At 44.6% G+C, this 142,665-nt stretch overlaps 4 protein-coding genes, 1 long non-coding RNA gene and 2 other non-coding genes across 13 annotated transcripts in view; 3 read left to right on the top strand and 4 right to left on the bottom strand.

The window, feature by feature from the left end:
* Positions 1-9,210: 9,210 nt before the first annotated feature.
* On the bottom strand, positions 9,211-19,844 carry PABIR2 (PABIR family member 2). The gene is made up of 10 exons (XM_090061803.1): positions 19,480-19,844; positions 18,338-18,416; positions 16,797-16,853; positions 16,343-16,386; positions 16,208-16,262; positions 15,911-16,012; positions 14,371-14,459; positions 13,567-13,631; positions 12,350-12,446; positions 9,211-11,048 (listed from the first exon to the last, which is right to left on the bottom strand). The coding sequence occupies exons 1-10, from the start codon at positions 19,593-19,595 to the stop codon at positions 10,898-10,900; spliced, it is 855 nt and encodes a 284-aa protein (XP_089917929.1). The 5' UTR covers positions 19,596-19,844; the 3' UTR covers positions 9,211-10,897.
* Positions 11,123-11,264, bottom strand: LOC149858005 (small nucleolar RNA U109). The gene has a single exon (XR_016444043.1). It is a non-coding gene; the product is annotated as a small nucleolar RNA U109 (small nucleolar RNA).
* On the bottom strand, positions 12,861-12,996 carry LOC149858006 (small nucleolar RNA U109). Its single transcript, XR_016444045.1, has one exon. It is a non-coding gene; the product is annotated as a small nucleolar RNA U109 (small nucleolar RNA).
* A 1,241-nt stretch (positions 19,845-21,085) lies between the features above and the next one.
* On the top strand, positions 21,086-45,036 carry LOC149858007 (P2R1A-PPP2R2A-interacting phosphatase regulator 1-like). Of its 4 annotated transcripts, none has more exons than XM_090061805.1 (10): positions 21,086-21,463; positions 26,202-26,280; positions 34,642-34,698; positions 36,322-36,365; positions 36,447-36,501; positions 37,047-37,139; positions 37,779-37,867; positions 39,040-39,101; positions 41,295-41,391; positions 42,966-45,036. In XM_090061805.1, exons 1-10 carry the CDS (start codon positions 21,348-21,350, stop codon positions 43,111-43,113), a joined length of 840 nt encoding a protein of 279 aa, XP_089917931.1. In that variant the 5' UTR covers positions 21,086-21,347; the 3' UTR covers positions 43,114-45,036. The 4 variants fall into 4 exon arrangements, with proteins under 4 accessions (XP_089917931.1, XP_089917930.1, XP_089917933.1 ...); XM_090061804.1 differs by having other exon boundaries at positions 21,088-21,463; positions 39,037-39,101; XM_090061807.1 differs by lacking the exon at positions 37,047-37,139 and having other exon boundaries at positions 21,088-21,463.
* Positions 45,037-53,892: 8,856 nt separating this feature from the next.
* MOSPD1 (motile sperm domain containing 1) lies at positions 53,893-69,115 on the bottom strand. Its single transcript, XM_090060149.1, has 6 exons — positions 68,960-69,115; positions 68,552-68,807; positions 68,307-68,382; positions 64,026-64,249; positions 57,837-57,998; positions 53,893-54,645 (listed from the first exon to the last, which is right to left on the bottom strand). The coding sequence occupies exons 2-6, from the start codon at positions 68,703-68,705 to the stop codon at positions 54,614-54,616; spliced, it is 648 nt and encodes a 215-aa protein (XP_089916275.1). The 5' UTR covers positions 68,706-68,807; positions 68,960-69,115; the 3' UTR covers positions 53,893-54,613.
* A 12,431-nt stretch (positions 69,116-81,546) lies between these two features.
* LOC149858009 (uncharacterized) lies at positions 81,547-113,372 on the top strand. Its single transcript, XR_016443888.1, has 3 exons — positions 81,547-81,698; positions 111,282-111,382; positions 111,681-113,372. It is a non-coding gene; the product is annotated as an uncharacterized LOC149858009 (long non-coding RNA).
* Positions 113,373-115,205: 1,833 nt separating this feature from the next.
* The window catches only part of LOC149858010 (integrator complex subunit 6-like), a 54,448-nt gene continuing 26,988 nt past the window's right edge, over positions 115,206-142,665 (top strand). For all 4 annotated transcript variants that reach the window (XR_016443879.1, XR_016443880.1, XM_090060467.1 and 1 more), the window contains exons 1-3: positions 115,206-115,397; positions 115,483-115,560; positions 141,795-141,944. Coding sequence is in view for 2 of the 4 variants with exons in the window: in XM_090060467.1 (XP_089916593.1) it covers positions 115,287-115,397; positions 115,483-115,560; positions 141,795-141,944 (339 nt within the window). In the remaining 2 variants the exon portion in view is untranslated. The remainder of the gene's footprint in view (positions 115,398-115,482; positions 115,561-141,794; positions 141,945-142,665) is intronic.

Genomic DNA, 142,665 nt, shown 5'->3' on the forward strand with positions numbered 1-142,665 from the left:
CTCCTTACTTGTCGCTAATTAGCTCTTTCCAGGTTACAGGGAAAACAGTTCAGCTGTTTTTTGTTTTGGGGCTGTTGGTTGTAGCCGTGTTGGTCTAAGGACAGAGGCAGACAAAGTCCTTTGAGTCAATGTGATATCTTTTATTAGACCAACTAAATACCTGGAAAAATTCTTTGCAAGCTTTTGGGTACAAACACCCTTCTTTAGGCACAGGAGAAGTCTGCCGGTGTTTGGCGTAGAATAGACGCTTAAGCCGATATGCAACATGCAGGTCTGTGAAAATGCAAATACGTGGCAGGGAAGATCAGTGGGGATAGGAGTGAATAGGTGTGAGACAGGTAGGCATGGGGAAAAGAGGGGAATGTTGCCTGGTGACAAAAACTAGCCAGTAAAATGTAGAGAGGTTACCTAGGGTTATTGGATGGCAGGCAGGTTATAATGTGCTATGAACCCAATGTCTGTATTTAGCGATGTCTATATTTAGCACTGCGAACACCTGCAAGCATCACCTTGCAAATCTTGAAAGGGCTTTCACACAACAAGGACAATCCTCCAGAGAGATAGCTTGCACGTTTGAAAGAGCCATTTGGATACCACGTGTAGAATTGCTGCAATACAAGAAGAAAATCCCCACAAATCGCACACCATTAGTTATAACATACCATCCTTCCCTGGAACCTATACGGAAAATCCTCAAACAATTGCAGCCCATATGAGAAGAAGACCTAGTTCTTAAAGAGATCTTTCCAGATCCACCCATCCTAGCCTTTAAACAAGCACCGAACCTTGCTAACCTCATCACCAGAAGCAAACTTCCTATGGCCCAAAACACACCGAACGGATCCAGACTATGCTGGGACAAGAAAGGTAAAACCTGCCAACACATCTCACAACAGAACAGAAGCATCACCATTCCTAGATCTTATACCTGCAACTCCAGAAATGTCATATAGCTCATCCAGTGCGCTGAGTACCTGGGTGGGGACTACATGGGAGAAACCAAACAACTGTTCCCCAGCAGGAGCACACACCGAAAATCCATCAAAGACAAGAACACCCTTGTACTCGTGGGGCGCACTTCTCACAGGAAAGCCACCCTGTCTCCAGTCTCTCAGTTCTAATCCTCAAAGGGAATGTATAAAACACCTTTGTAGACGAGCCTATGAGCTTCGCTGCAAAAGCCAACTGGACACAAAGCATCATGGACCAAAGGAGGGGAGGCAGGGTGGATTTGGACGGCCAGGGAGCACTGGGGTTTCTCCCTCCAGCTGCAGGGAGGCAGCAGCTGAGGTCCTTTTGGGTGACTGCTCTAATGGAGAGTGGCACGTACAATTCGGGGACGTTGTACTGAAACCAATAGGCTCTGAAGCAGGGGAGGTCTTGTGGGATGTCTTCATTGGGCAGTTGTCCTTGCTGTGCTCTCCAGACCGTTCTGATCTTGGAGCAAGTTGCAGGCCACCTTGCCTGGGGGAAGACAGAGGTGGGTTAGGCTGCTTAGCTTCTCATTTTTGCCCCTACTGCCTGCTAGCTTCTACCCCCTTCACCACTAAGTTGTCAAAGAGGGAAAGAAGCAGTGTGGAAGGACAGACAGCTGCATCTTCCCCTGTTCCTGACACTGCTCCACATCTGGCATCTTGGGACGGCTTTCACAGCAGCTACCATGCACGGTTGGTTATGACTAGAGCAGTGGTGCTCCAACTTTCCCCCCTGCATGCTGCATGAGTGATGCAGGGCCAGATCTGAGGGTCAATGCCTGTATTGGGCCCTGCACTGCCTCAACCCAGTCCCACCCAGCTGCGCTGGGCCTCACCCCGACTTGGCCCAGCTCTGCATGGCTGACATAGCACGTAAGATCATGTTCTGCAGTCTAGGGGTCCCCATGGGTCTAGAAATTTGGCCACAGAGGTATGTCAGGTAAGGCTGCCAAATTTTCAGACCCTTGGAGAGCCTGGCAGGCTGGATCTGGTCTGTGGGCCAGGAGTTCGCACCCCTGCTCCAGAGTAACCACATGAGCCTGTGAGGTGGTATCCAAGGGTCAGTGCAGTGAGGCCAGACACAGGCATGGGTTGGTTCCTACTAAGTCACTGTGTCCCAATTTTTCAAAAGCTGCAAATACAGGAGGTGGATCCAGAGAGCAGTTAGCGCCACTGCAACAGCAGTGCCGTTAGCCCCTGGAGGAATCAGGTCCATGTTCATCCTGCCTTGAGGCACCTGCTTGTTTGCTGCTCCCATGGGGAGGTTGGCTGCAGATAGATGGCTTGAGTTTCACCTCTCTGTTCACACACCCACAGCCACGGGCTCTGGGCCCCTGGCTTCGGTTCCAAGCTCTCATCATGCTTGCGGCATGGCCCTGTCAGGTTCCAATGAATTTGCAAATTCTGCTAAATACCTTGTCACGAGGGCATGAGAAACGAAAGGAAAGGAATAGCCTTGGCCTTCCTTGCCCCTGCCACTGCCTGCATTGACTCACCTGTGATGGTCAGGTCTACAAACCTGTGGGGCCTAAGACATCTTGGGAGTGGAAGTTTTGGCTTTATCTGAGCTGAAGTGGAGGGGGTGAGCCCAGCTGCAGTCCAGCTCATTGTTTGCAAACGCACTCGGGAGCGGCCCAAGCTGCACGCTCCTTCAGTGGGGCAGCTGGCAGCTTGCGGGAGGGAGTGCATGATGCAGCAGAATTTGCACTTCCTGCTGGGGACGCGCAAGGAAGAAGGCGTGCAGCAAGAGCGTAGAGGAGCCACTCTCCACTCAGCACCTGGCTTAGAGCCAGGGACCATGTCTGCATCGAGAGCAGCAGGATTGGGGCTTATCCCCTGCAAGGCAGCCAGCCCCAGCCGTGTGGCAGCGGCCCCTGTCACCCCCACTTTATTGCCTATCCTATTCGAGGCTGAATTCTTGCATGTTTTGGTGCTGTGTGTATCTAAGCAGCACTTCGCAAACTTTTAAGACTGGAGGCACCCGGTGGAAAATGCCAGCCCTTGGTTTTCACTCCTTTTTGAACTACAGAAAAACACTAGAGCAATTCTCCTGTTGCAGAGACCTCGGAGAGACTGCAGCAGGGCAGGATCTTGGGGTTGGGCTCGCAAATCAGGTTTGACACCTAACAGCACTAACGTTGTGCGGCACCCTGGAAAGGATCTCAAGGTTGAGAATCGGTGGTTGAGAGGGGAGGTGGCAGCCTGACGGGGCTGAAGCCCAAAAGTGGGAAGAGCGAAGCACTGACACTTCGGGATCAAAACCTGACCTTGTATTTGGCCTCCAACCACCTCTGCCCAAGTTGGGCTTCCAGAGTATGTCAGCGCTGCAAAAAGATGTTCAAGGACAACAAGCCACATGCGCACAGGCTCTGAATATGCCTTTTAATTAACTTTCTTTCAAGCAACTGTTGCGCTGGAAAGTTTGAAAGTCTCCTCTGTAGCTTAACGGCATTGGGTTAAGCGTGCCGACAGCTTGCGTCTGTTGTATTTCGAGCTCCTGCCATCTCTGCAGTGTAATTGAGTTGGTCTATCCCTTGCTTGGGAAAGCTGTCATTTAATGGGGAGGAGCAACCAGTGCTCTAAATGGAAAAGAAAAAAGAAATTCAGAGCTCAGACAAGCCTGGGGAAGTTTTAGCCGTGGTTGTTTTGGGCATTGCTGTTGCCATTCAACACTTTGCAAGCTGTGACGTGCCCCCCTGTGGTCATACAGAGCACAGCCGTAGGGAAGCGAGATGGAGTGGCAGGAACGTGTCACGCTAAGTTGTGACCATGGCACTGCTCCCATCTGCCAAAGAAAGGCAAAGTTAGCGAAAGTGCCTGGAAAGGTTCTCAGGCAGACAAGGTTCTTTGGGTAAATCCAGTCTCTTTCATTAGACCAACTCAAATAGTTGGAAAAATTATTTTTTGCAAGCTTTTGGGTACAGATATTCCTCTGTACCCGACAGCTTGCAAAAAATTTTTCCAACTACTTGAGTTGGTCTAATAAAAGATATCAGATTTACCCAAAGAACCTCGTTTCTGACCATGTTCTAGACAAAGACTATGTCCTTAGACCAACTGGGCTACAACCTGTGCCTCTAAAAAATGGGAAGGTTCTCTGGATGTTGGAGCCAGTAGTGAATCCTGATAAATGCAAGTGGGAAAAAAGTGCTGTTTTGTGGCACCTTGCTACCTGCATCCCGGCAGAGTCCTCTGGCTTCACACTAGGTGTTCGAATGGCACAGAGTATAAACTTGTTGCTGAACAGGAATGGGCTCTTTTCATTCTCACCTTCCTTGCTACGAGTTCCCCATGGGCCAACTTTCCAGTCACTCTGACTGTAGAGACTTCTCGGTCGTGCATGCCTCCCTTCTCCCTCCTGCCATGTTACAGGGGTTTATATTCCTCTGCCTCTGTACCATTGTCCCTCATTCTCCCCTTTGCGCCAGGGGCTGCATGCACATCAGATTTCCCTTTCCTTCTTTCATGTCTTGTTACTATTTCCCAACACAAGGAGGTCCTGATGCTGTTCCAAAACAGCCCCCGACATTTTGGCATTGACTGGATTTGGTGTTCAAAACTTACCGTGCTGCAGCCAGTCTGACAAGCACGGTCAGGCTAGTTGCAAGGTCTGGCTGTGCTCGACCTACACGTACAGCAGGCCTGGTCCTGCCTGGATTTTTTTTGTCATGCCCCCTTCCGTGTCCTGCCCCAATGGCTGCCTTTTTAATGTTCTGAAATGAGTGACCCCCAGCACCAAATAGTTTTCAAAAGTGAGTGTTTTCTATTAGGATTCTAGTTTCTTTGATGTTGCTTCTCCTGCATAAATAACAGGGACCATGCTGAGCCAGAGCTCCTAGCTTGCCATGCTGTTTTCAGACCAACCCCACCTCTGGTCCATCTAGTGACACTTCCTTACCTTTCCCTTGTCATCTGATTTCTTGGAAGCGGGGCCTCTCGCTTAGAGACAGGTTGACACTCAAGTAGAGCTGAGGCTGGTGCTGCAGAGTTCCTGCTGGAGCTGAATTCTTCCCAGGCTTTGCTTTAGGACAGGTTATTCATGAGAGGCCAGTGCTGAAGGTTGGATGCGACTCTCTATCCACAGCTTTTCCAAATTGTGGGGGGTGCAATTCCCCGGTTACACTTAAGTGCCCTGTTAGCAGTCACACACACTAGTCCTCGGTGGGTGTATCTACATGTGCGCTTTAATACTCATTAGCTTATTTTAATGTGCATTAGCTAAAGAGCACTTCTTTGTGACACTTTAAATAGGCAAATGCATATTTTCCTAGTACCTTACAGTGGAGGTATGAGATGTAATGCACATTACCTAAAGCACGTTAATGGACATGGAGCTGCACCCAGTGTGTATCTGTGCACATTACCTTTTTTGCTACAGTGAATTTTGGGTTGTTTAGTGCATTGATGTAAACCCCTAGAGCCCTACTCTTGCAGTGTAAGCACTCCAGGACAAGGAACCCCTTTTGTGCTGTGCATGCAGTCTTAGGTTGTGACCGGGGCTCCTAGGTGCTATCACAATACAGCAGCAGGCTGGCACTTAGAGCTAATGACTTCAGAGCTAATGAACAGAGGTGGAGGCAGTGGCAGGCTACAGAATGATTGGTTTGAAGAGTTCAGACTTTGAGCTCTTGGGGGAAAAAAGGTGTCTCATCTCAACAGTTAATTCTTAGCATTAGGTGCCCCTTGATTTGTCTCTAGCATGCTGCACAAACTACATCCAAATGCTTTCCAGAATTCAGCTTTACTCAAGATAATTATTTTAGAGCCAAACTGTCTCATTACCTTAAAAATCAAGCCAAAAGCCTTACCATATATGCAGCATTCCCTCCTCTCCCCCCAAAAGGGACAAATAATTACAGTCTATATGTCTGCAGTAGATTTTGCTGTTGAATTTAGGTGGAAGGCACTTTGGTATGGAGAAAATGAGCAGGGAACATAAAACCTTACTTTTATGTTAAAGTGTCTAAGAAAAGTCTACCCCCTCCCAAACAGAATGCAGCTTTTTTTAAAGGAGGGCTAAGGTGTCTGGCAAAAAGCAGTATTTTCTTTTATAATAAGCCAAGACAATGCATTTTAGAGAACCACAGAAAACATAAGGAAAGGAACTGCTAGACAGCTTGGTATAATTAACAGACTTATTGAATCATAGGGGATTGCTACTTCAAAGTATTATTCAGTGACCTGAGACTGGCTACATCCTCTTTTTGTTTTAAATGAATCTGTTGTGGCCCTTTAGTAACCAAAAAAAGTGCTTATCTGTTAATCTTGCAATAAGGGGAACACACGGGATTTTGTTCCTGTGTTGCTACGGATGTGTTACATAAAACCCTATTTCTTATGTCTTAGAAAAGATACTTGTGGTCAACAATAAACCAATCCTTCTCTAAAACTAGATGCCTCTTTGCCCTGCTTTTAGTACCTTTACTATGTTTATCCCCTTAAAACTCTAGCTTACAAATTACGCCAACAAATAACACGCCTGCTCTGTAATGGCCATTTGAAAATAAACAAACCCCACAACCCTAGTTTTTTAAATCTTTTAAAATATAGGGAGCCATCTAACCTGCATTGCTCATAAACTTCAAACATGTTCCAAGGCAGATGTCAGAGTCAAGGCTAAGACCAAAAGGGCCCCAAAGCAGAGGCTCAAACAAAGGGCAATAAAAGGACTTCTAAGTTATGTGGAGTGAAGCAAGAGATTCCTGTCAAGTGTCCAATTCAGTAATAAAAAGATGGCCTGGAGCGCCTGCAGGCAGACACTCTCTACATAGTTACAGGAAGGGATGATTTTTGTTGCCGTTGCCTACAACGCAAGTCAGTAAGCCCTACCATGACCTGGTCACCATTATCCATTGATGTGAAGTGCCATTGCTTATCCTGGATTTGTCTTCATCCAGCAACATGGCTCGTTTGTCTCTTCAAAGGTAGCCTCTTCCTGAATGTTATTCCCCACCTCCTCATGTCTGAGTTAGGACTCCAGCAGCTAGCCAATGTCTTGTCTACCTCACCAGGCTGTGAGTAAAATCCCTAATAGGACCCCCGTCTTCACAAGACACCTTTGGCGGGAGGAGACCGGTTGTGGTTATCTGGAGCATAGCTTTGGCCTCTAAGGCAGGATTGAGCAAGACTTCTAGGAAAGTACTGGACTTGCCCATGAAGAGGCCTTTATGAGTAAAGAAGTCCAGGTTATAAAACCTGCCCTTGGGGAAGTGTCTTGGATGCTAAGATGACAGGCACAGAGAATGAACTGAGTAGGTTGGAACTGAGCTGTTGGAGTTAGTACTGTGTTTGAGTCAAACCCTTGTGAGGCCATTTGCTGATAAACTGTCTTCAGCAGCAGAATCAACTAGTATTTTTGAGTGATGCATCTTAGTTTGTTGCAGACTGGCCAGCTAGCTGGCAGTGAGAGCTGAGCTGTAAGAGTCTCTTCCCTAGAGATGGGCTGTTGCTGTTTCCTTTTGCCGATCTTAAGAGATGACACGGTTCTTAGAGCAATTGCAGCAGCTAGCTCCAAAACAGTATTTGTTTGCATGGCCCTGAACAGGCAAACGTGAACCAAAGCTAGAAATTGCATTGCAGGTTTCCAGTTCAGAAAGGATTTGACTACCTTCTTCTCTGTGATGTCAAAGTTCATAGGCAGATTACACACCTTTAGGAAAAATACCAGGTTTCTTCTGTCTATGCATTTGATTGTTGTTAGACTCTACCTGTCACAATATAATAATGTGCATCTGCAAACTAGCACCTGAAGCAGATGCATTTCTTACATATCTGTAGCGCTTCACCCCCCCCAGCAGTAAATTTGCTCATTTACCTCTGTGCACACTGAATTGACTTCATAGGGTTCAGAGCAACAGGCCTGTCCTCCCAGCTCTCGTTGTAGGACTGAGGCCTTGGCTTGAGTATTAAGAAAGATGCTTGTTCATACTTATGAATATTGATTGTAGCTTTGATCACTCTCCACCAACTCATGCTTCAGTGTTCCCATACTACTCGGAGCACTAATTATTTTCCTTGTGCGTGAGTAGATTCCTCAATAAATTCTGCAGGGCTACTCCCATCTAGCTTTTAATGATGTTATATAGAAGAACTATTAACACTGAGAATGCAGGAGTCTGTAAGTAAAGCTTTCTGTCAATTAACTCCACTTTGAAGTTCAATGTGTGAGGAGAAACACATGCAAGTTTAAGAAAAGGGGTGGTAAAATATTTGATATTAAAATTATTTAAGAGTTCCATAGCCAATCACGTATACAACATTTACTTTACTGCAGGGAAGTGTACCATTATTAAATTCCTTTCAGTATTTTAAGAAAGATCATCTACTGTACAGCTAGACTGGGGTTCAAATACACATAATAGTTAAAAGTTTGAAAGAGCAACAGCGATGGTGAAGAGTGCATGGCAGCCAGACCATTAAAAAAAAAATGCTGTAACAAAATTGAATGGTTGTGCGTTTGTTTTATGAAGCTTACATTCTAATGTTTACAAAGGCCAGCATTTTATATAAGACTCCCCACTAACAAACAAATCTTGAATACATCAAATTGTACAGGCAAGTCAGCCAAAATAAGCAAGTGTTGTTCTTCTCCATTGTAAGAAAGCATGCAAAAGGTTACTTGTTCTGTCGCCCCTTGTGTAGACTTAAGTCACAGTCCTAATAAAAGTATGGCGAAACCAAAGAGGGGCAAGGATAACAAGTTGAACTTTCACAGACTATCAATACTTTGCAAATGTAAAAGCAGCCTTCTTTTAACACATAATGAAGGCAAAGACAAAGTACGGGTGTGAATTAAAAAAAGTTAAAGCAATCTAAGGTACAGCCAAAATGCAAGAAATAGCACTGTGCATATACAAATAAAATTAACACTGAATCCTGTAGAACTTGTTTAAAAATGGCACCACTGGACAATATTTTACAATATGCACATTTATTTGAGGTGGGGAAAACTAATGCTCCACAGGTGAAAATGGTAATACAGATAATAGTGCCACTACTGGCTCATTATGGTACTTGTTACAATTTAAAATAAACACTTCTAAAAGTAAAATGTTATGTATGACAAGGCTACTGGAAACTAAACACCATCTTCAGAACAAACAAACAAACAAACGAACAAAAAGAAAAAAGTATGGTTCTCGCCCTCCCCTTCTTAGCCAGACAGTATTGCCAGAGATTGTGCTCATCTTTAAAGCACATAATCTTACTTTAAATTCAGTGCTATTTTCTTTAAAAAAAAAAAAAAAAAAAAAGAAAAAAAAAAAAAAAAGAAAAAGAAAATAAATCAGAAATTGTACTTTCAGAGAACACAAAGCATTTGACTTACACACATTCAAAAATGGAAGCTTATGATTCTGGCAGACAACGTTGCATATTAAATACAGACCAGCCAGCAATTATTACTGAACATAAAAAACTTATTCAATCATAAAAAAATACTATAAGTCATCACCACAGACTTTTTTTACATAGTTATAAATAATAAATAGCATAACACAGTAGATTACAAATGGATTTATTTTTAGCCCAGTTGAGTCTTTAAAAAGTAAATGTCTATCGTCTTACCTCGGCTGACCAAGGTGTTGCATCAAGACCTCTTGTAGCTCACACGTAACTCCTTAGACACACAGTATGCAGAGTCAGGATCCAATCCAACCTCAAGGGCCCTTCCCCAGAAATCAACATTAACTCAGTTGTCTGCCCTCTGCCGGGCAAAACAAAGGCATAAAGCTGAGCAGCAGCTTCAAGGGTAGCTGTTTCAGAGCGACTGGGACCACTGACCGCACCTCTCGCTGGAATGCACACCTTGGAAAGGAGCACTAAGGAAAAGCAGCACTGAAGACAACATCTGGTATGCACTCCATACACAATCTATACACAAAATCCTTTGCCCGCCCACCCCTCTAGTTTACATTCCTTAATTTTGTAGCAATGTCCCCTAAGGCACAAAAATACCTATGGCCTCAATGCCACAGGAGACATTGATGGCGCCACACACATTCTTCTACACAGTAGTTTAAGTAACTTGGTTACTTGCACCATAAGTCTTAGTTCAAGGCAGGAATTATTTCTCCTTGGCCAAATGTCTGATTGTTGACCATATTTTATACAGTCTGTAGGATGAAGGGTCTGGGGAGAGAACTATGCAGCTGTGTTAACCATGTTTCACAGGGAGTCGGTATTTCCTCTATTGAAAAGATGTGCTCGTCACCCTAGAGGATGGGTTTGGTTTTTTTTTTTTTAATACAAAGAAAGCAACTTCTAGAACCACGGTGGTTCAACTGCTGTAAAAATGACAAGTAGCAGTAGAAGAAACCACAAACATTTCCTTCTTTCTGCAGGAGAAATGACTGGTAGTGGCTGAAAAAGTGGGGAGAATAATTTGTCACCGACTTAGTTCGGGAAATAGGATATACATCCCTCCCACATAAAAGTAATTTATTTTTAAGAAATAAAAATGTACAGTAATCAATCTCAATTACTTCTAAAAATTGCTCTTGAAAAATGAGGATTTCCAAAAAATATATATTTTTGCAACCACCAAGCATTTCTCCAACTAAAGTGACTGTGATAAGTGACACCAGGCGGTTACTTTCCTGGAAATTAAACACACAGATATAGGTGCTTATTTGGAAATCGAAGCGTATGGAGGCTTTTTGGAAGCAAACAAAGTTAGTATAGTCTGAACATACATCTTGTTTGTAAAATAAAAATCAGCAAAACCAGACATTAATATGGTCTATGCATGTCCATTAAATGGATAAATCAAAACTGAGAAGAGTTGCCAAGGAATACAGTTAGAATAGTTTTCCATGTAGTATTTTAATCCTCCTGTCAATGGTTCAAGGATCAGAGTTCATCTCTCTGTACAAATGTACAGCAAGGAAAAAGCATAGCCAAACACTGACTCAGAACTGATTAAGTCACTTAGGTGAGAGATCATCCATCAGAATGAATGACGAGCATGAGTTTGAGCACGTTACTGGAGATTCTGTAGTAATGCTGCCTTTAGCTAGTGAATCAGAGGAAGAGCCAACACTGCTGCTACTCCCATCAAGAATATCAGAAGATAGGCTAAGGAAAAAAGAAATGGGTTATTTAAAGATGAGTAGTTTACAAACCAAGCGAAGGCATTTCCCCTTCTTTTTTAATGTAGGAGAGAGATACTACCACTCAGCCTTTACTGCAAGGCTGGTAGCCCTGAAGACTCCTTAATTTCTGTAGCATGTTATGGATTTATTCATGCTCCTCAAGGGAAAGAGGAGCAGAATATTTATTTTTAACATGCAGAATAAATCAAGACATCAACAGTTTAACCAACTAAGACAGAGGAACCAGGGAGTGAAAGTAACACCTAGAAATGGCAAGGAGGGTAAAAGGAAAAGGATCTCATTTGCCAAGAAACATTCCAGTGGTGCATCTACAATGTCACTAATTAACCAGTTTGCTCTCAGTTACTGTACCACTCAAAGCATGATGTTGCTAAAGATTTTCTCCCCTCGTCACTGAAAAATACTCTGCCAGCCTTAGATTCTAAGGGCTTCTAGAGAGTGATTTCAACCTTTTTGTGTGTAAAAGTTAGTTTCATAACTCAGTTGTAAGCAAAGGCATAATTCTCTTTTGCGGGTGAGTTTCCAATTTCACAAAAATTGTTCAAACTTCCTTTTCCTTGAAGTTGATATTTTAGAACCCTTTAATTTAACTGATTTTATTAAAACAAAAGCAGGAATCAGAAGCCAAATAGGTTACCTTCCAACTTCTAGGAAACAGACTATAGTGTGATCAGGATACATCAGACTGCAACTGAAGAGGGTATAATCGACATAACCTTAATTGTAAAAGTGCCCACTTGAAGAATGTGGCTTTGTTAAATACTCTCTTACAGATATACCAAAGAAGGTGTTACCCTATAAGTGCCAAAACTATTAGCACGATTACCAGCTCCTACTCCATACTGGAACAGCGGGCCCCTGCTATGCAGTGCAGTAAGCAATCTATGGTGAACAGTGAGAGATTCTGTTTGAGGGCTGTTAGGGACACAGGGAACACTTATCCACTGCACAGACTCTGCCATGTAATTACCAAGGGCTATCCCTACCTATTCCAGGCATTAAGAAAATATTTCTTAGACCTCTATTAGCAACCATGGACAGCAAACCACTTTTGGGCAGCTATGGCTATCAACCAACCAGCAAGGAAGAGCATTTTAATTCCAGAAGGAAGTAGGGGAGGCCTACTGTCACTTCATCATAGCTTTTACTAGTCTGCATATACAGTTTATACATCACAAATTAATTATTTCTGGAAAACCACTGGACTTAAGGTAGTTAAATAGCCTCTACTTTGATGTTTCAATACTCGTAAGAAAATTTTACCATGAACTGAGATCAGTCAGATGTGTCACATCAGGAGAAAGCATGTTGGTAGTTCCTTGGAAGAGTCTCTTTGGCTGACTTTCAGTTTCCATTTCGCCTGAGGAAAATAATTCAAACAATCAGACTAAAAAAATTAATTTCTATTTAATATCTTCCATATAATTACATACAAACAGTCTTGCCCTGTGTGCTTGTCAGATTCTTAAATTAACCACATGGTCAAATCAGTGTTTGGGCAAGAAACAACTAGATGTGAGAAGCAGTTTGATCACATGATCAGCCACCCTTTGCATTTGTATGGAACTAGTTTCTTATACAAGTTCTGTTTGCATTTAATAGCTTAATTTTTTAATTTTTTCTTTTTTTATGGGCAGGCTCATTAGGCATTTTAATTATCAGTCTAGTAGCAAGTGTTTTCCAGCTTTCTATTAGTTTACAGCTGTTCTTGTGTCACCTTGAGGAACTAAAAAAGGTTCATGTTACATTCATAATGTTAATTTACAGCATATTTTAATGTAAGAGAAATATACTACCACTCAGCCTGTACTCCAAGACTGGTGGCCCTGATAGCTTCTTATTTTCTGTAGCATGCAAGGAATATATTCATTCTCCGCTGAAGAAAAAGAATGATGGCTTCCATCATGCAGAGCTACCCAAAAGAACACATGTATAGTACTTTAATTCCCACACAAATTGAGAAGAGAAAGGTGAGGCAACTATTCAGAAACTGAAATCTCTCAGGAAAGCAAAACTGCAACTTCTTAATTTTAAAAAAAATCTTTTACTAGCAAAAAACATTTAAAGAGAACATTTCACTGCTGTACAATATTAAATACATTATGATTTTTTCAGTTAAAAAGAACACCACTTATACTATTCCATGCCCCTAATTGTCAAATTTGCATCCCAATCTCTTGCCCATTTTTATTAATTAAAAGGTGAAACGAATTCCAAGGTTTAAATACATTTATAGCATTCTTTTCTTCTGCAGGAAAAAAAATTGTAAAAGCTCACTGGAAAACTTTTTATTCTAACTTGTGTATTTTAGCCTAACTTATTTGTTATATGTTGCACCTGGAAATAAGGATTTGAACATTCCAATTCAACAAGAAGCAAAATGCTTTAATCTGAGGAGAGCACATCAAGACAAAAGTTTGGAAGCTTATTTAACTCCCAAAATAAAAGCAATATTAAAATATATGATATTGCCAACATACCTTTCCTTTTAATGGGACCAAGAACACTGGGTCTGATGCAGTTGATAGGACTCTGACTCCTCCTGCTGAAGTCATAAAAGTAGTAAATTAGCAGGGGCTGAAAGATGTGCAAAGCTTGAACAAAACCTATTTCTAACGTTTCTTCCTAATATTAAGCCAGGACAAAATTACATTTGGAAAAGGTAATAAACTGTTGTTTTTTTAAATAAAACTGCAATTCAACAAACAGTTAGGAAATCTCATACTGTAGTACACCACAATTTTTGAAAGCTGTGAAAGATCTACCTTGTGATCTTTAAAGAGAAACTAAGTCAACCTCTATCTATAGGAGTCAGCCCACTTATCCATTAAACATCATATTACTTGCATGAATGAAGAATTTGGTAAACTTGTCTCTAAAATGGTTTTGAGATTGTTATATAAAGGATGTCTAGTCTAAATGGAAAAAAGCTATTGGAAAAATTCCTGCATGTCACTGCCTCTTGAAGTTTAATATTAAATGTTTTGTGGCAGTGGTTGGGAACTCCAAAGTTAAAAAAAGCCTTGAAAACAGCCTTTAACAAAACAGTGAAAGAAAATCCAGCTGCTCCAAAACTGGACAAGATTAGAGCCTTTCAGAAGTCAAATGCTTTATTCAACTTAATCAGTCTATTAATAAATGAAAACTGAGACTTTCATTTCACAGTTTTCATGCCAAAATGTTAATGTTTAATAGCTTTAAAAGTAATGTAGTAGCTCAAGGTAAATTAAAAATATATAAATACGATCAGCAAGCAGTTATTAGTTTGTGATGAATTCACTTACTTTGAGAATCGCCTTGTTGGACTGGGAATAGGACTTGGAGGCAATCCATTACTACTCACAAACATTTGTAAGGAAGGTGAAAAACATTGCTAGGGAGAGAGAGACACAGTAAGATGCTTCTGCGGTTCACTTTTAAATAGTTGATACTTTTATCCATTGCAAGCAATTTCCCCATTAAAGCAAAAATTCCAGTAATAGAATAACTTATGAAAAGCCCAGGAAATTAAAACTAAATTTTACAGGGAAAAATATACTGTAAAAAAATGCTATCATCATCACTTTATTCAAATTAAAATGCTTCCAAAGAACAAAAATGAAATTTAAAAAAAATGTCAAGACATGCAGAAGAATGCATGATTTCCAGAATTAATTTGGGTTTTTGCTTTTGAAGTTGCAGGATGTAGGATTATGATTTAAACCACTCATCAAAAAGCTACAACAAAAGACACCCCAGGCTTAAGATACTCCTTTACATATATATTTTACATACTATGGATTAAACATGAATTTGTCAACGCAGCACCTAGGGCTTTCTATGCATACTGTACCCCTGCAATGAGCTCTATTTCTGCCCAAGGGCAGCTTGTACGCATTAGCATTTTGTCAAGTCCTCTCACTGGTGCTTTGACAGCTGCAATTTTACCAGTACGAGCACTAATATACAAACTGCCAGCCATCTACCATTATGTGGATAACTGCTCAGAGCTGATTTATCCAAAACAATAGTAAAAGTACTTATGGCTGTTCAACACTACCAACAGGACAAGTGCTGATAAAGGAGCCATGCTAACACAGCAACAATGAAAGAATGTTACAGAATCTGCAGTGAAAGTAAGGTCAAGAAATCTGCTTATAAACATGTTTGCCAGTTGCCCTGAGCAAAGTTCCAATACTGTCTCTACTTGCTTCTCATTGGGAAAAAAAGACCATTGGGAAGTGTTATCTGCACTGCAATTCCTCCCTTTCTCCAGGGTCAGTTGAGGATCAGGAACACTGCGGACTGAAGGGAAAGGGCCATCAATTTTAACTTCACATATCCAAAGTTGAACTCTTTTCTCCAAAAAACAAACCACCCCTGCCCTCATTCTGTCACTGTTGACAATACTTTCATTTTGCCCACCACTCCGACCTTGAGTCACTGCTTCCTCCCTTTCTCCCTATATAGTGAAGCTATGCCCAAATCTTGCTGTGGCTTTCATTACGTTTTTAAGACCCATCCTTTTCTTCCTCCACAGACAATTTAAGGTCTTTCCCCACACCTTTACTTTCACCTTCCGGATGAGCTCTTCCAAACAGTCTAGCACCAATATTGCAGGCCCACAACACATGCAAAATGCAGCCATGGAGATCACTCAATACAAAAACAGGGAAGTTTGTCCCACAGATTTTGAGAATTCTTAGATGATGAGAAAATTCAAGAGTATTTTAAATAATGTCTCAAGTGTTTGTTTGTTTTTTTTTTAACTGTTGGGATTTAAAAAGAAAAAACACTCTTGTGCAGTTCATCTTAATCTGAAATTGCATTTTCCTTATTTCCTACCTTTCCTATTCCCCTGGTGGGCGAAGGTGCTGGGGAAACTGGGATGAAGTCAATTCTCTTTGGGGAGGAAGATTTCTCAGACTTGTCAAAGTCATTGTCACTCTGTAAATACAAAATATCATCCTTAAAATAACATGGCACATGATTTTAGAACTTAAGGCGTAACATTTTGATGGACATCCAAATAAGCTAAACAACTAGAAAACCAAAGTTATTTTTTTCAAAATTATTTCCACTCTTTTTCCTTAAGCTCACTAGTCAGGTGTAGAAGTGAATTAAAAATATTAGAGATATTACCAGGCTCAAGCTTTCCTCCCATGACTGGCTTATCTGCATTGCTGTTTGCACTTCCCTGGAATACAGGAAATCCCATGAGTGGCTACAAAGATGGTAATTCTAACTACTTTCTTATCTTGTTTTAGTTATACTAACCTTTCATGTGCTGTTTCTCTGTTCATTAAGTCAACTCCCTCCTCCTGCAGAAGACAGATACTATAAGCTTTTTACAACTTTTTAGATTACCATGACTACTCAGAATGACTTCCTATCTCAGTCTGGCTTTAGTGTCAGATTTAAACAAGACTATCGCTCCAAAAAGAAACGCCTGTGATCGACTCCAACTCATCACCTCTCCATGCCCATCCCAAGGCCTCACATGTAGACTACAATAAGCAGCAGCATTAGAAATGCTCAGACACTTAAATATAATCACAGAATAAGCTTTGAGTACACTGCTTCAGTCTGAAGGGGAGATTCACGTTTAAAGGACAAAAACAAAGCTAAAAAGGTGTAATGGAGAACAAACTCCTAGAGTACCATTTCTGCATTAAGTCCTTCAATGAGAAGTATTTATATAATGTTACACATGAAGTAAACTGCAATTTACCCTTCTGATTTGATGAAGTCGGCTGCTAGGAATACGAATAGGAGAGGACGACAGCAACTGGAAAAAAACAAACATCCACTCTGCTTAATCGCAAATCAGTCCCCAGGCAGCCTACCTTCAGTCACCTGCATTTTCTTTAAATTAAAACAAACCAGACAATCAGGTGGTCAGAATTCAGATCACATAGTACTCTCTTTTAAAAAGATCAATATTAGCTTAGTACAATCTGCACAACAAATCAGCCAATTCCTTTAATCAACTGGTGTTACAGATCACTGCTTTGTAGGGAGCCACTTCTACATAAACACAGAAGCAATAATGCAACACATTATGAAAATACGGTTTTTAAACTTTATTGTGAAGGTTAGGTAGGCTATTACCAAATCAAAGTCTATATATTTTTTAAATTGCTTGTAAACCTTAAACTCAATTATTTCTCACCTAATTTATAACAATGAACTGAAATAACATCTCATGCCATTCCTTCTCAATAGTTACCACTGAAAGGGCTTCAGGAAAGGTGTTAGATGTACTATTTTTCTCTAATTATTTGACCCCTTTGGAGCAGAGATTCTCATTGATGTCTGCATAGCACACTGCTTTATTTGAGAATTTTGGACACTACCACAAAATAAATAGTAGGACAACTAATGTTATTTGTAGGATGCATTTTTAAGAAATTTCTCATAATGAAAACCTTAAAATGAGAATTCTGTCACACTTTTGCTCAGCAAATTATTATCCAGAGTGGCCATAATCCCTATGTTTTACAGATTTCGGCACCTCTTGAGTGCTATTCCATTATAAAGTAGGACTCCTGTACAGCAGGAGTAAGAAAGGAATTTTTTGCTGAAAAACAGCAGAAATTCACATATTTATCTGAATTATTTAATTGGGAAACTCTTGCAACGATTTGTAAATATCTTTGAAAACTGAAACAATTACAAAATTACCATTTAAGTTGTTCAGCCTGCAAAGAACAGAGTACTGTACATCCAACTTAAATTACCTTCTCTTCCAGATTCAAACCTGTGATAGCAACTGTCTAGTCCTGGTGTCCTGCACAGCAGTCACCTAACCAAGGAGCTGGATAAATGGCAGGTTTGAATTTTTGATTTCATGGCAAGTGAAACAGCACAAGGTTGTTTTGTTTCTGTAGATTTCTCTTCCCAGCCCATCAACAAGTTCTGTGGTAGCTCTGAGACTAGAACCAGTATGGGGACATCCCAGTAAGGTGGGATCCAGCTACAGGCAGGATGGTAATTACATATTGAATGTAATACCGAATACTCTTTACATACATACATACTCCTCTATGGCTCATTTTTTGGGGTATCCCACAGACGCCTACAAAACTATTTGATTTATTAATTTTTCAGAGTATTTTGGATTTTTCAGAGTATACTTGCAAGGACCCATTTTGCAGCCAGGAGGTATGTAAAAAGTACTCCACTACAGTTGCAAATCAAATTTAACTTAATCTGCCCTGCTCAATTACTCAGTGTTCAGCATAACTGCATGTTGTGTTGAAGATTACTTACCATACTGTGACGGTTCATAACGGTCGTACTGTTCCTGCGGGTTCTCAACACGTAAGGCTGAAAAACCTGCGAATTGTCACTGAAAGACAGGACGAGCTTCATTAATAATGTAAGGGGCATATCAGTTAGAACGACACGATATTTTACTGCATTACAACTTTCAGCCCATCACCATTTTCTCATTCTAGTGGAAGTAGAGCATTTACTTCTAGACGTGAATGAAGGGGCCAGAAGCGCACACTTTAGTGCACCCCCCACGGACAGCCAGGCTCCAACTGCTGTCTGTACCCGCAAAAAATTAATTTAGCGCTCTCTTTCCAGTCGTCCAGCCTGCCTCAAAAACCACAAGCACTTAGCAACCTCTGCTCAGGTGTGGCCTGTATGAATACCAGTGTTGACAGAGAGATCCAGACTGAGTGTGCTGAACATGTGAGCGTCACGATGTAGAGTTACAGTAGTGACCTGCCAGTCAAACATCTTTCCTGCCTCTGGATACATCCCTCAGAAAATGGGGACACTATAAGGCAGGGTGATATTCCACCCCATAACTGTCTGCCTGCTGCATCACAAGGGGAGACACGGAGGAGCTGTCACCTGCCTTCCCCTCTGCACGAGAGGGGAGAAGCCGACGGGTGATCTAAGGCAAGCAGGACAGGGCCCCTGCACCCAACCAGAAATCCAGGCAGACAAGCAGGTCTCAGGCCCCATCCCCCACCCACCTGGCTCTGGCCTCGCCCCCATAAGACCCCACCACCACTCACCTGCCAACAGCCTTGCCCCATGAGACCCCCCCAACCCCACCCACCTGGCTCAGGCCCCATACCATAAGACCCCTGCCCCACCCGCCTGGCTCCAGCCCCGCCCCCATGAACCCCCCCATCCACCTGGCCCCGGCCCCACCCCCATGAACCCCCCCACCCCATCCACCTGGTTCCAGCCCCACCCCCATGAACCCCGCCCCCACCCCATCCACCTGACCCCGACCCCGCCCCCATGAACCCCCCCTCCACCTGACCCCGGCCCCGCCCCCATGAACCCCCCCTCCACCTGACCCCGGCCCCGCCCCCATGAACCCCCCACCTGGCTCCGGCACCGCTCCCAACGAGACCCTGCCCCCATCGAGGCCCCGCCCCCGCGCCCACCTGAGGCCGTGGATGAGGGGGGCGCTGTTGGATCTCCTCAGGCCGCCCCCGTCGCTCGGGGCCGGGGCGCTCCCCGGCGGCAGCTCCAGGTCCAGCTCCATTTTCTCCTGAGCCATCGCGGCGGCTGCTCCGGATCCGGCTCCGCGGCGGGGCCCATTCACCGGCGGCGGCCGCCGGCCGCCCCGACAGGCCGCGCCGCGGACTCAGCCCGGGGGCGCGGCGGGCCCGGCCGGGGGGCGGCCCCAGCAGCGCCCCATGCTCGGGCGGCCTCTCCCGCCGCCTCCGGGGATCGCGCCGCGCGGCTCGGGATCACCACACGGGTCGCGCCCTCTACGCATGCGCCGCGCACAGGGAGGCAGCTCAACGGGCGGGGAGGCAAGGCGCATGTGCGGTGAAACCGCATCCTGCAACTGCGCACGCGCAGAGGCGCCGCAGCAGGCCGGGTCTGAAGCCTCGGCTTCGAGCAGGCGCCGAGGAGGAGGGAGGCGCCGATTGGCTGAGCGGGTCAGGCGTGTGTTTGAAACAGACCAATAGGCGACAGGCAGCGGTGTTGCGGCTGAATGGCAAAATCTGGGCGCCGGTGTGGTGGGAACCGCGGGTTCGAGTCCCGCTGCTGGCAAGAAGTAACGGGGGGCGGGGGGAAGGTTGCTATTTGTGCTGTCATTGAAGGACTGTTTTACAGCTATGTCTGCCCACTGGCACTGCTGCTGTCTTGGTGAGTGATTCTCAACTCGGGTGGCATGGCTGCCTGGGTGCATTGAGATCCTTTCAGAGGTTCTGCAGAAAGCTGTACCACGTGAATCATGTTTGCACGTGTCACATCATTCATTAACAAGACAGCCCCAGAGATTTCAAATAGGAACTCACGTTAAAAGCATTTCTTGTGGCTGTTCCGAGTCATCTGCAAAAAGAAAATTGCTCCATTATATTTCTGTAGTTAGAAAAACAGTAAAAACAAAGACTGACTCTTTCAAAGGGTGCCTCAAGCCTTTGTACCACTTGCTGGAGGATGGTACAGAGGAATGACTGATAATTATGGCCTGCCTTCAGTGGGCTCCACAGCCTGACTCCATATTGAAAAGAACTTTTCTAACTCTTTGAGTTGGTTTAATAAAAGATAGCCTTTACCCAAAGCACCTTGTCTGCCTATGTCCTTCGACCAACACGGCTGCAACCTATGCAAAACCCCTGCCTCCATACTGAAAGAAATGCAAAACTCTAGAACTCTCGGTTCAGAGGCGATACCAAAAATCATCTTTTTCTGCAAGCTTTCAGGCCCATGCGCACTTCCTCAGGCTGAGGGAAAGTTCAAGATGGTAAAAATCCCCAGAGATAGAAAATAAACTTTGCTGTTGGTAGATGTGTTCCTCTCCGTCCATGGCAGCTCAAAAGAGCAACTCACAGGAGGACACTCTCATACACTCAGAGGAACACGCACCCACCACAGCGTCCCCTGAGCAAAATGAAATATAATTTCTAGCTATGGGGACTTTTACCATCTTGACCTTTCCCTGAGCCACTCTGGAGCAGCCCTGTGCGCATGCGCACACACCTGCTCTCGCCTCCGGGCGTGCGCAATTGGGCGGCTGTGGGCGTTCCGCGCCTGCGCGGTCGTCTGCCGCGGGTCGCTGCCCGGTCTCCCAACGCGCGTGCGCAGCGGGCGCGACCCCTGTGGTGGTCCCGGGTCGCGCGGCGCGATCCCCGGAGGTGGCGGGAGAGGCCGCCCGGGTATGGGGAGCTCCTGGGGCCGCCCCCCGGCAGGGCCCGCCGCGCCCCCGGGCTGAGCCCGCGGCCGGTGGCGAGAGGAGCCACCGCCGGTGAATGGGCCCCGCCGCGGAGCCGAAGCAACCCCCGCCGCCGCCGCTGCGATGGCTCAGGAGAAAATGGAGCTGGATCTGGAGCTGCCGCCGGGGAGCGCCCCGGCCCCGAGCGACGGGGGCGGCCTGAGGAGATCCAACAGCGCCCCCCTCATCCACGGCCTCAGGTGGGCGTGGGGGTGGGGCTTCGGCGGGGGCGGAGCCTTCCCAGGTGGGCCGAGACGTGGCCTCAGGCCAGGCCCAGGTGGGGCTGGGGGTACTGACCCCATCTGCTGCATCCAGGTCGTGTCTGAGACGGCTCGAGATGTCTCGGCGGTTTCCACGGCACTGAAGGGATCCTAGCCTTCCTTGCACTTTGCGCAGAAGCTCCCCTGGCGTTGGGTTACCTCCAGCTAGGGGTTGGATGGAGACTTCCAGCCGATGTTTTTGCAGGCAGCGATGTTACGGTTCAGTGCCTCCTTCCCTGTGGGAGGGGGTTGCATTTTTGGGGCCAAATGTCAAGCCCTTGGGTTGCATTTTTCGGGCCATATGTAACACAGGTCTTGGGCACCTTCTAAGAAGATGTGAGACTTAGACCTGCTGTTGTTGGAAACCCGTCATGGTTGACCCATATTGCATAGGCCACTAGTGGCCTGGGCAGTCCTTGTGTTTGACACATGGTAGATCAGGCAGGGGATAGAGAGTAAAGCTGCGGATTAGACAGGGAATAGGGACAGATAGGGCAAGGACCAGAAAGCAGAGCAGCAGATCAGGCAGGGGAAGGGGGGTGGCACTTAGGGCAGGGTAGGACTGTTTCTGCCAAAAAAAAAAAGGTTGGCCATCACTGATTTAGATTTGCTTGTCTGAACTTCCCCTGAGGTTTCAGTTGCACGGCATTCTTCCACTCCCATTTTTTACATTTTGCCGTGTTGCTATATGGCATTTCAGCAATCGTACGCATCTCGGTGGTAATGATGAGTAGAATAGTAATAATCCCTTGGTCGTTTGTGTATCATCAGTTTAGTTTTATAAACCCTTGGGATACCTCATGATGCTATGAACCCTTGGGATTGATGATACTACAAGCAATATGTTAGGAGTAAAAACGCTGTCAGAAGTGGGTGCATGCAGGAACATCACTTCCTCATACCTGTAGCATCTCTGGATTGCAATTCTGGGTTAAGAATGAGGTGGGTATATGGCTGCTGACTTGTAGATATCATTTTGAGTCATCTTAGTTTGTGCTGGTAAACAACATGCAGTGCTGAGAAAGTTGTCAGAAAGATATGGCAGGTGTTAGACTTCATAAAATGCAAGGTGGTTTATTAAAGAATTTTATTAGAAAGCTAATGGGCACTGTAAAACCCGGTATTCTCCTGCACTGAAATTGCTAACATTGGTTTAAAAAAATTGGAGAACTTTATCTCTTCTCGCTAGTCATTTTTAGCATTAAGTGATTCTCTGGTTACAGCAGTGTCTATTTTTTATGCAATAGAATAAAGCAGACAGAAACTTCTTTGAACTTTTAGGCTGTGCAAGAGGAGAAATGTCATGGATAGTTGTTCTTCAATTGAGTGATGTAGTGTGCAAATGTGTTAACTGATGTATAAAGCAGGCCAAGAACAAAATAAAGAGACCATGACCTAAAACTTAGAGGAAAGCTTCATGGCTGGCTGTGGTCTATAGCAAAGACTTCTTCGTGCACAAAACTGTTAGGCAAAGAAATGGTTAACAAACACCAAATCCTGGATTATTTTTTTAAAAAGTAAGAAATTCCCAGGGGAAAAAAACAACTGAGAGACTTGCAGAGACTAAATAAGCTAGTATATGAACTTGTAGAGTATCACTGCTTTGCAGTAACTGCTTGTACATATGCTGTTTCCATGTGGTAACTGGAGGACAAATTACCTCACATTTACTACAGGGTAAATGCATGTCCCTGGGCAAATCGCTTGTTAGTGCATCGGGTATACTTCACCGTAACATCTTGCTTTTTACCCAGCAGTAAATTGTTCATGTGGCTATATCCTCATTGAACAGAAACAACTTCCTGCTTATGTTGTAATCACATTTTTTCCTTTTGGGGTAAAAAATAAATAAATAAAAGGAAGCTGAGTTCCTCAGTTGCCTCGGAGGCCCTGAGTTGCCAGATCTGTATAGGGCTTCCAGCACACCCGTTTGTTTGGTAGGGAGCTTGGGATCCAGACAGGTGGAGAGCCTGCAGCGTTTCCTAAATGAAACAGTTTGTTTCTTGGGGGGTGCAAAATCAATTTATTTTGCAATGTCCCTTTCACAGGAGTCTTTCCAATTTCTGTTTTCATCTGAATTTAAAAAATTGGAAATGTCTTCATTTTCTATGAAAGGGAAGTTTTCAGTTTCTGAAAAAACCCTGTTGGTTTTTGCCAATCAAGGTCTCCATGTTCATTTGCTTAATACGTAACTGCTAATCTGAAGATCAAAGTCAGTAGAAGAGAAAGGGTTAGATTCCTTCAAGCCTAGTTGCTCTTCAAGCTCTCTGTAAATCTCTCAAATGTTTTGGGTTTTTTTCTGGGGATTTTTTCACTTTTTAAATAATCCAGGATTTGGTGTTTGTTAACCATTTCTTTGCATAAGAGTTTTGTGCCATGAAGTAGTCTTTGCTGTAGACCAGTGATTCTCAACCTTTTTTGTACCAGAACCCATTTGTAAACGTTGATGGCCAGTCTTGACCCAGTGCCTCTCACTCCTGACCCACTGACCCCCCACCTCCAGGCCCCAGCCCCCCTGGTGTGTGGGGCAGGGGGTGGGTGTATGGGGCATGGTGGCAGGGGGGGCGGTGAGCAGCCTGTAGGCTAGAACTCTGCCAGTCTGCAAGGGAGAAGCCTGTTTCCCATGTTTTCCCACTTTAAAGGAATATTTTTAAAGTTTGTTTGTGGCCCTCATATTTTCTTGCAACCCACTTTTGGGTCGTGACCCATGGATGCGGAAATGCAGCTATAGACTACAGCCAGGCGTGAAGCTTTCCTCTGAGTTTTAGGTCATGGTCTCTCTCTTTTGTTCTTGGCCTGCTTCCTACATTGGTTAACGCATTTGCATTTACCATAGAGCAGCTGAATGGCGTTGCCTCCAGTTTTCCTCCAACTGTGATCAATGCCTGCGTCCATTCCCTCGTATTTGGTGTTGTTGAGAACGCAAGCAGTATTTTTATTCCAAATAAAGGGCGGTAAGTGTGTCTAGTGGCTTCAGGGGCTTCTAAGAAGTGGTTGGCATTAGTTTTGATGTTATTTGGTAGCTGTAGGCCACAGTACACCCACATAACAACAATATTACTAGATGCAACAAACAAACATTTTGAACCACAAACATCAGCTTCAGAAGACATGGTCAGTTCTCCCCTTGATAAAGCAAGCTACCTGCCAGTTTGGTGTTTAAAACCTTGGAAGGTGGGATGTGAAATGTTCTGCACTCACTGATAAGGTAATGGTTGTCTTCATCCAGGTGAGACTAGAAATGAACTGAGACAAAATCGGATAAACTGGGTAGTTTAGTTTTTTCACTGGGCCTCTGCGTAGGCCTAGCAATCAGGTTGCAAGGTTGGGGCCTTGAACTGTAGGAACTGAACATGTTTTTATGGTAATTAGAATTACAGTCTGACCTTTTTCACTGGGTATAAAGTTTGGGTGTTAGGAATGTAGTTAATGAAAGAAGAAGCAGGTATCAAACAAGAAGAGAGTCAAACTGTCACTGGGAAAGAGAGCACTTTTTGTTAAGTATATATTTTAACACAATATTACTAAAATCTGCCCCTTCATCTTGTTAGATGTCACTGTAATCATAAACAGGGATCCTCATTTTCTGTGGAGAAAAAGTGGAACATTTTTAAAAACACAAAAATCCACACTCTTTTTTTCAGCCTACCAAAAGCACATCTGTGTCCTGTGATGAGTGGCAATATTTCTGTGCTCTTTCTTTTTCCATGGTTTTTTCTCTTGGCCAGTGAGACACTCCCCCACAAGCTGATAATTGGCCCAGAGGAAAAAAATGGCAAAAATAAAACCAGAAATGGCACCATGCATTGTGGGGTGCCACTGTGTTTTTGGTAGCTCACAGAAAATCACAGATTCCACAGTTTTCTGTGGTTTTCCATGGTGAATGGAAAATTAGGATCCCTGATCATAAGTACTAAGACTTAAATGGATATACTGTATGTCTATTTTAACTTGCTGAGTGTTGCATTAGCCTCTTGCTGAAGAAGAGTCTTTTAACTTAAAGTTGCTGTCATGGATAAGATTTGCAACAGAATTTACTTTTGATCTCATTGGTTTAGAGGTTTGTTTTAGTGATTCACAAAATTATTCACAAAATTATCCTAGTGAGCAACTTGTTTTCTGGCAAGGACTGCATGTACTTTAACTACAAATTCACACTTCCCACCCCCCAGCAAACAGCCATAAACATTATGCAGCCACTCTGAAGACTCAACATGATTTGCATTGTTAACTAAAGCAGTTTGGGCCCGAGGAGGGAGGGGACAGGAGATTGGTTTCGGTGGATTCTCAACCAGGATGCCTTGAGATCCTTTCAAGGGTGCCATGCAGTTTTGGCACTGTTAGGTGGGCAAACATGATTCACAAGATAAATGCAGAGATTTCAAATAGAAATCCATAGTTGTGCCTTTTAAGTTCTTTGACTAGAGAAAAATAATACAGCAGTTTTTCTGTTGCAAAGAAAAGTGAAAGCATTTGCCAAGGTATGCCTTGTATCTAAAAAAGTTGAGAACCATTGCTTTAGTGGATGGGGTTGAAATAAACTTACATAGCTGTGCCTTGAAAACAAGTTACATTGAAATAATAGTTGACATTGCATTTGAAATAAACTTATCATAAAAGCTTTTTTTTCCTGGGTGAAGAAGTGGCTCTTCCATTTGACAAGTGTTTCTTTTCACAGCGATAATTCACAGGTGTTCCAGGCTAACATTTTGCGAACCCGCAGAAACAGTACAACAGTTATGAATCGTCATAGTCTGGTAAGAAAACTATTAGAGCAATTGCATTAGGCTTCAAGTGTAAGTGAGCAGACGAGATTAAAGAATAAAATGAGGCTGTTGACTGAAATTAATACTGCGTACTTACAACAGTGGTAAAATACTACTTAAAGACCATCTGGCTTTAGAAAACAGATTTAATTCTGAAGATAAGCTAATTTGTTTAAGCTACTGTTTTAAAATTGCTTTAAAAGTCCAATTTGCAGGAACAACCCATGTATTTAGTTCAGTTAACCTGGAATCCCAGTAATCTCTGCTTTAAAATTTGATTAAAACAACCTGACACCCTGACTCTAAATATTGCCTGTACTACTGATCCTAAGGATCAGACTCTCAGGACTATACAGTCTGACTTCCTGCATCACCCAAGCCATAAGATTTCCCTGAATTAAAAGAACATACACTTTTGTTTTTAAATGTTTCCATTATTACAATTCTGTAAACTTAAATGGCTTTATTAACGCATCACTTTTTAATTTAGTACAGTACTTATCCATTGTGTGAATTGTTGTGGAAAAATGGTTTGGATTGATTTGGTAATATTTTAGAACTTGGGCAAGAAAAAGTAAAATGGATTTGCTTGTTTGTACTGAAAGATCCCAAGTACTTGTGAGTTTTTGAGGTGTGATCAGAGACTTTTTGCCTGGCTTTTCTTAAAAATAAAAGCGTAAGTGTTAAATTTCTCCCAAAATATGTTCCAACTCTGTGTTAGGGAATAGGTCAGTTTAATACAATTAAACTGGTATAGGTCAGTTTATTGCAATTAGTATTTAATGCACTACAAGGATAAAGAGTGTCTTGAGCAAAAGAAAACTGACAGCACAAATATGGGGAATGGTGGCTAATTCTATATTGTTGACTTGGTCTCTGTTTGGGTTATCTCACTGGTGTGGGCAGGGAGGGATAATACTTGTCCTCCCCCCTTTCATAGTTTTATAGTAACTATGAAACTCTCTCCCTCCCTCATCCCAAGAAAATTAAAATTGGAGTTTAGAAAACTGCTTTAGACTTACTACAGAAAAAAATAATTCTTGATGGTTTTAAATTAGTCTTTCCGGGCCTTTGAAGTAGTGCTGGCCGCTTAAGAAATAAAGCATAACAGCAGAAGCACCACAACTATGGTTGAAGAAACACTTAATTAGAAGCTGTCCTATTCAGGCATCTTTGGAATTCATTTTAGGTTGATATTTCCATATTTGCTTTCAGGCTTTTCTTTCCAGAAGTTCACTGGGCTTCCTTCAGTCCTGCACAGCTTCACTTAAACAGATGGTATCAAAATGATCAACAGCTGGCAGAGCAGTCTCCCTTTAAGAAAAATCATTTTGAAATTGAAGTTCTTTTTCAGTTCACCTGAAGTGGAGCCACGCAGAAGCCATGGTGTCGCTCTGTCTTTTCAGTCTTGAAGATTAGCTGAGGCAAAAATATTTCACGTACCTCAAATAGAAATTAGCTCTTTGCTTTTTTATTTTAATACAAGCAACAGTAGTTCAGAAGAGTAAGTTAATGACCTGACGTACAGATGAAGCGAGCCCTGTAGACAAAGTTGAGACTGATGAGAAATATAACTACTGGAAATGGACATTCATAGCAACAGTGGTAGCAAGAATATTCCCAAAAATGAGGTATTTGCTTATTTGGTAAGAAATTAGGTGTTTTCCAGGGAAGGAAAATCATTTTCCGTGAATGTTTTTGTTTGTTTGTTTTCCCAGTGAGAATGTAGGAAGAATGGACTGCCTTGCCCTAGGTGGTGGTACAGTGGCCTCGTGAATGGAGCCTTTGCATGGGCCACAACCAGAGCTCAATTGCTAAACCATATCATCGCCTGAATGACGTGTTCTCTTCCCACAACTGAACATCTGCATACAGTGTTTGGGAAGCTTGTTCATCCTTCCCCAGCCCTCAGAGAGCTGTAGGTCAGGAACTCAGCAGCCGTTCTTGAGCTGTCTGGTCTTGCAGAGAAGGGTTCTTGTCCTGCAGCTTGGGGTAATCGGAGGAGTGGACAAGGATGCATGTAGTCTCTGCGTGGTAAAGCATGCTTGGGTAGAGACTCTGACTTTGTGTCGTGTTTTCCAAAAACTTGTTGGATCTGTTAACTAGGTATGTTTGGTGTCTATCAGCTTGCTTCTAGCAATTTGTTTTGGGATCAGCTCATCAGAAAGAAGTACTCGTATGTCCAGCATCCAGTTTGTGTTTCAGGAGGATGTATTTGAATCTGCTTCATTTTAGAGAGATTAAGGACAAGCATCTGGAGCTGTAAACTTTGTTCCTTAAAGCTTCCTTTTCTTCCCCCCACCTTGCATCTTGCCAGCAGCAGATAACTAAATTTTTTATGTATTAAAACAGATTGCATTTAGAGACTGTAAGCAGTTGCTTGGTCTTTTCGAAAAGCCCTGGCTGACTCTCAGGAGCTCTTAAATGGGCAGGTTTGTTTTGATACAGGTTAGGCTGAATCAAGATTTGTTTTAGGGCCCCTAGTTTAGCTTTTAAGGAATAGAACACTTCAGAGTGCCCAGGAGTCAGCAGTCCTGGCAGGGGGGATGAGGAGAAGAAGAAGCATGAGGAGGTATGTAGATTTAAATGATCACCTAAGGGTTTGTAATAGGGACGTTACCAGTTTTTGACCAGTTTTTTTCTCAGACAAAAATTAAATTAGTAGCTGTTTAGTATTGCTGCTGAAGTGGTATTGGATCTCAGAAGTGCAGAAAGAAGGTGAAGTATAGTAGTACCTTTAAAAGAAAAGAAGCAAGTCATTGAAATGAGGTGTTTGTCTTTCTCTGCTACTCTTACTACTGTTCTGATGAAAGCCAGCTTTTTCAGTAGCCATTGCATGAAGACTTGAACTTGTGCTTTTTTAAAAGGATTTCCAAAATAAACTTACACATTAATAAACTGATCAGCACTTTAAGTAAAGTGCAGTTGTAATATTTTAATGATGGAAGAACCAGAAGTGACAAATGCATGCCCTGCTCTGATATTTTTTATTTTATTTTATTTTTTTAATGTGCATGATATAGGTGGTCTCATTGCTTGTGAGTCTTCTGAGAACACTAGGCAGAATTAACTGCAGTCAGACATTTAATGATTTTTTTAAATTCTTGTAACTTGTGGGGGGTCCTTTGGAACTAGAAACAACTATCCAAATTGTCTTGCAAAATAAAGTTCCAAGTATGAAAAAATAGGTCTTAATGGTTTTAAGTTGCATGTGCAAATTTTTCATACTAGATTTAGTTTCTTATTCATAAGATGCAGTCAGTAATACTGTTTACCTAGATTGTGTTGAATAAATGACTAAGGGAACAGTTTGGGGTATGTCTATATGAATATGAGTATGAATTATAATGAAAGTATCTTAAGTGGCTTCATGCCAAATTCCACCTCCATATGCAGGAGACTGAAAGCCATTGCAGTTAACCAGCTTTGTTTCTGATCCCTCCTCATCTTGATGAATGGTCTTTCATATCTCAGGCCTCTAGCCATCCTTGTTCTAAAGGTGGGACCATATATATGCCCCCAGCCTGTGCCATGGGATTGTTCCCTCCTAAGTGCAGGACTTTGCACTTGTCCTTATTGAGTGTCATGAGATTTCTTTTGGTCCAGTTCTCCATGTTGTTGAGATCTCTTTGAATCCTAGCCCTACCCTCCAGCGTATCTGTGACTCTGCACAGCTTGGTGTCATCTGCAAGCTTGTTGAGGGTGCACTCCATCCCGTCTTCAGACCATTGATGAAAATATTGAACAAACCTGGCCCCAGGACAGACCCCTGAGGCACTCCACTTGATACCGACTGCCAACTAGGCATCAAACTGTTGACTACTGCCCTCTAAGTCCAGTGATCCAGCTAGCTGGCTATCCACCTTGCAGACAGTTCTGTTTCAGGAAAAAGTGTTCTTTAAGAGCCGGTCAGTTTTTTGATTATCCCTTATCATAGAAATCAAGTCACTCTTTTGCTCTTAAGCTCTGTGATGTCTAGTTCCCTGCAGAACAAGGCGTGCAACTTGTTGGAAACAGGAGGTAGGATCCTCAAATCGAATCACTTTCCCTGCTATCTTTCAGGTGTGTGCAAGGGTATTCTTTAAGAGCTTTTGCCTTTTTTCCTGGCAATATTCCCCACTGATATTCTGCTGATCTTGTTATATAGTATTTATAAAATTATTAAATAGCAATTTCAACCCCACCAAAGAGGCTATCAGGGTAGTAGAACCAGGGGTGTTTCTACTGTAGGGACCTGCCTGGTGTATGTATGTTGTGGGAGGGAACGACTGAGCTTTCTGAATGGATTGGTGTTCAGCTCTGCATCGGAGTCCACTGGGGGTGTGGCACATGCATGCCTTGGGGAAGTGGCAGAGTGGGAGTGGATAGGAATCTGCTATTGTCAGATCCTCTGCCCTGCAGGAGGGTCACAGAGCCAGCATGATCTGCTATGTGCTTTGTTTGCAGCCTGCTTTTTTTTGGTTGCAAAAATGCTTTGGAGCCCAGTGGCACAGCAGAGCTGCGCTTGGTTGACTTAAAAAGAGCTAATCAGAGCTATTCAGTTTTTACATTACATTCTGTGTATGTGCCTGCAGAACAGTTTGTGGTCTGCATCCAAGAACACTTTTGTGTTTTATGCTGACTGGAGGTTGGTGCAGCAAACTGATGAGTGAATGTTGATTCAGTGAGAATCAGAAAGGACTTAAAGTATGTTTCTGTGGGAAGCTGTAGAAGTCCGCTATTTGGAGCTTGGAGTTTCATGCCTACCCAAGCATATGCGGTTTATGCTGCATTATTTTTTTCACGTAGGCTGTGATGCATCCTGTGTTGTATGATAGAATGGCATGCATTTAATGCTGCTGTTGTCCCTTTTGCCCTCACACGTGCCCCAGTCAAGAGGCCATTTGGTATCGTTGGTTTTTGCTCAAGAATCTTCATAGCATGTGTGGTTCAAGCCTAGAGCTTCTGGTTAGTTACGGTGCTCACCACAGTCACTCCATACAATGTGAGAGGGGAAGGAAGAGCAAATACATTTTGAAGTAAATTTGCTTGCAACAAGCATAGTATATTAAATGGGTACTTTGTATCGGTCTTTCATCAGTCCCGTGGGACGCTCATGCCCGCTATGGGGCAGGGAGTTCCGGGTGGGAAATGCTGATCTCGTGAAGGAACATCTTGAGAAGCTGGATACCTTCAAGTCAGCCAGCCCTGACAATCTACACCCCAGGATACTCAAGGAGCTGGCGAGCATCATAGCCCAGCCCCTGGCACAGATCTTTGAAAACTCCTGGCGCTCTGGTATAGTGCCTGAAGACTGGAAGAAGGCCAATGTGGTGCCTATCTTCAAGAAAGGGAGGAAAGTAGGCCCATCAGCCTGGCTTCTATCCCGGGGAAGATCTTAGAAAAGTTTATTAAAGAGGCCATCCTTAATGGACTGGCCGATGCCAACATCCTAAGGGATAACCAGCATGGGTTTGTTGCGGGTAGGTCTTGCTTGACCAATCTCATTTCCTTCTACGACCAGGTGACCTATCACCTGGACAAGGGAGAAGAGATTGATATCATATATTTTGACTTCAAAAAAGCCTTCTGGTATCTCATGATCACCTGTTGGCGAAACTGGCCAATTGTGGCCTTGGGTCCACCATGATCCGCTGGCTGGGAAACTGGCTCTGTGGTCAGACCCAGAGGGTAGTAATTGATGGAAGTCACTCATCATGGTGTCCTATGACCAGTGGGGTCCCCCAAGGCTCTGTCCTTGACCCCATATTGTTCAACATCTTCATTAATGATGTGGACATTGGAGTCAGGAGCAGACTGGCCAAGTTCGCCAATGACACCAAACTTTGGGGCAAAGCATCCACGCCAGAAGACAGGCGGGTGATCCAGGCTGACCTGGACAGGCTCAGCAAATGGGCAGACGAGAACCTGGTGTTGTTTAACACTGAAAAATGCAAGGTTCTCCACCTTGGGAGGAAAAGCGAGCAACATCCTTATAGGCTTGGCAGTGCTACGCTGGCTAGCACTACGGAAGAGAGAGACTTGGGGGTCATCATTGACCACAAGATGAACATGAGCTTTCAGTGCGATGCTGCGGCTACTGAAGCGTTCAAAATGCTGGCTTGCATCCATAGATGCTTCTCAAGCAAATCCCGGAACGTCATTCTCCCCTTGTACTCGGCCTTGGTGAGGCCGCAGCTGGAGTACTGCATCCAGTTTTGGGCTTCACAACTCAAAAACGATGTGGAGAAGCTTGAGAGAGTGCAGAGAAGAGCCACGCACACAATCAGAGGTCAGGAAAGCAGATCTTACAATGACAGGCTGAGAGCCATGGGGCTCTTTAGCCTGGAAAAGCGCAGGATCAGGGGTGACCTGGTGGCCACCTGTAAGTTTATCAGGGGTGACCACCAGGATCTGGGGGAACATTTGTTCACCAGAGCGCCCCAAGGGATGACGAGGTGGAATGGTCATAAACTACTGTGAGACCGTTTCAGGCTGGACCTAAGGAAGAATTCCTTTACTGTCTGAGCCCTCAAGGTCTGGAACAGCCTACCACCTCCTCAAGCACCTACATCAAACACCTTCAAGAGCAAATTGGATGCTTATCTTGCTGGGATCCTATAACCCCAGCTGACTTCCTGCCCTTTGGGCGGGGGGCTGGACTCGATGATCTTCCAAGGTCCCTTCCAGCCCTAATGTCTATGAAATTTATGTGGGGGTAGGTTACAGTGTCTCAATAAACAGATGTAAATGTTTAGCTGTTTATGAAGGCTGGCATTAAGGCTAAGTACAGACAGTCAAAAAGCCCGAGGCTGAATCAATTCAATCTTTGCAGGTTAGTCTAAGCTGTGTGGATTGAACTGATAAGCAAATGACCAAACATTCACTTTTGATTCTGGAAAAGCAGCCACATGCTTGGGCCAGAAGCTGGGGGCGGGCAGTACTAGAGCACTTCTCTTTGCTTGGCTGGAGTAGACAGCTTGGGCTAAGGCTAACCCACCCACCCTCCAAAGGGGAGGTTGTGGGGGAAGTACAAAGCATCCTGGGATGTTGGCAGGCTGTGAGTTAACTTGAATCTGGAGGTGATATAGGACAGAAGTTCAATAAACTGATTTAACCTAAATCAGTTAAGTCTAATACTACATCCATCCAGGTTTATCTTAAACTGGCATTGGCCATTTTGAAAGCGGTTTATGTGCACTAAACTTCTGTTGTGTTACAGATGTGAACCGGTTTCCAATCACTTAGACAAGTTGATGTGTAATTTCTATCCGTAGCCTAACATACAGTGAGCATGATGTTGAGAGTTTTTTGCTTTGTGAGCTCCAGTAAGATCTTTGAAAAATCTAGTTTGATTACTAAGGGTATACTGCATTTTCTTACGTACCACAGGCTACCACATAAAGCATGCATGCTGTGGTTTGGTAGGTAGAACGTTGAAAAAATGGGTTTTCCAGAGTCACAGTCTAGAGCTGGCTTTTTTGTGGAAAGGCCATGCTACATGATGACTGTTAGCTTCTGTCTTCCAGCCAGCAAGCAGGAGTGGCACAGTCTAGTGTAGGCCCTTACACAGCCACACTCTGGTTTTGACAAGTTGTGTCCCATAACAAAGATATAGGTTGCCATCTCAGTAGTACATATCCCCTATGCCCTTGTTATGGGATACTGTACAATATGCTAAAAGTGGGTGCCAGTTGGAGAACAGGTGTGAAGATGTGAACAGTCCATTACATTCCTTGCTGCTTGCTGGCAGCCATCATGTAGAAGCATCACGATGCTGTGCTATGCCTCCACGTGGTGAAGTTCTGGTGAAGATCAGCTTCCCTGCTTAACCCATGCACTTATTTAGGAGGACTGACTTTTTTGCAGGGGAACGTTGTGGCTGATATGTGAGTAAATACAGCATTTAAAATGATAAAACGATGTTAGTTAAATCTTTATAGTGTGTTATGTCTTTACCAGATGGGTTTCTCAGTAGCTGTGATCTCCCTGATTAACAGAACTTTTTCCTTTTCTGCCAGATGCCATTTTAAATAGAATACAAAAAAACTCCAAAACCTACCACTTGTTTGTTGCAGTAATGTAATTTTCATGTCAACTTCCATCTTTTTTTAAATGTGGAGCTGTTAGAACGCAGAGCAGTTTGTGTGAATGCCCCGTACTGTGTATCTTACTATTAAAGCTAGTATGTGTTTTTTTTTTATTTCATTGTATGCAAAATGGTAAGTCTTGTTTTGAGGCTGTTGAAGGGCCTTGCTAATATTTCCTCCTGAGATTGAGAGAGTATTAGGAAGTAGGTATTGTCTTCCTGGGTTTTCTGGGGTTTTTTTGCAGTTTTAAGAATGTTTCAGCAGTATGATTGGTTTTTTTTAGTTGTTGCCATCATCTCCTGTTCGTATTCCTAGCAGCCGCCTTCATCAAATCAAACGGGTAAGAGCAGATTCTGTTTCCTTTTGTAAATATAATTACAAATGATCATTTGATTTCATTTAGAAGCAAGTTTGTCTATAAAGTGTTTACACTGTTCTGTCATTTCAGTGTGCCTTTAAAAGAAAAAGAATATCATTTCAGAGTTGCCAAGCTTTACAGACTGTAGAATATCTTTTTATGCCCTTGTAGACTGAAACCCTGCTTTCTCCTTTACAAGTGGTGATCTGCCAAACATTTTTCTCTTCTATGTACAGAGGGGGTGGTTCCTACCTCTTTAACATCTCCCGCAATCTAGACCTTGGGGTTCTTTGTATTTTTCTGAACATGAGTATATTGGAGTCTTCCCGTTTGCACTGGGTGTTCTCGGAGAGCCATTGGCTTTGGAACATCCCAAGCACGAGATGTCATGATCTGACCCATTACAGGGTCTGGAACTAGTAGGAGTTTTTTTGTGTGTGGTGTGGCACGTTATGGTTAATCAGAGAAAGTGACCCGAGTTTAGTCAGAAGCAGTTGAGCCCAGAGTGCCTTGAGACGAGAGGTGCACTGTTCAGCAGCCTTAACATGCAGCACATTCAAGACTGAAAAGCTAGTATGATGCTGAGGGATTACAGTACAGTGGAGGGGCCCGCCGAACCAGGTGTCCTCCACCTTCACGTTTTCTGTCTCGCTCTGTTCTCCTCCTCATGAAACACTTGAGTTACCCTTTCTTTATATAATGTTTTATTATAGCTTTATAGAAGCATCTTCTTATCTTGGAAGCTGGATTTTATTCCTTTCTGGCTTTGAGCTTTTCAAAACCTGGTGGTCTATTAAGTTTGTACAATATTGTTTTATCCCTAGATTACATCAAAGCTCAAACGTGAATGCAGTTTGACTGTGAATAAAATATTAAATGCATTCTTGTTGTACTTCATTAGTTACAAGTGTGTTTCATTATGGTTAGTTCAATCCAAAGCATTTGAATTAAAGGAAAGATTTAGTTTTCTCTTTCAGAAGGAGAGGAAGAATCCTAAAAAAGTGAATTTCCAAAGAGAAACCTCACGTAGTGCAAACTCTGCAATAGGGATTTGGGATATTAAGACTTGATTGAAGCAGAGCCATAAAAAATGCTTTTTTTTTTCTGTTACTCAAGTGGTTGAGGCATTTACCTTCATGCACTTGGGAAATGCAGTCATACCTTAAAATTATATTGCCTGCCATGTTAAATTGTTTTTTATAAGAAGAAATATTAAAATTCTATACTGAAGAATGTCTGGGGTAGTTTCCCCAGTGTCTAAGAGGTGTTATGAAAACAAAGTAGCTTCTGCTTCATGTGGACCTTATGCAGTTATATTTCATGAGCACACTAGGAGATTTGTAAGGAAATTTTGCTTTATCTCTGAAGGAACCAAAGCCAGGCTCACAAGCACCTGAGACATGTAAATAATACTCTGATAAGACGGTGACCATACGTGTCTTGCTGCTTATATCTAGCAAAAGCCTGAGATTATCAATACTTACAGTAGTTAAGTTACATTTTTCCCTTTATATCCAAGTGAACTGAAAAGGGAGTTCTGACCTATATAAAAAAAAAAATATCTCCACACACATTCTGAAAGATTCCTCTCTTAATCTCTTTCAGGAAGAAGGAATGAGTTTGATGAACAGAGAAACAGTACATGAACGGTGAGTGTTAATAGGCCAATGAGAGTACTTTAACTCAGTCTCTGTGGGCCTGGAACAATGATTTTTTTTCCCTCTTTATAGGGAAGTGCAAACAGCGATGCAGATGAGCCAGTCATGGGAGGAAAGCTTGAATCTGGTAATATGCTTATACTTCATATTCTTTTTGCTTATACTTCCAAGTTCTTTTTGTTAGTGTTATAATATTATCCCTATTTTGTTGTCCACAGAATACTAATTTCTCAAAAAGAATTTCAACAGATTGGGTTTGTTGCTAAGCATTGCTAAATTTAGATCTAGCAATAAACTTTGCGGTCACCTTATTATAGGTTTTATGTAATAATGAGGTATGATGTTCAGGAGCATATGGTTATCGTGCTAGCTATGGGGTTGCTTTTTGGCCTGATATGCTCCAAGGAAGCTTTGTTCACTCCTATTGTAATTTTAATTTGTTCTGACATCAGCACATCATGTTTAAAACTACTTTCATCAAAAATATACAATTTGTCCCTTACATAATCACATTAGTGAATTCTTATGGGTAACCACTTGTGCGGATAACTTCAGCATCTGGTTCCATTTCACACACAGCAGACTTTGAACTGATTAGTAATGTAGAGCTTGGCCCATAAAATATTGCTTTAAAGCAGTTGGCGGTGATTATATGTGCTATTATACTTACAGAGTGACAGTGATTTTGAGAAATCATCATCCCCCAAGCAAGTAGACTTTGTCCCAGTTTCTCCAGCTCCTTCCCCTACCAGAGGAATAGGGAAGGTAAGAAAAATGAAGTACTAAAAATCTTGCTTCATGAATACCAATAGTACAAAACAGTTAGTTATTAGAAAAATAAATAAAACATATAACGAAGCTTACTGCCCGCCTGAGCTCTGCATGGCCACATACTGCAAACCAAAAATTAAAAGTTGAAAAATGTGAAGTAGCAGCTGTATAAACTATGGATACACATTTATATACAAAATACCCGGTAAGTATCAATGCTAAGCAAATCTGTTGATAAATATATACAATTTTTTTTTTTGTCTGTCTTTACCTACCAGTGGGGGGTGGGAGCCCCTTCTCGTGAGTTGGTTTAATCAAACTGGCTAAGGAAATAAACACATGAACCAAGTTGTGAGTTCTGTGTAGAAGTAATATATTCCAGCACTTTTCTGTGACAACCCAAGGTGACATTTTAATGTGCCCAGCCATAGATACTAGGCATTTTTAAATAGATTATGGAATACATAGGCTAATCTGGCTTGCTTCCTGTGTTAAGGCCTGAGTGGTATTAATATTCCCAGATTTTTCAGTTTTCTACATGTTAGGAGGTTTGTTTTTCTTGTGTATGTATTTCTGCTACAGAAATGAAGTATGATGTTTGTGTGTAAATAATACAACATATTTTGTTCTCAGCAATGTTTCTCACCGGCTTTGCAAAGTCTGGTTAGTAGCAGTGGGTTACCTCCAAGTCCTAGCCCTAGTCCAACCAGGCGTTTCTCGAAGTAAGTATGAGACTCCATATTGTTAATGTTTTACAGTTTTATTTACTTGTGACTTCTGAAGCGTAGGTTTTGTCTTAAGGCTATTCTTCCTGTCACGTCACAGGTCCTACAGAGGGACCAACTCAATTCATAATTTTGACCAACTGCTTCTGGCAGAGCTGGTTGATCCTGTGGTGTATTGGTGCAAGCAGTCAAAGTTGCTGCTGTGTCCTGAGTCACTTAGTCTTCCCTATCTGTAAAGGACATGGTATTTTGGCCATGGCAGTGTCTTGTCCAGCAGTGTCATGCAAACGTGGTGAATCTCTTTGGTACTGCTGCTGACTCTCACGCTTTAAGAGGCTGGAATCCTTCCAGGTTTTAGTTTAGAAAGCTGCCTTATTTTGGGGTGCCCTTCTCACCATCAGTAAGTATACATGCTAATAAAGAAGCTTTTGAGAGTTTAAGCCAGTTGTTCTCAACCAGGGTGCTCCGGCTGTATCACTAATGTCCTTTTGCTGCCTTAGGACTCACTGAGAACCCTAAAGCAGGACAAGAGAGCTGACCTGGACTGTAGCTTTTCTTGGTCCCAACCTCCTTGCACTCTTCCCGGAAACAGAAATGCAGGACAGTTCCCCCACACGCCTCTGTTTCCAGAAGGAATGTAGAGGGGACCAAACCAGGAAGGGCTACGGCCCAGGCCAGCTCTCCTGTCCTACTTCAGGGGTCATCAGGGAGCCCCAGTGCAAAAGAAGCACAGGTACGTGCCACAGCTCTTCCGAGGCTGGCTGTGAAGCAGCCATGCAGACTGTTTTACCTGGAGGCAGAATCACCTGATTGAGAAGCACTGAGGTTGGGGCAGCACCAACTGTGGTCCTTAACCAGGGATGCTGCCGCATTGGAAAAAAGTGGTGGGGGGGTCCTCCGACTGAAAAGGATGAGAACTGCTGGTTTATGCACATGTTGGGCCGGACATATTGAAAGTATATCCCATAGGCTTTCTGATTTCTTAGAGCAAGTGTCGGTAGCATTGTTTTTAGAGTAGTTTCATGTATGAAAATTCTTGGGTCATTCTGCCTCATAGTCTCTTGCCTTTCCTATTGGTGCTCGCCTTTCAGTGGAGCCCTGCATCGAATGTCTTTGGTTAGTCTCTCTATCTACTCGTTTATTTTTTTTTATTTTTATTTTTAAAGCAGGAGAAGCCAGAGTCCTATCAACTGCATTCGCCCAAGTGTTCTTGGGTCAGTAAAAAGAAAAGGTACATAATGCATTTCTAATTCAATGTTTAGGCATAATTGTTAACTTTTATATGTCTGTACATATGGTTTTGTTTTTTGTCCTGGAATTTGCTAGAAAAACAGCTGAGAATTAGCAATAAGCATTACAGATACTTCAAAGGAATGTCTCTGCATGTGGGCTGATAAACTCCCAAATTACCTGTTGTTTAATTAAAATCAGAATCTCATTAAAATGTTTATTCTGTTTTGATACGTATCCACTGATATAAAATTACATTGGTTTCCACACAGGTGTGTAACCTCTGTTCTAAAAGATTTCTTGGTACTTAATTTTGTGAATAGAACAAACCAAATGCATGTATGTTGTAGACTTAATTTCAGGTGCACAGTTCATAACCACACAGTTCACGTGCAAATCCCTGAACTCGCATTGAATACAGTTCTCAAAACTCAACGGCCACCTTACCTATGGAAAGCCCAGCCACATCATCTTATTATCTTGTTTAGATGACGTACCTCAGTCCTTCCTCCTATTCCTGGCCCATGCGCCTTCATTTTGAGTCAGTTCTGTTGGATCTGTTTTTAAAAGCTTTCTTTCTCCTCACTTTTTTAACAATGACTTCTTGGCTCAGTAAGTCGCATTTTGAAGCACTTGCAGCTGAGCTCTTCTTTTTCTGCCAAAGAGAAGGAAGGGGAGGACCAGATCGTGTTTGTGTTTGAAACTCTCTTGAGATTTACTAGCTGAGCTCTGAAAAGTGCTGCTGGGACTCTTCCTTTGCTTCTCCCAACACCTCTGCCCTGCAGGTACTTCAAAATGGTGCTTGATGAGAAAATAAGTTACTGTTATTGAAAGGAGCTTTAAAAGTTACTTTGAGAGGTTTGTGTTAAGGAGAGACTTGGAACAATAACTTCAAAGCTAGCTGAGCAGAGGATACTTCCGCACTAGCTGTCAGAATATTTCCTAGGATACAGTAGTTCAATGAAAGTTAAGAAGTAAACCTATTAGTATTTGTGTTAAGATAGTAGTTATTCAATTAAATATTTAAGATAATTGGGGTGTGGGACTGTTAATCCACTGGGACATTTTCAGGTATTGTCACTTTGGGTGGTATTTGAGGTTAATATTCCAGATGCAGACATAAGAAATACTGCAGCTGAACGTTAAGACTTTGTGTTAGTGTAATAAATTGAGTATATTTGTTTCAAATAGCAAATAGTTATGTCAAATGAATGGTTGTACTCATGACCAAAATTTGGACCTGAGTTGTGCTTTAGCTTTTTAGAGCATAATTTGCATCTGATTTAATGGGGTTTTTTGTTTCTGTTTGTGTTTTTTTGGGTGGGTGGGGGTTGTTTTGTTGGGTTTTTTTGCATGGTACATTCATTCATATTGATCAATGTCAGTCTTATTTTAAATTAGTATTTGCTTTCTTTGGCTGATAACCATTACAAACACGTTGATTTGCCACTAAATATAGCAATAGATACATTTAGCATAAAGGCTTGGAGGAGACATTGTATCTATACATATTTCTTTAAATGTAAATATTTTATTTATTTTCGTTATTATTTTGGTTTATGATTTGTGTCAACAGCATTTGACTAAAACTTGGAATGCAATTATAAATACACATGGCCAACATTTTTAAATGTAGTTAAAGCCAGCTTTAAAGCATGTTTTGAAAGCTGTTTACACTTACACCGTTCTGGTTTAATAAACAAAGGAAATAGCTAGTTCGTGACATTGAATTGGTTATTTCTGGCCAGTGTGGTCTGGAGGTATTTAGAATCGGTAGATCTTGAGCCTCGTTTTTTCTTCTTCCAAACCTGAGCCTTGTTTTTTCTTCTTTGGAAGAAGAAAAGTTTTCCTGCTTTTTCAACTTCCGTGCTGTAAAGGAGCTAATCATTGATTGAATGAACTGAAACAAGGGAAGCAGTTTCTCTGCATCTGCAGAAGATGCTGCTGTCAGAAGCTGGTTTACCACTTCAACATTTACCAGGTGCTTAGGCAGTGATTTTTCACTAGGTCACTGATTTGACTTTTCTTGAAAGCATCAGCGGTAAACATACATGCTGGAACGTAAGTGTTATTGAAATGATCGATTGTAATGGTAAACAAGCTTAATATTAATCGCCATCATCTCAAACTTACACTTAAAAATAAGTGTTTAGTTTAAACCAAAAATTCATCCACCTTTTTTGGTTTGTCAAAGGTGAAATGGAAACAGAGGATCCACCAAAGAGATTTTTCCAAGGAACTCCCAGCATGCTTTTGCCCGAAGTTTCTCATCTGGCAGACCTTGGGGCATGGTAAGTATTGCTCCGTCTTGTAACTCCAGTCAGGAAGTGTAAAGATGTCTTCGGTATCTCATCTAAACTCCTGGAATAGGTGGGCATACTTGAAGTAATACAGAGTTAAATAGGATAAACCAAGTATTTTGTAGCATTTTATTTATTATCTATGACTGCTGTGTTAAAGAGGTGTCACAATAGCCAAATGGGTTCTGTTCTCTCTGATACAGGGGTGGGCAAAATGTGGCCTGCGGGACAGATGTGGCCTGCCAGGTCATTCTAACTGGCCAATGGGGCCACTAAGAAATGCAGAAAATTAATACTTATCCACTCCAGCTGCCTGTCATGCGGCCCTCGATGGCTTGCCAAAACTCAGTAAGCGGCCCTCCACCCTTAATAGTTGCCCATCCCTGATATATGATTAATATTTTCATAATTTAAGCATATTTTGAGAAGTAGGACATTGTGGTTGGCTTCTCTGAAGCTCTGCTTTCAGGAGTCAGGATCGTATTTTTAATATTAATGCCAACCTGAGTTACTGACATTTTCATGCATTTAACTATACATGCAAAAGGTAGTCCTTTCCTAAACTGTAACTATTCTGGTGAAGATTGAGGGAAATGTTATGTACAAAAAATATAATATGGAATACTATGTGCAAAATGATAATGAGTGTCTACTTTTGAGTGAGGAGTTTTGTTTCTAGTTTTTGTTTGAGTAAAAAAAAACAGCAGTAAATGACCATGTGCAGTTAGAATTTCATATGCCCTGGGATATAGGTAATAAATATTTCTTGCTTATTTTACCATCTAGTCTGAGGTGATAATTGCTTATTCCCACTGAGCCATCTGGAAGGAAAGCACTCCATTTGAAAATCCCCATGGTAAAAGATAAAATGATAGCAGAGCTGGCTGAATAATCCATTATATTCTTGATCTGTAAATGTCCCACTAGTGACCAGCTAATCTAATCCATAAACAATTCTTTGGGCCAGTTGAATAAACTAATGAATTGACAAAAATGGTTGTTTTTGTTGGTTGGAAACAATTTTATTATAGATTGCTGTGTATTTTGTTATATAGAACAATATAGATAACATTAACTGGTTTTTGAAGTTGCCTGATTCTTGCTGTTAAAGTCCTTAATAGCTAATGGAAGCTAGTATTTTAAATGTCTGAGAATAAATAGAAATTAGAATGATTGACCAAAATGGGGGAAAATGCAGGTAATTGGCTGTGTGGATACGTGACTGCTTTGCATTAGTAGTATCCCATTTCAGATTTTCTGAAAGCAATCAGTATTTGTTACTTTTCCATAGAGATATATTTGTGTTGTATTTAGAGGAGAAAAGAATTATTCCTGGAATTCAAGTGGCAATAAACTCTAAAATCCTATTTAGTTGCAGTCAAATAAAACTGATGTCTGGAGCTGACTACTTGAAAAGGCAGGTTTTTTTTAAATCTAGTTCCAATTCATTCTGTCAAAGATGTGAAGATAAGTGAGTATAAACCTCCTGAGACTAACACCATGACCCCAAAAGTGTTATTCTTTTGTGTGTTGATGTTGTCCTGTGACGCTTCCTTTGTTTCCAGTTTGTCTTCCCATACTCTTGATGACAATAGAAACAGCGCTGGATCTTCCTGTGATTCACCAGGTGACGTTGATACCACCACAGATTCTCCAGCCTCACTTCCCGACTCCAGATCTCCATTTCTACCAGTTGATCTTACAGCTAAGTGACCTATCGATTGAGAAACTGTAGTCCCCCGAATGGCAAAAACAAGCTGGAGAGCAATAAACCTTTCTACAATGTGTGACTGAGTTTCTTATGATCCTGTTCCTCATAGGAACTTTCAGAAATGTCTTTTATTTCTAGAAAACTTCCATAATAGTTCCTTGAGGAAGAATTCACGTTTATAGTGATTTGAATGACATTTACTAAAAACAGTAAGCATTTGAACTGTGAACGTGTTCTAAGATATTTTGTGTCTGTACACATGTTGTCGATTTTACAACAGATGCTGTGTGGCTGAAGTTACAAACACGTATGTTTCTTCATAAGGGGGAAGCTTGGCATTTTAAAGCTACGTGCTTTCTGTTCTCACTAGTTTAGAAAGGTGCTGTTCTAGGTTTCAAATAGCTGCCTTTATTGGATTCTCTCTCCTCTGTCCATCTAATCCCAACTGATCAGTTTATTGATGTTTATTCATTTTATTCCCTGTGGATTAAGTATTTAATTTGCTGTTTTTAAAAATGTAAATGGTATTGTTGATAGATAATTGAAGCTTGAGTCCATGATTTTGGCTATTGATCAAGTTTACATTTGGATTAAGTATGAAAAGAGCAAGTGAGCATGAATTACCAGCTTATGTTCGCATGTCACATTATATTTGGAAACATGATTGCTGGCATGATTAAACACAGGCTTAATGTGGGGGACATTGTTTGTCAGGATAGCCAGCTTCCTTTTTCTCCAACTGACTAGTGATAGATACTCGGCAAAAGATTCTTCTGTAGGAAAATAGCAGTCATACTTTAGAGGAGAGTATTAAATCCCAAAGCCCTGAATTAAATGCTTCAGAAGAGAAAGGACCAGGCAGTGTTTAAGCCCAAACATTGGAGAGCATGAGAGCATTGAGCAAGAGACCCTTGGAATACATGCAGACCAAAGGAATCAAACATGAGCAGTTAACTCTGCTCTGCAAATGCAAAACAATCTTTAACTTCTGTCTATGAATAGCAGCCCAGTAGATGTATTAACTTCCTCAGTAACATGGCATGAACGGATTTTTCTGGTGCAATAAACGTAAAAAAAAAAGTTTAAATGTAGCATCTAGCAACCCAGGAGCAGATTGCAGGATTCCTATAATAGGTTTAAAAAAAGACAGTATATCCGGAGGTATTCTGATCTCAACACTAAAAGGTTCCCAAGTATTTGCTATCCTCACGTAGCTTGATGCAGTGAAGTTTTGTTTTGTTCCCTTCCCGAGTGTTAAGACCACGATCCATGGTGGGAAATGAGCAGTGAATGTAGGGAGGCTTGTCGACAAGCTGGTGGTATTGCAGTTCCCCATCATAGTGGCTGATTCATGCAAAAAAACTTCGACAGGGCAGAGGCAACACACAAGAAGGAAACTGAAGTTGGGAAATATGAAGATCTGTGATGACGGAGGACCAAAGATTTATTTCCATTCTACTCCTATAATAAATACATATAGTATTTATCTCATGGTCTCTTAGCTGCAGCACGACAACACAGTTTACTATAGACTCTTCATGCTTCCTTATTACACAATTCACTTTTCTAGTGTTCTGACGCTTGCTTTCCTGCCTTCCCAATTGCAGACAAGCAAAACTTTAATAGCTATTTTCTCTTTAATATGTATAGTATAACTTTATTTTGTAATATCAAACATGCCAAAGACTTTTATTTTGTATTCACTCTCTTCTGCAGTGGGGACATGACTATAGATTTTTATGCTTATCTTGTTTTTTCACAGATAGACCTTTTTATGTCTCTGTTCCAGTCCTTTTAAAAAGATGCATGAGTAAAAGGCAATGACAGCAGTTGTATTGTGTGTGGGGTCAACATGTCTTTTCTCTGTTAAATATTTTATGCTGGCTTTCCAAATAAGTGCCAATAAAGAAAATTAGAGAAAATAAGGATGGCGTGCTGTTTCTGGAACATGCTTCTGACCAAAGACTGTCACCATGTCTTTGTCGCTTTCTCCTCTGGATCATTCGTGTTTTTAATTCCTTGAATCAAAATGCTTTCTGCAGCCAGGCCTGGGTAAGTTCTGTTGCAAGCTTGATTGAAATTCCATAGCACATTCTCAGTTCAGCAGCACGCCCTTGCAGCAGGCAAAGCTTGTAACAAGTTCAGGTAAACTTAAAAACAAATAGGTTTTAATCGTTTTGGAAATAGTTTTTGCTTTTGCACTTGTGCTTGCTATGCCACCTGGTATACTGCAGTGCAGAGATTTGTAATGAAAATGTGCTTCATTTAGAAAGCTAGATATTATAACAGCTGGGGAAGTAGGAGGCACTGAGCTCCCAGGAAGAAATGGGGGAGAGATGTTATGACTTTGCACTCACAGGCAGTTGTTACTCTTGGAACAGAGGAACTTTCACATCTCTGCAGCACTTCTCTTCCCCTGCCTTCCCCCCCCCCCCCAATTTACAAAAACAAAACCTATGAATATGCAGTGAATGCAGCACTCATTTGTCATTGTGCTGTTGGCCAGTTGCTGTGCTGTGCCTTGGAACTTGAAGGACTGGTCACTTCTTTCACTTGAAAGAAAACTTTAACTCGCAGAGCAAACCAGAGAATGGGATTGTGTGCTCATTTGCATGGCCACGTAGCTGTTTCAGACATGGTTCTAACTAGTGACTAACAGCTGTATTCATCCTTGTTATGCTACACTGGTCATCTTGGTAATTCTCCACGTATGTGTCAAAACTTCTGAACATGCATCTAAAAGTCCTGTTTGACTGGCATCAGGCTAGCTCCGCTCTGACCGTCTTGGATTCTTTTTCGATTCGGTCCTCTTGCCCTTACGCTGCTCGGGTGCAATTCTCGACTTTCCCAGTTCTTAGACCATGTTTACGGTACCCTGTATATCAACCCTTTTTCTCGCACATATTGCTGTTTGGGAACCTTTCAGGATTTTGTGATCGGCCTCCATTCTTAAATCCCACCTGCAGGTGTGAGCAGCAGGAGTAAAGCTTGTGGAGAAAAAGGTATCAAAAATACTTATGTCTTACTTGAAACTCTGACCACGCTTTGGTGTACCAGATTTAGCTCCTCCAGACACTGCAGCAGGTGTCTGAATCTGGCTCTCCTGAGCAACTGCTAGTTTCCTCTTGAAAGGTAATGATTTGTCCTAGCTCCCTGTTCCCTGTCTTTGGCTCCTTTGGTGAAAAGCAGTTGTGCTGGCTGCACTGAGAAGAGAGAAGCAGAATCTTTGGAGCTAATTAATGATTCTGATGTTGTCCTTTGATAATTAGGGTGTTTGCTGCAATGTAGCTATACGAGGCCCTTCCGGTCTGTCCCTCCAGACTGAGTTAAATCAACATGTTCCTGCAGAGAAATGATCAAGCCAACATGGAGCATATGAAGCATTGCAGCTCTGAATCTGTTACAGCTACATTTTGAGCTGATTGGAACAAATCCCTGAAAAATAAATTTCCCAAAGCTTGTAGAGTTTTAAAAATAAACTAAATGAATTAATTTCTGGCCATATTTTCATCCTTGCTTTATATCCACCCTGGCTTCCTCCACATCCACCCTTCTCTTTGGGTTTTGATGCTCCTTGGCAAGGTCTCATAAATGTTATTACCAGAAATCCTTTAAGGCAAAGATGATAGAGTTTTTCTTAAGACACACCGTTGGCTGCATAGCTTTTGGTGCTCTGCTGTGGGCATTGAATAGCAGCTGTCGGCCCAAATACTCTGTATTCCCCTTCCCCTCCTTTCTACTCCATGGTGTGTGTGCTAATAGAATTATAATTGCTTTAAACTATAAATGAACTCTGTGTCCTGGTTTTTAAGAGTTTTTTTTTTCTGGCCGCTGGGTGGCAGCTTGTTGTTCTGGTGGCTGCGTATTGGGAAGAACATGTCATTTTGTGGCTGGAACTGATGCCTCAAACCCTCATTAATGCTCAGAAGGGAGGCCTTGATTTAGAAGGCTTTGTCTTGCACTGACATGGAGGAGCCGGGAAGAAGAGCAGCCTCTGCCCCCTTTTTAATTTTGACTCGGAGCCCATCTGATATATGTGAGGCTACACCCCCCTCCCCTCCACCGCCAGTCCTTGTTTGTGGGTTCTTGGCATGTGGCTGGTGCTGCTGACCAAACTCTCCTTCGTCGGTACTACCTGTGCTTGGCAGGCAACTGGGGCAGCTCTGGGCCAGGTAACAAAAGAGCAGCCTCCAGCAAGGGATTTCCCTGCTACTCTTCAGACCAGGCGGAAAATGAGCCCCTGTAGTTCCAGGACTAGTAGACCAAGGGCTCCTGGAGGAGTCGCCTGGCAATGGCCCGGTGTTATGTGGGTTGCACTCTTATCAGAGGGGCAGGGGGACCTCTGGTCCCAAATGTCTGGCAGAGAGGGGTGGGCTTTGCTTTAGCTTCTGAGTGCACGAACACAAAATCTGCACCTTGTTGGTCTCGTGCAGTTCCCTGCAGCAGGCAGATCCCTGAGCCTGGAGGGGGGAGCCTGCTGCGCCGGAGTTTTAATCCTTTCACTCTGCTCCCATTTCTGCCTCTGAAAAACATGCCTAATTGCCTCCTAAGGAACTTATAGGGCTTCATGCGTTAATATTTATTTTGAAGATGAAGTGTTATAAAAGTCTGAAGTGTTTCCCTAGCTGACAACAGGAGTGTTTCCATCAAAGCTAGGCTTGCTTGAGAGTTGAGATTTTTTTTCAGCAAACTTGTATAACGAAGAGAAGAATGATTACCCTCTCTCTCCTCGCATCTGGCTTTGATTTTTCTTTACATGCTCTACCTGTAATCATGCTATGGAAATGATGTTATTTTAACCTGTGATCTCTCAGCCCATTGGAGTTTGCAGTTCTATTACTTGGATGATTAGCTCATTACAGCATTGGAAAAATATTGTGCTATTGCTGAACTGTTGCCTGGGATATGGATGCAAGTACTTCTCACCTGAGCCTGCATTCAGGCAAGTGCGTTCCTTGTCGATTTTTCTGGAAATGCACACACAGCTGAAAAACAGCTACCTACTTAGATTTATATCCCACCCTCTCCAGAAAAGCTCGGAGCGGCTAACCCAACATAATTACCATGAACAAAAATAACTTTCTAGAAGCAACTGAACCTATCCAAGGCTCTTTGAAGTCACGGCTAGATCATCATGGTGTTAACCTCTCGTTGTGCGGGTTGGAGGCATATTTGCTGTCGGCGGTGGGTTTTTGCACTGGAGATCTCACCAGATGCCTGAGGTGAGGGGTTAATGTCTTTGGGGATGGATTATGTGATTCTGGAGCACTTCCTACAGGTGCCACGTAGTTGTTTGCTGGGTGATACTCAGTGCTGAGGCCTTCGGATTTTTGCCTGATACGCCGCTGGCTAGACCTGTAATTGCATTAGCAGAAAAAATACACTGAGTGTGGTGTTCTTGATGTCTTTGTTGGCTCTACCTAATCTTTTGTGTCAAACTGGAAACACCTGATTTATGTTCCATTGCAGCCTGTATACAATTCCTTGTTCTTTGTTTGCAGTTCTTCTGAAGCATGCCCTCGTGTTTGTTCCTTCCTTTCTATCTCCTCCCTCTTTAGTGGAGGATCAGCGTGACTCATAATGATTGCAGTCACTTATTTTGGTATTTATGTTCTGCCACTGCAGCATAGCAAAGACATCCTGTTATTCAGCCAAGCTTTATAATTGCTTTTTCTTTCTGTGTCGGAGAGATCGTTGGTAGCCTTGGTCATGCGTCTCCACTCACAGTTCTGCTCTCACATTATTTGCTTTGCTTGTTCCATGCTACTTGGTACTTATTAAAAGGAAATTTCACTCGCTGGGGACAGCTTGGTTATGTTTTTCTGCTTTGTATTCTGTGCCGGGTCTTTGTTACTTGCAGATGCCTTATCGAGTCAGCAGCAAAGTTCAGCTCACAGTGGGGAGCTCTGTCCAGGATGCGTGTGTGGCAGATTTGAAAAAGCAGGCTAGCTACCCTTGAAAGATCCTCCTCGGTTCTTCCCATCATAACTAGCATTTGCCATCACAAATGCTGTCTGCGCACAACTTCAGCGTCTGTGTTCATGTCTGTCTTGTGCCCGTGGCTCACTGGTGGAGTTTCTCTCGGACCTTTCCGTATAACCTGTATATATGCTTTCTTTAGTAATCCCGCAGCTCCCTGCGCACGTGTATGTGTATAAGGAGGGGCGGAGGGTGCTGTCCCTGGCCTCTCATCAAAATTTTGCTCAGGCTTTCCTGCCGCTTTGCTCTGTTACAATCCTGTTCAGCAATTGGTGTTATTTATGATGCACCATTAAGACCCCAGCCTAAGGGAACCCCGGTCTGTCTTGTGATCAGCTTACCTGATTTGTCTGTAATAAGCTGGGTGAGTGGTGCAAGTTCTCCATTTACTTGAGTGATGGGGTCTGAACAGCACAGTTTAGGTCTCTGGAGTAGCATGCTTCCAGGAGGCACTCAGGAGTGCAGACTTGGATGTGATGCAGGCATTTGCCACTCCAGGGATCTATGTCAAAATATTATCGTGCGGCAGACATAAATTATCACCCAGACTGGTATTTGTGATGGTTGCTAATATGGCTGAATTGCAGGCTTGGAAAGCCTACAGAACGTCAGCGTAACTTCGCAGCTGGGGAAGGCCTCTTCTTTCCCGCGCTATTAATAATAGCACACTCAGCTCTGCAGCCTGCTTCCCCAAGATGCTTCCATTGCAGAACAAAGCAAGAGGCCAATTTGGAAAGAGGCATCAACTAGGAGAGGCTTGCAGGGGAGGGGTAAGAGGGAGGTTTTGGAACAAGACAGGTATACTTTTGGAGAAGTGCTTTGGAGAGTTGCATGCGTTAGCTCTGGGGTCATGTATAGCTATTCCTCTAATGCAAGGGGGGCTGGATGCCATGAAGGGCACGAGGCTACATTGCAAGGCCTCAATCCTACATGCACTGAAGAGGTCTGCTGTGGACAGCATGAATTAAGAATTTTTCTGTCTTTCAAGTTGCAGCTGTCCCCGGCACAGCCTGCTGTACCTAGTAAGTCACAGGTTTCCATTTGAAGCACAGCTAGAAACCACTGGGCAAAGCTTGAGTGCACCTCTGCAATGACCCCTTCCCTATAACAGCCTTCCCAAGCAGGACCGGGAAGGCTGGTTTCCTTCCAGACAGCACTTAAGTTCAGCCAACTTCAATCTTTTTCTCAGTGTATAAACTACTCCCTACAGATCCTCATGGAGAGAGAGGAAGGGTGCGTGACCAGCAGCATGGGAGCACTAACAACAGTTGTTGGCATTTAGGCATGAACTTTTCCAAACAGCCAGGTGACGGCCAGAATTTGCTAAGCTTAGCTGGCAAGTTACAGGTTTTTGTGAGCCGCTACCATAGGGCTTGGTTCTCTTGATTTACAAATGAAAAGAAATGGCATATGTTCTTGAAGCTGTGAATCGGGGATTAGCTGCGTTCACCCTAGCTGATGTCAACACATTGATTGCAGTTCTGCTATTTCCTGAATTTCTGGTAGCTTAATTTTTGTTGGTCATTGAGCAGCGTCCAGTTTTTCTCTTGGCCTGTGTTTTAAGCAGGTTGTGATAGGGTTGGTTTGTGGAGCAAGCGGAGAAGCTTTGAAACAGAGACCAGACAGTGGATTAAGGTGGCTTTAGCAATCTATTCTAGACTGGCAATTTCTGATTTCCAAGTACTATTCAGTAGGCGCCCGGTAGGGCTTGCTTTGATTTTATAGCATGTGAACTTCTATATAAACGGAGTATAATAAACTATGCCTACGTGTACGCAGGGTAATGGGAGAAAACCTGAGCCTTGGGTAGCTGAAATGATTATAGGTATAGGTCTGACTACATCCATATTCTATCTATTCATTGAATCCTAGAAAACGAGGACCGGAAGGCACCTCGGGAGTTGTCTAATCCAACCCCCGGCTCAAAGCAGGGCCAGTCCCAGCTTGATCATCCCAGCCAAGGCTTTGTCTAGCTGGGTCTTAACCTCCAAAGATGGAGTCCACCACCTCTCTGGGTAACCTGTTCCAGCACTTCATCACCCTCCTCACGAGAGTTTTTCTTAACATCTAACCTCAACTTCCCTTGCTGCAGCCTGAGCCCATTGCTCAAGTAGCTGTGAATATTTCTGGATTCGCTTGATCAGAGGTCATGGAGATCTGCCAGTCTTTCTTCTGATCCAGACTGGACACAGCTAACATGGATCTTTTCCCCAGTGGCAACTGAACAACCCTCCTGGCTGCATGGTGACTTGGCTCCAGCCCCACTGAAAGGTATTTCATTGCTTGCTATCCCAGTAGGACGGTCTATTCACAGCTGCGTGTGAGATCTTCCAGCAGTCGCCAGGGGATAGGGGCAGGTGATTTAGGTTCTGATGGACTTTCTTCATGCCGTTCTAGCTGCACAACACACTTCTATTTTATGTTGCTTCCAATTCTTGACACGCTGCTAGCATTTTCTCCCAGTGTTTTCAGGAGCTCTGAATGTCCTGCACCAGCTATTGCTTTTTCAGCTCAGAAGGAAAGCTAATCTGCTGGGTCAGGAAGCGTGCCCCCCGCCCCCCATAGCAAGGCACAGTGCCGACAGCTGTTAGAAAAACTGGATTAAAGCATGTTACAGTGATGCTTTCCTGACTGGAAATGGGTCTTAATAGTGTTACTGAGACTTGAATCTCCAGTGCTTTTTTCCTGAACCTGCCCTGAACCAGCCACCCACGCTTGCTGTTACAGAATGATTTCTAGTCGTGAACTAACCGCCGGGTTTGAAATACAGAAGGCAGAGATCAGCTCGTGCCGTGTTTCAGTCTGAAGGAAACACATTTGACATTGCCCGGTTGCCTTGCTTGAAATCAAATCATGTGAAGTGCTGCTAGCAGGCCTTTCGCTAAGTTTGGGAGTACTTAAAATGTGTAAGTCTAAGGTTTTTCTAATCCAGCCCCTTGTACCCTGAGTATAAAAGGCACAGTTCTCTTCCCTGTGGTCCTACTGATGGTACCACTTGAACCTGGCACTTTGGCATTTGGTGCTGTTGCATGTTTTGTACTCTTCCATAACACAACTCAGCTTAGCTCTTGTCCTTGCCATATTCACTCTGCTTCCACAGATCCCTCTGTGGCTAATGCCAACTGGAGCCCTGTTTTTCAATACTGGAGTTACGTTTGTGACTGCAAGAATCTGCCTCGAATAGAAGGAAGTCAAAGGTTCACTGTTTTCCAGCTCGCTTCTTTTGTAGCATGTTATCTGTACCTGATGACTGACTTCCACGCTCTGTGCATTTAACCTTGTGTTATCAGCTTGCAAACTGGCTCCTCTTCTTGTGACCTTGGGAAGAAAAGTGCTTTCTTTATTCCATCTGGGAGCCTGCTATTATTTGCTCTTTGGGCTTATTTTTGAGGCAAGCTCTTATTTTATTTTTTTTAGCACAACTGTATGCATCCTTCCTTGATAAGAAATGCTGGCAGCGCACATTTCTTTTTCAGTCATGGAATTTCCTTATGTCCTGCCTCATTGCACTTAATTCCTCATGCACTCACATCTGACAACCTGGCTAGCACTGAAGCCTTGTTTCTGTGCTAGCAAACAAATGGAGATAGAGGGGTTTTGTTTGTACAGCGCCTAGCACAGTGACTGGACTCGACTGCTCCAGTGATGCAAATAAGCATCGTGCATGCTTCACTGGTACTAACTCATCAGTCACAGACTGGATAAAAACAGACTGTACACTTCCAAGGTAGCCGCCACGGGGTAGCAGAACGTGAAAACATGGGCTCTTCATACCTAGTAGAAACCGCATGTGCAGTTTCTCTCCCCTGATGGCCTCTCCCCATTTTTTACCAAGGGATGGTAGAAGAGGAGCTTGTTACCTCTAGAAAAGAAGAGCTAAGATGCAAAGCGAATTGTGAGGGGCTTCCTGAACACGAACGAGGGATGCGACTCTACCGAGTCAAAGCACGGAAGGAGCTAAACTGTCTCTACCCGGTGAGGCGCCCCAAGGAGGGCACTGCAAAATGCCTCGCTATCTGGGAGACTTCCTGAAAAGGTTAATGTGGGTGTGAAGGTGCCCTCAGTGCCTGCCCCTGCCGGAAGGCGTGTCTTCTCAGCCCTTGCTGGCATTAAACTATCATCGTGTTGCTTGACTAGCCCCATGAAGCACCACCAATAGTGTCTAGCCAGAGCCGACTATCCAGCACAGCCCTGGGCCGGGCTCTTCCAGTTTGGCACAGTTTTTAAGCAACTTATTCCCACCTGGTCTTTCCCTGCCCACTTAGGTATTAAACAGAAAGGTGACCCAGAATGCACAGAGGGAAAGGAGGTTTAATTTCCAGAGCACGCTCTATACGTAGCTCGAAGCATGCGTGGCAATCATCAGTAAATAAATAACGGAGGATTTGTGCGAAGAAACCCAAATGCAGCAATGTGGGGCCCTAGGTAGGGAGCTAAGGCTTTCATTTTTGACTAGCAAAATGCTGTCCAGAGGGACTGTCATGCAGAAGGACAGCCAGCAGAAGAGGCAAGGTAGGGATTCCTTCCAAATGCAAAACTTAAGCTGAACTTCAGCTTGTCCTTCCTTGAAAAAACCAACTGAACTATATTACTTGATAGATGTGCACACAGAGGACTCTGGCTCTGCTGTGCATACTACTGTCATCACCAGTGGGGGAAAAAAGCGTTGGTTTATTTTCCCTTTTAGCGGGAGAGTGCTGGACACTTGAGTTTTCTCTTGCTGGGTGTTGGGCAAATCCCTTGTTCTAGTTGTGAGGGAGGAGTTTTTGCAGGTGATATCCTTTTATTGGACCAGCTGCGTGGTTGGGACAGATTGTTTTATTTGTACGTTACATTCATTTACCAGAGAGGGTCTAAATACAAAAATGTCTCATGAGTTACAGCTGTGATGCAAAAAAGGTCTCTGGTAGAAACAGACTCCACAGTTAACAGCCTGAAGATTTGTGTTACAGAGGAAAGGAATTTGAGAACAAAATACTTCTTCACCTGAACGTCATACCTTTTATTTCACAGTTCTCAGCAATGGAATCTTAAATTCAGTCTTCAATGCTCAGTCATGTGCAAATTCTGATCATTCTGGTATTTATACATCAACTGTTAAATACCCGCCACCTCCCCACACCAAGAATATTTACAAGCATGGAATGAACAAACAAGCCTTTTGGCTGGGGCAATTTGCTTTTATAGTGATCAAACACTGATGTGAACATGGATTTAAAATAACAAATGTTGCTTTAATAAGTCTTTTGTACAGGAAGAGTAGATATAAAAGTTTTTTCAAATTTGTTTCACAGGTATCGCCAAACATCTCATAGCTGTCTGTAACGGAAGCACCGACGAGTGCTTGAGTCTTCCGTTTATTACACAGAGTTAAAATATATTACACTTTAGAGAGTAAATGTAAATCGCTGAATGTTTTTTCTTTCTAGCATCTTAATGCGCCAAATGGGAGTAAAAGGCAGTCCACATTCATGATGTGAATACAAAGTACAGTAAGTTTTTGACTTCCTATTATATCATTGCTCATGTTCTCAAAATAACCATGGTGATGAGGCCTGAAAGATAAGAATGGGAGAATGAGAAAACTGTCATTTTGGCTTTCCTCAATCAAATATTGGAAGTAGATGCTGAGCCAGCTGTCTGTCCCAAGCTGAGAGAACCTGTCTAAAATTTAATTTTGACATATGCTTCCCTTGAATGTAGCAATGAAGCAGCTTTCTCAAACATCCCTCAAACAGTCTGCAAGGGCATTTTAGATATTGGCTACGAAGAACTAATCAGGTCTTGATCACTTAACAGGAATACACCTGTAGTCACTGAATTGTAGATGCCCTGGATAGGCTGAACAGTTGCGGGTCAGTCTGAACAGCTGTCCCATTTCAATTTGATTCAGTTCAGATGCTCTCTATTTCTGCACATCCAGAACCTAGCGCCGCAGGGCACCAATCCTGTATGGGGCTCTGGAGCCCACCGTCAGGACTGTTACTGGCACCAGCTGAGTAAAAGGTTAGAGAAAAGCTGTTCTCATTTCTGCCTTGTAGCACCATTGTCCAAAGTTGGACCTCGTGTTTGGGCAGTTTGACTCCTGTCTCCTGCCACTGCTCAAGCCGTGGGGGAGCATCTTTTGGCCCCTTCCCCAGGACCTCCAAGGGGCGTATAAACACCAGAGTTGCACTGAAAGAGGGGACGTGCCCAAATGTCAGGCCCTTGGCTGTACCTGCTCCCTCGTTCATTCTTGGCAGGGAGGAGGAAGCCTGAGCTGATGGTCTGGGGACATGTGCTGTGAAGCGCGTTGTCACGCTTGGTCTTTTAGAAAGAAGCTCTTGGGCAGATATCCGAGAAGCTTTCCCTGCCTCCTGCTGCATGGACACTAAACTGCTGCTGTTACTCCTGACCCCAGGGTGAAACAGCTAAGGGGGGAAGCTCAGGCAGGCTGAGTGATTCTTTTGCCTGGGTCAGTTGCTTGCCCCTTACTCCCCTTCTGCTTCCAAACCCAGGGTAGAGAATGTGAGGAAGGGCACCACCACCTTGCCTTACACTGGGGCAAACTGCAAGTGGCAGTAACAATGGATGCTGGTCCCAAGTGTCCAAGGGAGATAGGGGGTTCCCTGAATCACATGTACAGCGAAACAGCCACGCTCCCCCGGTTCGGCATATCTTTCCGGTAGAATCCACAACTAATTAGCCATGAGACAACTACTTCTCTGATTTCTGCTACAAAGGGAGAAAGGATGTGTGAAAGTCTGCCAGGTCATCTTGAGTCCCAGTGTCGCATAAGGTTAAAAGTGAGTTATCCAGATCTTTCAAAACCTTTGTTTTTCCTCAGCGTAGGGGATGTGAGCACTCTTGACTTTCACCCGCACACTCTTTAGCCTGAATCCAAAAGGATCACAATGGAAATGAATGTGCTGGTCTTAAATGAGTTAATGATGGAGCAGGTCCTGAGCTACTTTTCCCTTTTGAACATAGCATCCATTCAGAAACCTGCACTGGTTCTTCATACTATGGCAAGTTCAAACTTAAAGTCAGGAGGACCAAAAGCAGAACAAACCTCAGCTCAGGTTATTTAAATCACTAAGCAAGAGCAGCAAATGGGCTTGGTAAAAAGCCTGAGGCAGGTAAGCCATGTGTCCAGAGACATCCAGCCTATAACAGTAACCATTTTTAACTTCTTCAACTCTCCTTCCCCAGTGCCAATTCAGCCCCTTTACTGTGTGGGGTTAGTTGGAGAGAGGGAGACCATCCCATGCAGGGCAACTGATTTATGTTCTGGACGAGTGAGGAAAGTGTGTTTCAGAGAAGAAATCTTTTCTGTGCATCTGAGAACACCCAATACAGGCGACCCTTGCCATTTGTGGGGGAGATGTTCCCGTGATCCCTGCGAATGGCAAAATCTGCGAATAGGGCACTGCATTTGTCAAAGCAGTGCCCCTGGCGGGGGGGGGGTTACGGTTTTGGTGGCGACAGTGCGAGCCTGATGGCAGTGGTGGGAGCCTGGCGGCAGCAAGCATAAACCTCCCGAGGAACTCCAGTAAGCGTTTTAAAGTGTATTAAAAGTGTGGGTTCAGCATTTGCAAAGATCTGAAACCGTGAATGCTGAACCCGTGAATACCAAGGGTGTCCTGTACTCGGATGCTACCATCTAGGGATTATTGGGAAACCCCACCCACAAATACACCCAGAAGCAAGATAGTGAAACTGTCTGCAAAATCTATCGCTATCCTCCCCCTTTGAATGCTATACTTTGCGCAGCTGTAGCTTCCAAGTGGTTTTCAAAGATAAAATGTGTTGCAACTGTCTAACCTAGAAGTCACAAAATCAAGGAACGCTATGGCAAAGTCCAGGACTGGAAAGCAACCGCCATAGCCAAGATGAGTTCAACCACCCCCAATACTGCAGGCTTACTTGGATGTAGCATAGCCAGACCCCCTCAGCAACGAGTGCAGGAGCCATTCCTGGCAATTCCCATGACTAAAAGCTAGGGTAAACAGAGGCAGTGCTTTGCATCTGACTTTTTTTTTGGTTGGAGAGATGGGATTATAAGAGGCAACAGAGGATGAATGAACTTTGGTTCTGCAGTGGAGGGGCCTTTCAGTGCAGCTACCCCAGTAGATAATCAACAGGAAGCAGCAAAATATTTCAGTCATTTCCACTGACAAATGATTGTAGCTTCTGCAGAACCAGTTATGTGAAGGTGGAGCTGGCCCCAGCCTTGCTAGCCTCTGGGTCAGAGGATTAGCTAAGACAAGTGTTTCTCAACCTGTGGGTCACAAGAATATATGAAAAGGTCACAAGCAAAGTTTAAAAACAGATTCTCCTTTAAAGGAGAAAAACATGGGAAACTGCGGCTTTTCTCTTGCAGACTGGCAGAGATGCAGCCTGCAAGGAGCTCCCCATGTGTTGTGTACCCCCCCCAATACACTCGGGGGCTGAGGGCAGTGGGTCAGGACTTGACCATTGATGTTTACAAATGGGTCCTGGTACTAAAAAGGTTGAGAACCACTGAGCTAGGACATTTGGTTTGAACACTAACAGCAATACCAGCAAATCTTACTGCAGAGCACTCTAATACAACTGGAGAACAACAAAAAAAGTACAACAAAATAAAACTCCAGTCCTGTCCTCCTGTCCTGAGACTTTTGAATACATCTTCTGAAACCAATAGTGAATTCCAGAGCAGTTTCTTTGGGCTGACCGTCGGTGTCCCAAACAGATTTAAAAAAAAACCCTTTTCCAACTCACTTACCTAAAACATAAGCAGCTACTAGCTTTTGATTCACACTTAAGTGGAGGTAGAGAGGCACCAAGGATTCCACTTCCCCCAAGGTAGGGAGCATTAGTGCCGCAATGCACACTATTCCCAGGAAGACGGTAAGTAAACTAGGTCCCGCAGAGGCAGTTCTGTTTTCTGTAAGAGGAAATGGCAGTCACAGTAATGAGCATTTATATTTTAAATGGAAAAACATTTACACTGCAGGTCTGTGGCTGAAGCCAGGCAAGAGCCTGCCAAACCTAAAGAAACTGCAGTTATCCTGCCTGTCTGCTCACTGCTTTTCCGTGTTTCTCCAGCTCTGCTGGGAGTCGCGCTAATACTCTAAGCATCAACCCACTCTCAAGCATCTACAGTGAGAGACTGCGGGATCTGAACCTGTTCAGCCTTCACAAGAGAAGGCTGAGGGGGGACCTGGTGACCGTCTATAAACTCACTAAGGGGGACCAGAAGGGTTTGGGAGAGACTTTGTCCCCCCCCCCCCCGGCATAACAAGGAATAACGGCCACAAGCTGCTGGAGAGGTTTAGATTAGACATCTGTAAGAACTACTTCACGGTCAGGGCGGCTGGATCTGGAACCAACTTCCAAGGGAAGTGGTGCTGGCTCCTGCCCTGGGGGTCTTTAAGAGGAGGCCTGATGCCTACCTGGCTGGGATCGTTTGAGCCCAGTTTTTCTCTTGCCCAGGCGGGGGGCCGGACTTGAAGATCTACAAGGTCCCTTCAACCCCACTTCTATGATCTTTCTTCAAGAAAGACAGTTACAAGATTTCTCCTTATCCCTCCGTTCCCTTGGCCCCAACCTACAAATTGCACTAGTTTGGGGTGTGAAGTCTTCTGGCCTGTGCCAGGATTAGAACCCATGGTACTGCTCTATATTACTACAGAGCTGGGAAACCACATGTTCCCTTGCATAAAGCATTTGTTTCCAGCTCTAGTAGATTAAGATACCAGCATTAAAATCCTAGCATTGTTTTACAGCTGTTATTTCTGATGAGCAGAGAGGTAGTTAGCTGTGTTTCCCTGAAGTCAGGCAGAAGCCAGGGTAGAGATGCACCTTGCAGACTAACCAAATAAGAGGTGTAAGCTTTTGTGAGCCTGAGCTCACTTTGTCAGGTGCTGCACTTGAGCAAATGCATTTTGCTGGATACAATTCCTCTTTCCATCAAATGCCTGTAGACTTGGGCTCATGGGGATAAAGCAGCCTGCCTTCACAAAACTAGAGAGAAGGAATACAGCCCTAATACCTTAATTAAGCTTCTCTTACCCCATGGTTTTCCCTAAAATGTGTGGCATGGACAAAATACATCATGTAACATAAAAATGAGATCAGCACTCATTCAGGTACGATGTGCAAAACTGGCTCAGGGATTTGTATGTAGCCCATTTAACCTATATAATATTACTAAAACCTTTAAACAGTAGGTCCACACACCGCTTTGTTGTTGGGTTAGTATTTCATTAATGACAGGTAAGACTTCACCATTGTAGACCAGCTTGTGAATGTGAAGACAAAAGTATGAATTCAGTACGTATGTGAATTGCTGCAAAGAAGCAATCCTACTAAAAATACTGCAAAATGACTCGACAGCAATAAGGCAGTTTTCTGGTTGAGACAAGGGAGTAAACGCTATTGCCAGCGCTTCATGCAGCTTTCCACTACAGCTCCCTTCCCCTTGGAAAACTGTAAGATGATTTTTTATGTTCTCTTTATGAAGCTCCTGATGTTACCACTGAAAGTAATGATGGGAATGGGGAAACATTCAGGTGCCTTGATTTGCTTCAATACCACTTAGAAATCAATTACTAGTAACAAATGCAAGAGACAGACACTTTGTATGATCCTCTCCACCCCCCATTAAAAGAATTGTTTACAGTTTTCATTGTGTGATGTCATTAATTCCAAAAATTAGTATATCAAGGAATACCATAGTATTGAAAAGCCCTGGTAGTTTAAAGAAAGTAGGCAACTGCAATCCTAAATCAAGAAGTTCAGTTGGACTCTCAGCTGCAAAGGGGCTAGGTACCACGTTCACATAGACGTGCACGCGCACAAACTGTAATTAGCACGTTAGCTGCTGATGGGGTTCTACAGATCCACACTAGAGCCAGGAAACAATCTTAAGGACAACACCTACACCCTGATCTACGGACGTGACAGAAGATTAAGCAGTAGCAATGGGCAGGTTAACAATTTTATTGTTTGCATGCAGGTGTCCCCATGAGGGAGGATTTTGTATTACCGTCATCTGCACCCTAGTCACTTTGAGACCAGATGACTGCAGCGCGCTGTATATAAGGCCTACACTGGACAGTCACCTGGACATGGAAGCTGGCACAGAATGCTGCAAACCACTTGGTAAGTGGAACATTTTGCTCCCTTGCCTGCACTATTGGGTCCTAAGTGAAGTTCAAGGTATTTGATAGTTTCATAGTTTCTAGGGTCGGAAGGGACCTGAGCAGATCATCTAGTCTGACCCCCTCCATGGCAGGAAAGAGTACTGGGGTCAAATGACCCCAGCAAGGTGTTCATCTAACCTCCTCTTAAACACCCCCAGGGTAGGAGCCAGCACCACTTCTCTTGGAAGCTGGTTCCAGGCCCTAGCCGCCCTGACCGTGAAGTCGCGCCTCCTGATATCTAGCCTGAATCTCCCCTCTGCCAGCTTGTGACCATTATTCCTGGTCACTCCTGGCTGTGCTCGGGGGAACAGGGACTCCCCCAGTGCCTGCTGGTCCCCCCTGACTAGTTTATAACAGGCCACTAGGTCCCCCCTCAGCCTTCTCTTTTGGAGGCTGAGCAGGTTCAGGTCCCGCAGCCTCTCCTCACAGGGCCTGCCCTGCTGTCCCCTGATCATACGAGTGGCCTCCTCTGGACCCTCTCCATGCTGTCCACATCCCTCCTGAAGTGCGGCGCCCAGAGCTGGACGCGGTATTCCAGCTGCGGCCTGACCAGTGCCGCACAGAGGGGGAGGATCACCTCTTTGGACCTGCTCGAGATGCATCTGTGGATGCGTGACAAGGTGCGGTCGGCCTTCCTGACTGCATCCCCACACTACCGGCCCATGTTCATCCTGGAGTCAATGATGACCCCCAGATCCCTTTCCGCCTCCGTGCTGACAAGAGGGGAGTTCCCCAGCCTGTAGGTATGGTGCCGGTTGTTCCTCCCCAGGTGCAGCACCTTGCACTTGTCTGTGTTGAAACCCATCCTATTCTCATCTGCCCACCCCTGTAACCTGTCTAGGTCCAATTGTAGCCTGTTGCATCCTTCCAGTTTGCCCACATCCCCCACATCTTAGAGTCATCAGCAAATTTGAACAGGTGCTTTTTACCCCCTCGTCCAAGTCGCTGATGAAGATGCTGAACAGTGCAGGCCTGAGGACCGAGCCCTGGGGGACCCCACTGCCCACGTCCTTCCGGGTTGAGAAGGACCCATCCACTACCACCCTCTGGGCACGGCCCTCCGGCCAGTTGGCGACCCATGTGACTGTGTGGGTGTCTACACCACAGCCCTCCAGTTTCTTAATGAGAACGGGTTGAGAGACAGTGTTGAAAGCCTTCCGGAAGTCCAGAAAGACTATGTCCACTGCTACCCCTGCAGCTAATGATCTGGTGATCTGATCGTAAAAGGCCACCAGGTTGGTCTGACAGGACCTGCCACCAATGAACCCGTGTTGGTTGCCCCTAAGCATGCAGTCCCCTGCTGGCCCCTCATGGATGTGTGCCAGCATAATTTTCTTGAACAGCTTGCCTTGGATCGAGGTAAGACTAACCGGCCTATAGTTTCCCGGGTCCTCCTTCCTGCCTTTTTTGAAGATGGGGACCACGCTGGCCCTCTTCCAGTCCTCCGGTACCTCACCAGAGCACCACGAGTGCTTATAAAGCTGTGCCAGATGTTGACCTACAAAGCCCTAAATGATTTAAAGCCTGACTGCCACCCTCCCTGTGCTACCAGAGCTGAGATTGGCTGAAACTCTAGAGTTGATAGCTCTTTGGTATGAAAATGGGGAAAGCTAATTGGGTGTTTTCTATGAGGGCTTCACAGCTTAGAAATTCACTCGTTCACTTGGTCCAGTATCACTTGAAACCAATGCTTTTCAGTGCCTCTACAAACTCATCTCTGCTGAGCCTACTGAAAACTGGGAAGGGTGATAGGGACTGTAAGTGTTAGGGACTGCTTAAGGGCGGGGTGGAAGATGAGCTGGGGGTTGTGTAGGTCAGTGCTGAATTCCACTGTTATTCTCTGAGGGCGGTGTTTCTGTGGTATTGCTACTGCCATGTCTGAGTGCTTGGACAAAGCTACTGGGGAACAGAGAACCTCAGTCATTCAGTCAGGCTCCATCTGCCCTTGGCACTGCCAGGGAGTCAGCAAAGACTCCATGAGCCTCCCAGATCCTGTAGTTGTGGTGGTGATGGTGACATGGTGAGTCTCTGCTTAATATGAGGCTTATGAACTAGTCACGACCAGACGTTGCTGCTCTGCGAATATACTGCACTACCTTTTTTGTCACTGGCATATTAACACCCAAAAGTGCTGTACGTAGAAGCTTAGACTCTGTTAGCATTTAGCCAAGATTTATATCCAGTTCCTAAACTGCAGTTCCGAAGGCACTTTCTAAGGGTCCTTGTTCTGTCAACACTCAGCTTTGTGATTCTCAGAGGGACGTGGCAATGCTGGTCTTATTATAAGCATACGAATTGGCTGATTGCATGCCCACGCTGGGCTGCACTTCTCTGTGCCCCGGTCTGGTAAGCAGACAAGGAACTTAAAAGGTAGGATTCCTCCAGGTAGGAGTCATTAACCTGGGTAAAACTACTGTAGCTGGTACCACATTTTTCAGAGGAAAAGGCAAGAAACCATGTGCTGATCAAAGCAGTCTCTTCCTAACCTCTGTCATTTAGCAGTTGACTTACCTCCTGAGGCACAAGGGATCACATCGGTGCCTTGAGTCAATGGTAACACTTCAAGGCCCTAATCCCTTATCTGTTCTTTTATGCTGTAACATATCACAACAAATATTGACTTTATTTCTATAAATATCTGTTTTTAATTCTAGTAAGAGGTGTTCCACTGAAGAGCACAATTGCCCTTGCCAGTTTGGGTCCCATAAGAATCGTGTTGTTTTTTTTGTTTGTTTGTTTGTTTTGTAATAAAAGTAACCCTGTATGAATTTTTGGTTCTGCAAGCTGCCTCCCTGCTATCCCAAGCTAACTAGGTAGTTCATGCCTCAGCACTGGCTGCCTGTGCATCTCCTTTTCTCTCCTCCTGTAACTAGTCCTTGTGGGTGTATTTTTCTGTGCATTTAAAGGAGATAAATGACTATGACCCATCAGTAGCAGCACTTGTGGGAGATGTCTTGGCCATGTCTGGTGTTGCTCAAGGATTAGTTGGAGGATTAAAGTTTTGGAACAAACAAGGGTGAACGTAGACAGGGAGGCTGAGGGAGCAAGTAACCCTTAAAGCTATGGCCGTATCCTCTGCGACCAAAATGCTTACTGAAGCCAGTGGGTAGCGTGTAGGACTGAACCTTTCAAGGCACAGTGTAAGTGTAGGCACAGACAAAATGTAAGTGTGCCTTAGTTGTTTTTAAGTCTCATCTGATTAGAGAGGACAGAAACAAGACTGGTGTAGTTCAGCCTCTGGAGCACCTTCGTCATTCTGAATCCCAAGTATGCTATGCTTCTGAAAGAGCAAAAGGGAATGATTTGAAACAGGGCTGTCCAACTTCCCAGCAGCCAAAGGCCGTACTCCCTGCAGGGTGCATCAGCAAAGGCTGCATTAGGGCAGACCACAGGTGCCTGAGCCTTGCATATGCCGCTGCAGCTGCATCATGCAGGAGCCTCCCTTCCCCCCACTGCTGCACCACATGCCTGTGTGAGCACCCTCTGCTCTGTGCCCTGTGCATCATTGTCCTGCCCTGGAGATGGAGGCAGGAAGTGGCAGCTGGAGGAGGTGAGGAGCCCACAGTCCCTGAGGGAGCACTGGCCAAGCAGGAACCCAGGGACTGCAACTTAACTCCTTGCGGGTTGCATGAGGCCTGTGGCCCGCCAGTTAGACAGCCCTGATTTTTTTTAAATATTTTTCTTAGAGTTTAGCCCTCTTTTCCCCGCAGCTATCTGAACTGCCTGATCTGAAAGTGAGAAGAGATTAGAAGTAAGGCTGTAACTACCTTGTTGACACAAAGTCTGCTCAAAGAAGACACTTTCAGCCAGGTGCTCTTTTATTCGCTTTTCCTCCTCTTCCTTTTGCTGCTGCTCCTTTGCAGATGGAAGGAGAGTGGCAATGACCTCTTTTCGCCCAAAAGCTTTCCTCTGGCTTTGCTCAGAGACTTGCAGACGGAATCTGTCTATCACACCATAGTGACAAGCCCGAACATCTCTATGACGAATCACGCTGTAAAGAAAATGTAGTCTTGGTTGTTATGCATGTTCCTTGGGAAACAAAAATAATCACATCCACAATCAAGAGTCAGTACTGGGGATATGTTCCAAAGCAGCATGCGCTGCACGCAATGGGATGTTCACAGCTGGTGTAGACCTACCTACCTGCACTACTTCCAGCACTACTCATGTTGTGCTGATGGTGCAGCTGTGGCAGCACAGATAGGCTGCCCAAGTATTCAGTCAGCTTCTCAAGCAGGTCTTACAACCTAGCATGAATGCCAGGCTGCTGTGGCTAGACTTCTTTGGCAGTACTCCAAGCTAATTAGTTTAAAACTAGCCTTGGGTATATCTATAAGTGCAGTCCTATCTCTGGACACAACATAGACTCATCCTAAGAGTTGCAGCTCGTGACACAGTTCAATTTCAGTAAGTTTCTTCCCCATTCTCTGGGTGTCTCTCGTGTGTTTGGTGTTGAACCCAGCACCTATGCTGAGTCCAATCACCTTTCAGAAGTCCTCAGTATGTGGGATTTCAGGTCAGAATTCTTCTGTACCTAGGACTGGTACCTGAAGTGGTACAGCTCTTTGGCACCTCATGTCAGAATCACACCCAGAATTAACTAAGATCTCAGTTAAATATAGCACCTCTTCCATCCCATCTATTTCAGTTCCCTTAAATTGGGATCATAGAAAATGAAGGTTGGAAGGGCCCTGAGGAGGCTGCATCTAGTCCAACCCCCTGCTCAAAGCTGGACCAGCCCCAACTACATCATCCCAGACAAGGCTTTGTCTACCTGGGTCTTCAAAACATCCAAGAATGGAGATTCCACCACCTTTCTCTGGGTAACCTGTTCCAGAGCTTCACCACCCTCCTAGTGAGAGAGTTTTTCCTAATTTCTAACCTAAATCTCCCTTGCTGCAACTTGAGACCATTGCTCCTTGTTCTGTCATCTGTTACCATTGAGAATTAGGGCAGCCTCCTCACTTGCCTCCCCCACATAGTTACCATTCTTTATGTTCATAGTGTTAAAAACCCCTCTGTACTTAGCCACCATCCTAGGTTCTCTGAAGCAATGTCCCTCTCCTGGGTTAATATGCATGGCAACTCTTTTTCCAAAATGCAAGTCATTTACTTTAAAGGCAACTCCAACCTTTAGTGAGATGCTATGAGCTACCAGGAGAAAATCCATATTATGCCATTTAGCTCCTGCTTGAATGCAGCCTGAAAGGTTTCAATCTAAAGCTGCAAACTCCTGAAAGGCTTCTAACTATCATGGCACTGAAAGTGCCGTTTTCAATTCTGCCCCAGGGAACTGATCTCTTCAGTCCTATTAAGCTACAGGTCAGAAAAAAGAAAGAAATTTCTGCATTTTAAACTGAACTGTAAGAAACTAGATTGCTTAAATTATTCTTAAAATAAAGTATGTGCATATAAGGAGTATGTAGTTTTAACAGAACATTTGTCAAGGAAAATGAAATGAAATAGTTTGGATACTAAACCATAAGCTTGTTGAAACCTAGAAGGTTCAGCATAACCTTAAAAGCTAAAAAATTTACATAGGATGGTGTTTCATCAACTACATGCACCTTCAGCTAGACACTGCTGTCTGGGGAAGAGTGGTTTCCTGGACTGTGTAGACTCATAACTGATGAGGATTTGATCTTGTACTCCTAACTTGGACACTTCAGTTATGCCAGAACTGCAGGTTCAAAGCCATAACTTTTATTTTAGCACTTCTGTTTTGCTCTCCCATGTTTGCTGGTGCTGTTACCACGCTTCTCAGCATTAACACAGCACAGTGTTATGTAAAGAATCTGATTATGAGTGCACACAGTTACTGTCAAGAAAACAGATGTTTCTCTGTAGAATATCCATTTATTCGGCAGATGGCCATACTTATATACTGCTCCTAGCCTAGCAATAAACACAGTTCCAGGAAAGTTACCCATTCTGAGTCTATATTTATGGAGACAAGGTGGATTTTGTTACTTGAAAAAAAATATTATTGGAAGCTTATTAACGGAGGAGACTAACATTTATCTAATATTATCTTAAATAAAATCTACCAGAAAGGGTCAGTTAGAGGTGAGAGTGATTCACTGAACTAAAGTAATGAGCATTTCATGCACTGATATATTTTAATCCACTGGTGCTCAACCTCTAGCCTGTGGGTCTTCCCATGGGCCTGGAAATTTGATGGTGGGGGCGCAGTGGCAGCAGTAATTGCTGCTTCCCTGTTGCCAAATTTTTGGACTTGTGGGGAATCTTGTGGGCCAGATGATGTGACCCTGCATATGAGACTGTGCCAGTGCACAGCTGGACCCAGGGCATGGGGCAGGAAAGCTGAGCACCACTGTAATTGTTTCAATGACACTGTCAGTGCGACTGTCCTAAGTCCCAATAATTTTTTTTTTTTGCTCTAATGAAAAGTTTTAAAACAGTCGCTCTCTGAATTTGAGCTGGAAAATGGTATTTGACTTGTCCCTTCAGTTTCCTAATTAATCTTGATGAAATCAGTGCCTCACTGCCAGACTGTCTCTTCTTATCTTAGTGTCATTTGCAGTCTAAAAAACAGATTGTTCATTACAAACAGCTCTTTTGTGAATGGCCTTTTTTGGCCAGAAAATCCAAAGGCTGCTTTGTAGAGTAAATACAAATCTAATTAGAAAGCCCAATTTTATTTATTTATTTTGGATAATTCAAGTTGTTGCCTAGAAGTCACGTAGAGCAGCCTAAAGCTAATATAAGGAAGGTGAAAAATGTCAGACTATTTGGCATTGGTGAATATTCACCAATCTGTTCTGCCCTGAATTAGAGCAGCCTGTAACTGGAAGTACTTAAGACAGACAACAAGAACAATTTGTATTTGGGGATTTTTATGGGCAAATCTTAACTGATTATCAGCTCTTTTCTGTGAAAAAGTTGCGGCCCAAACACAGTAGCACATATATTATATGACCCAGGAAAAAGAGAGACAGCAGAATGTTACAAATTCTCTTTGCCAATCTGAAAATAAAACCAAAACAGAACAAAACAAAAATCCCAATCCCAGCAACCCCAGCTTTCTTTCTTAGAAAAGATTGCATAAGTGAAGTACACTCGTGAGGCTTATGTTACAAACACTTCTTTTTGTTCCAACAAACTCTGTTGCTGGCTGCACTTGTTAAACGCTACTTATGCACACAAATAAACAGGAGTACCTCTCCTGCCATGAATTACAAATCCAGAAGCAGGCAGAACACAAAACTGTGAAGGTTTAATAGGAGAAACGCTAGACGCATCAAAATAAATATACTACATACATTGTGGGCTTGAGGATTCCTGATCACTGTGGCAATTACTTTATCATAAAAAAAATGTCTCTATTCATCAGTGCCACTTTGAAATGTGGGTGTAGGCTAACAGGGTATGTGTAGCAGAGACACTGCCCTTGCTCTGTACACGCTAGCACCCATACCATAGTTTCATAGTTGGTAGGGTTGGAAGGGTCCTGAGCAGATCATCAGGTCAGACTCCCTGCCATGGGCCAAAGTGTACCTGTGTCACACACTGTGCTTGTGCCAAGAAGCTCCCTCTCTTACAGCTATGTTTCCAGCTTGAATTGAGTGTGCAGCATGCGCGATCCAGCCTGGCACTGCATGCATCAGGCAGACCTAACTAAGGTGGGAACCCACCTTGTAAATTCAAGTATTTTGTTGTCTTTGGCTAACCTGGATCCAAAAGCCACTTCCATTAACATTGCGATATTCTAATAGTCCAAAAAGTGTGATTACTGTAGTAGGGAGTCCCTCAGAGGCTCTCTGTATGCCTGAAGAAAAGTGTTTGTTCCCAAAACTTGGCAAAGAACCATTTTTCCAACTATTTAGTCAATTTAATAAAAGACATCACATCTACCCAAAGACCCTTGTCTGCCCGTGTCCAAGACGGCTACAACTGACAACCTACAAGGGCTGGGAACACAGTTAAAAGATGCCTTTTGCATCACAAAGGGAGTTTCGGGACAGGCTTGCTTTAGTTACACAAATATGCTCGATTTAGGGGGAACGGGGTGAACTGTCCGTACTTACATATCCACACAACACTGAGGCTTCACAGCACCGGCAGCATCGACAACCGCGTATTTATTTGGAGTCGTGCAGAGAACTGGAAGGAAAAGGACACCGGCGGTCAGAGCGACGTTTAAAACAGAGACAATGGGGGAGAAGCAAAATCTGCCAAATCTGCATCAGACTGCGGGTTTTGCGTTACACAAGTCACAGATAAACACGCTCGCCAAGCCACCCTGAAGTGAAGCCGAAGCTAAGGAACCCACCTTTGAATTTTAAGGCAAACTCATAGGGGTTATATAGAGTCAACACCTGTTTGTGTGTTGACTGGTCATCTGCGTAAAAGATCAGCTCTGTAGGAAACACAAAAACAGGAAGATTTCCTTCCACTAACTCCGGCTGCCTTTTGTGCTGCTGCATTGGCACCGCGTCCCCCTCGCTGCCGCTTCTGCGCCTTGGATCCGCGCCGGATCCCTCGCCAGCCACTCGGACGAAGCAGCAGCCTACGACGGCTCGGCCATCCTGCAAGAGAAAGGACACGGGATCGCTGTCGCCAGTCCCCCGCGCCCCCTCACGCAGGGCACGGGCTCGTCGATCATTTCCACAAAATAAATAAAAAAAAATATATGCCTTTCAAATGTTTGTCGTTCTAGCCGGTTAAAAACGGCACTGACCTGGGGAGAGGGGGATGGGCCTCGCCGGCCCGCAGGCTCCTCCGTCCCGCACAGGCGGCGGCGGCGCCGGCCTCTTCCGGGGCGGGGCCGCGCGTGCGCACTGCTCCGCCGGCGTGGCGAGGCGAGGCGGGCCCGGGCGCGGCCTGCTCCAGCCGGGGCCTAGGGCCGCCGTCGCTCTTCGCTGCGGGTCGCTCTTCGCGTCGCTCCGGTAGATTGACTCGTGATCATCCCTTTGCTCCCTCAGAACAGGTCCTGTCGGCCTGTTGGTTTTTGCCCGGTTATATTGATTCCGAGTCATCCCTCGAAACAGCTCCCGTTAATCCGTTTATATCACTCTGGGAATCACCCCTTTGCTCCCACAAAACAGCTCATATTAATCCATTTATTTCACTCTGTCATAGCGGTTCATAGTCACCCCTTTGCTCCCCCAAACCAGCTCATATGAATCCGTTTACTTCACTCTGTTAACAAAATCCGTGCGCACCCTGCGCGCGCTCAGACGTGTTTGCATTACAGGCAGCCCTGGACTTACAACGTTGCGCGCTTACGACTGTTTATAAACGGACGCCTTGTTTCACCTCTGGTGTCAGTTTTGATTTCACAACGCTTGATCTGACACGATGCCACACTGGAGAACAAGTTTGCTGCGTCGCTTGTCTCCATGGAGAACGTCTGTCCAAACTTCCTTGGACGCTTTAAAAAAGCTGACAGAAACCTGCAGCCAGGACTCCAGAGAAGACTCCAGCCAGGAGTCCTTCAAAAAGTCCAACCAAGAGCCCTCCAAAAATTCCAGCAAAGTCGCCTCAAAGAAGTCCTTCCAAATCAATATGACTGCTATTTACAACATAAATGCATGAATGTAGCTATGTTACTCGTCTGAAATTGATCGAGTACAAAGTTCTGGGGTATTTTTGGTGAAAATAAGGTATTGGGCCTTGGTTCAGGAACGACTCTCCCATTTATATCATTGTTTCTTATGAGAAAATTGGTTCCAAGTTACAACGTTTCAACTTACAATGGGTTCTTGAAAACCACAGCCTGTAATGAGATGATTTTGCTTTGCTATGCTGGTTCATAGCCACCTTTTACTCTCAAATCAGTTCATATTATTCACTTTATTTTTGCTGTTATATTGATTCATATCTACCCTTTGCTCTCTCGAGCCACTTCACATTAATCCATTGATTTTGCTCTGTTACACTGATTCACAGACAGCTTTTGTTCTCTCAAAACAGTTCATATTAATCTGTTGATTTTGCTTTATTTAAATAATTTCTGATTCAGTTTTTCACTCTTACATCAGTTTGTATTTTTCAGGTTTTTACTGTATTAGAACAGTTAGTACTCAGTTTATTTTGATCTCTCTGCATTGCTAAATTTAAACCCTTCATATATTGCTCACTTTTTTGTGTGTTTTTCTGCTCTCTGATTGCCTCCTTGGAAATACGTACCCAGATTTATATGCACTTCGAATTAATTCAGTTCTTTTTGATTTTTTGCTTTCTGCCTGTTTACACTGTTTGGTTTGTGTGAACTTCAGGACATTTTACAACTAGGAGGCATATAAATGTATAACTCTGGATAGTAAAAAACCAAAGTTAGATATTCGAAAGTTTCAGCCAGCATGGAGAGAGTTGTATGGTTTTGTGCAGCAAGGGGATTGTGTTGTTTGTCATCTGTGCAGCAAAAGTGGTATTTCGTACTTCCAGTATCCAGCACCATTTTGCAACCAAGCACAAAGCCAAATTTTCTGCAGTCGATGAAGCGGATAGATGTGAATCCATTAGAAAAGCTGTTGATTCATTTAAAAAATGGACAGCCAGCTTTTCTAGTTTTGTAACTAGAAATACTCTTTCCACATGGACAAGTTACATCACAGCTCTAGCTGTAGCTCAGAAAGGCAAGTGTCTTACAGATGGAGCTGGGTTTTTGGTTGTAGCCATGTTGGTCTCAAAAAAACCTTGCCTTACTGAGGGAGAGTATTTAAAAGATTCTTTCTTAAAGTATGTTGAGGACCTGTTTCAGGATTTTGCGAATAAGAAAGACATTGCTCATATTAATGAAATGCCATTGTCATCCAGGACTGTTCATAGATGAAATGGCAACTAATGTTAGGGAACAAATCACTCAAGGCTTGTGACATGATGAGCCTTGCACTGGATGAAAGGACAGACATAAATGATATTCCCCATCTTGCTATAATTGTTCAGTATTTTATCTCTGGGGAAGTTCAGGTGGAATTGTTTTCTTTGAGTGCTAGGCATAGCCCAACAAAGGCCAACGATATACTTAATACCATCAAAAATATTTTCACACAGAACAAATTGACCTGCACAAAGTGTTCTCTATTACCACTCATGGCGCACTTGCTGTGGTGAATCAAACAGCTGGATTTGTAAAGATGGGAACTGAGATTGGGTGTCCTCTTATGAGTTTCCATTGGATTCTTCATCAGGAGAGCCTGTGCGCTAATATCTCATCTTCTGATTTAAATGAAATCATGACAACAGTTGTCAAAATTGTCAACTTTTTGGTAGTCTGCTCCTCTTTGACACATGGGAGAGTCTGTGAACTTTTAAGCGATATGGATTCTGCATGTGGAGATTTAATGCTGCACAGTAATGTATATTGCTTTAGTCAAGGTAACATGCTCAAGCGATTTGTTGCTGGTTTTGAATCCATCCAGCTGTTTCTTGAGGAAAGTGGTCAGTAATATCCAGACTTTACCGATGACAGATGGCTAACAAAACTAATGTTTTTGACAGACACCGCATCACATTTTAAATTATTTGAATACTAGGTTACGAGGGACACAGAAAAGCATCCTTCAGCTGTCTGAAGACTGGAAAACTTTCTGTGATAAGTTGCCTGCTTTCAGACGAGATATCGAAATGTCTGCCCCCTGTTACTTCCTCGTTCTGAAAATCCATTCTAAGCAGCATCAGTTGAATAATAGGGATATATGCAACTACATAGGACAGCTGGAAGAAGATTTCACAAGCCGATCCCAAGACTTTTGCAACAGGGCCCATGTACAGTACTAGGGAAAGATACAGAACTGCAGTGCTTTTAGTGGATGAATGTTGAAGGATTTGAATTGGAACTGACTGACTTTCAAAAGCTCACACAGTGATTTGAACTTTGATACCCAGGTGCAAGGTGAACTTAAAAATGAAAGGGACTGGCAACTCAAGAGTACAGTGTGTGTTGGTCTTCTCTTCCTGAAAAGCATGCCAGCATGAAAAAAGTAGCTTTTGCCTTGCTGTTTGTCTTTGGATCTACTGATCACTGTGAACAAGTGTTTTCACAAAATGAAAACCATATTGAGTCTTATAAAAAGCCATCTGAGGACTGACCATTTGGATTGATGTTTGTGTTTGATGACAACCAGTTACCAGCCTAACATCACCAAACTCAACTGTCAGAAGCTGGGCCAAGGCAGTCACTAAGAAAAGATCTTTTACTTGAGAGCATTTTTACTTGTTTATGGCAGTGATTACTTTTTAAGGAATTAAGTAAGCGTAGTCTTAAAGAACAAACATCTTCCATGGCAGCATCTCTTTGGAGATGTATGGGCATGGTGTGGGGGCCACACGAAGACCCAGGATGTGATCTTCCAAGCCTGACTGTAAAGGCCAAGGACAGTCAGGTGCCAAAACCTGTCCCTCTCTTTTCTACCTACCATTTAAGGCCCAGGTATGGTGGATGAATGAAGAGAAGACAGGAGTAGGCAACATCTGTGATTATTAACTATATTGATATGCAGTGTGTCCTGTCAGGTACCCCCCGTCCTGGTTTTGTTTTTCTGGTATGTGGGCACTCTGGCATCTTACAAGCTAGAGATTGCATTTTTGGGCACTCCGGCCAAAAACATTGTCTACCCTTAGTCTATGCACTTGTCTTTATTTTTATTAGTTCTTCATAGTACGTTGGGGTCCTCATGCATGACTGGGGGTCCTACATCCTGTGTACCATTAAAACACAAAACAAAGAAGAGAGCCCCTGCCCCACAGATCTTTCTGGGTAGGGCAAGAGAAGCCAAAGCATAAAGACAGCCAGATGTGGGGACTGGAAGGAAATGGCAAGATTTATCAGCTTTTTAAAATGTGTATAAATTTCTTCTTTTTCTTTTGAGGGCTTCAAGGGTAGGTACACATTGTCCTTTTTAAAGACTAAAGTTTCTTATTACAGTATCTTTTTCCAAGATCCAGTTTCTCATCAAAACCAAGGATTATTTTCCAGTACGCTGAAATGCTAATAATACTCTTCTGAAAACAAATCCCTGATGATGCTGTTCCAGACTGATGTTCTATTTCTTTCTCCAAACACTTTTAACTAGGCAGCATATCAGCAAATGCTAATTTGGAGTCTGTGCTCTTCTTAGAATTTTGGTAAATCCTTTTTGTTTCAGAAGAGATGAATAAGCTTTGCAATTATTTTGCACAGCAAGTCTAATTATTAGGACTACAGCATCTTAATGTGCTACTGCTAAATAATATTCACTGCCTTATTTAAAAATGCTAGAGTGTATCAGGGTCTAACTTGAAAAAATGCCAACTTGTAGGAATACAAAATTGTTTCCAAAGAAACTATTACCTATATTCAATACATTAAGAAAGAGAATTCTAAGAAAAGATAAGTATGATATAGTAAGCAATTCAGGAACATAAAATAGAAAAAATACTAAAAGCATTCATTCATATATGTGTGTATATATGCAACCTACTCAAGTTTCATCTTTTTTTTCTAATTTATTTTAAATTTCCTTGAATACATTCTTAATTCTTATCTTACTACACAGCCAACAAAAAGATACTGTGACTATTTTAAAGAGCTCCTATTAACTAAAATAACCAATAAATGGGTTCTTTATTCTTCAGTATGACATTTTACTCCTGCTCTTTTTAAGATTTGCACTGGTTTCATTCTGAATTCCCTAATCCTACCCCCAATCCACTAGCTATTGTATCATTTGTTTTGTTTTAAATGAAAAAACATACACTTCAAAATGGTACTTATTTTGGGTGGATATGTTACTACTTAAACTGGTGCTAAAGGAAGCTGGTAAGGAAGTTTTACAAACTTTAATGGCCACCACATGGCTGCACTAGAAACATTTGCTGGATTAGCGATGTCAGAGAGATAATTTTTCGCAATGCTTCAGTGCTGACAAAAGCCAGTGTTGACGCAGTTAAACTGGCATGTAAGTGCTCGTGCTGGTATAGCTTATTGTGCTTGCCAAATCGGCGTAAGCTCTGCTGGCAAAAGCAATTTTTTTTAATAACACACCACAAACTGCTTGTACTGTAGAAAGGTTTGCTGGTGTAGCTGTAATAATAAAACTCAGCTCTTGCATAGCACTTTTCATCAGGAGAGGTCAAAAACCTTGAGGTGTATCCGGCAGGCCTTTCTAGAGTATACAACACTACAGTGTAATGTAAAGATACTCAACCAAGTGAGCCTGCTTAGATATCAGAAGCAACAGAGGTCAGTGTGGGCTAAATGACCATATATATATATATATATATATATATATATAGGCTTAACTTTACATCCTGTGAGACTTCAATGGGGCTATAAATGCACAACGCTAAACATACAGCTTTGCAAGGTCAGGGTCTAAGGTCTCAGCTCTGCTGGATGCTCCACACTGATGAACCCTCTCGGTAGTTACTGCAACTCAACAGATATGGAGAGGATCCACCTCATTGCAGGATTGGGGCCCAACAGGTCCCTAGGAATGTTGGCTGCTTTGTTAACAGACTAGGGAGCAGGACAGCTACTCTATGCTGGGGACTTTCCAGCTCAGTAAAGGTCTCTATCCATAGCGTGACTGAAAGTACACAGCTTGTGTCACAACAGCACTGAGCTGCCAGCACTTCCTTTAGAAATCCCATTCCTCAGGACTTGAACTTGGCAGAGAAAACATGGGCTTGAAATAAAGCTTTCCTCCTGGGCCTAGAAAGAACATTCATTGTGACTTTTTTGTTTAATAATGAAACCGTGAAAATAAAACCATTAAAACTTACAAGCATAGATTTTGTTCAATTTGGCTTTTATAATTAGCTCATTACTGTTGTTTCCAAGTGGACTCTATGCTTTTCTTCTCATCCACTTACTCAGAACTGCAAATGACTTTTTTTAAAGAGTGAGATTGCAGAGGAAGCTGATATCTTTGCATGTATTAAAACTTTACCTTATAATGCTTTGCTTTGAGATCTGTTAGCTAATTCATATAAGTAGTCCTTGCTTGCATACAGGTAAACTAAGTCCAGGAATAAGATTGGGTTATTCATGTTTTAATATATATATATAAGTAGTAAGCCACAAAGTCTCCTTAAAAATCATATATAGGCTAGAAGACCATAAGGCTATTTGAGAAATCCTGATCTTTGCCTATTTGTCAAGAAGGCCAATAGAGTTTGAAGTTAAAGTTATGCAAGTACATGCACAAGCTCCCAACAGCTCTGTCAATATTTTGTTTGCATCACTAGTGTTTTAGATGTCTTTTAACAGGTCATTTCACAGTCTAAATTTTAAACCTCCTGAACTGATTGGAGAGGAAGGGAGATCTCAGGCCAGAGCAAGGAGCTGGGATAGCAGAATTCTGATTGTTAGCTCTGTCACTGACACACACTGTGACCTTGGACAAGTTAGGTAAGCTTCCCTCGGTTTGCTAATCTATAAAAGCTTTACTCTGCCAAGTACTTCAGCAGTGCCCAGCCTCATGTAAACCACTGGGACGACTGAGATCCTTACCTTGCAGAACAGCGGCCAAATGGTTGCATTATAATTTAGCTCTCTCTCAGGGTATTGTGAAACAGAATTAATGTCTGCAAGGGGTTCAGACATCAGCTGGTCCCAGAGTATCATTTTGTAGGAGGCCCAGGACCACATGAGCAGCATGGTTCACTGCGTCCACATAAATAAGTTTCATTTCGACATTTTGTAATGAATGCCTGCTGAAGGCTGTACTTGCGTCCAATTAAGGACATTTAGGGACAGAGGAGGGCATGGAAACTAAACAGCCACCCTCCATTGTTTCCAATTCATCCTGCTGTCGGCTTCCAAGGACAGTCAATATTAGCCAAGAGGTTTTCCTGGCATTTTTCAACCAGCTAATAACCTCAGCATTTCTTCAACCATGAAACTTTCTTTCCTAGTGGAACAACAAAGGTGGGGAGTGTTCCTGTAGCTGTGATGGTCTGGGCAGCACCCGAGAGGCAAGGATGTGCTGGGGTCTCTGTTACTGGACTGACTGGCTGGTGGGCGAACAGCTGGATGAGCTATGGGTGTGGGAGCCCGATGGGCACCGAAAAGCTGATCCAGCCACTCTTCCACCTCTACAGCCACTTCAGTAAAGATCTCAGTGACCCTTGCCTTAAACTGACCCCTTCCACCTGCCCTCACCACGCATGTGCCCACATCCCTTGAATTGAGGGCAGACCCTGATGTCCAGTGGGTGAGGGGTTTGTCCTGGCTCCCAGGGCCATGGGCAAGAGGCTCAGTGAGGGTGGGCAGCCTGGGGTGGGTTAAGGGCCAGGTGGCTGGGCTGTCTGCGGGGGCAGCACCTCCCTCGCTACCTAAAAGACCCGTGAGAGCGGTTGCCCCATGTACCAGCCCCTGGACAGCAAGAGAGGGTCTGTGTGTGGCAGGGCATGGCAGCCCCGGAGGCAACGCAACCAGGACATGCTGGAGTGAGTATCATTTAAATGACTCCTATGTGTAGTTTGTGTCACTGTGTTTCCTTTGTCCTCCCTCCTAAGTTTCTTCATGTTATTTGTATCTTGCAATAATTTTACCTTTACAAAAATATTTTTGGTGGGTCTGAATCCTCTTGTAATGACAGTGTTTAGTGCAGCAGGTTTTTGAGTCTGATTTGGGCCTTTAAGCCTGACTAATATAAATAACGTAGTGTAATAGTAATCAAAATGAACCATCCTGGAATAAAAGTTTAGCACTCTGTATTATGTTTGTTACAAACATGTATGTAAAGCAGGTGAATAATTTAGATTCTTACTGGGTTTCTTAAGCAGCAGGGTTTGAAATTCACATAAATATCACCTGAAGACTTTTCCCTACTGAAACAGAGCTCCTTCTGGAGTGAAACAAAGCAGCTGTTTAACATTTCACAATAGCAATACACAGCAATTCAGGACAGGAAGTGACGTATTTTGTCCAGCTGAAGCAATGGGGCAACATTAAATAGGAAGAAAATAATTACCTTGGAACTTTGCCAACATGACGGTCGTAACGTGCACCCTTTCACAAGAACGTCTTCCTGCACATCTTCGTCACTAATATTGAACCAGTAGTTCAAATCTGACAAATACAAACTATTTCATTTTGCAACATCGCTTTTAAAAATAACAATTTAATTTGTTTCTGAATCCCTGAAAATGAAGGCAGTCTATTAAACTGTATACTGATAAAACCAGTAATATGTATATTTTCTTTTGAGAGATTTGAAGCAGCCAGTGCAGTGTAGTACTTCAGTTTGCTTGGAATATCAGCTACAGAACTATTGTTAAACATCCATGCTGGCAGGCTTGTTCAGAAAGCTGGAGCCTTCTACTGCGTACCTATACAATGTAGCATTTTTTTTGGTTTGAAAACCTGTCTCCCCAGAAGTGGGCGTAAACATGCCTTAGAAATGTTCCAGTTAATAATGAACAGGGTGATGAAATTAGAAAGCCATAATTTAAGATGGATAGATTTAGAAACACTTAATCAGTCAAGACCCAGCTCATTTATAGGGAAAAAAAAGTGACAAAGGTCAGAATAGAACAGATTTTCTTTCTTTCCCTAAACCATTGTTCTAGGATAAGGCTTCTGATTCCCCACTCCTCCTCACATACCTGATGACAGGTGGTTTCACTGACCACTTGTGCTAACCATGATTTTTTCTTAAATTGCTCTCCTCCATGCTCCACCCAGATGTGACTTGTTCTGCATTATTCTGTGCGTCCTTCCTGCACTGAGTCCACTGGATTGTAAGAATTGCCCTGCGAGATGAAGCCAGTCATCTGTCTGATCTTAATAGCCTATCTCTGACTCTGGGCAGTACCTGCTGCTTTGGGGAAGGGTGTAAAATATTGCCTAAAGGACAGTTATGCAGCAGCATGTCTGTAGGAAAGATGATTTTTAACTCCAGGCAATTGGGCCCCAAGTCTCAGAGGTGCTTAGGGTGCTAAAGTCTGTGGCTTAGACACCATTGATAGCCTCCAGTGTAGATATTATCTATTTGATGTCTAGATATTATCTATCTCTCTTCGTGCTTAATTTTTCTGCCATTGGGCCTGCACAAAGCCACTAAATGTGGGTGCAACATACAGCTAATTCCAGAAATGAGAATTCAAAATGGCATTCCCTGCCTGGCTCAATCCCTTGTGTGTTCAGAGCACGTGTAAGCCATGGGGGTGCATGCAGGCAGGCAAATATGCATATGTTTCCTCCCATAGTAGCCTAGTTATTAGTAGTTGGATGCCTTTCCTGGAATGCAGCAGACCCAGGTTTGTATCCTTGCTCTGATACAGGATCTAGAAAGCTCAACATCTGTGTCCCAACAGAGCACCGTAACCATTAGTTTATCGAGTATCCTGGAATGGATTTGTTTCCGCGTCTCCTGTTGGACCTGTTCCACTTTGTATAACTAATTAAATCTTTTTGGAGCTGTGCTAATAAATAATTATGTCAAGTGGAACAACTGAAACCCAGAATAACCAGTAGCCTGGTGGTTAGGGCACTCCTCTGGGATGTGGGAGACAGGTTGAAATCCCTGCTGTGGGTAGGCAGAACAGGGATTTAAAGCCAGGTCCCAGCTGAGAGCTGTAAGGGCTGGCTATGCTGGAGGGGGTGCTCTCTCCCCTGATAGGGAGAAGGTGCTTAACCTCAGGAAAGTGTTCACAGCCCAGGATCCCAAGGGGAAGGAGGCATTTGCCTTTTGTCCAAGAAGTCCTCCTCCTACCTCTGCATTTCAGCCCTAGCCCAGTTTAGGTGCCTAACCCTCCCTACAGACTGCATACAGAGCCTAACTTGAGGTGGCTGTGTTACAGTGCGGAAGGGCTATGTGCAAAAAGGACCTTGGACACTGCAGGGCCTAAGGAGGTCCCTGGAGTCAAGTGTGGAGCCTTGTGTCAGGTGCCTAGCCTAGCTGCATGGGGAAGGCTGGTACCTCAAAATGGGATCTGGAAACCCCTTGAGCGAACAAAACACTGCCAAAGTCAGCAAGCTCGGCCTGCAGCAGCCCAGCACTAGCTAGTAGGAAATGCTGCTGATGGGTATGTCTTAGAGCCTGCCCCTCTCCAGATCTTGCATGCCTGACTCAGGACTGCACAGAGGCCACTGATCCATTCAGGAGCCACAGTTTTGAACTCTCTCCTGAAGGGTATCTCAGCCCTTTCCTTAAAAAAAAAATGAGCAAGGGTGACCTTTTTCTTCTAAAACATAGCCCAGATCATCTTTGTTGCAAATTAATTGACATCTTGTCCTTCCCTAGTGGCCATGAAAAAAAATGAATCACGTATAAACTATAAATGCATGTCTTCCCTTAGTCTTTTCCTTTCTAGACTAAGCAAACCCAGTTCCTTCTGCTTCCCCATGGGTCATGTTTACTAAACCTCTTATCATTCTTGTTTCTCTTCTCTGGAGTCTCTCACTCATTCGTTTCTTTCTTCATGCACGATGCCCAAAACTGTCCTGCATTGGGTAGTAGAATAATCTACTGTCTGGGTGTCCAGACGGTGGAATAAGCTCCCTCCAGAGGTGGTGCAATCACCTACCCTGGAAATCTTCAAGAGGAGACTAGACTGTCACCTTGCTGGGGTCACCCGGCCCCAAATTATCCCTCCTGCTTGGTGCAGGGGGCTGGACTTGATGATCTTCCAAGGTCCCTTCTGGCCTTACAATCTATGAATCACTTTTGTCTTAATATTCCTGTCAGCGTTGCCCAGAATGAGTTTTGTCTTTTCTTGCAATAACACCATATTGTTGACTCATTCAATTTGTGGTCTGCTATTTCCCCTGCAATTTTTCTGCCTAGCAAGATATTCCTCATTCCTAAGGGGAGCCATTTTTTGCTCTGATGAAATTCATTTCACACTGTCTCTCCAGTTTAACATCTTTTTAAATTTTGGTCCTATCCTCCAAAGCACTTGCAACCCATAAATATACATGGCAACAGGGAACAGAACTCAGGTTTCTCCTACACAGGTAAGTGCACTAGCTATTAGGTTACAAAGTCATACTCTCAGGTTTGAAAGGTACAGCCATCTTCACTTCATGCCCATTGTCCTTTGGAGATTTGTACTGTCGACCTGTAGGTACAGGAAACCAGAGCAATGGGCCAGTTAATTACTCTTGTGCACATGTGCGGACATAGGTCCAATGAAATGTGAATTCTCTTTTGGACAGGAGAGCAACAGAAGAATATCCCCGCCTGAGAACAGTCTCTGACCAGGGGATTTGGACAGTCTGCAGGGAGGCAAGCACAGTGGGCAGGTTTGAATCAGAACTCTAGCAACTGTCTTGAAGCAGGAAGACGGTTTTTGTCTTTGTGCATATAAATTCAGGCAAATGGAATGGTGTATACTAAATGACAAATCTGGAACAGCTAATTCGCCTTTTTCTATCTTCTGATAGAATCTAAAATCCTAGCCCCCTGTGCTGGATGCTTTATGAACATTGACAGAACCCACTCCAGCGATCTTATAATTTAGTATGCTAACAGGAAAAATAATTAGTAGATTGTAAACTCTTCAGGGTAGGCACAAGGTAACAATGGGACAAAACTGGTCAGCCTATTTGCTCAGCAGCCACGAGACCCTATCTGCCTACCCATTACTGAGTTTTTTGTAAGAATTATGTTTCAAGGGAGCATTAAGAGGGATTTTTGCAGGGAGTTAGTTCCTCACATGAAAAGGGGTAACAAGGGAGAAAGTAGGAAGGTGCCTTTTTAAAAAAAAAACGACAAATACCCTCTTCAAATTGGCATCATTTACAGAACAAAGGCAGGGCTGGTGCCTCATTATCTTGATGAGGGTATCGAGTCAGATAAGGATAGACCTTGTGTTTGATGCAGGGAAGAGTGGAAACCAGGGGAGGGATGTAGAAAAGGGCTGAACAACATATGGTTGAAGCAACAATCCAGAAAGACATTTTGAACAGAGTAAGGAAGACAGGATGACCCTGGCAGGGGTCCTGTTTTATGGGGGTCAACCCGGTGATTGTCCAGCCACTGGAACTATGCAGTGCAGCAGCAAATGGGGTTATGCCTTGGCAGCTGCAGAGAGGAGTGGGCAGTAGAAAGTATACTGAGTCTGGGTCATAGGTGAGTAAGGAACTTGGGGCTAGGGAAAGGATGAGGATGATAAGTGAAACAGCAAGATGGAGAAAGGGAAGTTGAAAGAAAATCATATAAGTGAGTGGGGGATCAAGATGAGTGGAGGGGTGAAAGAAAAAATGAGGCAGAAGAAAGCAGAGAATAGGGGCTCTCCAGAGGACAGGGTTAAGGGCCAGGCCTATCTTGTAGGCGGTTGATGTTATGCTTAATCCTGACCCTGTGATTTTTTGTTGATCCCAGGGTGTTGGATCCAGTTCTGAGGCTTCAGTCTGCAGGCAGGACGCGCTCATCAGTGTCTTCTGCTATACGAAATATCTACTTGACGTAAGAAACGTGAGCGGGGTCTGCAAACAGAAAGCTCCTGGATGACTCCCACTGTCCATGTTTTTGGTTGCTGCAGTGAGTCGGCATCTGTTTTATATACTTTGAAATTATGGAGATACACTGCAGCTGCGCTGTGAAAAACCTTCCACTGTGATTATCTCTTCTATCATTCTACTTCTGTAGTAAAGATTTTACTTCAGTTTTCATCAGCTATGGCAAAAAGCCATGTATGTGAGAGGATATCAGATCCTTCAGCATCTAGGTGTGGAGTGGGTGGCATTATGGATTCACTGACAGGTCCACCACGCAGTGAAAGGGCTCATGTAATAATCAGTAATCTGTCTATCATTTTGACAGGTTTATAGTTGGATAATTGAGGTGTTTGATGGTAAATATGCATTATGAGAGGGCCTCCTTCACCTTCAAGAAGGCATTGAGTCTTGTGAAACTTTACCAAGAGAAGGAACACAACCAGCTGGGGCTATTACTCGAGAGAAATAATAACCTGATAGTGGTAGCTGGGAAAAGAAGGGAATTGTTGAGGGCTGAGATTTAAATATAAAGCTTTGTTAGAGAAATAATATAGGGCTCTTAATATATTGTTAACGGCTTTTACAGCCATTCACCAGAGAGGTTTCCTTGCTACAAACCATAGAAGGTTGTGTATTTGAAATATGGCCATCAATCCGGGGAGTCAGCATTTTCTTTGCAATCCTCTTTCTTCTCTGTAGCGCAACCTGCCAGATATTCTCTTCATTTCAAATACGCTTTCTTTTTCTTCTGAGCTATCTGTTAAACCTTACGTATCTCTCTGGTTGTATTTGGAGGCACGTGGCACATTCTCTGGTTTTGGGTGTTTGTAAAAAATGATTGACACTATTTCAGTATATTGTTAGTGGATACTGATAGTGTTCTTAAAAAGATTCTCATTTTAGAGCACCATTAAAAACCCCAAACAGTAAATCGTACTGTTATAATTTTTAACATTCTGCCTTATAAAAAAAATCTTCCAAGACACATCAGTTCTCATTTCCTTCATTCACCCGTCGTAACATTCTTAACTTTTATACTGCAGCATTTGTTTTTCCTTCAGTAAAGACTTGCAGCTCTCCTTCATCTTTGTCATTTGTGAGTTAAACCCCCATTCTGACTCTTGGCCTCTGTGTTTGTTGGTTGTGGCCAAGCACTGTAGAGCAAGACTTGGCAACCTATTGTCTGTGGGCCAGAAGAGATTTTTCTTTGGCCCGCTAAGCTGCAACAGCAGGGGAAGCCACAGTGGTGGGCAGGTCACAAGCAGTGGCCCACTTTCAGACCCAGGTGGGTTAATTTGGCTCCCCATTGCTATAAGGTTGCTGACCTCTGCTGTAAAGGAAATATTTATGCTAGCATAAACTGTGACAGTTTTTGAACATAGGGGTTTACTGAGCTGGACAGTAGTGCTTCCTGCAACATGCATGAACTCCTTTGGGAGATTATCTCAGGGCAGAGACCTCTCTAGTGTCCTGCCCTGGAGATAATGCAAGCTCTCCTCTTCCAGGAGAGCTTCCAGGATAAACTTCCCCCTTGGGCACAGAGCTGGGACGAGAATTAGGCATCCCTTACGCCCCTTTGAAGTCCTTGTATTGCATGAATTTTGCCCCTTGAAGCACAGGGGTATTATGCCTTCCACAGACATGGTGGTTCCCTTGCTGGCACTTGCCTGATGCTGTTACCGCAGCGTAGTGTGAATGAGTGCCAGGCAGGGAGGTGTGATCTGGGACACCTGTGAAACGTCAGCCATAATTGGTCCTTAGATACCAGAGTGATAAGCATCTTTTAAAAACTAGACAGGAGAGTATTTAGTACTATAGAGGCAGCCGTCATCTTCAAGACATGTACAGCCTATTTCTGCATAGTCTGTAGGAGCCTGCTGAGACTCTCCATTGTCCCGCTCATCACAAAGCTGCGAACTCAGCATGAGCTCTGTTCCTTTCATAGATAGGCGCATGCATCTTTTATAAATAAGCAGTTATGGTTGTTTCAATAAACCTCTAATAATGTCTTTATTTCATTTTCCTTCCAGACATGTTTACCTCAGACATGACATGATATTTAGTGTCATCTCAAATCCAAGTGGCTATTCTGTCAGATTTATAGCTATTATAAAATATGATGCTATCTGCATACAAATAGATGTTAAGAACCTTACAGACATTTCCCCTATCATTCCTGCATGAAGGAAGCAATAAAAAAATAACATTTACCATTGAAAACACCTGCAGAGATTAAATTGGAACTAAATTACTTGATTATCAGTTAGATGTTATAAAAGCAAACTCTTTACAGATTAACATACAATATGTTATTATCAAAATCTTATTAAAGATTTCACTTAAATTAATACAGTCCACCTGCTACCAGACTTTTGCTGGCCTGTCTCATGTGGATTGCCTTATGGGACTTTTCCAGATTGGTGTAACCATCTGTTAGGGAGTTCTTCTACTTACTTTACTGCCATAGGGTTTTAGGGTGTTGGAACTTAATTCCCCAGAACCTTATCAGCAACTCTCCCTGCCCTTTCACATGAGATCAGAACCAGTTTGTCTTCAGAGGGCATGTCTACACTTCAACATTTACTGTGCAGTAACCAAAAATTACTGTGGAGTATGGGCACATGTTTACATGTGCATGGCTGTATGCACAGTAACTATGGCGACTTATGCCAACTTGGCACACGTAGACGCCTTACTGTTCAGTAACACTGTGTGTGTGGACTGACTAAAGTTAGTCCCAAGTCAGTCCACACACAGCATTAATGTGCTTTAATGGCTGCATGTGTAGACGCCAGCCTAAAAAACACTTATTGCGCAGTAAGTAAATGCACGTATAGACGCACCCAGTATATAATAAACGTTACCTGGTTTCCAATGTACTTTATTCCTTCTACAGGTTTTTTTCATAGGACAGGGCAATGGGGCTCCAAGGAGCAGGAGAGCTGCATCACGGGAGTACGGCACTAAGAGAAAGAGGTGCTTATAGAGTACTTTACATGGTTGAGATCACCTAGGCCCAAATTCAGAAGTGACATGTAAGGAAGGTGATGCTGTATGTTGTCTAGTGTCTGAAGACCTTCGTTGTCCCAGAAGAAACAGATGTCTTGTCTGTTTTTCCCATAGTTGAATGCCCCTTCCAGTACAGCAGCATAGACTGCTTCTCCAGATGAATTTTACAGTAGAGTTTTTATAATTATCTCTATTTGGCAGCTGGTAGTGGACCTATCCTCTAATATCAGTTGGAATTTTAAATACCTAAGAAACTCAGAACCAGGCCCAATATTTGTAATTGCTTCTTTGGACAAATCAGCACTTCACTTGTAGAGCCTCTTAGTGTTTCTTACATTGCTTCCTGGACCCGCTCATTGCAAAGTACCAATGTGAATTTTTTTTTAACTCTTCATGTTTCAGACCCAGCACTTGCTCTACACTCCAGGATGTAAGATTTCTATACTATGTAAATTACTAAGTAACTTACTGTGTAAGTACAGGATGTGACTATGCATCTAACTATAACCTGCAAGTACCATAAAAGATTTATTCAGTAATTCTCTTCTGCTGCCACTAGAGGTAGAACAGTGCACCAGACTGCATGCAGAAGGAAAGTGTTCTCCTAGGAGCTCAGCTGATAATGATTTTTAAATCTTTCAAATGGTGTTTTTCAACCAACTATTTAGAGGCCTGATGTTGCTATTCTTACTCAAGTTAAGTAGTATTTGTATGTCTCTGAATTCAGTGCAACCACTTGTGGAATGAAATACTATTCAATGTCATTATGAAACCTGGTCTCATTCTGATCTAGAATAAAATAACATTTCAAAATTGTCTGTTGAAGAGAATTCAACAAAAAATCAATTTGAATTGGTGGAAATATTTTAACACAATAAATTAAGTCTATTTTGATATTGACTTATTTTTATTTCATAATATGCCATCCAAATTTAAAAGAACATTGACATGGAAAATTGTTTTGAAAGAAAAAAAGAAGTTTCAAACACGTCAAAATAGGATTTTTGACATTTTCAGGATTTTTAAAAATTATGAGTTATGTTGCTTTTTGACAGAGCTGGGCTTTCAGATGGAAAACTTTCCTGTGGCAGTTTTTTAACCAGCTGTACTTAGATACAGTTCCTCTCCGAATGTCTTTGGGCTAGTGCTATTGTAATGTAGTCACCACACAGGCTGGTGTGCTTATTCCTCCAAACAGTTTAGGCAAAATCCCAAATCACAAATATTGATCCCAAACTATTTTGTTGTGTATTCCTCCTGCACTATTGGAATCCTATGGGCTCTTGTCACACTGACAGAAATCTTTGTAATGGGGCAGGGGCATGGAAATCAGGCAGAGTCTGATCTCACTTAGCTTGGTGCAGATCTGAAGGTAATGCCATTAGAGTCACTGACGTGTGAAGAGAATCCAGCCCCCAGAATCTATTGAGAAAGCAAGTGTGGACTTCCTTTTTTGCCTCTGCCATATATACATGTAGTAACGAGAGGTTCCAGTTTACTGTCACTTCCCCATGATGCACACTGAATCTAAAGTAGTAAAAATGATTGCATAGATACTTAAGGTTCAGCTCACTGCATCTGCTAAGTTTCATATATCAGTTGCCAGGCTGTTGTCTCCCAAAATTCAAGAAAATGGGTGGCAATCACACATGCTTTGTCCACCGTTATTATCATTTTCAAATGATGCACTTGAGTGTCAAGCTGACCTTTTTGGTTTTCACAGCTAAGGGAACAGCTACATTAAAAGGATGAATGAGCAACAACAAAAGAGGAAGGTTGGGGTCATATAATCAGAAACCTGGAACCACTTACAATTATCAGACTTCATGTGTTTCGGTACAGGGGCAGCATGCCGGGGGTTAGAGCGCGCAATTGCCAGTCAGGAAGTCTAGGTTCTACTCTCAGTTCTGTTATATATCCCCTGTGTGACCTTGAATAAAATGCTTAGGGTCTGATTTTCCAGAGAGCCTCAACAACTGCAGCAGCCACTAAATTAAATGGTGCAGTAATAATCATCATTCGCACTGTTCATTTGAGAATCTCAAAAAGTTCTAAAATGACAAGCAAGCATAATGATATTACCCCTGTTTCCCTGGTGGAGAAACCAAGCCACAGAGAAGTTACAAATTGGATTTTTCAGAGCTCCTGAGTGCATTTAGCTTCTAGTGATTTTACTTTTGAAGTTTATTTATCAATAAAATGGACATAATAATGAAATACCTCTACCGTTCGTAGAAAATCTTAGATGAATACTAATATAAGTAGATATTATTACATTCTTGTAGCCCAACAGACACAGTTAATTGTGTGTTACAAGACTAATATGTAAGCTTGCACAGAAAAAAAGCAAGGGCCACTGAGTCTACTTTTCCTGGTCCTTTTTTTCTGCTTTATTTTGTTTTTTTGTGCAAGACATGCAAGGCCCTATTGCACAGCCTTTGTTCAGGACAAGTTCCAGTTGAAATTTCCAGTTAATTTATAGGAATTTGTCGTGGATCAGGACTGCAGAATTGGGCCTGCTGCCTCTCCTGTCTTCAGCAGGTGTTTGGATTCCTTGATGCCCAGTTCATCTCTATGAGAAGCAGGATTGTTTACAGGTTTCTCTTTAGCTCAGATTGTGTTCTGATTTCCCATATCGTAGCCTCTGGTGTTTTGATTGTTTGACAGAAAAGACTATCATTATATGATGCCATGGATTTTTCTCCCAGCCATCTTAATACTGAAGATAGCAGAAAAACTTTACAGGAATGAGGAGAAAGGCAAGCATTTTTTAAGTGCTAGCTTTTATTGGACCAGCTGAACTGTATAGTTGAGAGGGATCTAGATAAGCTTTGGGATTGGAACCAGGCACTCTTACTCCAGAAAAGGTGTCCACAGATGAAATTATTCAGGAATAGCTACTTTTAAAATTTTAAATACAGAACCTGTTAATTTGAACTAATTTACAAGTTCCAACAAGGTCTAGGAGTATATACACAAAAAATACAACTAAAAGGCGTGAGAGATTTAAGAGAGATTAAGAGCTAGACCAGGAATTTGCCAGGCAACTGGCTGAGGCTGCATGCTCTCGGTGCATCTCTATGTTGTTACGAGAGACTTTAACTACCCAGACATCTCATGGGAAGAGCACTCAGCCAAATCCGATTGGTCGCAGTTTCCTCACATACGTGAACGAGCTCTATCTGACTCGAGAAGTCTATGGGCCGACAAGAGGTAAAGTGTTGCTGGACCCGGTACTGACCAAAGGGGATGATCTAGGCAGTGACCTAAGAATCGATGGGAAGGTGGGTCATAGTGACCACGAGCTGATCACCTTTACTATCCATTGCAAAGCTGGCAAGTCAGTCAGCAATGCAGAAGTCCTCGACTTTAGGAAAGCTGACTTTGTCAAGCTCAGGAGGCTCATTGTCGAGGCCCTAAGGGACCATGACTCCAATAGGAAGAAGAGTCCAAGAGGAGTGGTTGCTCCTCAAGGGAGTGATCCTCACAGCACAAGGGTTGTCCATCCCATCTTGGAGGAAGGGTAGCAAAAGGGTACAGCCACCTCCTTGGCTCAGCGGGGAGCTTGAGGACCTCCTTCACCTAAAAAGAGAGACTTATAAATGATGGAAGGCTGGAATTACCACCAAGGAGGAGTACTCAGCACTGGTCCATGCCTGCAAGGAGTGAATCAGGAAAGCCAAGGCTGCAACCAAACTCTCTGGCTTCACATATCAAGGATAATAAAAAGTCCTTTTTCAGATATGTAGGGAGTTGGAAAAAAAGCAACGGTAACATTGGACTCCTGCTGAACCAAAAGGGACAGCTGATAACCGACACCCAGGAAAAAGCCAACCTGCTTAATGGGTACTTCATGTTGGTCTTTCATCAGCCTAAAGGGACCGCCCTGCCTAGCGTGACGTGGGACGGCCAGGGTGAGGGCGTATTTAAACCCAGCATCGGTGTAGACCTTGTAAAGGAACACCTTGAGAGGCTGGACATCTGCAAGTCAGCTGGTCCTGACAGATTACACCCTAGAGTACTCAAGGAGCTGGCAGGTGTCATAGCCCAACCATTGGCAAACATATGCGAAAACTCGTGGTGCTCAGGTAAAGTACCTGAAAACTGGAAGAAGGCCAATGTGGTACCCATCTTCAAGAAAAGGCAGAAAGTAGATCCTGGGAATTACAGGCCGACCCTCCTTGATAAGCTGGTTGATGGCAACATCCTGAGAGAGAGCCAGCATGGCTTTGTCACGGGTTTGTCACCAATCTCATCTCCTTCTGTGACCAGGTGACATATCACCTGGACAAGGGAGAAAAGATTGACATCATATATCTGGACTTTAAAAAAGCCTTCGATCTGGTGTCCCATGCTCTCATGGAAAAATTGGCCAACTGCAGGCTCGGCTACACCACAGTCTGATGGCTGGGGAATCGGCTCCCAGGTCGGACCCAGAGAGTAGTGGTCAATAGAAGCGAATCGTTATGGTGCTCCGTGACCAGTGGTGTCCCCCAAGGCTCTGTCTTTGGACCGGTTCTCTTTAATCTCTTTATCAATGATGTGGACATTGGTGTCAGAAGCGGACTGGCCAAGTTCACCGATGACACTAAACTTTGGGGCATAGCATCCACACCTGAGGATAGCCTGGTGATCCAGGCTGACTTGGATAAGCTTAGTAAGTGGGCCACCAAACCAAGTGCCACCAAAATTCCTCATATAAACTGGAGAGGTTTCCACTTCATCTTTTTGTTGTACAGCAAATCCATCCCCCTAGTGGACTGATTTCACTGTGAAAAGTTTGTTTTTTGGAGACATTGCGTTGAGTTTGTTGTGCTGAACCACTGTATTATTAAATATTTTCTGGACATATTATATAGTAATCACAAAAAGTGGCTATCAAGCACAGGAGAGATTTTATGAACTCTCTCTATAACTTAACTCCCCAATCAGGTCCTGGTGTTTGTTGAAAGGGTTTGTGGCCCATACACATTACATTTTACTTGCTGAGATTACAGCAATGTGGGAACTATAGGCCCAATTGTTCCCTCGCAGGAGTGTGTAAACTGGGCTGTCCAGACACCAGTTCCCTCTGTCAGCGAGAGGTGGGGATTGGGAATCAGGTGCATTGGTGGCCTCAGTCCAGGACTTCCATCCTGTGGGAGCATGCAGGTAGTCGTGGGGCTGCTCAGTGGGGAGCCAGCGGGACACAAGTGATTCCCAAGTAAAATCACCAGGCAGATGTCCCTGTACTTGGGTGTCCTTATACCTCCAAGCCTATTTTTCTATATAATGAAGGTCTGCACTCATTCATTTTCCTGAAGGAAAAGTGAGCCCCTCCATGGAAGTAGTTATTATTTGCCAAGTGCCAACAGTATGTTTGCTACCTTTCAGTTTTGACAGGCTGAACAGCTCAGATATATGGATCCTAAATTTTCTCTCCCTGCTTACACCGGTGTCTTTCTGCTACATGGCTTCTATATGTAGCAGAGTATCACTCTTGATTGCAGTGGTGCTACTAATGTGAAAGGAGCCACTCCGGATTTACACCAGTAGAGGAGAATCAGACCATATAAATGGGGGATTCGTATGGTGCCATTCTTTTTGTGATGCCTAGTCATTTAACATTGCATACCATCTCTTCTTTATGTTGCTTACTGTATTTCTGACTATTTTTCAGAAGGCCCCAAAGGGTTCAGGCAGGCATCCCCTGCTTTAATTTTATGTATCTAAAGCCTAAATACAGCACACTGGGTACTAGTGCAAGGGCCAGGTGGAGCAGGAAGAATGCAAATCATTGTTCAAAGCCTGAATGGGGAAGTTTGTGTCTGAGGGAGGAAGGTGTTTGAAGTAGAGAGGTTGTTCGGTTGCTGCATGACACAGGGAGCATTTTCACACATTGGGTAGATCAGGGGTGCATCCAAAGCGGGGGTCAGATGCATCTCTCTCTTCAGTTGATGCCACAGTAGGGACTTTTTTAAGTCCCCGAAGGAAGTAATAAGTACCCCCCCCCTTCCCTGCTGTGGCATGTCCCTTCCCTTCTCTTTCCCCCCCACTGCCTGGCCTGCTGCTGCCACTGTTCTGCTGGAAGGGGGGAACTCCGTAGCCGCCCCCGCCCCACTCCAGTCAGACTCCACAGTGAACTGGGCTCAGCAGGGAGCCATGCATGCAGCAGGTTCCTCCACCCTGCTCAGTGCCCCTGGGTGTTTCCTGCCAGCCCAGGAGCGGGGACAGGGGACGGGGAAGGGAACCCACCTGCTGCCACTGTCACCAGCCAAGTCCACCCCCCCCCTTATAAAATCCTTGATTTGCCCATGGCTAGGGCGGCAGATAGAAAACTGCTGTACCCAGTCATGCACAAATGAACTGTTAATTTTGTTGTCAGTAGAGCTTATGAAATGTCCTTAAGCAAACCCAGACTTGCAAGCCCAGAATCGCAGCCCGGACTCTCTGAGTTGTTTCTCCCCAGTTTGTGACTGAATTTTAGAGAGCTTAGAGCACTTCTTAACAAACTGGCCTGGCCCACTACCATGTCTCGTGAGGAATTTGGGTGGAAAGCAAAATTCATTGACCAAGATGCTGGCTGCATGGAAGCCAGTGGCAAATATCCCATAGTTTTCACAGAAGTTTATTAGAAAATTGTTTTCTTTGACTAACCAGAATCCTGAAGCAATGGGTGGAGTGGGAGCGAGGGAAAAGCAGAAACCATTCCAGCTCCAAGAAGCCCTTTCAGTTATGATTTTCATTCTCCTTTAAGTATTTTCAGGATTACCAATAGAGATAACATGCATAAATGGAGATTTGCAAATTTTGCTACAGCAGTCTGTTTGCAGTCTCATTGACCTTGGCAGCAGTAAGATTTGCAAAGGGAAGCTGGAGTTTCTTTGTGTGCCTGTTAATATTATTTCTTGGTACAGGATGTCTTCTGCATTTGTCTTTGGTATAGTCTTTTTTAATAATTCCAGTGACATAGTGACTGCCAGCAAAATCCTCAGCTTTGCTTTCCTACTCACTACTGAATATGATACCAGAAGACTTAATTCTCTCATGTTTGTAGAATGCTTTGAGATCTGCTGATGGAAGATGCAGTACAGTTGGAAAGCTGGTGATTGTTTCTGCTTTTACTTTGGGAATTGGAAATCATTTCCCCTTCTTACCATTTGAGGTTAGTGAGGGTTTCAATGGCAGCATTTGGAACATCTGTATGAGCTGCCAGAGCAGAAGCTGTCCGTCTATATACCAGAAAATCAACATGTTCCAGTGGCTACTGTTCTAATAGTGAAGTTTATCAATGAAAGGTGGGCCCATGAGAGGTCCGTATTGCCGTGGCATTGCGATGCGTTATTGCTGCCTGTATTGTTTGGGGAGCAGCTGCAGAGCTGGGCTCATTCCCAAGTCTATTCAACCCCACAAGGAGCTGGTTTTGGAAGTGGGTTAGAGCATGGCCTCAGTTCACAATCACATTGATCCATACAGGATCACTTGCACCACTTTTTGATATCAATTATGGTTGGCTCAAACCCATCCAGCTGCTAGAGAATATGTATGCATTTTGCATTCGTTTATCCAGCTTTTTGGATTAACTACTTTTCTACAAAAGAAAGTTACGGTAGTGGGGGGGAAAAAGGCACTTGAATAAGAATGAGCAGTCCAGAAAAAATATTTAAGCCTATAACTGTTTTTGCTCTTCAAAAAGTCCTAATACTTGTGGGGGGGAACTTCATTTTCTTTTCAAGTGAATTTAGTTGGTTATGAAAGGTGCTGGCCTCGTAGCCCTGTAAATTGGAATCCTTTCTTGATCCATGGAGTAATATTACATGAACAAATATTCCCTACCTTGCCCTTCCAGTTGCATGCTGCAAGGAGCCAGGAAAGTTGTCAGTCATTCTCTGTGCTTGGTCTCTTCCCTTAGATTGCTATCAAGAAAGCCAGCTAGTGCCTGTGTTGACTGTGGTTTTTGTGACACAGATGTTTAAGAATGGGATTAATTCTACCAGCTTGTTTCATAATGTGAGGTTTCTCTATTTGCTGTTATTTTGGCCTTGCCTTAATGTTTTTCCTCGCATCAATTATTTCTGATTCAGCTGCGTTGAAATGCCTGGCATGCAGTGTGATTGGTGTGTATTTCAGCGGCGTTGCTCTCTAAAAGCAATTGTTCTGGCAGAGTTGAATCAGTCTGATTCATCTCATTTCAATCTTGTTAAATGCTAACTCTGGAGCCTAACAATGGTGATCCAACAATTGACATCATCAGCTACTTAATTTCTGATCAGAGCATGCAAGAAAGAAGAGTGTCAGTCATGTTTCAGGGGCTGTGACATCTCATTTTCGTGGCGTTTGTGAGCATAGCCCACTTTTTTTCCCCATTCTGTTCATTATAATGAAGCCTTGCGGACAAGAATTGGTGAGTGACCAGAGGCTTATGGTGGAGCTGAGGGAAATGAGGCATTTCTCATGCTTCATCCCTAAGGCCTTGCTTGTGCAGCTGCTCTGGTATTAGCAGCAGCAAGGGTATTTTTCCAGATATTTTCTCATGTAGACACCACCACAATGTGCAAGATCAGCACCAGGTAAAGGATTTTATTGGATCAGGGAACTGGAAGGTCAGTTTTAGTGAATCTACCACCAAACCTCTTTAAGGACTCTCTTTCTCCCACTCTTGTCTTATTGGACGTACAAAGTGAAGGGCTTGTAGGCAGCCTACAAATTTTTAACTTGTTGCTAGCGAGGTTGCATGATAACTAGTGGAAACTGGTAAACTGCAAATCTTTACTGTGAGGGGGTCATGCTGACACTGAATTGGTAATGAGAGACAGAAGCCCGTGGATATTTTGCCAACAAGGAGAGTTAAAAAATTACAGATTTATGGGAAAACAACTGGAAAGCGGTGTGGCCTATTGAGAGGAATGGCAGAACACTTGTTTTGACATTTCAGAGCTCCACAAAATTAAGATTTACAAAGGTGAACAAAGCAGCACTGAAAAGAGCCCACCAACCCTCCACATCAGGTACTTGTTTAAACTTCCCACACACTGGTGGACTTGCATTTGCCTTTTAAAAGGACGGGACTGAAGAATGTGGCTCTTGCTTGTACGTCACCTTTGAGTTTACAGTGCTTAAATGCTTCATACAACTGGAGAAGGGAGAAAACCTTGGTGGAGGGTGGGGGACGGGGGGACACAAGGATTTTAGGGGGAATGATCTGCACGTGTGTTGGGCTCAGGGTAATTGTTATGAGGGCCCTGACAAACAAGGCATGGCAGTTACAGGGCATAGCCAGTAACCGTTTCCAAAGAAGTGCGGGAAGGTTTCATGGTTAAGAAGCAGTTTGGCAGGTCACCCCCCCCCTCCCCTTCTTGAGAGCTGGGTTTATCAGAGTGCAGGGGGATACTCATAACTAAAGGGGGTCCAGATGATGTTATAGCATCATTGTTGGTTGATGATGAACTAGGAAGTGTCTGCTCAGAGGACTGGGTTCTGCTACCTGTGTCACTTTGAACAAAAGGCAAGGATGTTTTGTACAGCTAGGGGAGATGTTTGACAAGTTTGGGGGCACAGAGCATTTTTCCTTGAAGCTTGTCAAACTTCCCTTCCAGCTATGCAGTTGGTCCAATAAACAATATTACAGAAAAGTCCCCTGCCTCATATATTTCCTGGATCATTGTGGCTACAACACTCCAACCCATTTTGGATACACACAGGTCCTGGTCAAGCTTCACTGGCTAAAAAACTGTCCCTTAGGCTACTATTTGGTTCACTGCAGCAGACTGACAGACTTAGAGGCCAAGCTGGGATGGGGGCAATTATCACCCCTTAGAGCAGTGATCATCAACCAGGGTGTCATGGCACCACAGAGTGTCACAAACTCCTTTTAAGAGTGCCCTGGGCTCCCACTCAGCATTCATTCTCAAGTGTGCAGATCCCTACATGTGATTCCCAAGGTAAACCTGGAGGTTTCTACTAGGAATTCATAGTGTCACACACATTCTGCCCTGTTGTGATCTTTCTGAGTTCTTTGCAACAGCAGATTTGCTCTGTTATTTTCCTGTAGTAAAAAATGAATGAAAACTAAGAGCTGGCATTTTCCAAGGGGTCTAAAAGGGTTGAGAACCACTGCCTTAGAGGTTGCATAGCTTACCTCTAGTTAGCAGGTGAGTGAGAACAGGAGCAGTGCTGAGTGCAGTGAGCATTTGTATTTGTCTTCACTGGGTTTATGGGAAGAAGGCAGTGCCAAAACCAGTGCTGGCAGGTGAGGAGCAGTCAGCTGGTACCCAAAGGCTATCAGGAGAGACCCCCCCAGTATTTGCTTGCTGGCAGCGTTCTTGAGTGTAGTGAAAAGTCTTGAGTTGCATATTGTCATCGCGCTATAAAGAATGAAAACTCAGGTTTGTAAGATCATTGGTGTATGGGTTTATATGTGCATGGGCGCACGAGAAGTATAAACCTTATGTGGTTACTCTGCATGTAGATCCAGGTAGCATCAACAAAGTGGGGAAGTCTGAGCAACGCCATGAGGATTTACTGTCTCATACCTTTTACCTAGCAATTACTCATCATAATCCACGTACTCTTTGTTTTATTTCATCATATTTCTCATGTTTCCTAAGTGCCTCAGTGGCTCGATTATGGGTTTGTCTACCCAAGCGCCTTTGCTGCTAGCTACCTGTATATTGGCAGAGCCCCCTCCTCCTGGAGATGAAATACAGGCTGATGGCTGTTGCCACAGTGACACCACCTCCGCCGAAAGCCACAAGGTAAATCAAAGGAGCATGTAATTGTGCTTGGCATGCCTAACTGAGTAGGTGTCAGCAGAAGTTTGTAGCTCAGACCTTTTCTAAGAAACTGTATGGTGCTCCCTAGGAGAGTTGACTAGCAACTATTAACACCTACTTAGCAGGATTTTCCATACGAACAGCTCTGTGTAATGCTTTCTGAAAAGTCTTGAAAGGACAGAGCTTTGGCCTGGGCAAAGAGTTCAGCTTAGACAGTCAAGAGTTCCCTAAACGTGGTGGTGACAGGCTCTAAGCAAAGGACCTTCACCTCTGGGCACCATTCATCTGATTTTCACAGGTTTTCCAAGTTACCTGAAGGGAAGCAGAAGTTCAGCTGGTGGTTGATGCTCTTGCCTGCCTTTGATTTGAAAGGAGTAGACGTGTAGCAACCCTGTGCATAGGACACGATTAATATTAAAGGTTGATATAAAATGTTGGAGGTAAAGCCTTATTAACATTGCAAGGTCCTCCTCATCACCTTTGTGTGCAGATGACTCACAACATGGCATCCTATTCCCACCCCACCCTGAATTGCATCTTGCCAGCTATTTTGTTGAGTTTTGAATGCATCGTCGGCACAGGGAAAAAAGATGTCCTGCATCGAATACCAGAAAGATTCAGGAATCTAAACCCCTCTGTTGTGGGCTTTGCTTGGTTCACCAGGCCTCAGAAAAGAGAAAGGAGAACAGCAGTAGAGGTTGAGGTGGTGTATTTGATTATGAGGTGTTGTACAACCAACACCCCTGAACCAGGGACTTGGTTTTGTAATATAAAATAATTGGTAGAGTACTCAGAGCTTGTGTAGGTGTCTGAGCCTAAAAGGAAATAAACTAGTTTTCAGTTAGCTCTTTAGTTTGGTGGTCTCTCCCCCAGTGAGCTGTACTCCTTGCTGCACTATGATGAAAGCCTAAGTATTGAGAAGACAGAACAGACATTTTTTTTATCAGCCCATTAAAGAAAAAGTTCTAATTTAACCCTCCCATGTGATCAAAGCCATCCAGGCTTGGCCAGCTGAGGGTTACATTGGTAATTGGCCCGGAGCCCCAGGGCTGCATTTAATTTGAATGTAATGCACCCGATTGCAGTTGTGTTGCTTTTAACACAGAGCTGCGACCCACAGAGATTACAGGGACTGTCATAAAGCTCTGTCTTGATTGAAGGGACCTCTGTTCTTCAAACTGGAGCACTGCATGCAGGGGCTTGTTCACATCTAGCAAAGATTAATAAAATACGATCATGTAGATTCATGTCGCTGGCCTTTGTTTTTGGTACACTGCTTTTTTTAAGTCCTAAGCACTGTCTCTAGTGTAAAGTTCTGCAGCCATTTTATTGTCTTTACTAGATACAGACCTGGAGGAAATGCAAGGAGTCAGATTTTCAGAGTGGATTTTAATTTATTTGTTTTTAATTTGAAGGACTTGATTTAAGGCTATATGGGGCCTGGCTCTCAGAGGGGCTGAGAATCAGCCTGTCACATTAACTTAAATTGGGATTTCTAGAGTTTTAGTCACTTGAGAATTAAGTGCAAGGTATGTCAATTTGGATGTCTGTGAAATGATGTACCCTACAGCAGAGACAGCTGGAGAAGGTGTTGACCCCTGTGCTTTCTTTGGAGGATGGAAGCTGCTGTTCACTTCTTTGCTTCCACTGTGAAAGATCTTGTTCTATTTGCTAGTGCCTGCTAGTGTACTATAGAGAACAGATGAGGTGTCCTGAAAGAAACAGCTTTTTCTAATAGGAAGTCCAGTGAAACTGTTTGACTGAACCCAGACACACTGCTTGAGCTGCCCTCCATCCTTGGGTGTGTTGCACTGTTCTGGGGCAAATGCAGTAGAGCTGGGCAGTATCCTGCTAGGCTGCCCTTGTTCAAATTCTCCAGTGATTGACTGTGTCACTGGAGTACATTTTATATCATGCATAAAGCAGCACTTCCCAGATGAACCCAAGGATCCCTGTTAGTTAAAGCTAAACTCCTCTCTGCTCTACTTGTCTCATTGTCCTCCCTACTCAGCCCTGAGCTGTAGCCTCATGTCTCCTCCCGGTTATCCTGCATAACTGCTCTTCCCTATTTTGGCTCCAATCTCCCATCCTCCTGTATACGTTTTCATTCCTGCTCTGATCTTCCTGACTTGTGTGCTGGAAAACCAAAGGAAGATCCAAAGGGGACCAAGGTAGGGAGGCGAATTGACTGAAGCTGCACAGAGGTTATGGGATCCACAGTACAGGAGACTCTAGAGTATCAGTAGTGATATATAGGCATTTCAAGCACATAGTCCAGTACTAATACTTCCAGGCAGTTGAGCCAGTCGTGCTGCGAAATCCCTTTAGCTATCAACGGCCTGTTTGTAAGCATAAACTCTTCCCATCCCAGGCCCTCATTAATGAGCCTGGGATCTCCTTGAATTCATCTCCTTGAAGATCCTGCCTTGGTTCTTCTACGCATGTACGTTCAGTCCCCAGTTTTGATCTCTTCCACCTTGTCTGCTTGTGTGCACCCATTTCCTCTCTTGGATGCTGTTGGATGATACTGTGGGGAACACAATGGTGGAGGGGGTGAAGTGGTGAATGAGCAGGGGAGCAGAACAGGATTGAGGGAACTCCTGAAGGCCTGTTTTGCTTCCTGATTCTCCAGCTTTTCATGGGGAGTCAGGGATTTGGGCTACTTACAGCAGATAGGAAGTAATTGGCATAAATTCCCAGTTCGTTTGACTTTTCCTTACAAATGCAGTGTTGGCTGTTTTGATGGAGGGGAATAATTTCTTTTTGCTAAGCTTAAAAATTATCTTACCCCTGAGCTGTTATGTAAATGCATGTTTGGGAGAGGATAGTTCATTTATAGGGACAAAAAAAGACATTTGGGATTTTTTTTAAGATCTCAGTTGTACTTCTCCTTCTATCAAAGTGATTAAGTAATTTTTCCAAGTCTCTTTGGGAAGTTAGAGGCGTCTCTGTGGGTATTCAGTTTTTGCTGGCTGAGGTAAGTTATCTCCACTTCATGAAGGCTCCTGCTTGGTGGAATTTTCATTTATCTGTGCGTTATGTTGCTTTGTAATACATTTACATTTATTAGTGAAGTTTAATAGCAGAATTAACTCTTGTTTGCTTCTGTGAAGCATATGAAATGTTTGGATTCACTGGGTGCATCTACACATGCATTAATGATCTTTAATTAATGCACATTAAAGCTAGTACAGTAAAAATCCTTGCTATCTGGCATTCTACTAGCCAGAATACTCTATAAACCGGCACTGTGCCACTGCCACACCACTACTGCTGCAGCCATCAACCACCCTGCACCACATGCAAGCTGTGTGCAACTACCCCATGCCACCGCCACCACCACCCTGTGGCACTGCCACCACCGCATGCAAGTCTCTGCCCCCCCAGTGTTTTTAGATAACCAGCATTTTTACATAACCGGCAGCCGGCATTCCCCACTCATGCTGGATAACGGAGCTTTTACTGTACTTCCATTGCAAGGTTCTAGGAAAATGCACATTAGCCTATCTCATGGGCAACTGGTGCCTTCTGAGTCTGGGGGCGCACCAGATTGCCGACCAAGGTTTGGGGGGTGGGGTTCCCCAGTGGCCCATCGCCAAGCATGGAACCACCAGTGGCAAAACCAGAAGTTTTGCAGCTGGCCCTTCCAGGGGGTGCAGATCCAGGGGGAGAACAGGGTAGAAATGTATGGAGGTTGCTCCAACATGCCATAATTACAGCACATCATAGCAGACTTGATTGAGTTGGCTGGAGCATGGTAATTACTGCACTCCAACCAGCCTCTGCATTTCATGTATTGGCATCCCTGCACTTCAAAATGGTGATGGGGGCATATTATCTAAAGCTTGTTCAATGAGCTTTAGGTAAAGTGCCCCTTCTGCCATTTTGAAGCATGGGAATGCTGATGAACAAATCGCTTGGAGTGCTTTAATTAGAGCAGTTTTTGGAGCCATTCTAATTAAAGTGCTTCCCATCAACCCCTGGTGCATGTATAGAAATGCCCATGGTTTTTATGTAACACTTAATATGCATTAGCTTATTTTAATGTGCATTTAAGTGTAACTAAAGAAGTGCTCTTTAGTTAACGTGCATTAAAATAGGCTAATGCACATTAAAGCGCACGTGTAGACATGCTCACTATCAACTTTGCAAAAACCAAGATACTTTACCAATTCGCCCCAAACCAACTAGCTGCTCCTCCACATATTACAATTAAAGGGCAGTCCTTGGAGAATGCCAAGCGTTTCCCCTACCTGGGTAGCTGCCTTTCCCAAAAAGTAAATGTAGATGACAGTATTCAACAGAGGATAAAATCTGCCAGTGCTGCCTTTGGGCGTCTCTGAAATTGTGTTTTTGATGATCATGACATCAGGACCCAAACCAAACTTCTTGTCTATCAGGTTGTTGTCATCCCTACCCAGTTGTATGGATATGAAACTTGGACAACATATCAGAAACACTAGAAAGCCTTGGAAAGTTACCTCTTGTGATGTCTTTGGAAAGTCCTCCATATCGATTGAAGGGACAGAAGAATGAATGCCTGTGTTCTGGCTCAAGCAGACGGCACCAGCATTGAAACATGCTTATAAGGCATTCTAATTCAGCTCCATTAGCCAGGATATGTCCTAAGGACGTCTGACAACCAGCTTCCGAAACAGATCCTATACTCCCAACTTGCTGATGGTCACTGCTCTGGACGTGGGCAAAAAATGGGACTCAAGAACACCTTGAAGGTCAGTCTGAAGAAATGCAATGTTATCATCAATACCAGAGAGTCCTGAGCACTGAGTCTTTCCCTATGGCACTGTGATGTACAATGAGGCATTGATCCTTTTGAGCAAACTCGCCTCAGGATGGAGGCAGATGGTGAGAGAGATGAAGGGAAAGAGTTGTGAACCAACTTCACCAGGATTTACTCTTCCCTTCCAGAACTATTTGCCATGTCTTCAGTTGAACCCGCAGATCTTGAATCAACCTCCTCAGTCATCTGAGGACTCACCATTGACATTTCTATTTATTGGAAGACTTATCCTCGTACTGAGGGACTACCAATGATAACATGATGAAACAAAGTGCCCAGAACTTTGTAAAGTCACATATAAATAAGCATTTGACTAATGAAATATGATAAAATTCATATTGTCCCTTGAAGGATGTATTACACATGGCAATTAAAAGCAAACATTGTAACGTGGACTGAAAAACTAAAATCTCTTCTAAGTGCAAATGCAAATCTTCAGGTAGCCTTAATTAGAGATTGTAATACCTTTTTAGTCTGGTTTGGGTTCTGCAGAAGGTGATTGTATAACAAAGGTGTTCTCCCAAAGAGTATTTGCCCTGACGAAGTGTTCCGCAAGTGGGAACAATAAGAGAATGATTGTTCTGCAAAGTGAAAAACGATTTGTCACTGTTACAAGTTGCACATAAGAGCCCACTACATAGTTCAGGTAGTGAAGAAAATGGTATTTCTTTTTAACAGGAACCTCTCTCAGACAAAACATTGACAAATATCTTTTAGGAATAACAGAGTTTATAAAATTATTTGTTTCTTGTTGGTGCCAAAATACTGTAACTACCATTTAGCTCTTGGAAATTGTCAAAAGCTTCAGAAAAAGGAAGTGAAAGAACAAGTGTTGCTTTTGCAACCCCCTTCAGTTGGAGGTTGCAGGCATGCAACTAAAACTAGTCCTAATACAGCAACAGCAGTAGCTGCCTGCACAGTTTTTACGTGCATCCAAAATTAGAAAATAATAAAGCTTCAGACTCAGTGCAGAAAAAAAATGTAGAGGGTGCAAGCGAGTGATAAAAAGCAAGAACTGTGATAGATCAGGAAGTTCAATAACTCATCCTGTAGTGAGCAAGGTCAACAGGAATAGTTACAGACTGTTAACATTAACCATTGCTCAGGTCTGTATTAACCTTGGATGACACAGCAGTGATCCATGCTGAAATTAGTCTTGGTGTCACCTGTGGATCAGATATTGTAAATGAGAATCCCATACTGCCTTCCTCCTGTAATAACACGGATGTACAGAGTCATTGTAAGGGTCACATTTCTTGTTATTAGTTTCTGTTCTCCTGAAATTTGTAAATGAGGTGGAAACTACTTTTCTGTGCCTTATTCTTTGGTGGAGAAATCTGAGCCTTTGGAGGCTAAGCCTTTGTTGGAGGAACAGAAATGTGTGATTTTAAGCAGATTTAGGAAAAAGACATGGGTTTAGGTTTATTTATGATTTCAGGTACTTTTAAAAATCCCTTTGTGGGCTTAAGTGGTACTAATGCTGTGGGTTTGGTGCTAGTAAAACCTGTGGAGGAGAGAGCTGGTGTTTTCTTTTTTTTTTGGCGGGCAGGGGTGGGGGGTGTTGTTGGTGATTAAAATATCATCTACTAATTACTATCTTAGTCTCTCTTGTTAGCACAATCCCTCCCAGGACACACCCATGTAAAAGTAATGGCATACTTTACAGGATTGGGGCCATGATCGGCATGACAATATGGCCGCTATGTCTCAACCTTGTATTTTTACATCAGGGAAGCCACTTGCTGAAGTCCACATTAGTCTCATTAAAGTGTTGAAATCTGGCTCTAAGTCCATCTGTTTATTAGTAATGATAGGTTAAGAGAGTGATTCTCAACCAGGTTCCCAGGGTGCCCTGAGCTCTTCTGAAGGGTGCTGTGAAGTGTAAGGGGACAAGTGCAGGTTCAGGCTTGTCCCTGTCTGGCTGCTGCCCTGCCCTCACTGCCCTGCCCTCACTGCCAGGCCCTTTGGCGTGGGGAGCTGCTCAATTCTCAAAAGTTATGGAGGGGTGCTTTGAGTCAAACGGGGTGCTTCATGTTTAAAAAGGTTGAGAACCACAAACTTAAGATCTCTGCAATGCTGGTTGTCCAACCTAGTAATGGAGCTCTTACCTGACAAGAGGAAAACCATGGCTTGAGCTCTGCTTGCTTGCTGTGGAAGCTGGTGGGGGGTGGCAATGTCACAGGAAGGTATCTTGCTGAGCCCTGGGGGAAGGCAGCAGCATGCTACATCCCTCTTTGGCCAGCCTGTGAAGACTTTATTTATTTATTTTGTGATTTCCCATAGAAACTGTTAAATGCAAAACAGTGACAGCAGATTTCAGGGTGTCCTGGTACCCTGATTGAGCATCACTCTCAAGATCCAAGTCTGGATCTTGCAGGGGTAGGGGAAAAAAAGATCTAGATTGGGCTTATTACACTATGGCCGCTTTATGTCCATTTGGCATAAATAAGTAAATTGCTTCTCTTTGCACATCATGCTACAATGAGAAACTTGGTCTCTGAACTCTTTTGTGCTTTTACATGTAATAACAGGAAAGTTGCAGGTGTCACTGAGAGAGGCTACTCATCCTAATGAAGTATAAGGGTATAATAAGGAGAGGTTTAATGGCACAGGGTTGTTCTTCCCCCACTCTTACTGTTCAGCCAGCTGGACACTGCGGGATGACTTGTGCAGTGCTCCTCTAATGGGAAGAGAGTTAGACTTGGTCATAGAAGGTTTGGTGACTGGTGGGAACTAGGGTCCAGGTCCACAAAGGTACTGAGGCATCTAACTCCCTTTAATTTCAATAGGATGTGGCCCCTACATGCCTTTGAGGATCTGGGCTTGTGTGTCTGAAGGAAGGGATGTGACCAGGGCGCAAGCAATGGGACAACCTCGGAGACAGCTGAGGGTGGTGGAAGTGATGGGAGTCTGCTACAAGGTGTGAGGAGGACACTGTCAGCACAGGGGTAAGAGAGAGAGAGAATGGGGCGATAGAGAAAATGGCAAGACTGGCGAAAGCAAACCAGAAGGAGATGTTGCGACGCGGGAGTGTAAAACCTCGTGTCTGTCTCCCTAGAAGGATATATTCTTATCCCAAAGATGAGACCAGAGGCATGAATGCTTTCTTTTCCCTAGTTGGGGGTCGACTGGTTTGGAGGTGGATGTTCCTGGAACCGAGGTGTTTTAAGGTACATGATTTGTTCAGTCCCAGCTGAAATCCCAGAACAGGGGACGCAAGGCTATTCTGTTCCTACTTACACACAGTCGTGTTTCATTGACAGTGAGAATGGATGCAGTGATGCCCAAGGAACATCAGGCTCACTGGCTTCCACAAAGCTAAAATTATACTTTGAAAACAGGCTGAAATCTGCTGTTTTCCCCTATGTGTCACTTCAAGCTAAAGGCTCCAGACCACTCTAGAAAAAATGCGAGATCTGATAAAATTTGCACTTCGGAATTGGATGTTGGAGACGTTGGTTTGAACTGTTTAAAAAGAGCACTTCACACCTCTCCGAGTATGGCGCACTTTAAGGGCTCTTGAAAGAGAGATTGTTTTGCTGACTTCTCCTTTTAGATGTAAGCATAATTTCATGGCCCCTTAAAGAAGTCACAGAATAGTTGCAATAATAACAGTCTTCAAGCCCTGTCATACCGCACCATAATTGCAATATTGATTTTATTTTACTTTTAGGGGCTGTTCCCTCTGAGAATATCAGTGTTTAACATGCATCCTGAATTAGACATTTCATTGGGCCTCTGCGACACGGCAGTATTATTACTTCTCTGCTCAGATCTATGCAAAAAGCGTCTGCCAAAACCTTGTTTCTTGCCCTTTGATCTGACCATGCTGCATTCCCCTCCATGCTCATTTTGAGTTCTAAGCCAGCCTTACATGGCCCTGCATAGTGCTGGCCCTCCCTGCCTGCTACCTTAGGAGTTTCGGTTTGACTTCTTCACCTGGTCTGTCCTGTTGACAGTACTAGTTTCATTATGCTGTTTGTCTGCTTCTCCCACAACCTTTTTTACATGCCACCCTTTGCGTGGAACTGGTCTCACAAGTCACCACCCTACGATCACTGAAGTTCTTCCTCTAGGTCTGTTTCTACCACAAGAAGAAGTCTGACTCTACTTCCTTATTCTGTTATTCATCTAACAACATTTTACTAATAAATAAAATGCCTTGGTTTTATTTTCCTGTGTGCCAGCTTTTTCCAGATAAATTTATGCATGTTGTCTGACTGTCTTACCTTTCCCTGCTGTCTTGTCACATCCACTCTTTGTGTCACATTTGAAATTAGTTTGCAAGCATTTCAAAGCAGGATTCTGGTTTCTTGTCTTATTGGGAAGTGCCCTGCAGAATTGGAGTGCTGCAGTATAATATAGCTAGGGAAACTGAGGCACTAAAGCTAAATGACTAGTTAAGGACCCCATAGCAAGTTGACAGTAAAGCCAGGGACAGAATCCAGATTGCCTGTGTTTAGACTCCTGCTCCAACCATTAGCTAAGTCTTTCTGCTGTTGTAATTATACAGTATGAAGATGATCCTTTCTCTGAGTTAATCTAATTTTCGTTCTACAGAATCCCTGTGTAAGACATGCTTGTGATCAAGCATCATGTTTTTCTGTCCAGCAGTGGTTCATATAGTGGCTATTTGTTTTTCACAACCTGGTGATGCTGAAATACATTTATTGTTGCAGTCACACAGATTTCATCTCAGTAAATCCTGTCGTTTCCCTATTGTTATTGTGTTGGGGGACTTGGAGTACTAATTTACACATCATTATTTTGTTACGCTTTGTTTAGAAAGTTCCCAGAATGTTAAGAAAATGCTCTATATACCATGCATTTCTCCAGGATTTGACTATGAATTTTGTACGTGTTCCTATCTTGTTTTGTTAGATGAGTGATTCTCAACCAGGGTATGGGGAGATTCTTTTAAGGGTGTCATGTAGTGCCAGCACTGTTAGGTGTGCAGGCATCATTTGCAAGATAAATCCAGGGATTTCAAATAGGAATCTGTGGTGTTTACAGACATTCTGACCTGCTGGGGTCTTTCTGAGTTCTTTGCAACATAAAAATCGCTCCACTATGTTTCTGTAGTCAAAAAACAAATGAAAATTAAAAGCCGGTACTTTCCAAGGGGTGCCTTGAGTTTATCGAGAGAGAGGTGCCTCAAGTTTAAGAAAGTTGAGCACCAGACAGATGATGATATCTAATTATTAGAAGTCAGTGTGCAATGGAGTGCCATAAGGGGAATGACATGGTGCATAGTATCTCACTGGGATTGAAGCAGCAATTTCCGGAGATGATATATGAAACACTACAGCTTGAGTTAGAGATCTGGAGCTAAGATTTATAGGAGACCTATATGTTTTATGGATCAGGTACACCCTGACCAGCTTACACAAGTTTTCTCTGCTGGGAGGAATTGTGAAATTCCGTGGGAGGAACTCATATTGTGGACAAGATTTATTACACTTAGATTTTTCACCCCAAAACTGTGCAAATATGATCTAATCAAAGTAGGGTAGAACTGTCACTTATTGTATGCCTTTACAGTTCTTAGTACAGTGGAGTCTTGACTTGGTCTGTGCTTTTAGACGCTACTGTAAAATAAATGTCAGATACAATAAAATGCTCAGATCTCACTTGATGGCATGGATTTTGGGACACAGGGACAGGAAAATGGCTTTCTGAACAAATTCCTGTTTTTTATAGCCTGTCTAGGAATCCTTTCAAAGTAAGGTAACATAGCACTGTGTGCGTAGCTCTCCCATTCGGGAACCCAGGTTTCAGAAGTGTGTAGCTTTTCTCACCATAGAGTACTGGTATATTGAATCATCTCTTCTATTTTTACCTTGAATAATGTCACTAAAATCTACTCTGAAAATTGATTTGAGTGATTGCTTTGTGGGCACTGTAATACTTCATACATATACTATGCCTCTCCTCCAAAGACCCCAAAGCTCAGTGGGTCTGTTTCTCAGGTCTGGCACAAGAGCAAAGGGTGGGAATTAAAGCGGGATTAACCTTGTTCTAAGTTTGCTTGGAGGTCAGTTCAGACCCTGGTATAAGTTAGAGTAGCCTGGGAACTACTTTAACGTGTGTGTGGCTGGCCATGATTCCAATGGGATGTTCCAGTACTGGGAATAGCTGGAGCCTAAAAATGTTATGGCCACATTTTTCTGGCCATGGACCCACCCTGTTGAGGGCTGCACAGAAGGGGGTACAGTGGGACCACCCAGGAATGCCTCTTACACAGCTGGCAAGCTGTCCTGGTGTGCAGCTTTGCATCCCTTTTGTTGAGAACTAGACAAGAGTGGACCTGAGAATTGGGGCATCCCTAGGAGGTAGGTTGGAATTGCCTCCCGGTTTTCCTGCAGAGACGTGCAGATTCCACGGCTGCGTAATAGAAACAGACCCACCTCACTGGCCAGGCATGCTGCTCATGGAGATATGGTACAACTGGAACAAATGCTTCCAGGCTTTTGTAATTCCCATGTCTCCTCTTTATCTTTTCACATCTGGCAACTCATTTCTCCAGTGTGCTAAGTTTACCAGGGAAGGTTTCAAGTTCTTTTTCTGGAGGAGCCACGTAATGTTTTAAAAGCTGCTTTCCCATCAGAACTTTTTCGACTTTGTTTTAGGGCTGTTGCTTCTCCTATGGGGATGTTCTTTTGAACTTTGAGGCTGACTCTGTCCACATTTATCCAAGTCTGGGCTGCCATTGTTCCTTTTCTGAAGTGCTGCTTTACAGATCAGTCTGTTTCTTGTGAGATACTTTCTCAGAATTTAGCCTGCCTGCCATTACAGCAAATTCATCTCAGCATATCTTCAGCCAGTCACTATCCCATCACCTTGTTATACATCTTTACATTGGAAATGTGAGTGTTTACCGTCACGCTGGCTACGGTTATCTGACTTGTACCTTTGGACTATGGACAGTATCAGTTCTTTTTAGCAAAACGAATATGGAAAGGGGAAAGGCCCGTAGGAAATCTCTGTGCTGTGATATCTCTGATGGGAAAAAAGGTTGGCAATCATGCAAAAAGGCAAGGGCCCATGGCTTCTCTCCTAACTCTGTGGACCCCAAGAAGCTGAGGGGAACTCTGATCTCAGTTCTGTGGATTTCTAAGTAGTGTCAGGCTCTAGGCATGTCTACACAAGATGTTAAAAGTGCAGTAGACTAATTCTACTGTGCATTAGCACGTCATGGCAAAAGCCATGCTAATGCATAGTGGAATAAGTCTACTGCACATTAGCATCACATAACAGATGTATGCTGAGACTATTGCACAGTAGCACTCATTTATAGTGCATTTGGTACCTGTTATTACTGGTACTAAACAATGCATCATAATTATGGTGCATTAATGCACATGTAGATGCGTCCTCTGTGGTGTACCAGACCTCTAGGAGCTCTGCAGGAGTTGGGCTGCCCTCAGACTCCTCAGGTAAGAATACAACCCCTCTCCTTTCATTGACCTGCAAGAGCAGGGCTGGGGAAAATGCGGCCTGCCAAGCCAGACTATCTGGCCCGTGGAGCCCCTGAAAACATAGAAAATGAATATTTATCTGCTCCTGGGCTGCCTGTCATGCGGCCCTTAATGGCTTGCCAAAACTCAGTAAGCAGCTCTCTGCTTGAAATAATTGCCTGCCCCTGTGCTAGAGCATCTTGCCAGCGAGACTGACAGATTAGACCCCTAAAAGCTACAGCACCCCCTCCTCTAGAGGTTAACTTGACATGGCACAGGGGGGTTTCCAATAGGTCTAACATAGCAAGAGAAGAAAAGGCCATGTGGGATCTGCTTCCCTGCTTACTGGCCACTTTTGGCTACTATTTTTACTAGTATGTGGAAAGGATTATATGGCCACATATCCCAGTCTTCCCTTGAATTACATACTTACTGTATATTGCATCCATATTTGTTGTTAAATATGACCATTACCAACCACAGGCGTACTATTTATGCACTGCCAAGAAATTAGTACAACATGTGCTGAGTTCAGGGTATGTAGTAAATCTATACTATAATCTCCCCTGTAATTCAAAACTGAAGATGGAATTTATGAATTTACATGAGCTTGCGAGAATAAATCCAGATATGTATCCCTATGAGATTGACACGTGGCAGGATTAAGCAAATGCGGGATGCTTCCCCAAACTGCACGTACTGCCGGCCAGAGTGTGACCCAAAACTGTTGGCTCAATGGGAAGAATCCTGTTACTTCAGTGGACTTCAGATCCAGTTCCAGGCTCTTGTCCATTGCTCGTACAATTGACTAGAGGATATGGAGTACTATAGTTGGGGTGGGCAGAAATCTTTAAAAGGGTAAGTGTGTTTTCAGACTGCAGGCTGAGCAGTGACTATGTGATAGCCTTTATTATAATTAAAAAGCCTGTACAAATATGTGCGGCTAAGCAACACTCAACAAAAGAAAGGGGCTGGTTTTTTACAAGGGTCAGTATAACACGTTGGCAGATTATCTGTTGCTTTCTACCGTCTGATCTACTAATAGCTAACTGGCAAATTCTACTGCCAAAAAATAATACCAAGCTCCTATGCCTGAGTAGACCTCATGGCGTTGTACAAAAGAGGTCTATGTCCATTAGTCTCATTATGCAGACTAATAAACTGAAGGCCAAAGAGGTGAAGTGACTTGCCCAGCATCACCCAGCACTCCAGTGGCAGAGCTGGAAGTAAGCGCTTAGGTCTCCTGCACCCCCAGTCTCCATATAGCTGGAGTTGCTTTTTTCATTTCAGGTGCTCAGCAGCCAAGGGAGTTATTTATGCTGGGTCTTGGTGCTGTTTATACTCAGTTTTTGCTCTGAAGACCTTACAATCTGAATAAACCAAAGAGACGCAGGGTGAGAAAAATACTGTCTCCATCTTAGAGAGAGAGAACCGAAGTCTTGAAAAATTAAGTGACTTTTCCAAGTTCCACAGGAAATCTCTTGCAGAGCCCCAAACTAAACGTGGTCCTGGTCCTCTGTCATAATAAGAGCATCCTTGTGACTGATCTTTCAGTACTCCAAAGATTTGTATGCAGTCTACCATGCTGGATCCCCAGTTGCTGAAATTAGAGTAGTAGTAGTGATTATTTAACTTTCTCTTGCCCCTCCCACCCCGGAGAAGTTTGCTTAACTACAAAGAAATCCTTATGTTCCAGATTCCACTTCCTACGGAGGACACAGCCTTAGCCTGAGAGTCGTCTGGGAGCCAGAAACTTTTGATTTCTAATTTTGGCACTCATATTGGTGCCCTGTGCGGGGTGGAACCAGTCACTTAGTCTTTTACATTGGCTCCTCTGCCTGTATAATAGTGATAGTAGCAACCTCAAAGAGATGTTATGTGGCCTAATGAATATTTTTACACCGATTTCACACTTCTATTAATTTGGGGGGAGCTATCAGGAGCCGAGGGACAAGTGGTCAGTATGGCTGGAATAAACCCAAATGGGGACCCACAGAAAGAGTTTGATGGATTTAATTTCTCATCCGGTAGCAAGTGGGTTGAAATCGGATATTTCTTCCTGACTGGCACATCCAGCACTTTTCAGATTCTGATGACCAGGGGTCCTGGTTTTCTCTGATTTAAAAAAAAAATCCCCAATTTTTGTTTAAAAAAAAAAAAGTAACCCCAAATACACATTTTTCCATGATTAAAACGAAATACCGCTATATATAGACCTATATATTAGTGGTGTTTAATTTAAATCATGGAAAAATTTGGATTTGGGGTTACTTTTTCTTAACCAAAAATTAGGGATTTTTTTCAATTGGAGAAAACCAGGATCCCTGCTAATGACTAAAGGAGGTCAGCCCATAGGAGCAGGGCTACTGCCTTTCAGATTTGCTAGTTGCCTGGGTCAGCCGGCAGGTGAGAACAAAGTTAACAGGTGAAGCAATACAAAAATGCCAAGAAGTAAGGATGGTTGTTAGAGCTAAACCCCTATTAGAAGAGACGGGTTAGGTGTTAAGCTATGTCAGGACAAGGCAAAGAAAAATAAGGGCTTATCGACATGATTCACTCGATGAGAACAAAGCGCACTAATTCTTCCACAATAAAGCAGCTTTTATTTTGGAGCAGCCTTTCCACATAGGGAACTAGTCTGAAATAGATATTGCAGACTAGTTTATTCTGAAATAGCTGCTCTGGTAAATTTACCCCTGTAGACAAGCTTTTTACGTCTCATGGTTAAATTACTCTTATCTGGAAAATTGAAAAAAAAAGAGTTAACTTATTTTATTGATTTATGGAGTGTCTGTCACCATAGCAGCCAGGTATTTAGAAATGCAAACACAAATTGGTGGAGCTGCATACAATGGATCCCAGCAAAGAGCCACTCGCTGCTTTTTCCACTCATGCACATTAGCAACCATTATTTTTAGGAGTTAAAAAAAGTCACACAAATCTAAACTAAATAAATAAGTCTCTTGCATTGTGCCCTGAAAATTGCTAGTCTTCAGCTCTGGTGAAGTTCAGCTAGAGCAAATTCCAGAAACCATAGCCCTCAGCGAGGAGCTTTGCTCCTGGAAAGGTCAGCCTCTGAAACAGAAAGCAAGAGCCTTCTTCCATCTTGACCTTTAACTACTGTTGTGAGGGTAGAGGAGGGCTCAGCTGCAAATGGGTTCCTGGCCCTTTGGAGTCACAGAAATCTTGCTAACAGTATGAATTTTCAGGGTTTTTTAGCACCTTGTGGTCTATCTCATGGAGCAATATAGGCAGTCTTAAACCTCCGCATTGCTTGTTTTGAACTGGTCCAGGTTGCCTGTGATTAAGTTACCATATGATCTGATGGCTATATATATGAGAAATGAATATGCAGTCACAGCCAAGTACTCTGTGCAGACATGCCTACATCAGAGTTAGCATCTGCTACAGGGCAAGGACTGTATGGAAATGAAGTTGTTTTTCCAGGTCAAGGCTGAAATACATTAGCAGGGGAGTCTGGAGAAGCTGGCCCTACTGCTGCCTTTCCTGTACCTTATCGGTAGATAAGTAGGCATTGAAATTCCAGCTCTATTGATCTAGCTTTACCCATGTACACTCAATTTTCTAAAAATATTCCACCTTTTCAGTATTTTCTTCCAGAAATTGCTAAAAGCCCGGAGCCCTGATCCTGACTGTTCTTTGAAACACACACCTACCTATCTGCGACTTGGAGGTAGCAGAGTCAAAGGTTTGAATATAATTGTGTATCTTTGTTTTTATTGCGGGAGTTTTTAAGTGTTTTCTTCTATGATCCATTACTGTTAAATAATTTGCTGAAATTGTGTACAAATACAGATGCATAAGCTAAGCTGGTTATTAAAAAAGCGTTTCTAAAACCTTTTATGTAAAGCAGTAACATTTACCCGTTGTAAATCCAGAATTTAGATTTTGTGTGAGATGAGACGAAGGGGTTATTACAATACCTAACAGGCCAATTTCTATTTTCTCAAACGGACTCAAGGGCTTTCTCTCTTTTTTTTTTTCAGACCTTTTTTTCCTCCTCAGAACCACTGTTAATGTGTACCACCACACTCAGTGGCAGTACACTGGAGATGATTTTGACTGATTTGGAGTAAAAGTATTTTCATGAACAATGTTATTCCTTTCCTTTTTAATTAAAATTGCTTTGGAGACAATTCTAACATCCCACTGCAATGTTGTCAAACTAAACAGCATTGTTCAAGTGCATCAGAAAAATAAAGTGAAATGGACTAGAAACCATGAAACCAACTGCTCTTTCAATCATTTGACTCAAGTGAAATACAGAAAAGTAGGGTAATATACACTGAGAAAAGAACGTTTGAGTTTAAAAAGTGCTTCTGTTCAGTGGAAAGTAACGAGCAACTGAATTATTAAAAAAAAAAGAGATTTATGTTTGAAATGCCCCTTTAATATTTTCAGGACTTAATCCTGCAAACTGTTTTGCACTGTACTGTAGTGCTAAATAGCTCCCTTGAACACTCACACTAGCTACTCGTGTGCTTAGTTGTAGATATTGGCAGCACCAGGGCCTAATACCAGTGCTACTGACTTCAAATCCAGAGGGCACGGGTTCACTTGAAGGGACCTCACTGCACAGCTGAGGCCTTAGTATCCTTTTTTCCCCCTCTCTGATGATCCAGAGCATCTTCATCCCTTCTTCTTCCTCACTTGAGTTGGTATGAGAGGACTGTCATCAATTATTTATTGCACCTCCTTGATTTTTGACATTCTTAGTTGCCATGTGCGAACACAATTGCAGCAGAAAATATGCAATAAACATCTAGCAACTAACTTTTGGCAGCCTTGATGAACAGCATTACAAGTGGAAAACGCTTGTAAGGGATTTGGCACCCTCAAATAAGGGCCTTTAAAGGGCAGAACAGTGGAGGCCTAGAAATCAGGGACTCATTTCAACTGTTGTCACCTCCCTATGGCAGCCCGCAGCTCATGGGGCCGCAGCTCAGCTTTTGGGCACTGCTCTAGGTGCACGAGTGTCTGCAACGGGCATGACTGGACAGTGCAGTGGGGCCCAGGGCGGCTGGCAGCTCTCTGCAGCAAGGGGCTGGGCGCAGAGCGTGTGGCAGCCCAGACTGCCTGACGGATGCGCAAGAAGCTGTTGGTAGGCGGTGGAAATGCAAGGCATGCACCTTATAGACTAGTCATTTGCAACCTTTTTAGACTCAAGGCCTCACTCGTTAGGCTCAAGGACCCCTCAGAAACTGCCAGCTCTCAGTTTGAATGGGGAAAACCAAAACTGGCAATTTTTCTATTGCATCGGCAATCCCTTCATTTGAGGACGATGTCCATTGCAAATCACTGACGGGTCTTGAAGAGTCTGATCTGTGCCTCACTGGCCTGTCTGCCCGAGCTAGCTTTCTCACAAAAATTTCATAGATTTCATAGACATTAGGGCTGGAAGGGACCTCGGGAGATCATCGAGTCCAGCCCCCTGCCCAAAGGGCAGGAAGTCAGCTGGGGTCATCGGATCCCAGCAAGACAAGCATCCAATTTACTTTTGAAGGTGTTCAATTTCGGTGCTTGAACCACCCCCGCTGGCAGACTGCTCCAGACCTTGGGGGCTCGGACAGGAAAGAAATTCTTCCTTATGTCCAGCCTGAAACGGTCTTGCAGGAGTTTGTGACCGTTCGACCTCGTCATCCCTTGGGGCGCTCTGGTGAACAGACGTTCCCCCAGATCCTGGTGGTCACCCCTGATAAACTTAGAGGTGGCCATCAGATCACCCCTGAGCCTGCGCTTTTCCAGGCTAAAGAGTCCCGTGGCTCTCAGCCTGTCATCGTAAGGTCTGTTTTCCTGACCTCTGATCATGCGCGTGGCTCTCCTCTGGACTCTCTCCAGCTTCTCCACATCCTTTTTGAATTGTGGAGCCCAAAACTGGACACAGTACTCCAGCTGCGGCCTCACCAAGGCCGAGTACAAGAGGAGAAAGACGTCCCGGGATTTGCTTGAGAAGCATCTATGGATGCACGCCAGCATTTTGGTCGCTTTACCAGCCGCAGCATCGCATTGCAGGCTCATGTTCATCTTGTGGTCAACGATGACCCCCAAGTCTCTTTCTTCTGTAGTGCTAACCAATGTAGCACTGCCGAGCCTATAAGGATGCTGCAGGTTTTTCCTCCCAAGGTGGAGAACCTTGCATTTTTCGGTGTTAAACACCATGAGGTTCTCGTCTGCCCATTTGCTGAGCTTGTCCAGGTCAGCCTGGATCACCCGCCTGTCCTCTGACGTGGATGCTTTGCCCCAAAGTTTGGTGTCATCGGTGAACTTGGCCAGTCCACTCCTGACTCCAATGTCCACATCGTTAATGAAGATGTTGAACAGGATGGGTCCCAGGACAGAGCCTTGAGGGACCCCACTGGTCACAGGGCACCACGATGAGTGACTGCCATCAATCACAACCCTCTGGGTCCGACCACAGAGCCAATTTCCCAGCCAGTGGATCGTGGTGGAGCCAAGGCCACAACTGGGCAGTTTGGCCAAGAGGTGATCGTGGGATACCAGATCAAAAGCTTTTTTGAAGTCAAGATATATGACATCAACCTCTTCTCCCTTGTCCAAGTGATAGGTCACCTGGTCGTAGAAGGAAATGAGATTGGTCAAGCAGGACCTACCCGCAACAAACCCGTGCTGGCTGTCCCTTAGGATGTTAGCCTGGGCCAGTCCCTCAAGGATGGCCTCCTTAATAAGTGCAGGCCTGAAAGCTTTGGGCACTGTGGATCCCGATCAGAAATCTCTACAACCTCCCAGCACAAAACCTGCACCAAAAGAGCCCAAGGTCCCCCCCCCATGTCCTGGCAGGATATCTCACTGGATATCTATGGAGCACAAGGGTGCCTTTGGGTGGGAACCAGGTGGAGGAACTGTGACCGCTGCAGGTCCCTGCCAGCCCAGCTGCTCGAGGAAGAACTGCAGCTCCCTTGGATTCATAGATTGCCAGGGACCTTGGAAGATCCTGGGGTCCAGGCCCCTGCACCAAGCAGGAAAGACAACTGGGGTTAAGTGACCCCCTCCCTGCAAGGCAACCAGGGCTGGGATGCAAAACCTGATGAAAACCCACTCCCCAGCCCTGCAAAGCCCTATGGAGACTCACCTCCCACCCTGCCCTGCAAAGTCCTATGAACCGCCCCCCGCAACCCCCCCCCACTTTATGAAACCCCCCTGCAAAGCCCTATGACCCCCCGCAATATAAACCTTATGACCCCCCCCCGCAAAGCCCTATAGAAAGCCACACCCTAGGCCTGCAAAGCCCAATGTCCCCCCCCGCAAAGTCCTATGAAGCCCCCCCAGTCCTATGGAAAGCCACTGCCCCCCCTGCCAATCAACAAGCCGAAACCAGGCCGCGGAGACGAGGCCTGCGGAGCCCCCCGGCGGCAGCCCCCGCCCGGGGCACGTGGCTCCCCCCGCCGGCCGGCCGGCCCTCCCCTTCCCCGGCCCCGCCCCCGGCCCTCGGGATATGCAAATGCCGGCGGCGGGCAGCCAATGGCGCCGGGGCGGGTCACGTGGGCGGGCGCGCTGGGCGAGGGCCGCGGCGCTCAGTCGGGCCCGGGCGGCGGCGCCGAGCGGAGCAGCGGGCGGGCAGGGCACGGCCGGCCATGCCGATCCTCCTCTTCCTCATAGACACCTCGGCCTCCATGAACCAGCGCGCCTCGCTGGGCACCAGCTACCTGGACGTGGCCAAGGGCGCCGTGGAAATCTTCATGAAGGTGAGCGCCCCCCCGTTCGCGCGCCCCCCAGCCGCCCGACCCGGCCCCCCCCCCCCGCTAACGCCGTCGTCCTCTCCCCTCACAGCTGCGCGCCCGGGACCCGGCCAGCCGCGGCGACCGCTACATGCTGGTGACCTTCGACGAGCCGCCCTACGGCATCAAGGTACGGCCGGAACATGGCGGACATTTTGCTTTTGTATGTGGGAGGTGAGGGCGCCGCCGACATGGAGGCGGGAGGCGCCGCCCCCGCCCCGGGGAGGGGCCCGCACGGCTGGACCGGCCCCTCGCCCCGCCTGCTCGCCGGGGGTCCCCGCACGGGTGGGGGGGGGCCCTCACCCCCGCCCGTGGGTTCGCGATTCTCAGGCACCGATTGCTACCACCCCCCGTGTGGGGCTGGGCCGGGCCAAGCCTCCCCCCGCCTCCCGTGTGGGGCTGGGCCGGGCCCTGCCCCTCCCCCCCCCGTGTGGGGTGGGGCGGGGCTGGGCCGGGCCCTGCCCCTCCCCCCCCCCGTGTGGGGTGGGGCGGGGCTGGGCCGGGCCCTGCCCCTCCCCCCCCCGTGTGGGGCGGGGCTGGGCCGGGCCCTGCCCCTCCCCCCCCCGTGTGGGGCGGGGCTGGGCCGGGCCCTGCCCCTCCCCCCCCCGGGGCTGGGCCGGGTGGGTGTGGGGCGGGGCTGGGCCGGGCCCTGCCCCTCCCCCCCCCGTGTGGGGCGGGGCTGGGCCGGGCCCTGCCCCTCCCCCCCCGTGTGGGGCGGGGCGGGGCTGGGCCGGGCCCTGCCCCTCCCCCCCCGTGTGGGGCGGGGCGGGGCTGGGCCGGGCCCTGCCCCTCCCCCCCCCGTGTGGGGCGGGGCGGGGCTGGGCCGGGCCCTGCCCCTCCCCCCCCCGTGTGGGGCGGGGCGGGGCTGGGCCGGGCCCTGCCCCTCCCCCCCCCGTGTGGGGCGGGGCGGGGCTGGGCCGGGCCCTGCCCCCTCCCCCCCCCCCGTGTGGGGCGGGGCGGGGCTGGGCCCTGCCCCCCCCCCCCCCCGTGTGGGGCGGGGCTGGGCTGGGCCCTGCCCCTCCCCCCCCCCCCCCGTGTGGGGCGGGGCTGGGCTGGGCCCTGCCCCTCCCCCCCCCCCCCGTGTGGGGCGGGGCTGGGCTGGGCCCTGCCCCTCCCCCCCCCCCCCGTGTGGGGCGGGGCTGGGCTGGGCCCTGCCCCTCCCCCCCCCCCCCGTGTGGGGCTGGGCTGGGCCCTGCCCCTCCCCCCCCCCCCCCCCCCGTGTGGGGCTGGGCTGGGCCCTGCCCCTCCCCCCCCCCCCCCCCGTGTGGGGCGGGGCTGGGCTGGGCCCTGCCCCTCCCCCCCCCCCCCCCCCGTGTGGGGCGGGGCTGGGCTGGGCCCTGCCCCTCCCCCCCCCGTGTGGGGCGGGGCGGGGCTGGGCCCTGCCCCTCCCCCCCCCCCCCCCGTGTGGGGCGGGGCGGGGCTGGGCCCTGCCCCCCCCCCCCCCCCGTGTGGGGCGGGGCGGGGCTGGGCCCTGCCCCCCCCCCCCCCCGTGTGGGGCGGGGCGGGGCTGGGCCCTGCCCCCCCCCCCCGTGTGGGGCGGGGCGGGGCTGGGCCCTGCCCCCCCCCCCCCCCGTGTGGGGCGGGGCGGGGCTGGGCCCTGCCCCTCCCCCCCCCCCCCCCCCCCCGTGTGGGGCGGGGCGGGGCTGGGCCCTGCCCCCCCCCCCCCCCGTGTGGGGCGGGGCTGGGCTGGGCCCCCCCCCCCCCCCGTGTGGGGCGGGGCTGGGCTGGGCCCTGCCCCCCCCCCCCCCCGTGTGGGGCGGGGCTGGGCTGGGCCCTGCCCCCCCCCCCCCCCCCCCGTGTGGGGCGGGGCTGGGCTGGGCCCTGCCCCCCCCCCGTGTGGGGCGGGGCTGGGCTGGGCCCTGCCCCCCCCCCCGTGTGGGGCGGGGCTGGGCTGGGCCCTGCCCCCCCCCCCCCGTGTGGGGCGGGGCTGGGCTGGGCCCTGCCCTGCCCCTCCCCCCCCCCCCGTGTGGGGCGGGGCTGGGCCCTGCCCCTCCCCCCCCCTGCGGCGGGGCGGGGCGGGGCTGGGCTGGGGCGGGGCCAGGCTGGGCCCTGCCCCCCCCCGTGTGGGGCGGGGCTGAGGCCCCCCCTTTTGCCTTCCCCCATGGGGCCAGGTGGCTGGCATGGCTCCTTGATGGCACAGGGCTGCAGGGCATGTGCCCGTCTCTCCCTGTGCCTGTTTCCTGTTCTGAGGCAGCAGGATAACGTCATGCCTCTGGTGTGGCTGCTGCACTGCTCAGAAGGAGGTGGGGAATGGAACACCTTAGCGCTGCTTTTTTACCTGCTTCTTGGCCCTGAACTTCCTAGCTTCTGAAATTCCCAAACAAGTGTGGTTGTGAACATCCTTCGGGCCCACAGCTGCACTCCTCACCGCTGTAGGGAGTGTGAGCCCATGGGGGTCCCCTGAAGAGCCCTGGATGGAGGTACTCTATTGCCCTTCTTTTCTAGTTTGCCCCGTCCCTTTCTGTCACAGCCAGTCAGGAGCTGTGGTTATCTTGCCATGTTTGGCCTTGGGCCAGTATAAAGTGGATGTGTCCACGTGGCAAAACCCACAACAGGTTGCAGTCCTGACAGCAGGTAAGGACAGGGTGTCTCTCCCGAGATAGTAGGTAAAGCACCTCAGTGAAGCTGCTTGCATGTCTTCTGAATTATTTGGGGACAGCTTCATGCCTTTCACCAGAATGAATTGTACAGTTGAAAAGGACAGCAGACTTACATAAAGTGTTTTTGACATTTCAGAGTGCAAGCCAGTATTTATTTGTATTAACTACTCCAACCACTTCCTTCCCCCTCCTTGGAAGGGGGTCACCTTGTGTTTCTGTGCTCAGTTTGAAATTCCACGTTGGGCTCTAGGTTTCATTAATTCTTTTCAGTCCAGAAATATTACTGGGTCTCCAGTCTGTCATCAGGGTTTTCTGCATGGTAGTGTGAACATTTCCCTTCTTGTCCGCAGTCAGGGACTGACTACAGCAATCGTACTTCATTTTATGACAGCCCAAACTATGGACTTACTGCCTTTTTCCTGTTTTATTCTCCCTCATGGCTAAAGATGAGGGTTCCTGTGCAGGTTGTTTTTTCTTTTTTGCTTGACAGAAACCCTTCCCTTGACACCCAGTTGCACCAAATGTGATAATGAAAATGCTTGGGAATGTGGTGTCGGTGGATTTGCTTGTATATCTGTGCAGTAAGAATTTTCCAGGCTATTGCCATATGTTATGGCAAGTTTCGCTACAGAATGTCACCTGCAGTGGAAATATTGTAATGCTTGGTACACGTTACACATTCTAAAACATGACAGTTAAAATGTGAGGGACTTGGTGAACCATGTATGACCCTTTACAAAACCTAAGGTTTAAGTTACTAGTTGAGTCTGGTACTTTAATGTAGGATAGGAAATGTCCTGTCAGGCTTCTGGAACTACCTCTCTGTATTTTCTTAAGTAGGTTTAGTGGATTATTGCATAAGTACTAATTATCCACTATTGAAAGTTTGGGTATCATATAGCGAAAGCACAAGTGATATCTTTATTCTTTTTGTAAAGATGATCCTAATAAAATGAAATATGTTAGAGGACTCTGGTATTCAGAGGCTCCAATGTGGCTGCACTAACCACCATGGCCTTTCCAAGTAGCGTGACGGTTAAAACTAATGAAATAGCTTTTTTGCTAGTATAGAACCACTCCCTGGGTAGAAACAATTGAGATAAAGTATGGGGCAGGAAGTGTATGGGAATGATTTTTGGTGCAGGCCTAAACTGTTGCTTCAAAGTAATTAATTTAGTTGCAATCTTAAGTTACTTTAAAAGCAATTGTACTGTTTGATTACTGTGCAAAGCTGCCCTAGGTAAAACAGGGCTGCTATGTTTGGTGTGTCTGTGCTAGTATGGGCTTGCTGACGGGTCATCTCTTCTCTGAATTCAGTGCATTTAGTTTCACTTTTGTATGAAAGGCAGTGTAAATAAATACAGCTCTTCAGGGGTTGAAATGGGACTTCCAAGATATTTTTCTCTTTACCCGACAAGAATCTGATTAAAATAAAAAACCTTTTTGTTTCCAAAAATGTATATTAACTTTTACCTGAAATATCTTTTGCTATGGATTGCATCCAGGGCTCATTTAAGTCAGTGGAAAGGTGCCAGCTGATTTCACTTTTTGATCAGGTCCTTCGTTTGGTCTTGCTGTCTGCTGACAAAGCTCTTTTAATTTAAGAAGTAAAAATGAGTGACACAAACTCTTTTTAATTTTAGTTCTTGGAAAATTTTATAAAACTTGCCAAAAGGCTTAGTTTTCAGGAAAAAAGTAATCGGGCCTTAATAAGTAAGTTTCTCTGTCTGGCTGAATACAAGAAAGGTAGAAACCACAGTGCAAAACTACTCCTTTAATGCTGATTTGCTGTTTCCTGTCCACTTGATAGGATATTGGCATCTAGTATAAAATTTGGGTTTCTGTTGGCACGTGGCACACACGATTATAATGCATGTGCTTACACTTAATGTGAAATATTGCATTAACTCTGTCTCCCTCCTGTCCCCTTAAATTTTCTGGTAGGAGAATGGGGAATTTGTTTGCTGTTCTTCCCCCCAACCCACTTGAGGTGCAAAGAAGAAAGAAAACTTCTGGTAATCTTTGCCTAACCAAAGATATGGATGTTGGAGGATGTTGTTCCCCAGATTGTTAGACAGTCTTCCAGTTGCATGGACTTGTTTTGCTTGGCTTCTTAAGAAGATTTCCACTCTTTGTCACTCCTTAACCAAATAAAAAGTTCTGTGTGATTCTTCATCCTACAGCTTATGGAATAGTTTCAAATTACTTCAAGATCCAAGATGCAGGTAGTTAACTTGCTTTAGTGGTAAAACACTATAGATATTGCCAGACTTGCTAACTACGTAGAGTGCCTGGCTCCCCTGTGGCTGATAGGCATTCAGCTGTCTGATCGGTGACAATAAGATGACATCCCCTTGGTTCTTTGCAGTTCAGATATTCCCTGTCTTGGAGTGAATGATTTGTCTGTCTCAAGACTTTGTAGCGACACTAACTTCTCCATACGTGACTCAAATGGGAGTCAGGGCTTTATATCAATTTGAAATTGTCCCATATATTTCGGAGGTTGTGGTTGAAAGCTCTCTTGTTTACTACATCAGACTTGGTTGGTGATCCAGCCAGTTGGGTCAGAAGCTTAGTGCTGGGGAACATGTGTTTTGATCATGTAGGTATTGCTGAGTTAAGTTAGAATTCTAATTGTAGTGTGTGTTAAGTGTTGTTGATTAGAAATATATACAGTTAATAGTATGTGTGGTGGACCTTGGCATTGAACAGGAGGTGTAGAGGAAAGCCAAGATTCTTGTAAGAGGTACAGGTAAGTAGGAGGTCAAATTGAGCATTATAGATAGATGTGGGGAACATATTGCAGAATGTGTGAGGGTAATGGAGCTGCAAGGCCTTTGCAGGTGAGTGCCAGGAGCTTCATTCGGATGTGGTGAAAAAAGCCCATGGGTCTATCTTTGCACTTGAGTAAAGTAGGGAGCAGGTTTAGTGTGAGAGATGACTTCACCAGTTGAATTGAATGGACTGAAGATGTAGCTCTCGAGGAAACCAGGTGTGTATGAATGATGGAAGAAGATGAGCCCTGTGTGGGAGTTTGAGCCCTCTTGATAGAAAAAGAATGGATTCTAGAAAAGTGCACAGGCAGTCAAGGCCCAGACTGGCTTTAATTTGGTGGCTTCAAGCTGTTACTGTTTTCCTGCCTGGTCTGATGTTGTACCTTGTGAGCAGAGGGCATAGGGCTTCCTAGTCATGGAAGTTGGCAACTCTTATGACAGTGTCTGGTCTGTGATGGGAGCCTTTGTATGAGGAATCGCCATCTGCTGCTTTTGTTGGGTGCAAAGGGAGTAACATTTTGTGGGAGGCTTTTGGGGAAAAGCTCATGAAAGGAGACAAATATGCCAGAGTACCCGGTACATCTGTCGAAACAAATAGCACCTAGAAGCTGGGTCGGGTTTCTGAGACTTGGTTTCCTCTGTTGGCTGTCTAATGACATCTTTTATTTGGTGGCTTTCATCTCTGTGAACAGTTCTCTTGTTCACCATGACGCTGTCGTGCAGGAAGCAGTGGTTGCTGCAGTGTCCTACATTGCTCTATGAGAAGGCAAGAAGATGAGAAGGCTCTATTGCAGACAGACCTGGGATCTGTTTGAATAATTCTGAGGGTAGAGAATTCATATTCCATGACCTTGGGTCTAAGAACCACCTCTGTGCCTGTAGGTGGGAGAGAGAGAATTAGCACCAAGAAACCTGCTGGGTCTGGAGGCAGAGAGCTGCAGGAAGGCTGTTGGAGATGGCAGATGCTGAATCAAGCAAAAGGCCCTTACATTGGCGGCGGCCAGATCATGTAGAGACAAAGGAGGCCTGTGTGTAGGGAAGCAGAGAGATGCCCCTGTTGGTAGACTCCATGAAGGTCTATAAGTAGAAGCAAGAACCTGTTAGGATTTCCTTGAATGCATAGCCAGGGCTCTTGTGCGAGAATGCAGTTATGCTTCTTCGTGCATGTAAGATGGGAAGAAGCATTCTGCATGTGATGGCAAATTCAAAACCTCTTTTAAAAAAAAAAAGTGGGGGGGCTTATTGTAGTTTAAGACAAACTGAAAGGGGGTTAGGGGGCAGGGGATGGGGAGGTGCTGTGTACAGAGTATGGTGGAGAGGAGGCTGGGGAGCTAGCTTCTGATGACTTTTGAGTGTGAACAAATAGCTAATTACAGTTACAGACTTAAATTGATGCTTGTTCTTATTGTTCTGTTTGTTTATGCTCTTGAATTTGTTTAATAGAAGTCATTTACTCCTGTGAAGGGGCAAATCCCTAAAGCCTGTTTCTCTCTGAGAACAAAATAGGTTCAGAATCCACTTGCTGTTGCTTAAAAATATATTTTTCCCCCCTGCTAATTAGGAAGAAACTGCTTGCTCTCCCTTTCCCCGTCCTCACATTGTGTCACTGACAGATTTTTTTAGGTAGCTTTATTCAGCAGTTCTAAAGCATCCTGACCAGGAGGAGTCACTAAGAGGTCTGCAGAGGGGATGTTTTAAAGCTAAGACTGAACATTAGGTTCATCTACCTCAGGCAGGAGTTTATGACCCTCTTTTGTAGTGGAAGAGGCAGGATAGGTGTGCACCTTATAGACTAACCAGTTCAGAGATATGTACCATGAGCTTTTGAGAGCCCAAGCTCACTTTATTAGATAAGGTGTAAAAGAAGTGGAAAAGCTGTGCAGTATTAAATGATCTTTCAGTTGAAAGGGATTCTATTTGAAATCTCTGTAAACTTTTTTTTTTTTTTTAGAGCAGTCTTTTTTAAAAGACATGCGTCTTGCTGTTGAAGCCTTCCTGTTGACTGAAGATCAGCACTAGACATGCTTTCTGTATACACTCCTTCCCACTATCTGCCCTTTCAACTTCCAGCTGTGGCTTCTAGTTAACACCCAAAACTTTGGGAAGAGTTGGGGGAGGTCAAACTAGCTGCAATGCTGGCATAGGCACAAAAGACCTAGAAAAAACAAGGATTTCCCCCCTTGGTTACAGTAACTTTCAGTTACTGGTAACAGATCACCTCCAGAGGGAAAGACCAGGATTTTTAAATTGACAGGACCTTGCTTAAACATTTTAGCTTCTACAAGATGATTACAATGATGAGTTGTAAAAAGGAGTTGAATTCTAAAATGGATACCATAGCAATAACTGTGGCTTCTTGATGTAGTGATGTCCACCCCATCTAATCAGCTGTTCTCTCTCACTTTGGAGGCTGGTTTAGATAAGTTGTCTTGAGCAGCCAGCAGATAGTCCAACGAGAAGGAGAGGCAGTGTAGATTGCCGTGCTGCCCATACTTCAGTGATTTAAGTGCCTGAGTTCTCAAGAATTTGCAAACTAAGAGCCTGATTATATGCTTGCCCACATGGGACATAGGTGGTATGAAGTGGCAGGGTGCCTAGGAGAAGTCAGATAAGTACTAATGCCTGTGGCCAGTATGGCAGTTTGTTTTATCTTGGCTCCTTGTTTTATGTTGGACAGATTCTGACATGTTCATTCTGTAGGCCTTGGTGGCTTACTAGATGAAAGTAAAAATGCTGAGCCTCCTAGCAAAATTCACTTTGAGTGTAAAAGTCCAATTTTTTTAAATAACAACTGGAAATTGCACTATCATAAAGTTTGCCCTTATTTTCAGGAAGTCTTTCGGTAAAAAATTGGAAGAGAGTTTTCCAGTAAGAGTGGGTCACCACTTCTCAGGTTCTGTCTTAGTCAGATTACTTTGCCAAGTGTTGTTCCTGTCTCTTGGGTACTAGCAGCTGTTTCTTATCAAAATATGGTGGCAGAATTCATAAGACTGATGTTTGTGAACCAGGCCTCATATCTTGGCTTTATGGTCTGTGCCAGTGATGCTCAACCTCTAGTCCATTGAGCCATGTCATCCAGTCTGTGGGGCTCCCCATGGCTCTGGAGATTTGGTGTTGGGGAGCAGTGGCAGCTTGAATTTCTGCAGCTCAAGGTGCTGTTAATGTTGCCATCACCTGCCACCAAATTTCCTAACCTGTGGATAGCCCCACAGCCAGAATGACTGGCATCTTGTTCTGGATTGCTCCCACAGGCGGGGTCATATTGCAGCTGGACCAGCACACTGGATCTGGCCTGCAACCAGCTCTGTGCCATTCATCTGGCCTGTGGGGCTGGAGCAGTTGAACATCACTAGTTTTTTCGTGCTTGTACATGTAGTAACTTGAATTGAAAGCTCTTTGGGGCTGGGGCTAGTTCTTTTTTAACCTGTGTGAAGCACCATCCCGGCATTTCTGTAAAATATTAATGTGTATGTATGAGATTTTGCACTGACTAGTATAGTACAGGTTGTAGATATTTCATTTGTTACTTAACTTCCAATACTCGTATTCTCATTTTGGGTTTTGAAAACTTCTCACTAAGGAGAACTGTGTAACATTCGCCAAGGAGGCTGCAGAACTGACATTGGGAAATGCGTGTAAACAGCATACAGGATTTAATGCTGACCTAGCCAATATTTTCATAGTTTGCAAACACTGCAAAGCAAATGGAAAAAGTTGCTTTTCTGGTACCCTTCAGTACTGTGGCTTCGGAAGAGCTGTAGTTCTGAGTCGAGCTAGTGCACAGCTAGTAGCTTTTGTTTAGAACGTTCTGTCTTTCGTCTCGGTTACGGACCCATAATACGTACAAATAGCTTTTTATTTCTAGGACTTGGCTGTACAGTTCAAAGATTCCATGGCTTCTCTTCCTTAGTACTGTATAACAGGATGTTTGTCTCAAGAAACTTGTGTTAATAACCCAAATGAGAGGACAAATGTTGCCATTTTAAATGCTTTAAATGGCGATTATTAGATGATGGAAGTAAAATAAATGTTGGTTGGTTGTTTAGGACTTGTTGCTCCCCCTTCTTGCTGCAATTTGACTTACCGTTGAGCTGTTCCTGTCCTGAGAAATCTACCATAGGATACAGATATTATAGAAATTAGGAAATAAGTCTTATAGTTCCATATCTAGATAAAGCATTAATACTGAACTTACACATATGCCAGCGGTTACTTCATAGGTAATGTTTATTTTACTGGAAAGTTGAGTAGAGTCAGAAAAGTTTAAGTGGTTCTCTGTTAAAGTACAGCTTCATAATATATGGTGTTTCTAAACTTGTCATATCAGAATCCAGTCAAGGCATAAGCAAGGCATTTGAAGCTGTTTTCATATCTAGAAATACTCCAAGTAGTATTCTTGCAGTCTTGTTCAGCATGTGATTTAGAATCTATAGTTGCCCAGAGACTTGTATTGATCTGCCCATTTGTCCTAAGTTCTTGGTAGGGATCAAGGTACCTGCTTGTTCTGTGTATGAGGAGGTCTCTGGGATCAGGATCTTTAATTTAATTTCAAAGCAGGAGTCTAAAATCTTAATTTTTTTTCCTTTCAAATGTTGATTTAAATATTCTTGAGTTGGCTCCAATTCTTGTGCCTTGCCTCTTAATTGGAAAATACTTCCTGGAACACTGAGGGACAGGACAGATGCTCAAGTCGCTGGGTGTTCCTCTGCTTCTAATACTACTGTAGGACTGGTTCTTTTTCAATCTTAATTATTTTTTGTGTGTAAAGTATGCATGGTTTAATTTTCTTTAAACCTACTTTTGAGGGGTGAAGGACTTCAATTTAGTTATAGCTGCTTTTTTCTCATATATGCTGTTAAACTTTGAATGAGGCAGTATAAAGACTGCAGCATTTTGATGTAAGAACTGTTGCCTAATAACTTAATTAGGTCTTACTAAACACACAGTGTACTATATAACAAACATAAAGTAGACTTTTCAGAGCAACTCCTCAGAACTTGGTATTAATGGGCACACGGTACTGGTCAAATTTTCAGTGAAACAGAAAATGTTCATTCATTTGAGATGGCAGCCTTTCTATTTTGACACATTTTTGAGGTCTGAATTTGGCTGATTAGAAGCCAGGTCTTGAGCTGGGTCTTGCTATCCAGCTCCATGGCAGGAAACCTGGGATCCCTTAGAACCCCAGTTACAACTTGGGGGGGCTCCCAGGCTCCATGTTGTGGATCCAGAATGTGGAGTCTGGAAGTCCTGGGGGGATCACTCAAGATGGACAACTGTGTGTGTGGTTTTTTTTTTAATAAGCAGCTTGAATGTTCTAAAACAAAGGTGTCAAAGATCTGGGTCTCGGAGTTGACTGACATGCATTGGACCTGCCTTCGGCACAGGGCTTGCCATGGCTGCTCAGAGACTACGCCACAGCCACAAGCTGAGCCCAGGACCTGTATGGCACACAGCGCCTGCCTCGGGTAATGTGAGACTGGCCTGAGCAGATGCTGCATGTCCTGGATCTGACCTGTGGGGCACAAGAGGGGTCTGTAGGCCTGATTTGAGCTGTGGGTCCCAATGGGTTTGATACCCCTGCCTTAATGTGTTAATTGTTTGTATTGTCTTGAAGATTTTTGGATCTGGAATACTGTTAGTGATACTTGTTTAAAGCTGGTTTAGCAAGAAGTTCCCCAGATATGGCCATTCCCTTCCCCCTGAAAAAATGTAGATGTTTTGTGGTTGTGTGTTGGCTTAAAACCTTGATTGACTGAGATCAGTCCTGCCTGGCATCTGGTGCTTCCTACATCAATATTTCAAAAGGTTATATTTTAAAATATTTGAAAAGCTACTTGGGAGAAACTTGGAAGTGCAGTTTGACTTGGTGACTAGGTAAGCCAGGGAGAGTTGTGTGCATGTGTTCTGGGACAGATACCTTGGTGAGAATGTTTGCAGGCATTTGACTTCAGACTGAGGGGCTCAAATTTACACACAGTGGCCATGAACCCAATCTGTACAAGTACCTTAGGTTTGAGGCCTAGCTTTGACAGCTTTCAAAGAGTGGGTGTTGCTTTCCACTTGCATTTTGCAATGTCTCCTGTAAGCTTTGCCTTAAGGGACTTCCTGGTTTTGAAGTGCTCTAAATAAAGTTCATGTGCACATTCAGACTGCTTCAACAGTACTGTAAAGGAAAATTGCATTGTGACTGCTGTGCTCCTTGCCCTTTCCTGAGCAAGAAGACAGAATATGATCAAAATGGGGAGGGGGCTGCTGAGCCTTGGTACAGACACCCCTAGTAGAACTGGCAAAGTTGACCCTGACTGACATGATGTCTGAGTTAAATTGCCCTGAATCAAAAGGGTGTTTGCTCTTTTTTTTTTTTTTTTAAAATAAAAGTGATGAAATAGACTCACTTGCAAGTGAAAGCTCGTGTCTGTAAGGTGTCAGTCACCCTGTCCTGCCTTTTGCATGACTTCAGACTAACCCTGGGAACAGCCTCTCCCATGGGACAATAAGTAAACCTGAATCAGAGTATTGTGTACTTGATGTTCTGGAAAACTGTAATGCACAGCTAGTCACTTTTGAAATTCCTTGGTATAGACAACAGTAATGCAAATTACAGACAAGTCACAGAGCTGGAGAAGTGATAGACATTTCCACTTTACAGCTTGATGGGAGCCTTTTTTTTCTTTCAGGTCTTACTACAGTTAAAGTTTAATGGAGGGAAGCAAGTTCAGGTGAGGTAGAAAAGTCTGTTAAAAAGCATAGAGAACCCGTCCTGCAGTAGTGCATGCTGGGTTGTTTTCACAAATATTGTAGGTTAACACTAATTCCATGGGATGGAAATTATTTTCCATGCATGCTAGGCCTCACTCAAGCCTACAGGGCTGCATGCTTTTTGTTGCTGTGTCCAGGGCTGCATGCTTTTTGTTGCTTTTTGTTGTTTTCTTGGAGAGTTTCTTGAGACGCGGAAAACTTACCTGGGGAAAGTACAGTTAAGATTTAAAAAGTAGTAAGATTAAAAAAAGTCATTGGTTCTGGGATGGAGCTTATTCACTGGCTGTCAATCACAGCACCCAATACTTACGCTATATTAAAATTGCTTTTGGCCTGCTTTTTATATCTGAATCATCTTTCTGCAGGCTTTACATCTTAGATGGAAGATATTTAAGTTCTGCCTCTTTCTGGAGAAGGGAGTGGGTTTTGAGGGGGAAAGGTCCTGAACTCTGTATCCCATGAGCCAAAAAACATAAGTCTGGTATGGGAAGGAGCTATAGTGTCTGAAAAGAGCTGCCATGGGGAGGCAGAGGACATGCATCTGACTTCCTTTCTGGTAAGAAGCCTGGTATGTTCAGTGGCAAGTCTGCTTGGGCTGGCTGTCTCAGAAAACCCTCCCATATCTGACGATGTTCTGGTGGTAGTTTTAAATATCTCTTTGAGCAGTTTATGTGGTTTTTTGAGCAGAGGGGAGGAAAGACCTCAGTTGTTACCAGAAGAAACATGCTTCATTGAAATAAAGTTGCTGTTTATTTAAGTTTTATGTTAAAAAGGTGGAAAAATTACAACAGGGTCTTTTGTTTCAGGTCTTCTGTTTTGCAATGAAATGCAGTGGCATGGTGCTGCAGGGTGGCAAGCCAGTGCTGGAGCTGACCATGGTGGTGTAGTCTGAGCTGAGCGCTTGCCAGGGGTAGGGGGACAGGAGGGGATAAGGACCTTAAACTGAAAATCAGTTCTTGCTACCTCTGTCTGCTTTTGAAAGTAATTCAGTGCTAATGGTGGAGAGAGACCCCTCTTTGCCTGAACTTGTCCATCTTTTCTTCTAAGGAATGGGTAGACATTACTGTGTTCAGGGCTCAGGATTGTTACTTATGACCTACTTGAATTGTGATTTTTGCCATTTCCATAAACACTGAAAAATGGGGGTTCTGCAACTTTGCATAGAATTGCTGGAGGGGAAGATATTACTAAAATAACTTACGAAAAATAAAATGCTGGCTCCTCAGTGGGAGCCAGCTGCTGCTGTGGCCCAGCCTCTCTGCCTTGTGTGGCCCTGCTCTTCTCTGCCAATTGGTGGCAAGGGGCTTGCCATGATAAGCCACCAAACTGGTGGCAAGCACTGTGATTGCCCTGCAAAACCACCTATCTGCCTCTTCAGTTTTGGTAGGACCCTAATTATCATTAGCTCACTTAATAGGTCACCTTGGGAATAAACTTTCTGTAGTAATTGTGTATTAACTTGCTGTTGGATGTAAAGCCCACAGGCAATGTCCTGATCATAGGAGGACTACACTTTATAGGAGGCTGGTGACACAGGTGATATTGGGAAGCGACTGACCGCGTGAAGTTGTGAAGTATGACCTGCTACCTGTGGAGGCAGAATTTAGTTGCAGCCTGGGTAGTGAAAAGATCCACAGTTGTTTCATGTCTAATCCACCAGGATAAAAAGGGCGGCAAGGTTCAAACTGGAACTTTTACCTTCTCGAACCAAAAGATTAAATATGCTGAGCCAAGTCTGAAAAAGAAATGGGGTCCTCTTTATGTACGTTGTCTCTAGTAGGCTTACTTCTCTAGATTAGTACATGTCCTGGTAGCTGTGTTCAAGCCTTGCCATGAGTTTTCCTGAGCTTGAATCTCAGTATCAAAACAGTTCCTGGCTTGCTGAGATTTCAAAAGCTTCAGTTTGAAAACCAAATGGTTAGGGGGCCATTTCATAAGTCCGGGCCACTTGCGTATTGTAAATTATTTCCCCCTGGTAAGATGACCTGGAAATGCAAATGGGATTTGTAGGCTATAGAATGACCTACAACCAGCATGAGCACAGCTAGTAGAATAATTAAGATCGTTAAGGCTGAAGCTTTTTAGGGAATTTGAGTACAGGGAGACTGGGTTATTGAAGATTGAGAGCTGGATAGGAACTTTACAAACGGATGTCTGACAAGGTGATGCATTTCGGTGGAGTGATCCTGGAGCCCCCTCTGTTTTAGCTAGAGCTAGCTTGTTTGGCAGCGGTTTGCGTTCCTGTGGAACTAGGTGCGGTACTTCCTTTAGTACGTTGCGGTGTCTAAAACCATGTTCTCAGCACAGGGAGATGATGACTGAAAACTCCAGAATCGTATGTTCTTGACATAAGTGAACAATGAGTTCCTGTATGATAGCAGACTGACACGTGTGACTCTGGCTCCAAATTGTCTAACTTGGAGGAGCGTTTTGGTAGTGTTTAAAATTTCAAAAATAGACAAGTTCATGGGATTTTTTACTTGATTATTGGTTGCATGCCCCTGTATCCTTCCTTCCTTTCCCTGACTAATGCCCTCTTACTGTGTCTCACCTTCATCAGGAGATGCAAGTACTCTGCACAGGTGAACTGACTTTCCTTTATAGCTGTATTTTTCTGAAAGCAACTTTAGCAGCCATGTGAAATTGGGAAGGATTATAGAATACTAATCATGCTGGAGTGTGTGCGCCCTGCCGCTGGCCCCAGTGCACAGGGGTGGTTACATAGATTATTTCTGCAGGAATCTTCCAACTGAGTGAATCTAGCTGGAATGATGAATTGTGTGGGTTTCTTTTTCTCTATCTCAGCCCCGATTTCAACCCCTAGAATTCTTTTTAAAAGCCACAGGTTTTCACAATTACTTCACTATGTTAGAGGCAGCTGGAGAGCCATGTTATAGAAATGTTTTTTTGGTGCTGCTAGTCTTGATACTTTTAATGTCCTCCATAGAAACAATATCTTCATTGCTTCAGTAAAAGGGGTGTAAGATGAAAGAAATTTTGTTTTGCTGTTGTTTAATGAGCACTTTTCCAGGATTATTCTGTTTGAATTGCTTTTAAAGAAAAATATAGAACATCTAGGTTTTATAAATCTGAAGCAATCTAGTCCTGGTTTCAGGGGGCACTACTTTGTTCCAAAACTTTAGCCTTTAGTTTAGTTAAATGGCTAGAATTTTTCCAACTACTTAGTTGATCTAATAAAAGATATTACATTTACCCAAAAAACCTTGTCTACCTATGTCTTTAGACCAACACAGCTATAACTTATACCCTTAGAAATTGCAAAACACTCAAAAATATGCTGCTTCCTTCATTTGGCCATGCTGTTATTAGAAGAAGTAGAAGTCAAGCTAGTCTTTTTTGGAAAGCACCAAATTAAGGCATTAGGCATGTATCAGGGTTTCTTTTTTTGTGTAAAGCATTGAGTGCACGGAGTTGTAGGGGAGGGTGAACCTTAAACTTGACTCGTTTTTTGATATTTTGGGGTAAAACAAGTACTCTTTAATTTAAAGCTTCTCTGGTTAAAAGAAAAAAGCTCTTTAAGGTAGCTCAGCTTCATGTAGCTGCAGTTTATTTTAGGAACTCTATGAATGTGAGACCAAACGCTTTCAAGTACATGTGGGTTTTTAAATTTGGTTTTGAAATTTAATGTTGGCACTTGCGTAGAGTGTGAGACTGACTGTAGATAACTTCTGTCCCTACAGAGCAGGTACAGCTGAGGCTGTGCCCTACTAAGGTACTGCAGTCCTGTTCTGCAGAAGCTGTTGCTAGCCCTTTCACAAGTGTTGTTGCAGTCTGGTCAGTTTTTTGACCCTCTTTTTGCAATTCAGCTAGGGCTTCTCTTGGGGAATGTCCAGTTGTATATCAGGGGATGGAGGGGGGAAACCGACTTATTTCATGAAGGCCAATTAGTAGCCATTTCATGGTGGAAGATTTTGGATCCGCAAGGAGTGGATCTAGGATTTTTCAAAAGGGGAGTGCAGTGAAGAATGTGCTGGCACAGGAGGGGCTCAACCAGTGATGGAGACTTCACTGTGTGTGCTACAGAGTTGGAAGGAAATGCGGCCACACCACTGCACCATCCTCCCCACATCCAACCCTGCATACTTCCTACCTGAGCTGAATTCAGCTAATTGATGAGTTAGAAATAAACAGATGCCCTCCACTGCAGTCCTTTGAACAATCTTGTCTGCTGTTATCTTCCTAATGGGTGAGTCTTTAAAACCCCAGCATGAATATTCTTAACACAGTCCATGCCCCAAAGACCTTGCGTTGGCTCTTTCAGGGCCTGGGAAACTGTCAGCTCGTGACCAATAATTCCTCATGCTGTCGTGTATATTGCATACCTGCACTGACTTGGTTGTTTGCATTGTGTAATCACTCTACCAAAATCACTGTTTGTTTCCTTTTTTTTTTTTTTAATGTGTATATTATTTCATCTAAAAAGATCTTGCACTTTGTTAGAGATGAGGCTTCATTCTTAATTCTTCCTGTTGTGGCTAGGAAATAAGAGTAGCTAGTGATCTGAATGTTGGGTACTGCTGAAAATATTTCCTCCCTCACACTGGTATCTCAACTCCGATATTATCACTGCAATGAAAGAAGCAGCTGTTTGAGTGTGGGTTCAGCAAAATGGTCTTAGCTAATTTCTCCTTAATAGTATCATAGTATCATAGTAGCTAGAGTCGGAAGGGACCTAGGTAGATCATCTAGTCCGACCCCCTGCCTTGGCAGGAAAGAGCACCGGGGTCAGATGACCCCGGCAAGGTGCTTATCTAACTTCCTTTTAAAAATCCCCAGGCTAGGAGCCTGCACCACTTCCCCTGGAAGCCGGTTCCAGGCCCTAGCCGCCCTGACTGTGAAGTAGCGCCTCCTAATATCTAATCTAAACTTACCCTCCGCCAGCTTGTGACCGTTATTCCTGGTCACTCCTGGCAGCGCACGGGGGAACAGGGACTCCCCCAATACCCGCTGATCCCCCCTGACCAGTTTGTAGCAGGCCACAAGGTCCCCCCTTAACCTTCTCTTGTGGAGGCTAAACAGGTTCAGGTCCCGTAGCCTCTCCTCATAAGGCCTGCCCTGCTGACCCCTGATCATACGAGTGGCCCTCCTCTGAACTCTTTCCATATTGTCCACGTCCCTCTTGAAGTGCGGCGCCCAGAACTGGATGCAGTACTCCAGCTGCAGCCTGACCAGTGCCGCATAGAGGGGGAGGATCACCTCCCTGGACCTGCTCGAGATGCATCTGTGGATGCATGACAGGGTACGGTTGGCTTTCTTGACTGCCTCCCCACACTGCCGGCCCATGTTCATCGTGGAGTCAATGACGACTCCAAGATCCTTTTCCGTCTCCGTGCTGGCAAGAGGGGAGTTCCCCAACCTGTAAGTATGGTGCCGGTTCTTCCTCCCCATGTGCAACACCTTGCACTTATCCGTGTTAAACACCATCCTATTCTCATCCGCCCACCGTTGCAACCTGTCAAGGTCAGCTTGTAGCCTATTGCACCCTTCTAGTGCACCCACATCCCCCCACATCTTAGTGTCATCAGCAAACTTGAACAGGGTGCTTTCTACCCCCTCATCCAAGTCACTGATGAAGATGTTGAACAGTGCGGGCCTGAGGACCGAGCCCTGCGGAGCCCCACTGCCCACGTCCTTCCAGGTCGAGAAGAACCCATCCACTACCACCCTCTGGGTGCGGCCCTCTAACCAGTTGGCGACCCATTTGACCGTGTGGGCATCGACACCACAGTCTCCCAGCTTTTTGATGAGGACAGGGTGAGAGACAGTGTCGAAAGCCTTCCGGAATTCCAGAAAGACTACATCCACAGCAACCCCTGCGTCTAATGATTTGGTGACCTGATCGTAAAAGGCCACCAGGTTGGTCTGACAAGACCTGCCACTGATGAACCCCTGTTGGTTGCCCCTGAGCATGCATTCCCCCGCAAGGCCCTCCTGGATGTGTGCCAGGAGAATTTTTTCAAAGAGCTTACCCGGGATTGAGGTAAGACTAACTGGCCTGTAATTTCCCGGGTCCTCTTTTTTTCCCTTTTTGAAGATAGGGACCACATTGGCCCTCTTCCAGTCCTCCGGCACCTCACCAGAGCACCACGAGTGCTCACAGAGCCGCGCCAGGGGTCCCGCAATGACCTCGGCCAGTTCCTGTAGAACCCTAGGGTGAAGATCGTCCGGACCAGCGGACTTGAACACGTCCAGCCTCTCCAGAAGTACCCTAACTAACTCCTCGCTAACCCCTGGCCCAGGCGTGTCTCTCCCGGGGCCCGAGGGGGGCCCAGCAGAGGGAGGTGGCTGAACTGGTCCCTACTTAGGAAGACAGAGGCAAAGAAATCGTTAAATATGTTAGCTTTGTCATCTGGCGTGATGACTAAGTTGCCCATCGTGTCCTGCAGGGGCCCCACATTACCCGGGACCCTCTTTTTACCCCCTATGTATTTGAAGAAGGACTTCTTATTGTCCCCAATCCGGGAAGCTAGTCCTATCTCCATCTCTGCCTTGGCCCTCCTGACTGCCCCCCTACATCCTCGGGCGACTGTAACATAGTCCTTCTTGGTGATGACCCCATCTCTCCATTGGGTGTATGCCTCCCTTTTAGCAAGGAGACATTCCCGGATGCTCTTAGTGAGCCATGGGGGTTTATGTGCCCTCCTGCTCCCTTTGACCCTTGTTGGGATTACCTCCCTGTTGGCATGGAGGATCGTCTCCTTAAGGAGCAACCACTCCCCTTCGACATCTGATTCCCTTCCCCTCTGGGTCCTCAGCGCTTCCCCAACGATCCTCCTTAGCTTGTTGAAGTCAGCCCTCCTAAAGTCTAGGGCTGTTGCCTTGCTGCAGCCCTTTGCCACCTTACGCTGGATGGTGAATTCCAGCAAGCGATGATCACTGTCTCCCAGGTGGCCCATCCCCCGCAGCCCCCTCACCAGGTCATCACCCGTGGCCAGCACCAGGTCCAACAAGGCGTCTCCCCTGGTGGGACTGTGCACCTCCTGGGTTAGATGGAGGTCCTGCACTCTGGCTAAGAACCGATGTGAGCGATCAGACTTGGCTGACTGCTCCTCCCAGCAGATGTCTGGGAAGTTCAGGTCCCCCATGATGACCACATCCTTAGCCCTCACTGCCTCTGTGAGCTGACCTAAGAATTCCTGGTCGAGCTCTTCTCCCTGGTTGGGAGGTCTATAGTAGACTCCCACCGTTAAGTCTCTCTCCCCTGGACTGCCTTTTACTCTAACCCAGAGCACCTCAGAGTGCCCCCCCTCTACCCCCTTGCTGATTAACGAGGAAGTATATTCCTCCTTGATGTAGAGTGCTACTCCTCCACCTTTCCTTCCTATCCTGTCCCTCCTGTATAGCCTATAGCCCTTGACACTCACCGCCCAGTCGTGCGATGAGTCCCACCACGTTTCTGTGATCCCCACTATGTCAGGGCTGGTGACAGCTAGGAGGAGGACAAGTTCCTCCTGCTTCTTCCCCATACTTCGAGCATTCGTGTAGAGGCATTTGAGGCCTCCAACGGTTGTGCCCACTGACCCCCTAGTCTCAGCAATGCCCCGTCCCCCATCACTTACCTGTTTCTCCCTTTTGACCATTGGTCTGGGCTCGCTGGCTGTTGCTGGGCCTGGTAGTTCATCGTCTCCTCCGCCCTCATCTTCCTCCTCCCCCGACGAGCCTAGTTTAAAGCCCGCCGAAGGAGGTTCACCAACCTGGAAGAGAACACACGCTTACCTTTAGGGGAAAGGTGGAGCCCATCCCATCCCAGCATGTCTCTCATCACGATGTGCCGGTCATGGCTGAGGAAGCCAAAGCCCGCCTCGAAGCACCATTCCTGTAGCCTCCAGTTGGTCTCCGCTATGCACATCTCGTGGCGTCTGCCTCGACCGCTCACTGGCAGGATGGAAGAGAAGACCGCCTGTGCGCCCATCTCCCTCAGCACGCCTCCCAGAGCATGGTAGTCCTCCATCAGGCGATCAGGGGCTCTCCTGGCCGCATCGTTAGTACCCACATGGACAAGGACCATGGGGTAATAATCGGTGGGCTGGATGATGGACTGGAGCATCCCCTTCACATCCTGAATCTTCGCACCGGGCAGGCAGTAGACCTCACGTGCTGAGGGATCCTGGCGACAGATGGGGCCCTCCGTACCTCTCAGGATGGAGTCACCAATCACGATGACGCGACGCTTCCTCCTCTTAGGCCTCTTGACTCCCGCCGCCCGCACAGGACATTGTGTGCGCAGAGTCTCCTCCCTGGTATCTTCCACTGCTCCCTCCTCCTCCAGGGCTGCCAGGGCCTCATATCTGCTCTCCAGATGGACAGGAGGAACTGGTGCCGCAACATGGTTAATAGCCCTGGCGCGGGAGACCGTCTGCCACTCAGCAGTGGAGGGCTCATCCCGGGCTGCCCTCTCCTCTGTCGTACCACCCTGCAGAGAAAGAAAATACCTATCAATTTCCTCCTCTGCCTCATGGATTCCCCTCAGCCTGCTAACCTCCTCCAGGAGCTCCCGCACCCGTTCCTCCAGGGTCCTAAGGCGGATACCTACAGGACAGGTGCAGGAGTCCCCAGTCCCTGCCCCCCCAGACCTTGCCGGGCAGTTCCCGCAGGCCAGGGGGTTGGAGGACGGCAGCCCCCCCGAGGGCTCCGTCTGGGTGGAGGCCTCGGACAAGCCCCGGGAAGGCCGCGCCCCCCGGGCAGGGGCCCTGGCAGAACTCCGTGTCGACACCATCGCAGCAGTTGCTGCCCTTACTAGCAGAGCAGGGGTCAGCCTCTGGGCCCCGCCTGCTCACCCGCCGGCGCAAACGCCGGCGCGCTCTTCCAAACCGCGCCTGTTTGCGCGCTCTGTTCGCGCGGCTCGGGAGCGCGGCTCCCTACCGGCTTGGCTAAGAGGGACCCGGGGGGCTTCCCCTCCGGATCCGGTTCAGCTGCGCCGGCCCCTCAGTCCCTCAGCCCCACTTACCTTAGGGGGATCAGCTGCTGCTGCCCCCTCAGCTGCTCCGCTCGCCGCCGCCGCTACTACTGCTGCGCTCTCCTCCGCTCCGGGTCCAGAAAGGAGCCACACGTGTAATCTTCATGAAGGATTTACTGAAGGCAGTGGGCACATCTACACGTGCATTACGTGCCATAATTATGGCACATTTAAGTTTTAGTACCTGTAATAGGTACTGACTTAATGCCCTATAGTTTGTGCTGCTGCGCAGTAGTGCCAATGCATGTCTCTTGCATGATGCTGATGCTCAGTAGACTACTTTTATTGCACATTAGCACAGCTTTTGCTGTGATGTGCTAATGTGCAGTAAAATTAGTCTACTGTGCTTTTAGCATCTTGTGTATATGTGCCCAGTGTGCATTGTCCATATTGGAATTTGGCACCCTGAACCTCTGAAAGAGGTAGCCAGGAAGCTGACCTCAGGGATTTTACTGCTGCTCCAAAGGCACATGTGCTTGGTCAGTACTTGATAGTTCCTCTGAGATCTCCCATCCATGTGCTGGTCTGGCTCAATTCTGCTTGGGTGGTCCAAAGTGAGGGTGGTATAAGTGCTGGATTACATCTGCATTGTATTGGGTACACAGCAATGCTGTGCCCTAGTTCAGTGTTAAGTTTCTGTTTTGGAGATAACAACATTACCGTGGACTATTTGAGAGTTGAACTTAAATGTAAGTGCTGTTCAGACTCTTGGGAAAGGCAGAAGAATATGCTGTGACACTTTTGAGATGAATTATTGACCTTGTCACTTTACAAAGACTCCTCTGTCATGCAAATCAGTAGTTGCTGCAGGTTTTTTAGAAATAGCACCTGAAGTGCAAGATCCTGTCTTGATACAGGATGTCAAAGGATGGAAGGTAACTCAAATATTAGGTTAGTTCCAGGAGTACTGAGAGTGCTGCTGTCAGTGGCTTTGCATTCACTTGCAATACATCAGAACATGCCCTGTGGCTGATCACTCCACACAACTGACAACGGCTGCTTGCCTTCCATGCTGTGTATTGGAAAAATGTCTTGGGAGCAGCCGTGACAATTAACTTCCACTCGGGGCAGTGTCCTAGGAGGTCTTTCCTTCCTGCATCCAGCTGGAGGGAACAACATAGAGCTTGTGCTTCACTGTACTCCCTTTTCCAGCTGAAATAAATCTTGGTACTTCAGAATTTTAATGATGTCTTGAGGTTTTAAATCTGATCAAAAATACCATTATCGCATCACTTGGGATCTGGAGGATAGTGCCCTATAGGGGCAGCACGTAAACTTGTACACAGTCAGCAACTCTGAACCTACAATCTAGCTCTTTTTCAGTTCTTGGCAAGAAATGCAAAAACATTCATCCACTTCTCACTGTGTTACATTGAAACTGTTGGAACAGCCCTGAAATGCCTCAGGCTGTGGGGTTCCTTCAACCTCTTTCCAGCACTAAGCATGGTTTTTTTTTGTTTTTTTTTTAAAGCATTGTGAAAGGCATAGCATGACATGTTTGCCTGTGATAGCAAGGAAGTGGGTCTATAGCTCAGGAGGTCTCTTCAGTCTGCCTTCCTTGGCTAGATAACTGGTCCCTTTCCTCCCTTTTAAAAAGAAGTCCTTTTACTAGGTGTAAAATGGAGAGACAAGATACAAAAAGGGGTCAGTCAACCCTTCCAGTGGAGTCCAGTAAAAGATAAAGGTGCACAACTTTAGACCTTTACATCTGACACATTTAAAGCACTTGTCAGTTTTTAATAAATACATTGTACAAACATTGCAATTCCTGGAGGAGGCAGGCAAAATATTAACTTTACAGGTGTGGAAACTGAGGCATGTAGCAATTGAAGAATTTTACTGGAAGTCCCATATAAGGTCTGTGGCAGAGCCAGGAATAATTCAGATCATGTAATTCTGGGGCCTGTACTTCAAAGGCAAGGTCATCCTTTCTTAATTACTGATTAAGAGCCTGATATTAGTTAAATTGATGTGATGCTGTCTCAGAAATTCAAAATCTAACAAATACAAGAAAACAACATTTATTCTATAGTTCTGTGGTGCCCCTGCTTATATATGTTACCCAAGATCCCATTTGTGTTCATGTTTGTGACGTCGGGTCTCTTTGCCACTTGGAAAGAAGTTTCTAGCTTCTAAGACAATACCTTTATGCTCACACTAGCGTTACAGACAGGGTGCTGACTTCCAAAATCTGCACTGGTCTGTTGACTGACACTGCTGTGAGCTTTGTCAAGCTACAGCAGGATGAAAGCCTATACAAAGTAGTGATTTGTAGGTATTTTTTTAAGGACAGACAGGGCCATTGCAATCTCCTGTAGGACTCAGGCTAGAGGTTTGTACAGTGATTCCTGTATTAAAAATCTGTTGTTTTTATCTCAAGTGGAACTCCCTAGGAATTTGAATCTGAGACTCTTCAGAAGTGCTCTCTTCTCTGCTGTGTTGATAACTGTGGCCTGGTCGGGTCACTGCTGCATTGAACCTCGTTGGGCACCAGCTTCTGTCTCCAGAATTTTCCACTTGAGTTCAGGCCCCAATCCCTGTCCATCCTATGGCAGACTTTTTTCATGAGGACTTTGTGGAGTAGATGCCTGCTCTGCTGGGAAGACTCCTATAGTGCAAGTGTAATAAGTGTTGGCTTGATAGTCATGAAGTGGGAGGCTGAAGCTCTGCCTTGAATAGTCTGAGTTTTTCACTGGGCTCAGAAGAACCAAGGTCCAAAATGGCCTGGGCAGATGAAGCACTTTTGAGACCCCACGGTAGGGGTGTTGGCAGTGGAGAGAGAGACCCAGCATCAACACTTGTACTGAAGCAAGCACTAATCTTGGCAGCAAAGCTAGTGATGTGGGTGGTGAAACTGATGGCAAACCTCCGAGTCCTCCCCCAGGGTTAGACTGAGCAAGATGTTGGGAGGGGGAGAAATAAGTCCTCCAACCCCTGCCAGGTGTTGAGATATGGAGAGAAGAAGCAGAAATCATACCACTACTGGACCCAATATTAAAGTCACCCCTTTGGGAGTTATCACTACCCTGGGGTGGCAGTGGGAGTTGGGGAGCAGAGAGAGGACATCTTTGGTACTTGGTAAACTCAAGGGCAGATGATGTCTTCTTATCAGCCAGGAGGAGGTCTGCTTCTCCTTTTCCTGGGTGTCCACCAAGGAGCTGTCCCATCAGAGATGTAGGAGTTACACTGCTCAGATGGGCTTTCGTGCAGTCAGCGGCCTGTGGGTGTGCATGTGGGTTATGTCTGCTCTAGGGGTACAGAGGACTTGCTTAAGCTCCCACAATTGAGGAGGTTCCCTGGCCAGACCACCCATGTCAGGTTTCAGAGGCGTAGGATCCAGATGCAGAGGAAAGAAGCACTGCTCTCTCTCTTCTCTGAAAGACCTTTCTGTATTGCTGGGTGAAGCAACGCCCTTTGTACTGGCACCTTCCAGGAACTCCTGGTGTGTCCAGAACCTCTAGAATACCTGTATTTCCCCCAAAAGGGCCTGCAAGCTGCCTGACGCATCTCAGTTTCTGGGCCTGCCAAGATTTCCCTGGCCGTTAATGACGGATGACTACACCCAGTGCTGGGCACTCTTTGCCAGCAGGTGCTGGCCACATTTTACACCAACAGCTAAATGCATGTATAAGTGAGCCCAGCCTCTTACAGAATCCACATAGCTCTGTAGGATGGACGTGTTCCCCAACACTATTCACTGCTCCATCCATTTACTTTTGTATATAAACTTATTTTTCTCCAGAGCCAGAACTCTGGAGAGGCTGTATGCTGCTGACTGACAAATCAACTGGGAAAGGAGAAATTGCATGCCAAAATCCAAGATAGAGTGACTCAGTCTCCCTGTCTCTCAGGGTCTTGCTTCAGACGTGGAAAGTTTTAAAGACCTTGGAGCCTTCCTCAGTTGAGACTTATGCTCCCTGCAGCTATCTCCAGCAATCAACAACTGTTTCCTCTTGCACTTGTCATTTGGTAGGCCTGAGGTCCTCACTAAGGTGTGTCCTGTACGTTGCTCTGAAAAGCATATGACTAGGAGTAGACGTGTGCCGGACGACTCTAGATTACAGTTTAAAGGGCATTCACAGGTGCACTGGGGACAGACCTCGGGCCCTGTTATACAGGCACTAGTGAAACTAAAAGAACAGAGTTTTTCAGCCTTGTCTAGAGCTTCATTTTCCTGAACAGCTGAGTGAAACCAAACCAAGGTTGGGGGGAGAGAAGTATTATATACCCTCCCACACCTGTCTCACTGCAGGAGCATAATAGTAGAAACAGGTTCTCCTTGCCCCATCACAACAGCCAGGAGTCTGTGGTTCTGGGCAACTTGTAGCCTTCAGCCTCTGGCTATTAGTGTGAGACCGAGTCTTGGAGGGATTCGGGACAGCAACCTGCTAGGCTTCCCTGCTGCTGGGAATGGCTAGGGTGAAGAGGCAAAAGAAAATGTAGGCAGGAACTATTGGGTAGGAGCTAAAGCAGATGACAAATGTGCATTTGAAAATATTCAGTGTGGCATTGGCAGGATTATGGAGGGAGAGCAATGCCAGGAGAGGAGAAAAAGTGTGTGTCTGTGGGATATGAAAGGAATTGGAGCTGGCTCGTTATCATTGTTTTGGGTGCTTTTTTGAAGGTTTGAGTAATTGAGTAAAGTTAGAAGTTGGGCAACGTTACAGTGGCGTTGGGGATCTTTGCTCTGACTGGTAGACTTAGCCCTTGAGTCAGTAGGTGTGGCAATGCTTTTTTCCCTAGTCCTGGAGCAAGTTGAATGCAACTCTTACCTTATAGTGTAGCTCCTTATACTCTCCTTGCAGCTCTTGTTCATCACTGTGCCACTTACTTCTAAGGTCCAACTTCGATCTCTACACCCCATTTGTCTGATGGTTTGTTTTTTTTTAATCCAACATTCACAGCACCAGAACAGTTGTATTAGTTGCATCAGATCTGCAGCATCTCTTGTAAAGAGAACTAAATGCACACATAAATTACTCCAAACGTTTAATACTGTATGCACTTTGTTGTCTTCCACTGCATGTATATATTGCTCTTCAGGCAACAGTTATGCAGGAAATGCATGCGGGTCCTCCGATTAAGTTTATGCACCATAGAAGTGCAACCAAATCTTATCTGTTGATGAGAAATGTAACCTGTCTTTGAGAAGGGAGCTGGTCATAACTTGCAATTGAGGTTTTCAGGGTCACTACTAAATGACAGTGTGTTTTTTGTTTTCATTTTTTTTTTTAATGTTCTTAAATAATAGGCTGGATGGAAGGAAAATCATGCAACATTCATGAATGAACTGAAAAATCTGCAAGCTTCTGGACTCACCACCCTTGGTCAGGCACTCAGATCCTCGTTTGACTTGTTAAATCTCAATAGATTGGTATCTGGAATAGATAATTATGGACAGGTAAATAATACATAATTTCACTTCCCCTCCCCTCCACTTCCTCCTCCCTTTTTATTGAACAGGTTTCAGAACCATTGTTGCTTTGTGGAAGCCTTAAAATATATGGGTTCCTGTGGAGTATGGGTGAAACAATAGGGTTATTTACAGACACTATAAAATACTCATCAAGCTTTTAATATAATACCTATTTTCATAAAGTATACATGTCTTATCTGGGTACCCAGTGATGTTTTAAAAATTATAGTTCATGCCTCGTTTAAATGAGATGAAAATGGTTCATGAATGTAGCATATCTGTTCAGTGTGGTGTGCTCATGCATGCATACTAACGTACATGCCTGGAATCTTAAAACTACAGGTATTTCACAAATAGCTGTTTCAAACTCTGCTACACTTGTGCTGACTTGTTTTTCTCAGTGTGTTTCATTTCTAATGAACTGTTACCATCTGTTCAGATCTGCAAAAAAACAAAACAAAACAAAAACATCCATTAGCAAGACGGTTCATTTTTTCCCCTCACTGTTAAACTTCTTGAACACATTTGTCAGTATGCTGGTGTCTGTCTCCCACACCCCTCCTCCACCCCCACTGCAAGAAGGAAACAAGTGCAAATTCAAATGTCTACCTCAAATAGAAATGTGCAAGGTATTCCACTGCTCTGCAGCACTGGATCTGCTGGATGGTATCAGAACTGCTTCCCAACATCATAGGTCCTTTGTGAA

The sequence above is a fragment of the Crocodylus siamensis genome, chromosome 8, assembly GCF_052110815.1.
Source record: "Crocodylus siamensis isolate JL-2025a chromosome 8, ASM5211081v1, whole genome shotgun sequence".
NCBI lineage: Eukaryota > Metazoa > Chordata > Crocodylia > Crocodylidae > Crocodylus > Crocodylus siamensis.

Coding starts and splice junctions, on each gene's coding strand:
- MOSPD1 (XM_090060149.1), bottom strand. CDS start 68,705: ATGCAGCAGCACAAAAGGCAGCCGGAGTTAGTGGAAGGAAATCTTCCT. Junction 64,250..68,306: donor CCTCAGTGTTGTGTGGATAT/GTAAGTACGGAC, acceptor TTTTCTTTACAG/CGTGATTCGTCATAGAGATG. Junction 54,646..57,836: donor AGTAGCTGCTTATGTTTTAG/GTAAGTGAGTTG, acceptor CTTATCTTTCAG/GCCTCATCACCATGGTTATT.
- LOC149858007 (XM_090061804.1), top strand. CDS start 21,348: ATGGCTCAGGAGAAAATGGAGCTGGATCTGGAGCTGCCGCCGGGGAGC. Junction 37,140..37,778: donor CTACCAGAGGAATAGGGAAG/GTAAGAAAAATG, acceptor TTTTGTTCTCAG/CAATGTTTCTCACCGGCTTT. Junction 39,102..41,294: donor TGGGTCAGTAAAAAGAAAAG/GTACATAATGCA, acceptor GGTTTGTCAAAG/GTGAAATGGAAACAGAGGAT.
- PABIR2 (XM_090061803.1), bottom strand. CDS start 19,595: ATGGCTCAGGAGAAAATGGAGCTGGACCTGGAGCTGCCGCCGGGGAGC. Junction 16,854..18,337: donor TTATGAACCGTCACAGTATG/GTAAGTAATCTT, acceptor GTTTTTTTCCAG/TTGCTGTCGTCCTCTCCTAT. Junction 12,447..13,566: donor TGGTCCCATTAAAAGGAAAG/GTATGTTGGCAA, acceptor TATTTTCCTCAG/GCGAAATGGAAACTGAAAGT.